Below are 113,680 nucleotides of genomic sequence, written 5' to 3' on the forward strand. Positions count from 1 at the left end.
TTTATGTAAAACTCCCATCACTTTGAAATCAGCTCTGCTCCTTTATGATTTACTTAGTGTGTGAGAGAACTGAGCTTATTTATTTCTGGCTCAGCTGTGCTGTATTTCATACTATAATAAAAAAATTTGAAATGCTGCTGCTCTTTCTAGTTCATCATTTTTAGGCACCCTCATCCTTTCTTGATCCTAGCAAGATTTTCAATTAAAAATGATCTAAGAGTTTTTCATTTAATCCTCATAGGAAGTGCTCAGATTTCTTTGTGCATATTTGAAAATAAAACATACAACATAAACAAAGGCTATGATGGAGATGCAAGTGGGCTATTCTCATTTTTTAAGAATCAGAAGTGAAGGATCCCCCCACACATCTACAGCAGATATAGTGTTTATTTATAGTGTTGTTTTGTTCAGTTTTGAATGTGCAAAGAACATTGCTACATTTTGCACCTCTCTCTTTTTTATACAGGTGGAATTTTAGCAGGTGTAATATCAGACCGACTCAAAAAAAGGGCTACAACTTGTGGTATGATGCTGTTGATAGCTGGACCCACTGTAAGTTATGAGATGCTGGATGATGATGATGATGGAAGTGTTGATGACTTTTTAAGTTACCGTATTTTTCAGAGTATAAGACACTCCGGAGTATAAGACACACATTAGTTTTAGGAGAGGAAAATAAGAAAAAAAAAATCTGCCTCTGCCTACCAGCATCCATTGGTATTCATCTGGTTAGCATCCTTAGTAAACAGCCTGGTCAGCTTCAGCACATTATCGCAGCCTGATTCAGCACAAGCAGCTGATTCGCGGGTGGATCAGCCTCCGGAATACTCCTAATCAGCTGTTCCTAGAGGTGAACATTAACAACCAATTCACCAGTGACATGCAGTGAGGTTTATGGCCAGTGAGGCAAGCAGGCAAAAGCTGCCCAATGTTTTCCAGCGCCGGGGCTTCGGCGGGGCTTTCAGAAAGCCGTGCCAAAGTCTCGGCGCGGCTTTCCAAAAGCCCCGCCGAAGCCCCGCCGCTGTGTCCACCATGCAGGCGGGACGCATCCCACTCTATGGTGGACACGGCACCGGGACTTTGAAGCCCTGCCATCGGGTCCGCCATACAGCGGAACGCGTCCCACTCTATGGCGCCAGGACTTTAAAGCCCTGCCGTTGTGTCTGCCATAGAACGGGATGCATCCCGCCTGTATGGCGGACACAGTGGCGGGGCTTCGGGGGCCACCTGAGTGGCCATGATCCCCCTTCCCAGCCAGCCAGCCCACCCATCCCCGCCTGACCTACTCCCCGCCTGGCCGACCGGCCAGCACAAGACCTCACCGCTCTCCTCCTCCTCCCCGCTCAAGTGGTGGTGGGCTCCGTGGGACAACAGGGTCTCATTCCTCCCCCGGCGCAGCAAGCTCCAGCGGGCTGGATGCGGGTGTGAGGGGCCTGGCCCTGCAGTGCCTTCTCGCTCAGTTGCAGCTGACGAAGAAAGGGGAGAGGGGGAGGAGGAGGAAAGTGGGAGGGGAGCATGACGGGGCTCCCAGTGGGGGGAGAAGAGAAAGGGAATGGAGGCACAGTGGGCAAAAGAAAGAAAGCGACAGCCCGCCACCAGAGGCGGGTAAAAGACCCACCTCTGCTGGCGGGCTGCCCCTCTCTTCTCAAACAAACTCTCTCTCAAATTGAGAGAGAGTTTGTTTGAGTGAAGTGAAGAAACAAACACATGCGCGCGCACACACACACACACACACACACAAATTACTTACAATAAAAAATTACTTATAATTTTGAATTGCTCCCTCCGACCCACATACCTTTTCCAGCTGTGTCACAGAGGATTTCAACTCTGCTCTTATCTGCCATGATGAAAATGTAAAAAATGTAAAAAGAAAACGGCAAAAGCTGCTGAGGTCAGGCTGGGTTAGCTGCTGCCAGAGCCTCCAATGGATGACTCTGCTTAACTGTTTAAAAAAAGCCACGTGCCTCATCTACATAAGCAATTTTTCGGCTTTTAACCCTTGCTTAACTCTGCTCAAGTGATCATAAAGATAAACTAAATGAGGCACGTGGGTCTCTCGCCTCCTCCTGTAGAGGGCACTTTTTAAGAGGCTTTTTTAAACAGTTAAGCACTAAGCAGAATCATCCACTGTGACTCTGGCAGCAACTGCCTCAGCCTTTTTCCTTTTTTTTTTTTTTTCTTTTCATGATGACAGTGGTGAAGCCCTGCCTCTCCTGACTGCATGTCACTGCAATTCACTGGTTGTGAACGTGCGCCCTCACAACCTCTTTGGGGCTGAAAAGCAGCTTCAAATATGCAGCTGATCTACTTAGGCAGCTTTCGTGAGTACAGCTGGCGCAGCACAGAATTGGTCCAACCAAATAGCAGCTGTTCCAGACTGGCTTTTTGACCTCTGTGCATTGTGTTTTTGGGCAGTTCCAGGCAGCAGGGATGAGTTCCGGGTGGCAGCAATCCCCGGTAGAACCACCTGAAAATGCGACATGTAGAGGCCAAAAATGGGGCATGAGGAGATCGAAAACGCAATGTGCAGAGGCCGAAAACGCAATGCGCAGAGGCGATGATTAGTGGCGGCGTTCTCTGGCGATCCCTGCAGCCTAGAATGGGTCTGAAACAATCATTTGGAGGCTGAAAACACAAGGCACAGAGGGCAAGAGTCTAGGCAGAGGTCTAAAATGCAACTTGCGAGGCCGAAAATAGCTGAAGGGTGGGGGCCGGTGTGTGGGCGGAGCTAAATTCAGTGTATAAGATGCACCCAAATTTTCACCCTCTTTTAGGGGGGAAAGTGTGTCTCATACTCCTAAAAATATGGTATAATGTATAAGCAAAAGCAGGCTTAATGAAATATATTTGCATTTTTGTATCCTAGTGCGCATTTAAGCATTTTTCTTTATTTAGAGCAAACTATACCCATTTCTGCAATTTTGAATAATGACAAATGAAAATAGAATTCTAGAATGAAAAATAATGCTAATTTTGTAATTGACATCTAGCCAAGACAGCTTGATTTATTACCGAATGGTTTGAACTAACTCTGCTATTTGTATTTGTCCTAGCTGTACATATTTTCTGCAATCAGCAAAATGGGTTTTGAGGTCACAATAAGTAAGTTTTATGATTTATTTTTCCTTTTCCCTACCTCCTTCATTTGGGTTGCTTAAACAAATCCACTGCAACTGTTACTTAATTCTGGAATTTTTATGGTTAAAACTAACAATCTGGGTCAACTGAAATAATTTCTGTTAAGACGAAATAAATTATTCTGAATGAAAGATTCACAAAACAAATAATTTTCAAGTGATGTGTATCAATGGCAATATCCTCAATAAGGTGCCCTCTAGATGTTTTCTGGATTACAATATACCCAATATTGGAAAGTATATTTGGGGAAAGTTGTCATAATCTAGGTGACAGGCAATGCTCCCTAGAGAAGAAGAAAAGATATGATGTGTTTAATAATAAGAATAATGATAATTAACAATTAATTATTTTAATTATTAATAACATGAATTAGAAATAATAATTAATGATAAGAATATTAATAATCAATACTAAGAATAAGATTTATTAATAATAAGAAATGGGACATGCTTAATAATAGATGGGAAAGGGCATTTAGCCATTGGGTTCAACTGCCAACTCGGTGCAAGAAACCAGGTAAAGCATCTCAGATAAATGGCTAACCCATTCAGTGATGAAGCCTCTACCAAAACCCATTAATTTATGGTATTGCAGGTACTGATAAAAAAGATTGTCTAATGTTCCATCATAATGTACTTTCCTGCAAGCTCTCTAAAACTAGAGAGACTCGATCTTGATGTTCTAAGTGATACCACTTCAAGTTATGTCATCCAGGCCTCTCTACATCTACTTTCTTTTACACTGACTTTCTCAAAGGATGAAGTCATCAAGCTGTGCATCTGAAAATGTTGGCAGTTTTGTGAAGAAAATTGAGATAGTCATTCTATATCTAATGTATACAGCTTTAAAATTGTAATTCATAATTATATATTTTTCACTTCATTTTCTGTTTTCCTTATTCACTCATAAGAGTAGGGTAATTCATGAATTTTTGTTTCTCAGATCAGTAATACTCATAGCAATAGCTATGATCTGGGCCATACCTTGCTTTCTTTCATGTCAGATCATACTTTGCAACAACTAAGGAAAGACAATCAGATGAGACAAACTGATAGAAAAAATAGTTTACACAGCTCCTATTTTCATAAAGGAAGTCTGCTAATCAACAGAGTGCTGGCCACAAGCATTTATCAAGTATTGTTGCCCAACCAAACTGAAAACATCACCAGATCACGGTCATTTCTTGCTGTCGTCTTCTCACCCTCTTCCTTTCCCAATCCTCAACTTATTGTCTAAGAACACTAGAACAGAAGCTTGGATTGTAGAGATGGTAAAAAGAAAAGAAGTACCATATTTTTCAGAGTATAAGATGCACCAAGATTTTGAAGAGGCAAATTTTAAAAAAAGTTTTTGCGCTCCGCAGACCTCCCAAAAATGGCCCATTTTTTTCGCAAAAATGGGCCCATTTTCTGTCAAAAAAGGGCATGCATAGCCTTTAGGAGGCTTCCAGAGTGCTCCTGAGGGCTGGGGGGCAAAAACAAGCAAAACTGGCCCATTTTCACTCATTTTTGCCCTCCACAGCCGCCAGGAGCACTCTGGAAGCGTCCTAAAGGCTATGCATGGCCATTTTGATGAAGGGGGGGGGAGGCAAAACTGCTGTATTCAGTGTATAAGATGCACTCAGATTTTCACCCTCTTTTTTGAAGGAAAAAGGTGCGTCTTATACTCCAAAATATGGTAATTTTGTTCTTCAATAAAATATTTCTCTACCTTGGTAAATAAGAAAAAACAACACTGATTCTTTCTAGCTACAGTCATTGCTTTAGTAGATAGTAGGGTATCAGTAAACCATTACAAGGTTTACATTTATCAGTGGTTTAATTGCCCATAGCAATTAACTATTATTTATTAACCACTGATTATTAAGGTACAGGGCGGGGCATAACCTTTTCCTAGGGGGTCACAGCAACACTTGTAATAACAACACAAATAATTCATACACCATTCGAAAGCCCATCAAAAACTGAGTTTATTGACACGATTTAATAGTCAGTATGACCACCATTAGCCCTTCGAACAGCATTCAAACGAGGTGGATAAGAACACAACAAATCTTCAAACAGTTCCGTTCGATTTTCCAGATTTTTCAACACAGTTTCCAAATTCATTCTCAAAGTTTCAACCGAAACAAATTTAACATTTAATAGCTCATTCAATTCAGTTTTTTATGGGCTTTAAAATGAGGTGTCGCGGAAGTTGTAAACTGCTGTCGATCTTGCTGTGACCCCCTAGGAAAAGGTTATGCCCCGCCCTCTGGAAAATCTGGAAAATCGAACGGAACTGTTTGAAGATTTGTTGTGTTCTTATCCACCTCGTTTGAATGCTGTTCGAAGGGCTAATGGTGGTCATACTGACTATTAAATCATGTCAATAAACTCAGTTTTTGATGGGCTTTCGAATGGTGTATGAATTATTTGTGTTGTTATTACAAGTGTTGCTGTGACCCCCTAGGAAAAGGTTATGCCCCGCCCTGTACTTAGGTCCAGCAACCAAGGTGCTGGGTTAGACAGCAAGACAGTGAATTTTAGTCCTCTCTTAAGCAGGAAAGACAGCTGAGTGATTTTGAGTTAGTCACTCTCTCTTAGCTTCACAGGGCTGTTGTTGTGGGGGGGGAGGAAAGAGGAGGAGGAATATGCTTGTCACCTTGAGCTACTTATAAAGTAATAAAGGGAGGATAAAAACCTAATAAATAAGCCAAGGGGAAGTACAAGTCATTAAGTATTGTGTTATAAATAGCTGTGCTGGTTAATGACCGCAATAAAAATCTTCATTACAATAAATAGCATGAGCACCATCGACCTTAGTGATACTTCCTTAAAGCGGTATTTTAAAACATTGCACTCTGTGTTTCCTTTATGTGCTTCAAGAGGGACACACCTATTGTAAAGGTTCATAGCTTACTAAGTTCCACATGAATTAGAACTTGAATTTAGTAGAGTTTACTCATATATTTTTCCTTCTGCCTATTCCTTTCAATAACAAACTAGTATGAGTTTTCCAATGTTTGATAAAATTAAATAACAGATCCTGCATTTGCTGACTATTGATAAAATTAAATAATACATAAATACATACTAACTTTAATTTTTAAATTTAAGTTATGCTGCTCATCTGTGGAGCTCTTGTAAATGGTCCATATGCATTGATCACAACAGCTGTCTCTGCTGACCTGGTGAGTCCTTTTCTGTTCTGTATGCAGCATATTATCTGCTACAGTATTTTTGTTGTATTGTTTTTAATAAATACATATAAAATTCAGAACACAAATTCTAGAGGAGGAGGAAAATATATTGTATGTTAGTGATATTCAGTAGCAATATTATAATTACATTTTTTCAGTGTTACATCAAATAATGTGAGAAAGATTTACAATACACGTAAGATGAAGATTATCACTGTCTTTCTTCTCTGTATTTAATTATTTCTATCTAAATATTTTGTTTTTAAAGGGTACCCATAAAAGTCTTCATGGAAATGCAAAAGCTGTCTCAACTGTTACAGCCATCATTGACGGAACAGGCTCCGTAGGTATGATATCCTCCTCAAGAACAAAAGGCTGAAAAGTTTGATAAGAAACTCTTGACTGGCCTTTCCCAGTCTGATCCTCTCCAGATTTGGGGAATGTTCAATCAGTGTGAGAATTACTTTTTTAAAAGGTTGCAGTAGGGATGCCCCCTATGCCTATGTGCATCAGTTATAAATCATCATCCTTTTTCAATGGTGAAGGTACACAAACACATACACACACACACACACACACACACACACACACACTATAGTGCAGTGCAGTGGTAGAATCCTTATGCAAATATGTTAGTTAAATTGACATTTCAATAAAAACTTGGTAAGTATGACAAGACCCCAAGTTGTGAATCTTGAAAAATGGTGCTCTGCTTGCACTCCTATAACACCAACTACAACCCAGTGAAGTGAATGTCACAAGAGGACTAGCTTACCATCAGCCCTCTGATTCCGCTGATGATTTGCACATGGAAATGGGTGAGGATAGGAAGAAAAATGGGCTGGATTTGTTGTCATTCAGAACAGCTTGCAAATTCAGTTGTGAGTTTTCAAACTCATTCTGAAGTATTATGTGCCTCAGGTCCTGCACTGTATTTAATGTATGTGCATGGTATTTTAGGTGCAGCATTGGGACCATTGTTAGCTGGTCTTCTTTCTTCATCTGGTTGGAACAATGTCTTTTACATGCTGATGATAGCAGATGCCTGTGCCTTACTGGTAAGTCATACTATACCGTACTGCTGTTCCCTTATTTGTTGAAACATGGTATAATCAATTATTAATGCTTCTGCATAAATTTCTGCAGTGTGGGCACTTTACCCAAAGGAGCATTTGGATACATGCTGGGCTATTTGTACTGCAATTTCTGTATGCTTGTTAAAATATTTTTACTGGAAAGAGAGGATACGTTTATTTAAATAAGTTTCACCAGTAGATGTCATAGCATAATTTATATGTTAGCTAACAGTAACATTCATGAACATATCATTAAAAAAGGGATATTTAAAAATATGTTCTTAAAATAGCATCACAGAGATTATTCCTACAGTACTAAAATATAAGGGGCAGTTTTATGTAGTGGCTAAGGCACAGTCTAGAAACCAGAAGATCATGAATTTTAGGCCCTCCTTAGGCACAAAACCAGCTGTGTGACCGTGGGTTATTCACTCTTGCTCAGTTCTAGGAAGCAGACAAGGGCAAACAACTTTTGGAAAACTTGCGAAGAAAACCACAGAGACTAAACCAGGCAATTTCCAGGAGACAAAAACTAGCTTGCAGGCACACACAACAGCAACTAAAACAATTCTATGATAATCTAATTCTTCCTTATGGCCTGAAATAAATTTCCACAAGGGAGAGCTCTTTGCATAAGTTAATGACTGCTGCAAGACCACATATTATAAAGATTCACAATTACATGGTAGTGATTTTAGGCTGCTATATTGTTAGGCCCTAGTTTTATTCTTACTGAATTTACTGAAATAATTCTGGAATTTGTTCTAAATTTCTCCACTTTGGTCAGAAGGAGATAAACCTAAAATATCATACATCAATGAGTTACTAGTAATCTGAATGTGCTGTCACTTCCGCACACTCCCAGGCGGTCAAATGCCTTGCTTTAAAGATTGAAATGAAAAATTGGTGTTCTCTTAAAATTCAGCAAATCACTATTTAGATAAAGAATTGATGTCATTAATTTGTTGTTTTTTATTTCTTGTTGCTCTTAATACTTTACATGTAATTATTTTTAAACATTTTTACAGTTTTTACTCCGCCTTATACGAAAGGAACTTCAGTGTAGTCTTGACCAGACCTTGTAAGTTTCTGCATGGTTAAAAAAAATTCTGGCCTATTTATGGTAACATTCATTTTTTATTATGTATTTTTTTCACAGAGCATTGTTACCACTTTTTTCTCTCTTTGTTATTTGGAATTCTGTTTCTCAATCAGAACAGCTTGTAATATATCTTCCACAGAGGCCATACTGGGTACACTGCTGAGAAGTGTATTCAGCCACAAATTTCTCACCTCTTTCACAAAAAGAGGTGTAAAAATGCTGTACATTTTTAAATGCTACAGTTTTCATATAAATAAATTATTTTTATATATTTTTTTCAATCATTTTAACTTTTCTGTATGTAATGCTATTTTAAATATTTGTTTTAAATTTCTGGAGCTATGATTTAAATATATTTTAAATTCCACTGCTACGTTTAACTCAGTAATTGCTAATACTGTACATAAGTAGAATAACAGCTCTCTATTTTGTATGCTCTTTTGTTTAAGAAAAGGCAATTGTAGCCCTACTGTATATAGTACAAGGTGCAACGCTCCAGAGACTAGTCCTCAACTTACTCTCACAATTCAATCCAAAACTTTCATTGCTAAGCAAAGCAGTTATTCAGTGAGTTTTGCCCCACTTTATGACCTCTTTTTTGCCACAGCTGTTAAGTAAATCACTTCAGTTATTAACTAAGTCATGTGGCCATTAAGTAAATCTGGCTTCCTCCATTGACTTTGTTTGTTGGAAACCAGCTGGGAAGGGTCTAGGACAACTCACCAAGCCATGCAGGATAACTCATCTCAATAAATGTTCCCCACCACTGCTGCTTATTTAATCCACCTAAGTTTCTTTATCACGGCGCTACGGACTGTGGTCGCTTGGAGACATTCCTTAACATGTGCGGGAAGGTTTACGCACATGTTAAGGAATATCCGAGCCCCCCCCCCATCTCGATTTGTCCCTACTACCTTGAACCTTTGGACCTTCTTCTGGCCTACAGGAGAGGAGAAGTCGGATTTTCTCCTGTTTACCATCCATTGCCACTGCTGGTTCTCAACCATCACGCCTATTTCCGGACTTTTAGACTTACATTGCACAACTTTTAAGACCTAAGATTTGCACAAATTGTCCTAGTATGTGGAGTGTGTGAGTACGTATGTTAATGGATGAGCCCACTTTTTATTAGTTTTAACTTTTATCCCCTGTTTTTATTGTACCTACTGTTTTTATTGTTATTGTGGGGTGTGCATGTTAAGTATGGCTGTTTGGTGCATATGAGGGGATTGAGAGTGCAGCCTGGGGCCCCCTCCGCTGAGTGCAGAAGCAGAAGTGGATGGGGGCCCGGAACACCTCTCATCCCGGAGTGTGTGGGGTGAATGGCCTGCCGAGGAATGTGGGGGCCATGGGTTGAGGAGAGGGGTCTACGGATAGGGGGATGTGCCGGAGTATCCCGGTTACATTTGGGAGAGGCAGGTATGGCGGGAGCTTCAGGGCAGGCCATTACTGGGGACGGAGGGTTCGTTATGTCACAGCAGTCCCTCGTTCCGGCCCCAATAGCTTATCTCAAAGACCATGTGGCAAGGGTGATCCGGGCCCTGGCCTCAGTTTGTTGTTGCTAAATGCCAGATCTGTGATTCACAAAGCTCCCCTCGGCTGGGACCTGATATTAGACGAGGGGGCAGATCTGGCATGTATTACTGAAACCTGGTTGGGCCACGAGGGAGGAGTCCCCCTCTCTGAAATGTGACCTGAAGGGTTTCAGGTGCTCCACCAACCACGATACCAGTGAAGGGGTGGGGGAGTGGCTGCCATTATCCGAAGGTCACTGGTTCCTCGTGGGATCCCTGCTCCGGAGATTGTCGGATGTGAGTCTCTTCTGGTGAAGTTGGACCTTGGGGGTCAAACGGGCCTGTTATTAATGTACCTACCTCCCATCTGCGTTGCAACAGCCCTGCCTGCGCTCCTGGAGTCAGTAGCCGGACTGGCGGTTGAATTCCCCAAACTTATAGTATTGGGGGATTTCAACCTGCCATCTCTTGGCGAACGCTCCGACGGGGTGCAGGAGTTCATGTCTTCCATGACAACTATGGACTTGACCCAGGTAATTTTGGGCCCAACTCATACAGCGGGACACACGTTCGACCTCGTGTTTTTCTCGGGGCAGTGGAGGCATGATCTGAAATTGGAGGGCATTGAGATCTCGCCCCTGTCATGGTCAGATCACTTCCTACTGAGGCTGGACTTTTGGAAACCACTCCCCCACTGCAGGGAGTTGGAGCCGATTAAGTGGTTCCACCCCAGGCGCCTGATGGACCCTTTGGGATTTGAAACGGAGCTTGGGGACATACCTGACTCCCTTGCCCGCAGCCCGACAGAGTCCTTGGTCGCTGCTTGGAATATAGCGGCAGCTGGGGCTCTTGACCGGATTGCGCCTTTGCGGCCTCTCCGCGGCAGTAGATCCAGGAGGGCTCCTTGGTTTACTGAGGAACTCCGGGAGATGAAGCGCCAAAAGAGACACCTAGAGGGACACTGGAGGGCTAGTAACTCCGAATCTGACCGAGCACTGCTAAGAGCCTGTATTAGGACTTATCTCATGGCGATACGGGCGGCAAAATGTGCGCATTTTTCCACTCTTATTGCATCCGCAGAATCTCGCCCGGCCGCCCTGTTTAGGATTACTCGCTCCCTTCTGAAGGGGAGGGATGTGGAGGAACCCTTGCAGGGTAGAGCTGAGGAATTTGTTCAGTTTCTGTCGGACAAAGTCACCCAGATTCGGACGGACCTGGACTCCCCTTGGGCAGTTCCTGCCGAGATGCCGGGGGTGGGCCTTGATTGGATTTCTTGGATTGAGTTCCAACCTGTTACTCCTGAGGAAGTGGACAAGGCCATGGGAGCTGTAAGTGCCTCCACCTGCCTACTGGACCCGGGTCCCTCCTGGCTGGTCTCCGCCAGCAAGGAGGTTACACGAGGCTGGTTCCACCTCTTTACAGGAAGGATCTTTCCCGCAGCCCCTAAAGGATGCGGTGGTGAGACCTCACCTTAAGAAACCTTCTCTGGATCCAGCTATTCTTAAAAACTATCATCCAGTCTCCAACCTACCCTTTGTTGGGAAGGTTGTTGAGAAGTTGGTGGCCTTTCAACTCCGACGGTCCTTGGATGAAGCTGACTATCTTGATCCCTTCCAGTCGGGTTTCAGGCCTGGTTACTCCACTGAAACTGCTTTGGTCGTGCTGACCGATGATCTCTGGCGGGCCAGGGATAGAGGATTTTCCTCTATCCTGGTGCTTCTTGACCTCTCAGCGGCCTTCGATACCATCGACCATGGTATCCTTCTGCGAAGACTGGGGGAGGTGGGAGTGGGAGGCACCGTTTTATGGTGGTTCTCCTCTTACCTCTCTGACAGGTCGCAGTCGGTGTTGGTTGGAGGACAGAGATCGACCCCTAGGCCCCTCAAATATAGCAATAGCAATAGTTAGACTTATATACCACTTCATAGGGCTTTCAGCCCTCTCTAAGCGGTTTACAGAGTCAGCATATTGCCCCCAACAATCCGGGTCCTCATTTTACCCACCTCGGAAGGATGGAAGGCTGAGTCAAACTTGAGCTAGTGGGATTTGAACAGCCAAACTGCTGAACTGCAGTCAGCTGAAGTAGCCTGCAGTGCTGCATTTAACCACTGCGCCACCTCAGCTCCTATGGGGTGCCGCAGGGCTCGGTCCTGTCCCCCCTCCTATTTAACATCTACATGAAGCCACTGGGTGAGATCATTCGCCGGCACAGGATCAAGTACCACCAATATGCGGACAATACTCAATTGTATCTGTCTGCCCCGTGCCAACTCAGCGAAGCAGTGGAGGTGATGTGCCAGTGCCTGGAGGCTGTTAGGGTCTGGGTGGGAGTAAACAAGTTGGCACTCAATCCAGACAAGACCGAGTGGCTTTTGATGTTTCCTCCCAAGGATAGTCTGGATTTTCCATCTATTAGCCTGGGGGGTGAAAGTTTACACCCCTCAGAGAGGGCCCGCAACTTGGGTGTCCTCCTGGATCTGCAGCTGACTTTAGAACATCATTTGTCAGCTGTGACCAGGGGGGCTTTTGCCCAGGTTCGCCTGGTGCACCAGTTGCGACCCTATCTGGACCAGGAGGCACTTCAAATGGTCACTCATGCCCTCGTCACCTCAAGGCTCGATTACTGCAACGCACTCTACATGGGGCTGCCCTTGAAGAGTGTTCGGAGACTACAGTTGGTCCAGAATGCAGCCGCGCGAGCGATATCGGGTGTACCTCGGTACACCCATGTTACACCTATCCTCCGCGAGCTGCACTGGCTCCCTATTGGTCTCCGGACGCGCTACAAAGTGCTGGTGATTACCTTTAAAGCCCTACATGGCATTCGACCTGGATATCTGAGAGACCGTTTCCTGCTACACACCTCCCAATGTCCGATAAGAACCCACAGGCTAGGCCTCCTCCGGGTGCCGTCGACCGGACAATGCCGACTGGCGACCACTCAGGGAAGAGCCTTTTCTGTAGCTGCTCCGGCTCTGTGGAACGAGCTACCAGCAGAGATCCGGACCCTTCCCACCCTTGTGGCCTTCCAAAGAGCCACCAAAACCTGGCTGTTCCGACAGGCCTGGGGTTGCTGATTTTTAAATCAGGTCCAACCCCCAGTTAAACCAAATGTATGTTGTGGTTTTTTTTAATTGTCTGTATTCTTTCCCCTATGTGTTTTTTATTTCATTCGTATTTGTAAGCCGCCCGGAGTCCTCCGGGATTGGGCGGCATATAAACTCATTAAATTGCGAAAATTGTGAATTGCTTCTACATTATTTCCATTTTGGTCAATGGAAATAATATTTAAGAAACAGTGGCAGATAACATTTATTGCATTGAATTATCCTGTGTGGAACTGTCTCGTAGCCAGTTGTCCTGTAGCGAGATGCCCACACCGTGTTGGCCACAGTAAGATGGCTGCAACAAGTTGTCCCATTCCAAGTTTTGGGAGGTTGCAAATGGTGATCATATGTCCCCAGGACAATGCAACTATGATAAATACATGCCACTTGCCAAGCACTTGAATTTTGATCACACAACCATGGGGATGCTGCAGTGGTCCTAAGTGTAAAAAAAATGGTTATGTCACTTTTTCCAGTGCTGTTATAACTTCAGACACTCACTAAATGAATGGTTGTAAATCAAGAACTGCCTGTATATCTGTTCCTATCTAGTGGTCACCCAGATCTTTAAAGCCCTGATATAATAAACCTAAATATCTATACATCTTTCTTTATGTAAATATATAAATTTAATTCATAAGATTTCTTGTTTTTCACTTTCTGATATTTCCATTCTTTTGTAGGTTTAAGGAACACTAACTTTTAGACAAGATATTTATTTAAAACAATTATTTTTAAAGAGGTTAATCCGGAAATCCTATTTGATCCCTCTGAGAAGAAAGCTGCTATATAAAAGTCACATTGCACATCTTTCTTTGGATTGCTGATATCCCTGGAAATAATATTTGCATGAAAATCGCATTTCCTGAAAAGCTTGCAGTTATTTTTACACATCAGAATTTTGACTCTTCGCACCTCCCTTCTTAATTTTGCACATTAATATCGGGAATGTGACAGTATGAAATAAAAGATCTCCTAGCTATTCTACATAGCAGAACTGAGTCAAAGAAAAGCGTGCCTTTATCCTCACTTTATAAAAATATTATACTACATGATTGTTTTCATGTTTTAAGAGAATATTTAGACTGAAGACAAAAAGCGAAGAGAATAAATTAGCTCTGGATACTATTTTGTAATGTACTAAAATTGAGCAAAATATGGACTCAGATGTCTGTCCTGTTATATGCCATGTTTACTTTTTGTTAAAAAAAATTGACTGTTGAATATGCAATACTTCCTATTACAATATTCAGCTTTTTCTATTGTCCAATGTTACTAATATTTCTCATGGAACAATTAAATATTGAACTTGAATATTTATATAGTTGATTAGTGAATTAGAAGCAAATAACTTGTATTAACAGAACTTTCAAGGCATTTCAAAATGATAATATCTATTAGTCTGCTTGATTTTTGCAACTGATCAAAATGAAAATTGATTTTAAAGTAATATTCAATAGTTACTGCATCTGATGTATTTATTCTCCCATAAGTATTTTTTAAATCATTTTGGGAAAACATTATAAAGTAAATTCACAAACACTGAACCAATTTGCTAGCTGATATTGTTGACATCCAAATTTGATACATTTGGGAGATTTATCTGTGATGGGCTTGCTGGGAATTTCCCTCTCATTGTGTTTATGCAGAACTGGCCTCAGCATCCAACTAAATGGTGTAAAAATCATACCTTCGTGACAGTATATTCGCAAGAATCCTTCTTATGTATTTGTCTCTGAAAGCTTAGAATTGCCCCAGATGCATTTGAATAATTTGATTCTTGTTTATAAGTGCATTTTGGAAGGGACAGAACTGTATTACCTCTATTAAATTACTTATTTACTTACTTGTGTCCTTTAATTGTTTAATGCCAGTTGATCTAGCTCACAGCCCAACATATTTAATCCATTGGGTTTCTTCACAAGGGAGCTCTTCACAATGCTAGAGAAGAGAACAAACAGCAAGAAGGTGGATGAACTCAATTACAGCAGGGATGAGAACATCATGGAAAACATGAAAGGCCAGACTGGGAACAGATCATCTTACAGGAAGTCAAACTATGTGGTTGCTAAGAGACAATACCTACTTAATGTCATACAATGAAAAGATCAAATTGATAGAAAAGCTAAAGACCAGAATGATTAAAGTACTAGCAAAAATGGATCTGAGATGATACAATGTTTCATCTCCTAATTACTGTGACCCTCCCCTCAGAGTAAATGTGGCTGTCACTACCAAACCAAAATCTGAAGTAGATGGTACAGCTGATTGCCTGGGAAGAAAATACAAATTTATTTACACATGTCTTACCTAATCATTTTATTACAATGGGGGATAGAGGTGGAGTCAGGAAGTCAAGATTCTTTTCCTCCATCTATTCATTTATACTGAAAAGGAGATATTTCCCATCTGACTTATCACAGGAGGTTCCTGTGGATTCTCAGGATTTGATCAAAACTCAGTATAAGCAGCCAACATTATTCATCTATTATGATTTCACAGCCAAGCTTTGCAAGCATAATTTAGTGTCATATCAGCTAAAGTGATTTTCACTCTCTATTTTTTCCAGCTTAAAGTTATGTGATTATGCAAATAATTTTTCTTTTACTCCTGAATATCATCTGGCATAAATGTTTTTTTAGCTGGACATGTATACACTATTACAATATGGAATTTACATGTAGGCATTCTTTTATTTTTATGCCCTACATATTTCCTCATTTGAGGTTAAGGAAGTGTCTATAGCTACTGGTTGTAATTTTCCCGTGAGTCAGGCTGACAGCTGGCATTCCTCAGGCAAGTAACCTTTGATCTTTTGTCATCTTTACTCCAATAGAAGCATTTGTATTGGGTAGATGAGTCTCACAGCACCTCCATCTCTTTGTCTTCAGCAACCTCTCTCCTCTGAATTTGCCCTCTAGTGCTTTATGAACTTTGAGAAACTCACCAACTAACAAGCCTTCAAACAGTGTCCAATTTAACACAGGTTTGCCAACCTACAATCTTTTTGACTAAAACCACAAATCAAAAGACAGAGCAATCTTAAGTGCAACTTAACTGCCATTACATATCTCCATCAAGTTATGCCAAGTTTCTTTTCAGAGGTCTGTTCTCAGAGTTCCTCTTAATTTAAGACTCCATCTCTAATACATTTATGGTCTGTCCCCCTCATTCCCAAGAAGGGTTCCTATGAGAAACTAAACTGCTTTACTCCCAAATTCTTATTAGTATGAAACATTTGTTTGGATATCTGCATGAAAATATGGACAATGAAGAGGAAGATGAGGCTGAACAAAAGGAAGAATACTCATAGGAAGTTCCTTGATTAAAGCTGAGAGGCAAAATGATTAAAATAATTTGTTTTCCCTGCAAAAATGGGAACATTACAAGTCCTCAATTTACAACTACAATCGAGCCCAAAATATATGTTGTTAAGTAAGGCATTGTTAAGTGAGTTTTCCCCCGTTTTATCAAATTTCTTGCCCAAGTTGTTAAGTGAATCACTACAGTTGGTAAGTTAGTAACCTGATTGTTAAGTGAATCTTTGCTTCTCAGAAGGTTGCAAAAAAAGGATCACATGACAGTGACATATGGTGAGGTTTATGGCTGGTGAGACACTGACATGGGTTTCAAATTTTTTTAGACTTGTGGACTTCAACTCCCAGAATTCCACAGCCAGGCATGCTCAGTTCCGATTTAAAGCAACAGCATTTGTTTTTCTCCTTTGCGAAAAAGTTTTCCTTCATTCTTTTTCTTCTCCCTCCCCTTCCTCCCTCTCTCCCTCCCTCCCCCCTCTCTCAAACAGACACACGCACACAAAGAAGTTGGATCCCTCTCTCACTCACTCTCAAACAAACACAAACACAGAAGTTGGATTGGATATATTTTCCAATGGCTTGAAAGCAGCTCCTCTGCCATACCCCACCCCTCATTCCCCTGCTGCCTTCCGATCCAAGCCTTTGATTGCAGGTGGAGCCACGTTGCCTTTTCAAACTTGTAATCAGTGAAGCTGGGCTTATATACTTTTATCCAGGTTTGTGTGTGTGTGTGTGTGTGTGTGTGTGTGTGTGTGTGTTTGAAAAGGCAACGTGGCTCTGCATGCAATCAAACTTTTTGAATTCCTCCCCCTCCCTCCGACCCACACATGTACCTTTTCCAGCTGTTTCTGCTCTTGCCTGCCTTCATGAAAAGAAAAACAAATGTAAAAGGAAAAAGGCATGAGCTCTGAGGTCAGGCTGAGCTAGTTGCTGCCAGAGTCACCGTGTGGATGACTCTGCTTAACTGTTTAAAAAAGCCTCTTAAAAATGCCCTCTACAGGAGGCAGGAGAATGACGTGCCTCATCTACATCAGGAATTTTTCGGCTTTTAACCCTTGCTTAGCTCTGCTCGAGTGATCATAAAGTCAGACTAGATGAGGCACCTCGTTCTCCTGCTGCCTCCTGTAGAGGGTGCTTTTTTAGAGGATTTTTTAAACAGCTTAAGCACTAAGCAAAGTCATCCATGGTGACTCTGGCAGCAACTAGCTCAGCCTGACCTCAGCTCTTGCCTTTTTCCTTTTACATTTTTTTTCTTTTCTGACAGTGGTGACGCTCTGCCTCCCCTGACTGCATGTCCCTGCATGACCCAGGGATGCTGCATAAGTATAAACCAGTTGGCAAGAATCTGAATTGTGATCATATGATTGTGGGGATTCTACAAAGATTGCAACTGTGAAAACGATAATGTCACTTTTTTCAGTGCTGTTTTAACTTTGAATGGGCACTAAATGAACTGTTGTAAATTGAGGATTATCTATACTAAGAAACATGGAGACAATTGCTCCTGTAATGATCATGGTTGCCACCAGATGGTGGTACTGATCAGACAGAGATTACATTTAAAAAATTTCTTAAGGAAAGAATTTAATAAACTCATTCCAAATTGGAATATGTCTAAGGTGACTAGACGTCCTGCTTTCGGCAGGACAGTCACGATTTCTAACAATTTGTCCCGCATCCCACAGCGTTTTAAAAAGGTCCTGATTTTGGCTTCATGTTGAAAGCGCAGTGGATTTGCTTAAGAAATCCTAACCGGGGCAAGACAAAAGACACTCTGTCTACTCTAACCCCTCTCTATGTCTCAGTACTTTCATTGAAGATATTAAAACATTAAAGCAAAAAAACAGAAACACCCCCCCCCCCCTTTTTACTTCCTTTTATAAGAAAAGATGACCCAGTACCATAGAGCTCCAGGAAATACTTTGGCTAGAGAAGTAGCGACTGTTCCTTCCTGGATTTCCCAGAGGGGAGGGGCACGGAGGTTGGAGGTCAGCTTGTGTGGGAAAAATGGTGGCGCGCGAGGAGCTCCTCATCACTATCAAGGTTTCTTTGAAAAATATTTCCCTGGGACTAATTTCACCATTTTAATTTGCTCAGTTCTTTGTATTAACATCTACATCATTCTGGATTGACTTGGAGTGCTTCTTAAAGGCAAGCACAGGGAAAGAGTCACTGAAATGTATCATTTTAAAGGTCAGAAAGAACAGCAAACCCTTCTCAGAGTCAAAATTATAGCATAAGGAAAGAAGAAGATTTTTTTCCAAATCTTTGATGGAAATGGCACCAAACTGAGCAGTAAAAGGTACCGAAATGGAGCTGTGCACTGCACAAAGTTGTTCAGGGGTTCTTTTCAGCATGGGGGTGGGTGGGTGGGGAACCCTGGTCCTTTCATTCCCCATAGCAACTGAGGCACAGGAAAAATGGGGCATTTTCCTTCTGCCTTTCCCTCTTGCTAAATATTTTTAAAGAAAAGTGTTAAAATGGATGTAAAAAAAGGTTTTTCCCTTTTTAATATAAATGATGATAGTCTATAAAGATTAATAGGTGTGAACAGAATTATATGTTATCACAGCAAGATGAAAAGTAGGGATGGTTAAACTGATTGCTTTATTCAAAGAAAAGAACATATCTTTTTTAGTTTCCATGTGGAAACCACTTTTAAATTTTGGGCTTGCGGTGGAAAAAATGAAATTGTGATTTTGGTTTTCCTGATTAGATAGTTTGTTGTTATAGAATTGGGTAGTATATATTATTGTGTAAAAGTAAAAAGTTGAGGTTGTAATGTTATTATCTTCTACTGTGCTAAAAAAGAGTCAGAAGTCAATGCCTCCCCCGCCTTTTCCCCTTCTACCACACACTTTCTCCTTTTTCTCTTTTTCCACTCTTAATTTCCCCTTATTTTCATTTTTTGTCTTTTATATTCTGATAAACTAATAAAAATAATTAAGCAGGCGAGAAAGATGAAAAGTAAATGTGATTAAAGTTCATTTTTCATCTTCCCCACCATCATTGCCTTTCCCTCTCACTTTGGCCTTTTCTAGTGGAGCAAAAATAATATTTCTGTCAAAGCTTCCTTCCCAGGGGAGAACTCCCAGAATGCCAAGAGATGGGCATTAAAGCCAACCCAAAAAAGAAAGACCCTATCCCAGAAATCTTGCTTCAAGCCGAATTTCCCCCCATTTCCCTCATTACACTAAAAAAAACCTCTTCCGTGTCTTCCTACTAAATGAGAGCCTTTTGGTGTAGTGGTGAAAGGGCTGGCCTACACACCAAGGGAAGATGAGTTCGAGTCCTGCTTTTGGGCCAGTCGTTCTCTCTCAGCCCAACCCACCTCACAGGGTTGTTGTTATGTGGAAAATATTAAAAGGGAGATTAGGTATGTTTTCTGCCTTTCAGTTATTTGTAAAAATAAGACAGGTGGGATAAAAATCTAATAAATAATAAAAATAAATGAACCATAGACCATTTATTCTATCAGAACATCTTATTCCTAATCAATTCAATTGGATTATTCCTTCATGAGGATTGAAGGTAGCATTAACTAAAGAGTCCCGATTTTTTTTAAACTTTGAATCAAGAAAAAAAAAAACCCAGTCAATGGTGTCCCTCTTTACCAATGTTAAAATCTGGTCATCTTAAATATGTCTATCCAAAGGATTGTGATCTTCATCTTCTTAGATCAGTGGGTCTCAACCTTCCTAATGCCACAACCCTTTAATACAGTTCCTCATGTTGTGGTGACCCCAACCATAAAATTATTTTATGTTTTCTGTATTTTTTCAAAAATATGTGTTTTCCAATGGTCTTTGGCGACCCCCCAAAGGGGTCCCGACCCACAGGTTGAGAATCACTGTCTTAGATGTTTTTAAATCAAGAGGATTCAACTGCTTTTTATATAATGGAAATATTAAGTGTTTAAAACTTCCCCAGCCCTCCCTCTCCCTCCTCTCCTCTCTGCTATTGTGTTTCAGTACAGAATAGAAACAGCAGGACCCAGGAAAAAGAACCAAAGTTGTGAATCAGGCAAAATTGAAGAGATGAAGCAAAGTAGACTAGCTAAAGAAATACTGAAGAAAGAAACATGAAGAGAAATGGAAATTGGAAAAAGAACAACTGTGAGAGAAATCTAAGTTAGAGACAAATACTCCATTTATGTGAAAGAGATTGTTGTGTACTTGAGCCAGCGGGTGATTCAATGCTTTGACACATTTGAGTTTCCTGGAATCATTGTTCAAATAATCCATGTTCCTTCTTTCATATCTCTAAATTGGAAAATATGTTTGTGTTTCCATTTCTTTTGCTATTTATTTTGCTGTTTACCATTTACTTGTTCCTTTTTATAAACTTGAGTAACACAGTGAGCTTAAGCACTTATATGTTCTGCCAAAGGATCTATGGTAGTTGCCTTCAAACACTTCAAAGGCATAGCACTTTAAAGAGAAAGAATGCAATAAATCATCCTCCAAATGTATGCAACACTTAATGAATTTTCTAGTTGACATATGACTGTTCAATGAAAGAAAATAAATTGAAGATTGCAAAGAGAACAGAAGGTCAAGGAGAAAACAAAAAGATAGGAATCAGTCTGTAGTGAAAAGAAAGTTGTGTATTAGGTGGGAAAAATAATGCAATAGGTCAAGGTTCTTTGTGAGCTTTTATTTATTAAGTGAGTGAGCTGTTTCCAATCAGATTTGGATTAACTCAGAAATCAATTGAGCTATGTGCTAAAAAGTAAGGCCCAGCTGCAAATCTCTTCTGTTTGGGGTGATATGAGAATAGCTTATAAAGTTAACATAGAGCACGGGTGTCAAACCTGCAATGTCACGTTACTGTCACGTGACATTTTACATTTATCCCTTCGTGGAGATGGTGTGCGCATGACTTGTGCATGACATATCCTGCCTGTGGGCCACCAATTTGACACCGCTGGCATAGAGATTTGATTTTTTTTTCAAAGATTCATTTTCTGTAAAATTAGAGATTATCATCAAGTCCACAATGAACATTAGAATTATAATGTAACTCCACTTATATTAACTGTTTGTGAACTTTCTTTATTCCTGTCTTTATATCAGAGAGGTATTGAAGGAACACTGATGTAACACTTGTTGTTGTTTTTTTTATAATTTTATTTTTTATTACATAGACAACATCACATAACAATAGGAAAAAAAAAACAAAGGGAAAAGGAGAGGGAAAAAAAAAACCATCATCCCATACAATATGTCATTTGATCACAGGTGCATCCCTACTACGTTTCCCCCCATACACACATCCCGTATCTCTCTGTTGTATATTTAATAGACACCACAATAACCTAGGGTTTAAAAAAAGGGGGGAGGGAAGACAAAAAAGAAAAAAAAACATCATCACATACAGCATGTCGTTTGGTTACAAGTGTTTTAACATCTGCATCTTCAAATAATATTTACCGTCTCAAATATTTCATCTAATATAACTAAAGGCCTCATTTTCATTCTTCAATATATATTCAGTTAACATTAGCATTATTTTTCCCCAGAAAGTATATTTATATTTATTGTTAACCTTGCATTTCATACCTTCAAACAGAGATTTTATTCCTTCATTTTTCAACAAAGCATCGCTGCCTATATATACCAGTTTTCATTTGTTCCCCTATTAGAATTGCTTATCAGCAGTGAAATATCATTGTAATAAGTTCTTAACCTTATACATTATATCCCCAGACCTTATATTAATACTTCATTGTGTCATTATTAGATTATTTTACAGCATAATTATATCATCATTTACTTTCTTCAATTAAGGCATAAGTATATCATTTTTCATTCCCAAAGTTTTTTTTCCCCCTAGCCACCGATAAAACAAATCCCATATCTTATAAAATTGTTCATCCTCTTGCTCTCTAATTTCAAATGTCAATTTACTCATTTCAGCACAGTCCATTATTTTTCAGATAACTTCTTCCTGTTTTGGTATTGTTTCGTTTTTCCAGTTTTTTGCAAATACAATTCTGGCTGCCGTTAACACATTTACAATCAGATATTTTAAGTCTTTGTTGTAGGTTTCTGGTATGATCCCCAATAGAAAGACCTCTAGTTTAAAGTCTATTTGTTTGTGTGTCATTTTCTCCAACCACATGTGGATTTTAGTCCAGTATCTTTTAGCTTCAGTGCAAGTCCACCACATGTGGTAGTATGAGCCAGGTATCTGGTGACATTTCCAACATTTTTCTGATTTATTCTTGAACATTCTTGCGATTCTGGTCGGGGGTAGGTGCCACCTGTAAAACATCTTATGCAAATTTTCTCTATATGCAGTAGACATTGTCATTTTGTAATTTTGAGACCACAATTTCTGCCAATTCTCTAAATCAATCCCATACCTAAAGTTTTTCCCCCAAGCTATCATAGTTTCTTTAACTTGTTCTTCATGCAATTTAAACTCCAATAAATATCCATATAGTTTTTTAATTACTTTTTCATCAGCGCCTGTTAAAATTTTGTCTAACTCAGTCATTTTATTATAAAGACCTTTAGTTTTTCTATCTTCATTCTATCTAGATTGTATCTGTACATATGAATACCAGTTCATTTCCATCCCTTCTTGTTTCAACTCTTGAATAGATTTGAGCTCACCCTCTGTATTCAATAATTCTGTATATCTAACTGTTTGTTCCTTTTTATATATTATTGGATATGAAAATGCTTCAATTGTTGATATCCAGACTGGAATTTTTAAATAATGTAGTCTTTTAACCTTTTCCCAGTTTAACAACAACGCCTCCCTTATATAATGTCTTCTAAAGTAACCATGTGATTTAGTACCCTTATACCATAAGAAAGCATGCCATCCAAACAGTAAATCGTGACCTTCTACATTCAATAATCTAGAGTTTTTTAATAATATCCATTCCTTAATCCACATCAAGTTTGTTGCCTGATAGTATAGCTCCCAATCAGGTAGCCCAAATCCTCCTCTAGATCTAGCATCTTGTAGTAATTTAAGTTTTATTCTAGCTTTTTTCCCTTGCCAAATAAACTTCAAAACTATTTTATTTAAATCTTGAAAAAAACCTTACCCAATCTGATTGGGATTGTCTGAAACAGGTATAGAATTCTAGGTAGAATGTTCATTTTAATTGTAGAGATTCTTCCCATCATTGATAAGTGCAAATTTTCCCATTTCTCCAAGTCAATTGCTATTTGTCGTTTTAGTCTGGTATAGTTATCCTCTTTAAGAGTGCTACATCTAGGTGATAAGTATATCTCCAAATATTTAACCTTACTTGTATTTTGAATCTGCAATGTTTCTGACAGCTCTTCCTTTTGTGTTGCTAGGATATTCTTTGTCATGATCTTTGTTTTATCTTTGTTTATTTTCAAGCCTGCTACTTCTCCATATTCCTCTATTCTTTCCAGCAATTTGGATGCTGTTTCTAATGGATCTTCAAGAATAAAAACTAAGTCGTCTGCAAACGCTTGTAATTTATACTCTTCTCTCTTAATTTTCATTCCTCTTATTTCTTCTTCTTCTCTGATCTTTCTGTTTAAGACCTCTAGTGTTAGAACAAAGAGTAGTGGTGATAGTGGGCAGCCTTGTCTTGTACCTCTCTTTATTTCAATTGGATCTGTTAGTTCTCCATTTACCATTATCTTTGCTGCTTGTTTCTGGTATATCATTCGTATAGTTTGAGTGAATTTCTTGCCAAAATTCATCTGCTCCAGTTGCAAAAACATAAATTGCCAATTCACATTGTCAAAGGCCTTCTGCGCATCGAGGAACATCAGTGCCATTTGTTTTTCAGGATGGGCCTCATAGTATTCCAAGGTATTCAAAACCATTCTCATATTGTCTTTAATTTGTCTTTTAGGTAAAAAGCCATTTTTATCTGAGTGGATGAAGCCATTTAAATATTTTTTAAGTCTCTCAGCTAGTATAGATGCAAATAGCTTGTAGTCTGAATTTAATAAAGAGATTGGTCTATAATTCTTGATTTGTGTTAGATCAGTCTCTTCCTTGGGTAGTAGTGTGATATACGCTTCTGGCCATGACTTCGGTATTTTGCTCTCAGACATCACTTCATTCATGACTTGTAGGAGTGGGAGGGTCAATGTTTCTTCAAATGTTCTGTAGAATTCCACAGGTAGTCCATCTGGTCCTGGAGCTTTCCCATTGTTTTGTTTTTTAAGTGCCTCTGTTAGCTCCATCATTGTTATTTTACTTTCTAACATTGTTAGAAAGTCTGGTACCTGGGGGAGATTGGCATCTTGTAGGTACTTTTTAACTCGTCCCTCCTCCACCTTCTCTTGTTCATAGAGTTTAGTATAATAGTCTTGTATAATATTTTTTTCTCAGTGTTTCCATACTGAATTTCTCCTTGTTTATCTCTTAGTTGAAGTATTTTCTTTCTTTCTCTCTCTTTTTTCATCTTATATGCCAACCACCTGCCTGGCTTATTCGCATTTTCAAAATAATTCTGTTTGGCACCTCTAATTTTTTGTGCCAGTTCTTCCTTTTCTAATAGGTCCATTTTGTGTTTAATTATGTCCATTTTTATTTTGACATCTTTTTTTTTTGTGGTGCTCTCTGTAGTTCTCTTTCAAGTATTTTATAGTCGTTATCTAGAGCTTTATGCATTTGTCTTTTCTTTAAGTTTCTCTTCCTTGTGTAGTCTATTGTCAAACCTCTGATAACAGCCTTCATTGTATCCCAGAGATTCTGCAACGACGTATCTTCTTTCCTATTTTCTTTAAGGAAAAGGACTAGCTCTTTTTCCATTTTTTGTACAAACTCTTTTTCTTTCAATATAGTGTTATTTAGTGTCCATCTAGGTCTTGCCCTTTGGCCTTTCCATTTAATTAAAATTGGATTGTGGTCCGCCCAGGTACTTGCTCCAATCTCAATTTCTTTTATGTTGGAGCTCAACTCCGCTGAGACCCATATCATATCTATTCTAGAGAATGAAGAATGTCTGTTTGAGTAGAAAGTGTATTGTTCTGAACTAAGTCCTCTCCTTTTTCTTCTTCTATGTTTTGAAATCTTAAGAAGAATTCAGACCTATCCATCTCCCATCTTAATATTCCACTGCTCTCTCTTTCTACATCACTTAGTCTAGTCTCTAGCTTCTCAGTTTTCTTCTCTCCTTCTTGGATTTTATTTTCAATTTTTTGAATCCTGTCTTCGTATTTCAGCATCCAGTTGTGCATGCTTTCAACTTTCCCTTCCATTTTATCAACTTTTTGCACTATGCTTTGATTTTGTTGTTCCATTACCTCCATTTTTTTTATAAGGGTGTCTAACTTGCTATCTTTACTGTCAATTCCTGCTTGCATTTTCTGCATCATTTGCATAAGTGTTTCAAAATTTGCTTCCTTCTCTTTTTCATGCTGGGACATTGTCTGTGTTGTCCTCTGGCCTCCCGCAGGTGAGGAGGCGGAGGTTGATGTAGAGCCAAAAGCAACTGCTTTTCTACTCATAGCCAATTAGTATTAGAGGGTGGAAGGTTATAAGTACAATGGATGAAGTACGTAGAGTACACAGGGGAAAGGAGGGAGAGATGAGGAAAAGGGGAGAGAGAGAAAGGAAAAGAAAGGAGGTAGAAAAAAGGAAAGGAAAAAAAAGGAACTCTTCCAACTATTTTGTTCAAAATTTAAATTGGATCATCTGTTGATGTCCCAATTTCTTCAGAAAAGAAAGAAATACAGTGAGAATACAAAAGAATATGTGTGTGTGTGTATGTGTGTGTTTATTTGTGCTGATAAATAAATAAAGGGATTTTATGATTTTTTCTAATTTAAAGTCTCCCTTTATTTATTTATCAGCACAAATAAAAAAAACCACATATATATGGAGGAGGTGCTTCAGCTACAAGTGGGAAAGAGAAAAAAATGTAAATAGTCAAAGGGTCAAAAAGAATGATCCAAAGGTTAAAAAGAATAATCAAAACAGAAAAAAAAGTGTAAAAGATCAAAAAGTCAATAAGGATGATCAAAAAAGAAAAAATCAATGTCAATATCTCCGCAGCAGATGATGTGAGAATGGTATTGAGAGATGAAAGAATGCCAACAAGCTAAAACAAATGGTTTTTTCGGACTCTTTCCCCCCCCCCCCAAGATAAAAGTCTTTCCAAGGTCACTCTCAGCTCTGCTGTTTTGTCTAGCAAGATTCCAGCTGCGTAAATACGTAAATCAAATGCATTACAGGAGGGATTTTGATAACAAAGTTCACGTCCACTAGATGGCAGTGTTAGCTTGTGATTTGTAGTTTATAGCTTGCTTTAGCTTGTTGTTCCGTAGCGTTTGTTAATTACTAATTGTTAAAATACAACCAAAAGGCTAAAAGAAAAACAAAAAGCAGATCCTCAAAGCACTTTAGGTTTAAATTCAATATCCCCATTAGGTTCAAAGTTAAAAATATCGACAACAAAAAGGAGGAACACAAGAGGCCGATTTAAATTACAAAAGAGTCCAGCCCGGCTTCCAAAGATAAAAGAAAGAAACAGAAAAATAAACTTTCAATCGGCAACATTTATCCCTGCCGCTTTTCTCACTAGTCAGCCTTATTTTAAACTAAGTTTCCAAATTTAGAGTGTTCTCTTTCCAACAAGAAAAAAAGATTTAAAACTCACACCAAACGACATGCTTATATCCACTCTCTCTCTGGGCTTTTGCAGTTATAGTCAGCATCGGCTGATCCGGAAATCACTGGATTAGGAGGGCTTTCCTTAGGTTCCCAGAGATTTTGCGAACATCTCTGGGAGCACTGGAGTTCCCTCCACCTTTCACTGTCTCTCCGGGACAGCTTAGATCCGAAACGAATCGTCCAGATGACCCGGTTTAGATGGTCTCTCAGGAACTGCCTGAAAGTCCGTCTTCTCACTGCTAAGCCCCGCCTTCTCCCCCACTGATGTAACACTTGTTGTCTTACAAGCCAGACCTTCCCAACTCCATTGTCTTACAGATGCCATCTAATGATGCTTGTATTTACAGTATATACTTGCTGTATATACTTCTTAATTTTAGGTTTGGAACAACAATATTGGACTTGGTCTTGCCTCAAAGAATGAATCATCATCATCACCTTCATCATCATCATGTTCTCTGTTCCTTCCACATGAAATAAAGCTTAGAAATTGCAATAGTAGTCAGTCTGCTACTGGAAAAAGATTTAGTGACCCAATAGAATAATATTTTTAGTCTTGTTGGATGGGGAAATGGATTGTTCTGCTTTGAATTGAAAAGGAATAAGTAAATCCTGACTTTACTCCACCATTTTTTTTACCATGCATAGTGTAGAAAGTTAGCACCGACCCTTCTCCTAGAAGAATGAGATATTTTGAGAAATATTAAAAAGGCAGAATATTATATTTCCCAAAAGGAGAAACATGCTCTTGGAAAGCAGCCCCCACCTTTGTTAATAGCCCCAGCAGGACTGGGCCAGCCTATCTACAAGGCAAAAGGCCTTCAGCTTCAGGATGATGGGATTATCCTTCAGGGCAAAGCCATTCAGTCACAATAGGAGCTGTATTGCATCAGCCCAAATTTCAACCAAGTTTGACTCAGACAGCCTACAAAGTTAGCAGTGACTCCTACAACAATCAATAATATATTTCTTGCACAGGAAGTTCAAGGGCAAGACCCAAGAAAGGGTATAAATACCTCTTTCTCTCAACTCCATATGGTCAGCTACGCAGAATCACATGTGCTTGGTGGTTTTGCTTCATCATTAAACCATCTTTCCAACAGCCTCCATGTTTCCAGTGTCTTTCTTCCCACTTGGAACTGAACCCAGATGGACATTTCTTCCAATAATAGAGTGATTCAAAGCAGTATGAAAAATGAGAAGAATAGTAACACTGAAATTGTTTCCAGCCCAGGAGTATCATTTAGTCACTTTTAATCAACTTATTTATTTCTACAAAAATTACTGTGCAAACAAATTAGGTTGCAATAAATCACTCAATGTTAGCAGGCCACTTTCAGTGAAAACTAGGTGAAGCATTCTTTATTTCAGCTTTATCAAACTTGGAGGTTTCCAGATGGGTTAGAATTATAATACGCTGGCTGAGATTTGTAGTCCCAATGAATCTTGAAATCATTTGGTCATGATATATTTAATTCTTTAATGTCAGCATTGTGGAATATTCTGCTAGATCAAAAATTAGAAACATTATCCCATAGATTGCCCTACAGTTTATATTCCATTACAATTCAGTAGATGGCACTTAAAATCTATTCACTGAAAATGTTTAATATAATTCCCCATTCTAAATTTATAGAATGTGATTTACCAAGCCAATATATATCACCTCAACATGCCATTTATTTCTACTAAACATACAGTTTTTTAGAACCTAGGGGTTATAAAAATAGGCAGAAAATAATAGTAATCATGTGTAGGAAGTTATCACCCAACCCTCTCCCAGAAAAATGAAATATAGCAGAATATTTCTCTGGATGTGGAAAGGAAGAAACCTGTTTTAAAAGACAGAATAGTTCCCTGTAGCTTCCTGCCCATCCCCACTTTGTCAATGGGCCATTAAGAAGGCCAAGCTAGTCCCTTTACATAATAAGGAGCTCTCCCCTTCAGATCCATGGAGATGGGATTAAGCATGATAATATTGGTCCTTTACCCAACTCACCACATGGCATCTGAGAACTCAACCAAATCTGGATTCAAAACACAGCCTAGAGAGTTGCCCCTGCATGGCCCCATGGGAGTCTGACAACCAATCAGAATACAAGCTCAAGATCAAAGGCCAGAGAGGGCATAAAACCAGGGACTCAGCATCTCAGTCCTTCTTTCTCTTCTTCTCCACCAACATTGAAGCATGTGATCACTTTTTCTGTTCAGGACTCAAGCCATGTGGTCCTGTCCACCATTAAAACCATCTTTCCAAGCAGCCTCCATGTCTCCAGTGTCTTTTTCCCCACTTGGAGCTGAACCCAGAAGGACATTTATTTCATCACATGCAACATTTTTATGAACCCTGTATAATCTTTACTCCTTTCTTCTTTCTGGACCATTAAAGCAGAAGTGTGCATAAAAGACTTTATTTTAACTTTAATAATTCCAAGTGCTGCTACACCTTGCCCTTAAAATTAACTCACTGACTGAACGTCATACTCTTTTTCTCTTATGTCTAGATAGACTGCTAAAAGAATGAATTCTGAAACCTTACAATAAAAATCCTTAACACCAACTGTGAAATAAATGCCGATCATTTGCTGAGTGTTAAGTGCTACTTTGTGTCAAAGCAGCTAATCAAACCCTACTTTTCTGTACAGCCATTGCACATTGATTGCAGGAAGACTCCTTGCTCTGAACTGAAGCCATCAAGAGTTGCTATGGGAATCAAGAGGGCACTTGGCGACAAGGTCTGGAGCTTGGCTCCCTCCCCTTCTTTTACAAGAATGAGGAAATAAAATGGAAAGGAGGAGTAGAAAAGTGATGGGAAATGCATGCATATCTAAGAAGGAAGATTGTAGTTTGAGGCTGCAGAATGGGAAAGAGTGAAGAGACTTATGCATCTAGTAATAGTGATTCAGTTTCAGTTGGCTGGACCTTATTTCTGTTGTAAAGTTAATCCAACGAATTACAGCCAAAGTCTCACTGCAACAAATCTTGGGAAGATGGGATGCAGCTCATCAGCATACCAATCCAAGTGTATTTATCTGGATATTAATGGAAGAATCCAAAAGGTATTTGTTCATTCCTTTCTTGTTTGCAGCTACTATTTTTATCCATTTACCCTTGCATCTAAGTGGATTCATGACCTCACTTAAAAAAAAAAAGCTTCTGTATCCTGAGGTCTATTCAGCGATAAGCACAGCTGCCTCTTTAAAGCAATCTTGAAATAAGAATTTAGGAACAAAATCCTCAGGATATGGGGAGTGTGAATGGATACTTGTCTTTTCTGCATAAATTTAGTATGCATGCCATTCTGTGGATATAAATGCAAAGATTTTGTGTGAATGGATTTCGGTGTAAATAGAAGTGGTACCTATTGTAGCAGTTACAAAATAGAAAAATAGAAAGGTTTAAGTAGAGTATTTGGGGGTACATCAAAATTATATTCAATTATTTCCTTATAATGTCTACTTTTTGCAATTATTATTTCTAAGGTATCTAGTAAATATGTATTTGTGTACGTACATGTACACATATTGAAGTGCATTAAATTTCTATTATAATTCATACTATGATTTATGTTACATGAAGTTACACAAAGATATTAATTAAAGAGCGATCAGATCTATAATTGAGAAAGTGTGACAAAAATACACTTTTTGACATATCTGACTCCTTTGCTTAATCTGTTCTCATGATAAATACCAGGAGACAGGACTTTAAAAATCTTATTAGTTTCATGACTGAGGTGCTGTATGTGCTAAATCAACATGGCTTGTGTTATTAATTCATTATTACATCAGCTTCCCCAAATATGTGTATTCTAGATGTGTTTTAGTCCTGTAGAGAATGGAAAGAGAGAGAAAGGAAAGAGAAAAAAATTACAACAAGCTGTTTGTCCATTTCTTATCCTGAATATGCTATTAACCATACAACTAATTTAGTAAAATGTTTCTCTGTTTCTATTATTATTATTATTATTATTATTATTATTATTATTATTATTATTTGTAATTTTATAAGATTTAAGGCTGCAGGCTTCTGACTAGGATATCCCACTAAATTGAAAATATTTTTTTTCTAAAGAACAGTGCTTTGGCTTATATAACAAAAGACTTTCTATATGTGATTTTATTACAAAATATAATTATACCTTCCCACAGAAAAGTAGTAGTTCATAGAAGTTTTATTCTAAAGAAAGTATCTGGAATGGACTTTGAATTTGGGAGCAAAACTTCTTAACACTCAGAAAATGACAAAAAAATAAGTAAAAATAAATATATTACCATTTAAAATGATAGAGATGCAGGATTGAGATGGAAATTTTAGTGTCAATGTAGATCTCTTGTTTCCCTTTGCAAATTGAGGATTATAAGATTGAAGCAAGTTTGGAAGACATAGATTTGAGCAAGTTGATATAATATGCATTAAATATTCTCAAGCTTTACATATCTAGTAAGCTATTATGATGTCACATATGCCATGCATTTGGCACGGGCACAACGGTGATGAAACATTCTCTGTAAAGTATTTGAAAATGTTATGTATTGTGAAATAATGGGAATGGCATTTTAAGTGGAGTTTATATGATTCTAAGACTGTTTTTCATTTATTATCACTAGTTTTAAGTGCATTTTCAAGCACAAAAAGTTCAGAACACTATATTTAGCTCATTTTAAAAGTAGGATTTGCCCATCCACTGCTAGAGATGGATGCAAAATGGAGCTTTTTCATTTATCCAATTCCAGATTATGAAATTCTCTCCCCAGAGCAAATTGGCCATTTATTTATATGGCATCTGTGATCTATTGTCAAAACATATCTCTTTTTCCCACTCTCTTAACCCTAACCTTCCATTTTATGGTGTTGGTTTCTTATTGTCTATTTTTACGGTATTATTAGATTTTATAAGGTAACTTTTTTACTGTTCTGCTGTTTTCAAATTATATTAGTGCTGCTTTAATAGCCATTTAGATTCAAAGTTTTATAGTTATTGTAATATCTGCATTCGTATTAACTCAAGATCACCCTTACCAGTCTTAGAAACCTGCATATCTTCTGCAATATTATCTTAGCAAATGCCTGGTGGAAATTAAGGTAGTGAATTGAATGTGACACTCCTTGTCAAAGAAAAATAAAATTGGCTGAAAAGATACATCTACCTTTTTTTTTAATCACACGATAATACACTATCCACCTAAGGTAACCAGATGTCCCGCTTTTGGCGGGACAGTCACAATTTTTAATAATTTGTCCCGTGTCCCGCGGCGTGTTCAAAAAGTCCCAATTTTCCAAAAGAAAGAAAAGATGCCGAATCATCAATTTTAAAAAGGACGCCATTAAAAAAAAGTTTTTATTTCTCTGAAGTGTTATTCCTGATGTGGCCTTTAGAGGGCAGTGGTTTGCCTCTCTCCGCTTGGCTCACTCACAGCACCCGACAAGGGGCGAGGCTCCCTCCCCTCCTGCGTGTGCGCATGCCAATGCACGCCATTTTTCTGCAGGGAGAGTGACGGCTTTCCGGCGGCAGCAGAATGGCGAGGAGGAGGCTCAGTCCTGGGCCAAGCAACTCAGCCGTCGGAAGTTTTTTTTTACCCACTTCTCTTTAAAGCGCCGCTCTCCCTGCAGCCATGCCGTGCAAGCCACCGTCAGCAACCTGGTCCGGGTGAGCTGAGGGGAGGCAGGTGGGGATCTGGTTGGGAGAGGCTGGTGATGGGGGTGGCTTTTGAAAGGGTTGGGGGGCATTGGGGGAAGGCAATCAGGGGAAGGCTGCTTTGCAACTGCCAGCGAAGTCCCATATAAACTTCTTGGTTCACCCTCCCCGGCCCGGAGCAGACTGTTCTCAGAAAAGCTGGGTTCTTCCTCCCTCCCTTCTCTTTCCTTCCTCCCTTTCCCCATCCTCCCTTTCACCTCCCTCCCCTCTTTTCTTCCCTCCCATCTTTCCTTCCTTCCTTCTCCTCCCCTTCCTCCAGCCCAGAGGAGAAGCAGCTGCTTCTGGAACTTCTTGAGAAGTTTCCTTGCCTGCTTTTCTCCTTCTCAAATGCCTTCCAATGACTGGCCAAGCTCTCCTCCCCGGAGTCTCTTTATTCTGCCTGGGAATGGAATTGGGGGTGGTGGTGTTATTGATTAAAACTTTTACCACCCGGTGCTGCGGCTGAGGTGAAGCCACCAATCTCCCACCCGTGGCAGCAGTGCCTCCCCCTCCTGAGCACCTGAGCTGGGCACTGCATTACTCCTGCCCCCTCCTCCTCCACCGTGCTTTTGAGGAGCCATGAGGCCGCGGGAGCCAGTAGGAAGGCAGTGGAGGGGGTGGGAGCAGGAAACAAAAGGCTTCTCAAAAGCATGGCAGAGGAGCGGGCAGGAGTAACGCGGTGCCCAGCTCAGGTGCTTCGAGTGGAGGGGGAGGCGGCCATGGCCGGGGGCACCAGCGGGAGCTTTGGCAGCTTCACCTCAGTCGCAGCGCCAGGCGGCAAAATTTTTAATCAAGAACACACCACCCCCTCCCCGTCAATGGTGTCCTGCTTAACCAATTTTAAAATTTGGTCACTTTATATTCACCCCATCTCCACCCCTTGCATCATAGTAGAGAATTATCCCTAGTTGTGTGTTCCTAGGTTCTCTTGGTGGTTTAAGTCTTGCAGAGGCAGATTAAAACCTTCTAGGAGCAGACATATGGATAGAAGATAGAACACAGTAGAAAAAAGCATCTGGGAACTAAAAACACTTATCTCCAACCTGGTACTTCTAAATACATTAGGATAACAGGCCCCAGAATTTCCAGCCAGGTGGGACTATTCTGGTAAAATCTCTAGAGGAGTCATGGTTATAGAAGGCTGCAATAAGTAATATGCAGATGGGCTGCCAAAATAAGCAATTATCAGCCGGGCAAGATATAATTTGCAGGACCATGGATAGTTCCTCGGCACACAGTTTGTTCCAGTAGTTGGTAGAATTTAACCAAATCCTTATGTATTACCGTATTTTTTCAGAGTATAAGACGCACCAGAATAAAAGATGCACCAAGGTTTTGAAGAGGCAATTTTTTTAAAAAGTAGGTAGGTAGATAAAGGGATAGAGATGGAGAAAAAGAGAGAGAAATACAGTAGGTAGGTAGGGAGAGAGAGTAGGTAGGTAGGTAGGTAGGTAGGTAGGTAGGTAGGTAAAGGGATAGAGAGGGAGAAAAAGAGAGAAATACAGTAGGTAAGTAGAGAGAGAGAGAGTAGGTAGGTAGGTAGGTAGGTAGGTAGGTAGGTAGGTAAATAGGTTGGTAGGTAGATAAAGGGATAGCGACAGAGAGAAATACAATAGCAATAGCAATAGCAGTTAGACTTATATACCGCTTCATAGGGCTTTCAGCCCTCTCTAAGCGGTTTACAGAGTCAGCATATTGCCCCCAACAATCCGGGTCCTCATTTTACCCACCTCGGAAGGATGGAAGGCTGAGTTAACCTTGAGCCGGTGAGATTTAAACAGCCGAACTGCAGAACTGCAGTCAGCTGAAGTAGCCTGCAGTGCTGCACTCTAACCACTGCGCCACCTCGGCTCTCAGAAGATAGGTAGGTAGGGAAAGAGAGAGTAGGTAGGTAGGTAGGTAGGTAGGTAGGTAGAGTGGGGTGAGAGAAATAGATAGGTAGGGAGAGAGAGAGTAGGTAGGTAGGTAGGTAAGTAGAGGGAGAGGGAGGGAGGGAGGGAGGGAGGGAGAGAGAGAGAGAGAGAGAAATACAGTAGGTAGGTAGGTAGAGAGAGAGAGAGAGAGAGAATAGGTAGGTAGCAGAGACGTGCGGTGAGCTTCATGGCTGGTGAGGCAAGCGCGAAAGCCCCGCGGAAGCCCAGGAGCCGTGTCCACCATAGAGCGGGACCGGGACCCGCTCTATGGCAGATGCGGCGCTGGGACTTTAAAGCCCTGGCGCCGGGGCTTTAAAGTGGCCGCAGGGCCCTGGAAGCATCCGCCATAGAGCGGGACCGGGTTGGGACTTTAAAGTCCTGCCGCCGGGGCCCTGAAGTGGAGGCCCGCTCATCTTGCCGGCCGGCGCGCACACGCTCCGTGAGGGAGAAGAGGGCGAGCACTCAGGTCCTCCCCAGGGAGCGGCTGCAGCGGCTCCTGTGGTCCCCTGGCTGAGGAAGTGCTTGCTCGGCGGCGGTCGCAGAGGCAGCTCTTGTCACCCGTTGGCCGAGCGAGAGGGGCAGGAAGTTTGGGAAGCGTGGCCTCTTCCCTAGCATGGCCCTCCAGCTGCGCGGGGCGGGGGCAGGGAGGAGGGTAGGTGGGTGACTGCCACTCTGGGCTCTCCTCCACCCGCACTCACTCACTTACACACTCACTCCCTCACACACATACACCCCGAGCGCACCCAAAAAACCCAGGCGTGCACCTCTGGCCGTCCTCAGTCATACCAGTTTCTCGCTTTTGCACTCCACGCAGGCAGGCAGGCAGCCCCTCCCTGCCCCTCGCAGTAGGCAGCCACGCCGTCTGAGTGCCTACAGAGGACCACCCGCGACTTGACATGCGCCTGAGGGCCAAAAAGGCAGCATGCCGTTCCCTCCAGCCAAAGCTCCGCTTACCTTCCGCTTGGGCTGTGGGGAGGACACCGCGTTTTCAGCCCCGAGAGTCTCTTTCCCTCTCCGCCCCATCCGGGGTGGTAGAATCCCAAACCCAGCCAGCTGAGTCAAAGCCCACCGCAGTCACAGCTGTTGCTCCAGGAGCGTCAGCTCCTTTGCAAAAAAATAAACTGAGCGGCAGGAGGGAAGGCGGTCCCTCGAGCCTGAAGTTTGTTCGAAGAACTGACTCCTCCCAGACTCGGCTCTCGTGCGATCTCTTCTGACAAGAGCGAGCCTCCTCCTTCTCCCCCACTTTCGCGCCATCCGAAATAACCAGCCCAACGTAAGCGTGCTCAACTGCAAGGCATGATTCGCTGCTCCCAGATCAGGAGGCGGGAGAATCACGTGCCTCCTTTGCATATGAAATTTTTCGCTTTTTAACCCTTGCTTAACTCTTAAAAGGCGAAAAATTCCTTATGCAAAGGAGGCCCATAGTTCCCTCGCCTCCTCCTACAGTTAACACTAAGCAGACTCCAAGTCACTGTGACTTGGAGTCTGGTAGCAACTACCTTGGCTTTAATTATTTTTAAAAAATTCTTTAAAATTCTTTCCTTTTCCTCAGGAGACTAGTGAGGCCCCGCCTCCCCTGCCTCTAGTGACTGCACGTCCCTGGTAGGTAGGTAGATGTTTCCAGGAATATTTATCCATGTGCTGGAGAAGGAAATTGCTGATAATCTGCAGCACCTAACTTTGTTTCTGCTGGCACAGCATTGATCAATGTAATTCTCATCAATCAGTTAAAGAGCTTTCCAAAAGGAAAAAAAAAAGTTTTTGCACTCTGTAAACCACCCAAAGCCCATTTTTTTAAAAAAAGCATGAATAGCCTTATGGAAGCTTATAGAGAGCTGCTGGGGGGGGGGCAAAAAACCCACCCATTTTTGCTCATTTCTGCCCTCCCCAGCCCCCAGGAGCTCTCTGGAAGCCTCCATAAGGCTATACACAGCCATTTTGGTGAAGGGGGGGGGCTTCAGGAGGCCAGAAATGCTGCAATCAATGTACTGTATATGACGCACCCAGATTTTCAGCCTCTTTTTTGAGGAAAAAAGGTGCATCTTATACTCTGAAAAATACGGTAGATAGAAAACCTATATATGGTACAGCTCAAGTTCCATCTCAGGTAAGGAGGTCCTTCCAGAAGCTTTGATTCTGAACAAAGACTCATTTGATACTCTATATTTGATACTCTTTGTAGGGAAGGTTGTTGAGAAAGTGGTGGCCTCTCAACTCCAACGGTCCTTGGATGAAACCGATTATCTGGATCCCTTTCAGTCCGGTTTCAGGCCTGGTTACAGCACGGAAACTGCTTTGGTCGCGCTGATCGATGATCTCTGGCGAGCCAGGGATAGGGGTCAGTCCTCTATCCTAGTGCCCCTTGACCTCTCAGCGGCCTTCGATACCAGCGACCATGGTATCCTTCTGCGACGGTTACGAGAGGTGGGAGTGGGAAGCACCGTTCTTCGGTGGTTCTCCTCCTACCTCTCGGACAGGTCGCAGCAGGTGTTGGTCAGAGGACAGAGGTCGACCCCGAGGCCCCTCAATTATGGGGTGCCGCAGGGCTCGGTCCTGTCCCCCCTCCTATTTAACATCTACATGAAGCCGCTGGGTGAGATCATACGGCGGCACAGGATTAAATACCACCAATACGCGGACGATACACAATTGTATCTGTCCGCCCTGTGCCAACTCAGCGAAGCAGTGGAAGTGATGTGCCAGTAGCTGGAGGCTGTTAGGGTCTGGATGGGAGTAAACAAGCTTGCACTCAATCCCGACAAGACCGAATGGCTATTGATGTTCCTTCCCAAATATTGGCTAATTATTCCATCTCTCAGTCTGTGGGGTGAAATTATATGCCCCTCAGAGAGAGTTCGCTATTTGGGAGTCCTCCTGGATCCACAGCTGAGTTTAGATCACCAGTTATCGGCTGTGACCAGGGGGGTCTTTGCTCAGGTTCGCCTGGTGCACCAATTGCGACCCCATCTGGACCGGGAAGCACTTCAGATAGTCAGTCACGCCCTCATGGCCTCAAGACTGGACTACTGTAATGCGTTTTACATGGGGCTGCCCTTGAAAAGTGTTCAAAGACTTCAGCTAGTCCAGGTACACCCACGTTACACCTATCCTCCGCGAGCTGCGCTGGCTGCCCATTGGTCTCCGGACTCGCTTCAAGGTGCTAGTTGTTACTTATAAAGCCCTACATGGCATCGGACCTGGGTACCTGAGAGACTGCCTCCTGCCAATTACCTTCCAAAGACCAATTCGATCGCACAGGCTTGGCGTTCTCCGGGTTCCATCTGCCAGCCAATGCCGACTGGCGACCCCCCGGGGAGAGCCTTCTCTGTTGCTGCTCCGGCCCTCTGGAACGAGCTCCCCATGGAGATCCGGACCCTTACTACCCTCCCAGCTTTCCATAAAGCTACGGCAGGCTGGGGGCTGTTAAAGCACCCAGCCACGTCTTAATTGTGACTGTTGTGGATTTTAAAATTGTTTGTATTGTCTTATTTATTCCCTCCCCTGTTTATTGGGAGCCGCCCGGAGTCCTTCGGGAGTGGGCGGCATACAAAACCAATAAACCTAAACCTAGCCTAATCTATATGGTCTACTGGTGGGACCTACAGCATCTTAGGCAAGAAGGGGTCATCCCTGTGAAGTGAGCCCTCATGGGACCCAAATTGTGCAGTCCACTGGTCAACTGGACAGTATTTTCTGATATATTTGCCTCAAGCAATTTTGAAACCAAATAGGAAAAGTTTATGTAATTTGGTTCTAGTGTTGAAAGAAATGTCTTTCTGGGTTCGGCTCCAAGTGGGGACAAAGACACTGGAGACATGGAGGCTGCTTGGAAAGATGGTTTAATGGTGGACAGGACCACATGGCTTGAGTCCTGAGCAGAAAAGGTATCACATGCTTCAATGTTGGGTGTAGAAGAAGAGAAGGTCCAAGGAGGGGCTTGTAGCCCCACCTCTCTGTTTCCTGTTCCTATGTAAGAAATGTATTCTGATTAGTTGTCAGACTCCCATGGTGCCATGCAGGGGCAACTCTCTAGGCTGTGTTCTGAATTCAGGTTTGGTTGAACTCTCAGATACCATGTGGTGAGTGGGTAAAGGCTAATCATGCCTTAATCCCATCACCCTGGAGCTGAAGGGGAGAACTCTTTATTATGTAAAGGGACTGGCTTGAGCATCTTAATGGCCCATTGACAAAGGGGGTGGGGGCAGGAAGCTACAGGGAACTATTCTGTCTTTAAAACATGTTTTTTTTCTTTTTCACATCCAGGGAAATATATTCTGCCTTTTCAACATTTCCCAGGATATTTCATTTTTCTAGGAGAGGAATGGGTTTTAACTTCCTACACTAGTTAAATACTTAAATACATTTCAAATATACTATAAAATCCATATTCACAGTCATGGTGTTAACAATGTATGAGCCCTGCTCTACAATTGCCAATCTATGTGAAGGCAGAAACCTTTTGCACCATGCTTTCTTAAAATTGGAAGTCCTTTCTGTCATTTACATTATTGGATGCCCTACCACTTGCATGCTGAACATTTATAAAATATTTCTGCCTTAAGCAAAGATTTCTAATGTTAAAAATTGGAATTAAGCTGTCTTTGCCTTATTTTGAAAAAAGTCTGAAAATTTTCAGAGATGATATAGCAATCCCAAAAACTTCAATATCTATCCTCAGAAGTGCAAAATTAGCACATTATGCAATGTAAGCATCATTTCCTTGTGTTTGTAGTAATTTTGTCAACATGATATTATTTTCTACAAGGGGAATGTTACTACCTCATTTTTATTTTCCTAAGAAAACATCTCTGGTTTTTACCTCCATACCCCAAGTAGAAACAATAATATTCCTGATAGAATTTTATTAAGCCAAACTAAGAGAGGGAGGAGGGAGAGATAAGGTCTCTCTTCTTTGAGCTTGCTTGCTTGCAGATGTTTCATTACCCAGATAGATAACATTATTAGTGCTAGTGATTACTTTGCATTTATATGGATTAGCTTGCCCTGCCAAAGTTTTGGGGTGTCTCTTCTTTTTTGCAGTTCCTTGATTAGGGGATTGTTTTCTGCTTGGTTGCTTCTCTGTGTTTGTCTCCTTAGCAATTCCTTAACTAGGGTATTCTTTCCTGCTTGGTTGTCTGCATACAAACAACCTAGCTCAGAGTGCACCAAGGATTCTACATTCGACCCTGAACTGCATACAGTATATTGTCTTCTACTTATAGAGAGATTTGTTACCAAATCTTGATTCCATGCTTTCTCCATGGAAATTATACCATTTGGAATTTCTTTACATAGCACAATATAAACTCATTCCTCAACCCCCTATTAATTTGGATTGCTACTTGTATTCAACAATTACTAGCTAAAGGACATTTTTATTGTTGAAAAATGTGGGAAGGATGTATGCCTGAAAAAGCACTATAAATTTTAATACAGAAACTTGCTAGACAGATTTTTATCTGTTTCATTTGTTGATAATGAAACTGTATCAACTGTGACTTGGATAAAAAAAACAAGGAAATGAAATTGAGGAGATAGTATCTTATTGAATTGGGCAATGCTCTGTTCATAAAGACATGATTTGTACAATGTTAATTTCCATCGTTCAAATGCTGTGGAGAGAGCAGGTTAACTGTCATCTGTTAATAAGTTAAAATTATTTTTTTTACAATTATCTCATACATATTGAAAGATTTTACTTCAAAACATAAATTTTAAACTTTGATCATTTACTAAACAAATATAAGGATTGTTCCTACATAATATTGTAAAGGGAGCTCTCATGACCATTTGTTTGGTGAGCATTCCAACTTACAACAACAATTTAAAAGTTACAGTAAGTAAAACCAGTTCTGACATCTGTTGCAGCATCCCAATGGTCATATAATCCAAATTTGAGTGCTTGGCAACCAGCATGTATGTACAACAGTTGCAATGCCCAGGTTTGTGTCATTCATGACCTTTCAAGCTGTTTTCTGACAAGCAATGTCAATAGGGGAAGCTGGATTCACTTTTCAAATACACAATTCACTTAATAAATGCAGTGATCTTCTTGACAACCATGGCAAAATTCAATTAACAACCATGGAAAAAATGTTGTAAAACTGAATGTGACACACTTAACACCACTTTGCTTAACAAGGGAATATTCTGCTCCTAGTTGTGATCATAAATTGAGGACTATCAATAGGACTATCAATATTATAAATTCAACATGAACCTGTGAATCCAATTAAATGATTGCTCATTGATGTAGCTTTCATGGAGAAAAAATAAAATGTTTCGAAAACTTTAAGAGTCATCAAAAGAACTGAAAGTTGAAAATATAAATGTTAACAGAAGAGAATGGAATCAACTATATTGGCCAACCACATTTTTCTCTTGTGATACATTTTTGATGGTTCACCAGACACATGGGGTCTACTGCCTAGCAATCTGTATTACAATAGAAAAGCAGAATCCTTTTCCATCCTCCCTTTCCCAGGTGTAGGAGAAGAAATGGCAGAACCTGGGGCTGGAGAGAAAAGGACAATCAGCATAGAGTCATTATGTAGCCACAAGCAACTAAGTCCAATTCCCCTTGAGTTGAACTTAATTGACCCTTATCTAAGTCTAATCAGATGTCCACAGCTACTGGAGAAGATTCCTGGCTTTAGCAATGTTTATTTCAGTTTTAATTTATCCGTTTATTTCAACCTTCATGTGAGGACCTCATCTTTTGTGCCTGACATCAGGGGAGAAGAATATGTAGGGAGAGGAAGGAAACCTGCATGATATATTTGGATTAGATGAACATTAATCTGTTCTGGTTCCAAAAAGAAATTTCCAGGCTCCTTCTATGCTTTGAATAAACAATCTGAAATAGCTATAAAATTTGAGTATCTTGTTTGGTATCGAATAAGAAATATTTATTATATAAATTTAATGCTCCTCCTTCCATGATAGCTTTTTGCCTTTAGCATGGATTAATTCTGATTTTAAAATTTTAAAATTTTTCAAAGGTTAAGTAAAGTTAGACAATAAATTTGATACCCATATTGAGTCCAAATCAGAATTAGAATATCGCAGAAGGAAAAATTATTTTAGTCTGATCTGTCTGTTATTCAGCTCCAACTTCCATGGAAATTTAAGTCTAATGATATTTTTTGGGGTAGATGAAAATTGCAAAACTTCTTAGGGGTATGAGTTTACCTCCTTTACCTATAGCATATAAACATAATAAACCACAATTTTCTAGAAATGAAAATGAGTTTACATGACTATTTCTGCCATGACTCAGCTTGAGCTGGACAGAGTAGAAATATCTGTAATAAAGAAATAAAATGAAAATATACTCTTGCTATCATAAACATTACATGGAATGTTCTATTTGACATAATGATTAATAATCAGCCTTGGTTTGCTTGCTAAGTATTTGATAGACATGAAAACTACTCAGAGCAGAAATCCAAATTTAACCAGCTTCCCTGCTGGTTAATTGTCCAACTTTCACTTGAACATATATGGCAAAAGGAAAGAGTCCATTCCCACACTGGTTCTATTATCAATCTATTCCCATTGTTAAGAAATTGTCTCTAATGTTCACTTGAAAATTGCCTTCCAGTAACTTAAACCCTTTATTTAGTTTTTTGTGCTCTGAGTGACAAAGAACAGATATTTATGGGACAACCTTTCATATATTTGAAGAATAACATTATGCTTTCTCCTTGTTCTTCCTTTAATAAGATACAACATCCGTTCTTTCAGTCTCACCTTAAATGTGTATTTCTTTGATCTTCCTCATTGCCATTCTCTAAGCCTTTCTCAGTGTCTCTGAATTCTTTTAAAACTGAATCCTAAACACAGTACTTGAAGTAGGGCACAACCAATAGAGAATATTTTTTTTAAAAACTATTATTCAATTCTATACAGGGATGGTAGAGAATCTCCTGCCTTGAGCAGGAGTTTGGACTACTAGAAGACCTCCAAGGTCCCTTCCATTCCAATGACTCTATGATTCTAAATAATAAAAAACATTTACCTCACTTTCACATTTTATCAGTCAGAGTTTTATGTGAAACGGAGGCAAAAGTATCTTTGGTCGGATCAAGTGGTTCATCATGTACCACATTTTTTTAATCCTGAAACAAAATTCTATCATAGTGGCCATTTCTTTTTAATGTAATGTGACAGTACTTGGTATATTCAAGCTGCATTCTAAGTAGCAGAGTCTCTACTTTTAAATCCCAGAAATATTCCAGTTGCAATTGATATACTGCAACTGGGGTATACTACTATACTGCTACTGTGCTTCAACAACAGTTCCATTTTTCATGTGTTTTTTATGTGCGCATCACAACCAAACAGTTCTGAAGAGTGTACATTGTCATTGTGTAAAAAGATAATATTGATATAAAACAGCATGTGAGAGGTTAAATTACAGGTTTTCATGATTAATAGTCAAAAAGCTATGATACATCTCAGTGTTGAGGAAAAGCACCTAGTAAGTGTAATTACTTAATAGATTTGAACCCTGGTTTGCCCAGCTCTGTTGCAAGACACCACATTGGCTCTGCCTGCAATTGTGAAAATGACTTCCATTAGTTGCTGTACCTTTTATAGAAGATGTTAGAGATTTACTGACTGAAGGAGATGAATCTAATAAATGAAGATGCTATTTGCTGTAATAGTTTCAAGATTTATATATATATATATATTTGCTAAACTTCTGTTGCATCACTATTGAGATATATCTAGTAGCTTAATAACATCATTTGGGAATAAGCCCCCTATATTTTAAAGCTATTTGTGTTTTATTTCTAGGTGTATCAGATTAATTACTCCAATCCTTTTAATATGGCAAAAATTAATTTTATGCATTTTTGCAAGTATATATAACAGATTTAACAGTGAGTATATTTAAAGGTAACTTACTTAAAAGTAAGTATATTTAAAGGACTTTAACAGTGAGAACAATTAATCAGTTGAACAGCTTGCTTTCAGAAGTTGTGGGTGCTTAATTACTGGAAGTTTTTAAGAAGAGACTAGACTCAAATTGTATAAGGTCTCTTGCTTGAGCAGGAGGTCCCTTCCATCTCTATTCTGACTCTGATTAAGACGATGTTTGTGAACATTGTGAAATCATTAAGTAAATAGTTTTTCCTAAATATAATTTTGACTGTTTTTTATTGTTGCTCCTATGCATCTTTTATTCTCAGCTCCACCTCTTAGAGTGATTCTCACAAGCCAGGATCCTGATAAAAGAGTACAAAATAAGGGTAGTTTTTATGGCAGGTGTTATTGAGCTAAAATGCTATGTGCAAGTTTGTTTTTGACTCATCAAGAGTTTCCTGGCTCTTCAAGCATGTAAAATGCTCACAAATTTCCCAAAGAAGGGAAGATTGCATAGCTATTGATTATCTCCCTTAAATTGGCAGCTTGCTTGTAGTATGTCACTTCAGGGAACACAACATCTGTAGCAGCAAGATGGAAACATGATCTCTCCCTCTTTCTAATCTGTTTGGAAGCCTAGAGTGACAATCAGGGTACTGATATTAACACCTGGGCTTCTTTTATACATGTTTTGTATGTTTCCAAGATGCATCATGGACAGGAAATATAAAAGGGGAATGCTACTTCATGAACAGATGTGGTTTCAGTTCAAGGATTGCCCACTATGGAAATACAAGTATCTCCCTTTTTATTTTAAGTGCAAAATGCAAAAAGTGCCATTCATTGCCTTTTCCACCCTCTTTAAAACCCGGCAGATGAACAGCCACAGAGGCCATATTTTCATTATGTCAGGCAGCTACTATTTTGTAGTTGTAGGTCACCATGATAATCCTGTATTTGAAATGGAATTTCTACCAGCTGGAAAAGTAGAATCTAAGAATGACCATCGCCACTTGAATCAGCTCATGCTGCTCTTGACCTAGTAAATGAAAACATGAGGTTAACAAATAATATGTACTTGAAGACTGTGGATAAATTTAGTAAATGGTTTGTTTCTGCCTTCGTCACTGCAGGCCATATGTGATTTATAATGCTTCATGATGTTAAGACAAGAAGATGGAATAAAAAATTTATTTAGCAATGTCTATGATCCGTACATAAAGTTTGCAATGAATCCTTTTTATGAAGCTAATTCTCCAATTCGATCCACCGCTTTTGATAGAAAGGTTCAGTTTCTTGGGAAGAAGCATATTTTAAGTTGAACTATTCCATCTGAAACATGATATGAAAAACCTATTGAGTGAAGCAACAAAGAACAAACTGTTTTAAGTTTTACAAAGCAAGAAAACTTCAGAAGTCCAGCAATTTCTCTATCAAAGCTGACAACTTTAAATGTGTCTATACATGTGTGTATGTGTGTGGGGGTGTGTGTGTGGAGGTGTGGGGATATGTATATGTATATGTATATGTATATGTATATGTATATGTATATGTATATGTATATGTATATGTATATGTATATGTATATGTATATGTATATGTATATGTATATGTATATGTATATGTATATGTATATGTATATGTATATGTATATGTATATGTATATGTATATGTATATGTATATGTATATGTATATGTATATGTATATGTATGTAATGATTGTTTGTTCAAAATTGCTAATCACCTAAAGTTCTTCACCGATTGCTTTGAAATTTTGACACAACATTGCATTCGAATATGCAGATGTTTTTATATACGTATATTATATAGATGTCACCCCTGTGACAGGTAAAAACATGATTCTTTGTAAAAACATGCTTTTTTGAAAACCAGTGCCATCTGGTGGACGTAAAAGCAACACACGCTATACTAAATATTTCATGATTCCATTTCAATGTTTCCAGCGCCATCTGGTGGATGTAAAAGCAACACACGCTACACTAAATATTTCATGATTCCATTTCAATGTTTCCGATTGCATTGTTATATTGAATTTTCATAGATTTCGATTTATTTTCATTTTGATTTAATTATTTCATGTGACATTGCGTTGGAATTGAGCTGTGTCATTTACCATAGCGTTCTTTAGTGAGTATAGTATATTCGGAACAGATCAGCCTCTCTCCAACTTAGTCCCGATAGTCCCTTTATATGTGTGGCTGGGCTGCGGCCACACCCTTTCCCCTTTCTGCCCCTCCTCTGACAAACTTTGGCCATTTCCGCCAAGGGGAGCCGAAGCCCTTTGGCCTCCCCCTCCCCTCTCTCCCCTCCTCTTCCACCGGGCCTTTGCTGTCTGCAGTGTGGTGCCACCTGCACCATCCCTCGGCCACCTCCCCCGCCCTTAAGCTGCCCTACCCACGGCCAGCCCAGCGGAGCTCCAGAAGAGACAGAGGCAGAGCGTCTCTTCAGCCCAGCCGGCCGTGTGCACTCTCCACACCCCCTCACAGCGAGCCAGCTATGGCCTCACCAAGGTGGCTGCGACGGGCCGGCGGCAGCAGTGTCAGCCTGAGGTGCAGCAGGTCTGGGGCGGCCCCTGGGTGCCCCATGAGGTGGCACACCGAGGACTTCTCCTCCTCCGAGATCCTGGATGTCTCACTTTCCCGGGCCACTGACTTGGGGGAGCCCGAGCGCAGCTCCTCCGAGAAGATGCTCAACAACTTCCATGAGGCCGATAGCCCCGGCGCCGTCTCCCCCAACCAGCCTCGCCCAGTCCAGCAGCCCCGAGTCCTGACCAACGGCAGCACCCACCTGCCGCCCCACTATGCCCAGACTAGGCCACAGCAACGCATGGCCTGGTACAGCTAGTAGATAGATAGATAGATAGATAGATAGATAGATAGATAGATAGATAGATAGATAGATAGATAGATAGATATAGATTAGATATAGATTAGATATAGATTAGATATAGATATAGATATAGATATAGATATAGATATAGATATAGATATAGATATAGATATAGATATAGATATAGATATAGATATAGATATAGATATAGATATAGATATAGATATAGATATAGATATGTGTGTGTGTACGCACGTACGTACGTACACACACACACACACACACACACACACACACACACACACACACACACACATATATATATATATATATATATATATATATATATATATATATATATATATGCCAAAATAAATGCTAATATGTGTCTTGCCATTCATTGCTCTGTTCCTCTGCTAGCCATTCATTCCTCTATTAGTTTAGTTTAAAATCCTGAGTGTTACTAGCTTCCTTCATTAGTTATATGTGGGAAGATGTTCCATGGAATGGAATTGCATAACATAGCTGGATTTGTCCTAGTCCCCTTGGTTGAACTCTGAATTTCTGAAGTGAGGTCCACTACATGAGGACTTCACATGATCAGAATGGCTGTGTTATTGGGGAGCTGGTTATATGAAGCTCCTAAGCATAAACCACACCTGACAGCTATCTGTAAGGTAAAAGCTAGCTTCCCTTTCAGTATCCCCAACTTGATGGTAGTGCAGCAGATCCAGGAGCAAGGGTCTATTCATGTCATGCTAATTTTGAGATATGTAACATTAGCAAAGGACCTCCTTCAAAGCATTAGGTGGCACTTCCTAAAGTTCATGGATCACTAGATGCATCTAAAAGCATTTTGACTGCATGGAAACATCAGCCTGTTTGGACCAATCCCAGGAGATGACTCTTTCAAGTTAGAACCCAAATGAATGTCAATTGGTTTAAATACTGAACAGATAGACCTCTGTCTATGTAGAAATCAATTGATTCATTGAGAATCAGAGAATATCCTTATGACGCTATCTATCCAATTTTAACAAGCATTTGCAGATTTCAAATAATCCTGTAAATATTTTAATGAAATACTTCTAAAATTCCTTGTTAGTAATCCTCAGCTCTCATTATACAACCATAGGATGAAAAGTTGCTTGAGAGGAAAAATGTTAAGTCTGTAATACTGAAAAGGATAAATATTCTATTTCAGCAGCAGCTGTGTTTCTCCCTGCAGAAAAAAGAGCTTATTATGATTGGCTTAAAAGAATATCCTTTAGTTCATTTCCTGATATGCTTATCACAATGCAGCAAGGATTTTATTAGGCATAGTATTTATCTACAGCATCCGCACACCCTGGTTTTGTTAGTGAAGACCAACAAACCTTTATGAAACTGAATTACACATCAAGATATGTATGCCAATAAAGTAATATGGTTTAATAGGTTTCTTGGTTTTGTTTAATCTCCATTGTCTTTTGCTTAAAAAAGAGGAACCTATTTTATTATCTCTCCCATTTTGATCCTTAACTAACCATGCTAACTATCTGACTTCCATTTGTTCCAATTATATTGCCATATCTCATTTACTTTGCATTCATTCTGTTCAATGATAATTGATTTCAAGGCTCAGTGGCCCAGCCTATTTCCCAAGTTCATTCTAAGTTCATTAGACCACACTGATTGCATTCTGAAACATTAGCAGATGGTATTTTGCCAGACTAAGTCTTTTTTTCCCCCTGACAGGGCTTCTTGCCAGTTTACTTTTTTTTCCCTGCCTGCAACTTCAGTAAGATCTGGGTCTGATTTATTCAAACAGCAATAACACTTTTGTTTTGTTTTACAACTGCAGTTCCACAGGAGCTACAAAACCTGTTGCTGTAATTACGAGAATGTCAACCATTTTACCTCAATTAGTTTGTACAGGAAAAAAATATGATAGAAATAGCTATAGCCTCAGAAATTTGACTATCCCAAAAGGTGACAATAAATGGATCAAAAATAAAGTCATCTTGTCCAAAATGTTGTTGCTACATGGAGTATAAGTATAAATCTTTATTATGGTCAAAGACCAGCAATACACATTACTTTTTACAATACGTTAAAAAGTACTGACATTAAGATATAATTTAAAAGTATTGACGTTAAAAGTGGAAAATAACATACATGTTCTCAAATTGTTCAGGTCACTCCCTGGTTTACCTGGGTGCAAAGCCATTAAGTATGGGAGTAAATACAATGGTCCAGAAATTGTTAGCGATACGTCCAAATAATTGGTACAAGATGACAAATATACTTCTGTAACCAATTTTTTTCTTGTGGTCATTGCATCAGCACAGAACTTTGCCACTGCATATGTGGTAGACGGGTTTGTGTCCTGGAGGAGAAAGCCTAGATAAAAATTGTCTGCCCTCTCTGGCAATCTCTCTAATAAGGGTCTCCCCTTATATGTGCAGACCTACAAGCTCTGTATAGCTCACAGTGTAATAGAACATGTGAGATATCTTCCACTTCTCCTTTACCACATATACAAACCCGTTCTGCTATAGGGGTTCTCTTATACCTGTCCTGGAGGAGTGCTGAATGAAGAATGTTAAATCTGGCTCTGAAGAAAGCTATTCTTTGTTTTGAGAAGATCAGGTCATTTAGATATCTTGCTGATTCCCACGTACCCTGTTTGATTCTGTCCCTATTGTGGAGAGGCAACCTATTTAGTTCTTCTTGGAACTCCATGTCCTTCATTCTACTGATTACTACTTGCTTTGCTTGATCAAAGCTTAGGGACATTAAGAATACCAGTGAGAACCCATAAGAGCCCAGCTTGTGATCAATTGCCTGTTTCCAGGGGGAGGGGAAGTTGTCAATCAACACTAGTGGGGACAGTCCCTCTGGAAAGAAATGCATTTTAATCTAATGAATGATCATCATCTTCCAGGCTCTTACCCGAATTTGAGGCATGCCTGTCTCGATTCTTAACACGGCATTTGGAGTTCCATTGAGTGCAGCTAAGATGGCTCGCAGGAATTTGGTTTGCATGGTTCCTAGCAAATATTTCTTTGCTACATATGAGCCGAGGTGGCACAGTGGTTAGGGTGCAGTACTGCAGGCCACTTCAGCTGACTGTTATCTGCAGTTCAGTGGTTCTAATCTCACCGGCTCAAGGTTGACTCAGCCTTCCATCCTTCTGAGGTGGGTGAAATGAGGACCCAGACTGTGGGGGCGATATGCTGACTCTGTAAACTGCTTAGAGAGGGTTGAAAGCCCTATGAAGCGATATATAAGTCTAACTGCTATTGCTATTGCTATGTTCTAGAAAAGAATGTGAAATAAAGATATCTGTAGCACTGTTTCATGATTTTAGTTCTAGGGGGCACTAAATTGAAATGTATCTGTAACTTTCTATTCTTATTCAACTTTCCCAGTGAACATTATTTGGTAAGAGTGAACCTGCTGAAAATAGAACTTGGAAGTTGGTCGTATCCTATGATTCTAAATCACTCCCCCCCTTTCCTATAAACATTACATTTTTTAAACCTTTCTTAGAACCTATCATTTTGACTGCTTCTGTGGTCCTTGCTCATTTGTTATATCCAGTTTATAAATACATGCATGATGCCAAATCCAGAGTTGCGGAATTGTCATATGATTAATCAATCAGCTTTATTTATCCTTGCTAATTTGTTACATCCAGTTTGTGTGTTTGTGTGTGTGTGCGTGCGTGCGTGCATACATACACACAGAGAGAATAAACACACATGAATTATGTTACTCAGAACATTCATATGAATAATGAATTCATTTTATTGTTTGGCTAAGTTCAGAAGTTACATCAAATAATTATTTCTTTTAATTGTATACACCGCAGATAAGAATTACTATGGCATGTGAATCTTTTTACTTTTTAACCTGCCTTTGACATCAAATAAAAGTTCTGGAAATGCTATCTATTGTATTCCTCTACACTGGAATACATTGTATTTGATGACCACTCATCACAATGAGAATTTTATAAACACTTTGGCTAGAAGCGTGTTTCTAAACAGAAAACACAATAAAGACTTCAGAAAAATAAATGGAAAAGAAACCAGATCATGCTTGGTTTGAAACAAAAATCAGACAATAGGCTAAAATTGCCATTACAAGCTCTTTCTTCTGGTTATGTCTTCACTAATTCTCTTTTCTTTGGCAGGTGACTTTCAGCAAGTATTGCAACTCTAAAGATCTTATGGAGCTCTTCTGCATTGCTACAGGATTACCAAGGTAAAAATATTTTCCGAGGATTCTTTACGTGAACTACTAAAATTAAAATTCTCTTATCCATGATTATAAAGAACATAGAAAAAATATTGTCTATCATTATGAAATATGGAAAATATCATGTAAGCATATTTATGTATTTTAAACAATGCAAATATTGCTTTTTCATTCTTTATTAAAATTTTGACTTTAACATACTGTAAAAATTACTTAAAGAAAATGAGAGGCCACCAGATTTCATCACTAATGTTGCTTTAAAAAATCCAGAATTCTAAGTTTCTATGGTATTGAACTAAAATCCTTACAACTCTGTAAAGTAAATCAACATTTACATCCTCCTTTTTTACATATGGGACTAAATTTGAAAGAAATGAGAACTGAGTATTTATGGATTCATATTATTTAGCTTCTGTGGTGCATTAGCTCAAATAAACATGGAACCTCAGGTCAAACTCCTTCCAGAATTGGCAGGCAGATTCAGAGAGAAGCACTTATCTTAGCTCCAGGCTGTTTAGTGTTTTAAACATAACCAGCATTTGTAACATGAATGTTCTGCACTATGTAGTATACTGACAGAATTGGTTCTTTTTAAAAGCTGGTAGAAAACTAAACTGCCATTTCATCTTGTAGAATGAAATCTGAATATATTACAATATTTCTCCTACAGTGATATTACAAGTACTGTAAGTGAAGATAGTTTATCACTTATATATCTTGCTTTACGGAGGTCCTTTAAGGAGGTCCTTAACATCATTATGTTAAAAATTGAAAGAAAGGGTATAAAACTTCTTTATTGATATTTGAATTCTCCCTTAGGCTTTATTCACATATGACAGGCATAAAGAACTCATAAATATTCACTGTATTGAAAATTAATATAAAGCCAAATTGTGTAACCATCTTGCACTTTGCACATTGTCTATGTAGCTTCAGTCCCCTGATGGTTGTTGCAGCTGTCAGCCAGGGCATTCACCTCTGCAGAGTTTTCCTGATGGCTGATTTTGAGGTTTGGTCACCTAGCTAAAATTGAATTATAATTTAGATTAAAGATTCACTTCAGATGTTTATTTTAATCTTTTGTTATTTTCATAAGTGGCATATAATATTGAAAAAGTCAGCTAGCGAAAGATTGTTTTTCTAATGGTGCTCTTAAGACCTATACTATTCACATTTGCAACAGGCACCTGTCTCATTTCATCTACATGTAATTCAGTGGTGGGTTTCCATTATTTTCACTACTGGTTCACTTATGCTGCTGTCCCCCCCCCTTACCGGTTCGACCAATCCAGGCTGAACCAGGCACAACCTACCTCTGATGTAATTGCTATCCTATTGATACATGTACTTCATAAACTTCTGCAGTACCCTTAAGCTAACGTTTTTTCTTCTTGGTGCTCTCTATGACTGCTCGTTTTCCCTTAAAGTAGATCAAAGAACACCAACAGTCTGGACTACTGAAGCTTGCTGTTTTATAGCCACATAGGTTTGATTTAATCCAAACAATTAATACATGGCTGATAAATGCACCTTTCTCAACACCATTGCCCTCCCCACCCCAAAAAATTAACTTGCTTAGTTTTCAGGTCAGAAATAAAGCTTTAAGCCTGCCCTGAAAAATAATATTTCTGGCATACATGTGCATTTGCAGAGAAATTACCAAAAATGCTTCAACAGAATAACAGAGTTGGAAGGGACCTTGAAGGTCTTCTAGTCTAACACCCTGCTCAGGCAGGAAACCCTATACCATTCCAGACAAGTGGCTGTTCAAGATGCACCTCTTCATTTAAAATAATGTAGGGAAATTATAATAAAAGCACACAAAAGCCATTATCTCAATATAATATACGGTAGGTACCCAAAACTAACTGAAAATATCTGGGAAAGAAAAGTCTTTTCTTCTAACTGAGATTATTCTTGATTTTTATGCTTCTTTTGCTGGTATTACATGTCAACTAAAAAGCAGGGCTTTTATAAGTGTCTAACAAAGACATGTAACCATCTTACAACATTGCAAACTTTAAAATATCATCATTAAATGTAATGTAAACCCATGCATTTCTTTAGATCTTAGAGGAAAAACCTTTCATATTTTACCATTTGGACTGCTTTCAAAGGAAAGTAAACAGATTCATGCAGAGGTATATCAACCATAGCAATTGCTTCAAAACATTAGCAGAATGGCACTCATTTCCTTCTTGAGAGAGCAGTAAAATACAGATCTGTTTCATAATGTTATAATTGAACTATCTGAATATAAAGAAGTGAATTATCTGACTATTACTCACAGCTAAGAGATGAAAAAGCAAGTGCGTTGTTGTATAATATTTGAACCAAATCATCATTTTCATTTGTATGAATAGCAAGGTTCCACTTAACAGTGAGATAATGCATGCAATGAATAGGTGATACAATACAAGGATTATGTCTGAAGTCATGTCAGGTGCAGAAAATGCAATTCAGTCTACATTTATTAGGAAATAGCTTGTCCATTTTAGATAGATACACACCCACGTGGCAGTTGCATGTCTCCAAAAAATAAGATTGCAGCTATACTTTCTTTTTATTCTCCCACAGATGGTCCTGCAAAAATCCTAGGCCATTTCTCTATTTGTGCAGCTGAAATCTATATGCATGCATCTGTATATTCACTTTCTGCTGAATGGTCAGAGGATATACTAACAATAGTGGGGGGTACCCCAAAATTATGATCACACTTTCCACTTCAACATAAGGTATTTGTTTAAATATGCCAGCCTTTCCTAACCTGGAATTTAACAATCATATTCTGCTGTTTTTGTTTTGGCACTCTTCTTCCCTTAAATAATTGTAGTCTTTTGTCTCTTTAAGGTAGCATCAACTTTTTTAACTACCTGCCAAACTTCCCATTAAAAACATGAGATTGCAGTGCAAAGCCTGGGTTCTAACCTGATTAAATAAACCTAGGTTTAAATTTTGTCTTCCAGGAATACAACCATTTCACTCCTCACAGCTGATGACTGCATGGTATCCATTGATCCCACTATACTAGCCAACTCCGAAAGGCAGGTATATCTTGTTACGGTTGAAGGTAGCTTCGCAGAATTGAGTTTTTCACTCATCAGTTGTCCTTTTGTACTCCTGGTTAATGGGATTCAGCATAAATTACTATTACAACTCTAAAGACCCATTTACAACTAAAATGTATTTTAGTTTTAAGTATTAAAACTAATACTTTATTATTAAAGTATGTGGAGTTTTATCTTGGGGGGGGGTGAACCATGCCACAAAGAATTAGCTTATATAAAAATAAAACATCTGAGTTTCTCTGAGGCTTACATTGAGATTACAGGCATTGATGGTCCTTTACTAGAAGAAAAAAACAAAATCATTCTGAATGCAGGGAGTTTGGGACATGTGTATTAATTAGTGGTCAGAAAGCCTAAAGCTCTCCTATTCCTAAAGCTTCTCTTCTTTTCCCAGAACTTCTCTGTTTCTGTTATAATTTCCCATCACAGCTGTTTACACTGAAAGTCAATCTTATCCTTCACACTGTAATCCTCCCAACCTGAGGCAGACATGCACTATTATGTTCCATTAAAGTTAGCAGAATTATATATGTGATTAGCATGGTCTAATCATAGTCAAGACCTCCTGACTTTATTGAAGGTGAGCAGGTAAAATGTTTTTTACTTAAATAATCTCTTCTAGCAATCTTTTGTTTTGTAACATATTATTTAAGTTAGCTACTAAATGTAGATCTGCCTTTTCTTCAGAAGACCAGGGGATGTGCATAACACTCCTTTTTCCTCACAATAGTGTTAATCGTTTGAAAAAAGAACATGCTGTGAGTTTTTCCCCCCCTTCTTGTAGGACTCCTTACAAAGTAATACCTATGACCACTGGACAGCAAACAGGTAAATTATATTTTGAACTGAAATAATTTTATAACTTTTTTCAAGGTTGTAAACCTGTATTGAAATATTTGAATTGCACTGATACAATACTTAAGTCAGAACTGAAAATAAATTTACTGGGCATCTATGGAGATTCTTAGTCATCCAGGTCATGGTTGTCCCAAAGGTGGTTTTTCAAAAGGCAACTGGACTTTCTGATTTTTCTTTTAAGACATTTCGCTTCTTGGATGCCTGGGCATTTTAAGCTCACTAATTTTTATAAGATAGACCCACTCTTAAAGTAGCACAACTGTCCCATAGGAGATATCATTTTACAGTTTCAGTATTATTTTCATCTATTTGATATACTTGTTTGCCAACACTTAAATTCTATAATTTACTTACATCTGGTATGATCGTATATTAAAGCAAGCCCATTATTCTGCTAAAACCTGAAAAAGTACAAATTACTTGCAAAGTGAATCAATAATAAGTAACTTATTGTTTACATTCTTGTTCATCTTACAACTGCCTACAAGGGTCAGCTACTTATGACATATCTACCAGTAGAATAAATTCTCTCTATTCTCTGTAGCTTTCTGCGTCTCTCCAAAATTTATTGCAGTCTGTTACTGGAGTTTGATATGAATCAGTGAGTCTTCCCATGGGAATGACAGAAAAAAGAGACATTATATGAACAGAAATTAGTTGTCACTCTATATTTTGAAACCAAGTATAAAATACTTGTTTGAAAATTCAAAGAAAGGAGAAAATCTCAAATAATTGCTCACAAAAACAGTCAGCCAGTAACGCTGCTGCTGCTGCTGCTGCTGCTGCTGCTGCTGCTGCTGCTGCTGCTGCTGCTGCTGCTGCTGCTGCTGCTGCTGCTATAATTTCTTGGGAAGAGGAGTTCCTTCATTTTGCCTTTCCTTGGAATTTAACTAAAGGATAGAAAACCAGAAAAATGTAGGCTGCTGAAGAGATTAATACAATTTATTACACAATAAGAGATTATTACAAGGAATACATAAAAATATGATTTTCTCACAACATTTGCTTCTCTTTCAAAAGGTTTGTTGGAAAAAATATTTTTATATAAAACTGAAAGTGAACCGACTAAAAAAGGATTAAGAATTCTAACTGGAATAAAAGTGCCCATTCAATAGCAAAATACACTTGTAGATATCAGACTTACTGTCTCATTATTAGATTAGATTAGATTAGAGGTTTATTTATATGCCGCCCTTTTCCCTGGGGGGACTCAGGGCGGCTCACAATCCAAAGGAAGGGGGGAAAACAGACTTTTACATATAAGACAATACATGGTTAAAACACAACATTCATACCATTCGGGCAGGTTACAATCTTTAGCCCCAGGCCTGACGGGATAGCCAGATTCTGAGGGCTGTGCGGAAGGTCTGGAGGGTGGTGAGGGTATGAATCTCCACGGGGAGATCGTTCCATTGGGTCGGAGCTACCACCGAGAAGGCTCTCCTCCGCGTGGTTGCCAGTCGGCATTGACCAGCGGATGGAACTCGGAGGAGGCCTAATCGATGAGATCTAATAGGTCGTGTGGAAGTGATTGGCAGTAGGCGGTCTCTCAAGTACCCAGATCCACTACCATGGAGGGCTTTATGGGTGGCAAGTAGCACCTTGAAGTGTATCTGGAGATCGACAGGTAGCCAGTGCAGCTCGCGGAGGATAGGTGTTACGTGGGTGAAGTGAGGTGCACCCACAATTGCTCGCGCGGCTACATTCTGGACTAGCTGAAGTCGCCGAATACTCCTCAAGGGCAGCCCCATGTAGAGCACATTGCAGTACTCCAGCCTAGAGGTCACAAGGGCACGAGTGACTGTTGTGAGAGCCTCCCGGTTCAGGTAGGGGCACAACTGGTGCACCAGGCGAACCTGGGCAAATGCCCCCCTGGTCACAGCTGACAAATGGTGTTCGAAAGTCAGCTGTGGGTCCAGGAGGACTCCCAAGTTGCGGACCCTGTCTGAGGGGTGTAATGTTTGACCCCCCCAGCCTGAGCGATGGAATACTTGCCAAATTGGCGGGAGGGAAACACAACAGCCACTCGGTCTTATCCGGGTTGAGCACGAGTTTGTTAGCCCTCATCCAGTCCCTAACAGCTTCAAGTCCCTGGTTCATCATGTCCATTATTTGCTTTTTCTACATCTGATCAGCTCAAAAGTATAAACTGATTCTTTCTCCTTAGGCAAATGTTTAAAGACTCATGATACAAGGTAGTTAGAGATGGATGTAAAGTTCTCAAGTTACTGTCAGAAACAAAACAAAAGACAAGTGATCTCCAGGGACATGACTAAGAATGTTCAATCAGCACAGATTTATACAGCTGCCCTAGGATGAAGTTCATATAAGATACAAGCCAATTTATCCAGTTGGTAAATACCACTTCAGAAGAATCCCAAGGGGTTTGCTGAATATTAAGGCTATGTCCTATCACTTTTATGCCAAATTTATAATGTGCCACCAAGACTATGTTGTTTAATTATATAGTGACATAGTTCTTAGTTTTTTTTTTTTAAGTGTTATTCTGGCAGCAAACCCTTTTTCCTAATGCTTTGGCCTAGAAAGGCCTGAGTGTAATCACAGCTGTGCTGCTGGGGGTGGGGGTGGGGGTATATCAAGAATTGTTTCCTGGGTTATTTCCTGATTGTTGCTGTAAAATTGACACTGATAGGAATCCTTTATTCTTAATTAAACTTTTGTTGATTGCTGTCTGGGCAAATCACCTTGCCATATTGCCTTTTGCTGGATGGCTAAGTCATCTAATTATGTGATTCTTCCACATGATTTCAACTGATGGACCTTGGGGCCATTGCTTGCTTCCAGATTTAAATTACTCTTCTGTTCCCAGATGTCTTGGGGCCAAAAGAGGGCTTTTGAATTTTTAGATATCTAGTGCTGAGATATTATGCTTTTCTGGGACAATTTATTATAACAATATAGCTACCCATGGAGCACTACTTATATGACTGTCAACACCCTTAGTGAAGAGAGAGCTCTTGAGAGAATAGATGAGGGTTTCCCCCCCTAGAATTCAAGAAAAATAAGTACTTGAGCCAGTTCCAAGATTAGTTGAGATTAGTTCAGCCAGCACTTCAGGACGGTTTCAAGCAAATATTGTTAATGTGCAGTTCTCTAACTGGAGGGAAAGATTCAAATGTTCCAGCATGTCCTTGGTTCAGTTTCCTTTGAAGGGACATCATGGGATACTAATTGTGTCTTATTTATAAACATTCATGCTGACAATAGCTGAAGTTGTATATCTAAATAACTTCTAAATGCCCTAAGCTTTTTGTGGCTCCACATTCAGTATCAGTGTTCTGAATCTGGCTCTGTCTTTCAAATGATAAGCATTTTACATGTGGGTGGGAACATCTGAATTATCTCACTTCCTTGGGAAGGGAGAAGGAGAAGTGGAAGAAGATAAAGTATTGCTGACTTCTAGTCCTGCTGCTACCCAATACTTACCACATGCCTGCTGCTAATTGTCAAAGATGAAACAATCGCTTTGGGCTAGACTTCAACAGGTCAGTGAAAATATCTACTTATCTGATTATCTTTACCTTTTCACCTTCTTTTCAAACAATTGCTTTGTTTGATTTGAGCTCTGACACAGATATCTAGAAATTAGTCCGAGGCCCTTATGAAATTAAACAGCCCTAAGACTGCAAATTTCTGCTTGAGAAATTGTTTTAAAAAGGGCATTTCAGCAGCAGTTGTCTTATTTTTGCAAAATATAACACTTGGCAAGATTTCCTTTCCAAACACTATAAAAGAAAAACAAAAAATCCAAACCCCGACTGATCTTCCTCTCTAGCCGATCACCCTTAGCACAGGAATCTACCACTACAGGGCATAAATATGGAAAATGAAATAGGGACATATATTTTTTTCTTTCTGATATTTATCCAGAACACTGTCCTATTGACTCATGTAAGACAATTCAAGAATACAATGATTTTTCATGATATATTTCCTTTGTTGTGACCTTTCCTGGCATTTTGGCATGACAAATTTGGGTGCAGAGGGAGGAGACCACGGCAAGTTATCTAACAAGATATTTTCTGCCTTAAGTGCTCCCCCCCCCAAAAAAAGTAATTTCACTTAATCTTTTGAAACAAATTAAATGCAGGGAATTAAAACGTGCTATAAGAGACAGGAATAAATTCTCATGTTTTTATATAGATCCTGCTCTGATTGTAACAGCCTGCATTCATGAACAGCACGATAGACTTTAGTTTGTTGCATTCGCATTCACTGGTTTCCTGGCCAAATCTGAGGGTTGAGATAATATGACTTAAGCAAAAGAGGTCAAATGAACTTCTTTGTTCCCACACTGCAGGTGTTGCATCCACAGCATGAGCCCCTGTGGAATATCATGTATTCATCCTGGAAAGGGCTCCCATTGTCGTCAGGCTAGGGACCTTGCAGAGTGCACAGCAAACAGATCAAGAGTGACTAAATCCAAGGCAGCCAGAAGGAAAACTTGGGTTTTACCCTGCAGCTGTTACCTATAAGTAATTTCTGCATTTTTCTCAAGGATATTGAAGGGTGAGGGGAAGAATCCGGTTTCCATCCCCAGGTTTGAAAACAACTACAACAAAAAACAATCCCTCAACCAACTCACATACCCACACAACAAGCACTTTATCTAATGATCCTCACCTGACATGATCTCCCAATCACAAGACCCTCGCCTGACGTGACCCTACACCTGATGTGACTTCCCCATCACAAGACCTACTGACCTTATAAGCAGAAGAACACTAACATTGACATCCCCTAAATTCTGCTGAATATGTTACCTAGACCGGTAACAAAACATTCAGAAACCAACCCACAAGCTCAGAGAAGAAACCTCCACACTCATCCCACACCTGAGCTATGGATATTTGCCACTATTACAAACAAAAGTACATTACTTTTGAATTACTTAAATCTTGATATTTTATGGGGAGAAAAAAACCTACAACTGTGGTCCCCCAACCATGGGGAAGTCATGGGTGCATGTTTGAGTGACCAGAAATAGAGAAAAGGTTTGCATGGAAGCTATGTGTTGTTTGTCATCTCCTTCAGGACATAGTGAATGGGATAGTCCAAAGAATGGCCTAAAGTTATTTTGGCACAGTATGTTACTTTTGTACAAGGGACTGCCTAACAAGATCATTGCTTGTTCTCTCTAATAATGCTTTGAACACTATCATAGTTGGTCATAAATTCTCACTGAACCAAAAGGTCATAAAAACATCCACTTTCCCTCTTACTGGGCCACAGATGGAATGATACCAATAACAAGAAATTATACATGGAAAATTATTGTTTGCTGCCAGTGGATTGTTATTAGGAAAGTTAGTAAGTGCAACAAGATTACCAAAGATATTTTCACATCTACATATATAAGAATACCTTAATCACTCTAAGGAAGATTTGTAGTCAGGCACTCTATGGGTTGTTTTTGGAAAAGTCTAGTGAAAATTCAGAATATAGCAGGCAGTTTTATATCCTTTGCAGCAGATGCACTGACTTTCAGTACATTTTAAAGCTAATTTTTCCTACAAAGTTAACCGACACCTTTATCAGAGGTGGGTTCCTACCAGTTTGCACCGGTTTGGGCGAGTTGGTAGTGGAAATTGGCCCTGGGTCACCAAACCAGTAGGGACAGCAGACTGGCCATGACCCCAAACCCAGTTGCCACTCACTCACCCCGCCCACCCACCTTGCCCAGTCACTCCTCACCTCCTGGAGCAGCTTGCCTGCCTAAGCTGCCTTCCCAGTTCTCACATGGTGCTTGCCCTGCGCCCCAACTGAGCTGCCTAAGTTGCATGAGCCCCCCCTCCCTGAAGCTTGCTGTGCCCCCCACCACCACCATGAGTCCCCACACATCCCGTTTTGGCTCCCGGGGGGCTTCAGGGAGGCCTGCTGGGCCCAAAACATGGGGAGTGCCTAGCTAGTCTCCCTGCAGCCCCCTGGGAGCAAAACTACGCTGCAGGGGGGCTTCAAGGGAGAGAAAGAAAGAAATCCTCACTGTTTGGGGATCCCCAAGTGCACTGAGCTTGAGTTGAGAGCTTATTGAAAGTGCTGCTAGCTATCCTTGCACAGGCTAACTTAATCAATAGTGGAGCTCTAAGAATGCCAGATGATCAACAGGCATGTTCTCCATTTCAAAAATCTGACTTTCTTCCTCCTACCAAAGACCTTCTGGGATTCGTCACAGGAAGGGAGGGAGGGAAGGGAGAAAATGAAAGAAAGAAAGAGAAAAAGAGAAAAAGAAAGAAAGGAGAGAAAGAAAGAAGGAGGAAGGGAAGGGAGAAAGGAAGATGGAAGGAAGAAAGAAAGAAAGCGAAGGAAGGGAGACAGAAAAAGAAAGAAAGAAAGAAAAAGAGGGATGGAAGGGAGAAAGAAAGGAAGGAGAGAGAGAAAGAAGGAAGAAAGAAAGAAAGAAAGAAAGAAAAAGAAAGAAAGAGTGAGAAAGAGGGAAGGGAAGGAAAAATGAATGAGATATGGAGGGAGGGAGGAAAGGAAAAAGGAGAAAAAAGACCACAAACCTGGCACTAGACACAGCTTCAAAGGATGCTTTGAAATAGCACAGCAATCCAGGGCTGGAAGGGACCTCAGTGGTCAACTGGTCCAACCCTGCTCCAGCAGGAAACCTTATATCATCTTGGCTATTTTGATGCCTCTAACACAGAGGAGAAAGTCCCAAAAATCCCCAGGCATTGCCAACCTCTCCCCACTAGTGAAAAAAAACCTAGAGCAAAAACTTCATCCAGTATTAAAAAGAATAGAAATGGGAGCTGCTGTGTATTGTTTAATGGACTGCTAAATTGGCTACGCCCACCCAGTCACTTGACAACCTGGCCATGCCCAACCAGTCATATGACAACTTGGCCATGCCCAACCAGTCACATGACTACATAGCCATGCTCCCCAAGCCACGCCCATAGAACCAGTAGTAAAAAACCCACCACTGACCTTTATGAAAGGACAATTACTTTATGCTTATACCTAGAATCTTTTTATCTAGAGAAAATTATTTTTCGTGCTGATATATTTTCAGTAAAGACAGATCCTTCCTTCCTTCCTTCCTTCCTTCCTTCCTTCCTTCCTTCCTTCCTTCCTTCCTTCCTTCCTCTTCAAAAATGAATTCACTGTTCAATTTTTTTCCAGAGAATAGAATTCACATATTTGTTGGAAATTCCCAACACATCTAGAAGTCACCAACTGAGGGAGACTGAGATTGTTTTTCTGAACCTGTCTCCAAAATTCCTAAGGATCACAATGACTTTTCTTAAAATAACATGAGGAAATGCCTCTGCTTGGAATTTTTAAGTACTGTAATGCATCTCACCATCCCAATTTTATTCATACAGGATATGGTACATGTTCACCTACTTTCTGATCATGCTGTTATCTGGAAATATATTAGTTGATGGATTAATTATGTTCCATCAAGCTGACTCTAGAATAAAAGCATTATCTAGAAACACAATACAGTGAATATCCTCTATCCACTATCCTTGTGATATATGCTTTTCTAAATGTTCACAGTTACATAAGCCCTTCTGGAGAGAACTGCAACACTCTTCCTTATTAATGAGTCCTAGACATTAGTATCTCCCATTTGTAACCACCTCAATATTTCCCACCATTGCTTCTATACAGGTAGTTATATTCGGGTAGTCCTATATAGAACTCAACCACAATTGAGCCCAAAATTTATGTTGTTAAATGAGACATTTGCTTTCCCCATTTTACAATCTTTCTTGCCCACAGTTATTAAGTGAATCACTGCAGTTGATAAATTAGTAACCCGGTTGTTAAGTGAATCTGGCTTCCCAAATGACTTTGCTTGTCAGAAGGTCACAAAAAGTGTTTACATGACCTTGGGACACAGCAGTGGTCATAAATATGAACCAGTTGCCAAGCATCTGAATTTTGATCATATCATAGGGATGCTGCAAAGATCGTAACTGTGAAAAATGGTCATAAATCAGTGCCATTGTAACTTTGAATGGTCACTAAACAAACTGTTGTAAGTCAAGGACTACCTGTATTTTGTCTTTACAATTTAATAACAGCAGAGAGAAAAAGGTAGGGCCACTGTACAATATTTGTGATACAGGAGCTTGATAAAACATAGAAGCAACTTTTTTTCTTCCCTCCCTCCACTGCCACAACATTGATATACAGAAAATCAAGTCAAACAATGTTCAAGGGGGAGGGGGATTATGTACGTGGACTGGTGTGCTTATATGGAAACACATTAATACCAAGGTATTGCAAAAATCCGATCAGCCACTAGATGACTTGATCTCTGCTTCTCAAAAAAGTAATGAGCAAGAAAAGATTGAATTTCCCCCTTTTTAATTTTAACCTGCCCCCAATAGAGAGGAGCCTCTAAACATATATCAAATGGATGGAATCACTGTAGCAATTAAAATTCTGACATTCTTGCAGATTGAAAAGCAGAGTAAATCAAAGCATCAAACAAACTGCACAGCCTACAGTTGTTTGGCTATTGGCTGGAAAGTATGGTAAAAAAGTAGAGGCCTTTCTTCCTCTCCTCAACTTCTTATGGCTTCTTTTACAGCATGAAAAATAACATGAAGGTGGAGAGGTGGAATAGGAAAAATACAAGCATATTGACCTGAATTTTGACATTCTGGATTTCAATCATATGTCTCCTACTATGGGTTTTTTTATAAATCACAGCAAATTTTCCAGCTTTGAGTTGGGAGAAAAATGATACCTTCCTTTATTTAAGTTGCCAACTTTTTATGGCAAAGGTTCTGTAAGTTTAATAGGAGACTTACAATGGTGAAATCACAGCAGGCAGTAATGAGGAAATCTTCACCTACTGAATTCTTCTTGAAGGTTACATGGGAACTCCACATGGGAAAAAGAAGAGAAAAGCTTGGTAGTACCTAGAAGTCTTCAAACAGTTGTGGACAAGTTTGTAAAACACCTTGAAAATTTCAGTAGTTAAAATTGTTCCCTGTTTCATAGTTACTGATATAAGACCCTGGAATTACATAAATAGTTAATGTGGATTCAGGAAAAGAGACCTTTGTCTCTTTAAGGCAAGAGGAACTGCTAGCTGTATATCTTTACTATGCTGTTAGGTTATAAAAACATACGTCTTCACTGTTTTATTACATCTATAAACATCAGTCTGCAGTTGACTGTTCCCTGCATTAGAATGTCCTAGGACTAAGGCTACATATATTTACCTAGGAGTAACTCTCATTTAATTCAATGTATGTAGCCTGTGGATAAATAACTTTAAACTTTGCACGTAAATTTAGAAAATGAGGGATGGAAAGTACAATATCTAGGGCAAGGATTCCCCCTCCCTTTTTTAAAAAAACTGGATTGTTTTTATAGGACTTTGTCATGCTCATGTAAGCATCAGCTAGTGCCAAATATTGGGAGGCAGAGAATGTGGGATACACAATTTATTCTTGGTTTGGTCTTTTATATTGTCTGGTGGACGGTAAGCAGAAAGAAATTTTTTATGCTACTTTTAATTGAAAACACTTCTTGTTCTGTTTTCGTTCTTGGATTTCTAACAAAAGACAGAACTACTTTCTTTCTTTTTGAATAGATGAAAGCTATTTGCTTGGCTAATTGTGCTGCTTATAATTTTGTTTGCTTTATTGAAATGCAGTAAATAACAAATCTCTTCCACAGGATGAATCTGTTTTGAAGCTTTGCTTTAGCTTAAAACTTTGTATGATTATTCACATCCATCAACACAGATGAATCTTTTCAAAAATAGAAGGATAATAATATACTATATTTTATATATACAGTATATATATCAGAAAATCCGTTTGAATGAAACACATGCTTTAAAGCACATAATCTTGAATGTGTTTTCAATAAGTTTAACTCCTCATGGAAGCATTTCGTTATTTATTAATTTTAAAAAATTCTGCATAATAATATTTCTTGCTTCATGATAGTAAGTCTAAATATTACAGTCATTTAAAATAGTAACTTTTTATGTAAAATACGTTACTAAAGATAATTTGTGTATATCAGTACTGATCCATAATTTGATTAATCTGAAGGTGTTATGTTTTAAGGGCTTTCAACTTGCAGAAATTCTAAAACACATATATTTATGAAATACACAAATGGATGGCTATTCATTTTGTCTTTATTTAAGGACCTTGTATTCAATTCTAGCATTTAAAAGCAATGCTCATATAATTTTGTCTTTACATTAAATTCATGCACTATGACTGTTAACATTACAGATTGAATTGTTTTATAGCATATGCCACATTTTCATTAAAAAGAAAAAGAAAAAACAATTAGAATTACAGAGCTGTAGGCTAGATTAGGAAACTGGAGAGAAGATTGTTTAAAATGGCAGTGATAAATCATGAATGTGTCTATTAAATCACCAGGAAGTGAGTTTAACTTGAGGGAGTGTTTATTCATCTGTGAACAATATGTAGAAACCAGATTTTATTTTTACTACTAAATAATTGACCAGCAATTTCTGTTAGTTTCCCAGATCATCTGGCAAGCCACTATTGAGAGACAGTTTATTAACACCTTTGGTCTATGACTTTTCTTGATTTCTCAAACCCTGATAAATGAGAGAAGGTATAAAAGATTCTGAAATATCACTTCAACATGCAACAATTAAACAAAGTTCAGTTTGTATTATTGCAGGGTTCAGAAATACTCTGAACTTTTGTATACCGTAGTATATCAGAAACCAAGTATACTGCTTTTCTCCACTTTAGGAATAAACCTGGATTTTATGTAGTTTCAACTAATGCTGGGTAGATAAATAGAGCCAGATTGTCTTTTGGGCAGATTTCAATAAATTTATTTTGTGTATTTATTTAGGTATTTAAAATATTTGTATAGCCACTCATCTTAAACATAACTCCGAGCAGTTCACAACAACAAAATTAAGTATAAAATCATAATTTGTAAAACTATTTTTAAAAAAGCAGCACCTCAATTGAAGGTCCCATCACCATCTCCAGATACCCTCATTCTATCTAAATATATATATACTTCTTTTAAAGGATTTATATAGGTTAAAATGCTGCATCAAACTCTTTTAGCCATATAACTTTTTAAAGTAGTTACACAAAAGTAGCTGTATTGGAAATTTTTAACACTATCAGCCAGGGACGTGCAGTCAGGTGAGGCAGGGGAGGCAGGGCCTCACCACTGTCATCATGAAAAAGAAAATTTAAAAGGAAAAAGGCTGAGGTAGTTGCTGCCAGAGTCACAGTGGATGACTCTGCTTAGTGCTTAACTGCAGGAGGAGGCAAGAGAACCACGTGTCTCCTTTACTCTATCTTTATGATCACTTGAGCAGAGTTAAACAAGGGTTAAAAGGCGAAAAATTCCTTATGCAAAGGAGGCACATGGTTCTCTCGCCTCCTCCTGCAGAGGGCACTTTTTTAGAGGCTTTTTTTAAACAGTTAAGCAGAGTCATCCATTGGAGGCTCTGGCAGCAGCAGCTTTTGCCTTTTTCTTTTTACATTTTTTACATTTTCGTCATGGCAGACAAGAGGAGAGTTGAAATCCTCTGTGACACAGCTGGAAAAGGTATGTGGGTCCTACGTCGGAGGGAGGAATTCAAAATTATTGTAATTTGTAAGTAATTGTAATTTCTAATTTGTATTATTATAAGTAATTTGTGTGTATGTGTGTGTGTGTGTGTGTGTGTGTGTTTTACCCGCCTCTGCTGGTGCACGGGCTGGCACTTTATTTTTTATTTTTTAAAGCCATGCCGCCACACCGCGCCATAGAGCGGGACACACTGGCTCCCGGCCATACAGCGGGTCTGCCTGTATGGCCAGCGCGGCAGCATGCACTTTAAAGTGCCAGCACGCCTTCTGGCCATAAAGCAGGACATGTCAGGGCTTCAGGGGCGGACAGGCGCGCCGGCACTTTAAAGTGCCTGCCGCTGTACTGGCCATACAGCGGGACGTGTCGGGGCTTCGGGGGCGGCTGGTGCTGGTAGACATAGGGAGGCTTTTGCCCGCTTGCCTCACCGGCCGTGAACCTCACCGCACATCACTGCTACCAGCAAAATCTGTGTATTTGAACATTGTGGCAATAACTTCAAAAACCTAAACAGTGATAGTTGCATTGGGCTTGATTGTGTTCCTTGCAATTTCTATCACATAAAGATAAATAGATGAAATATCATTTTCAAGATTGTTTAAGGAATAAGAGGGCCCACACAACAACAGATATGGAATCATCCTTCCATATCAGTTCTAGAGTAATATTCCAATTAGATTCTACAAAATGAGATGTAAGAGGAAGAGTCAATCGTCTTTAGAAGAAATAACTTTTTCTACTGATGATCTACAGGAACAGAACAGACTCACTTACCATGTAGTAAATCGTGCGTAGGAGAATAACTTTATTGGCTATACTGTCTTTGTAAAGAACAGTGTCAGATCCTCTTCATTGATTAATTAGGAAAGAAAGACCACGAGACTCCAAGTGTGGAAATCAAGTGTACTTTTACTAACTAAGAATGATTAAAGGCGAAGCGAAATCTGATTAATTAGGCGCGAAAGCAATTGATATATAGAATAGCCCATTCCCCACCCCTTGGCATCATAGTCTCAGTCCAATCATAAGTCTTCCAAGTGCCAGGTGTGAGATAACTTCAAAAGGCATCACGAAGATGGAATGTCGATGCCGTTAGTCCTGGCGGGAAACACCCACGCATGCGTAGTCCAATCAGTCGGTGAACTCCAGAACCTTCCTCCAGCACAATGAGTAACCCCTCCCAAATACCATGCCCTCCCTCCCCGTTTCATGGCAGCTGAAGCGATAGCAAAGCAGAAGCTGACATCCGGCCGTCCCCCGGAAAAAGGCGATCATGCCTGGAAAACGAAAAAAACACAAACAAACAGACGAACAACAAAACACAGAAGAGAGATGGGGGGGAAGAAAATTTTTTTTTAAGGCTTGTCAGGATAAGCAGCATAAAACTTGCGAAGGAGGCGGGGGGCACGAACATGGGACTTGTCAACCCATTCCGTATGGGAGGGGGGGAAATGTTTCCAAGCCACCAAGTATTGAATGCGATTATGCCGCCTGCGGGAGTCCAGTATTTCGCGAACTTCAAAGTGTTGTTCACCATCAATCAACAAGGGAGCAGGCGGAGAAGCAGCAGGCGGACATAAAGTCGAAACACGAACAGGCTTAATGAGGTTAACATAGAATACCGGATGAACACGGTTGAGATGCTTAGGCAGCTGCAAACGAACGGAAACAGGGTTGATGATCTTGACGATGGGGAAAGGACCAACATACTTAGGCCCCAATTTTTTGGATTTCTGCGTGGTCTGAAGGAATTTTGTGGACAAATACACCAGGTCACCCTCCCTGTACTGATAAGGTTGCGTACGCTTTTTATCCGCCTGTTTCTTATGAGCGCGATGTGCAGCATCCAAAGTAGCAAGAGTCAAAGGCCAAACATGGCTGAGCCGCTCACTCCAATCAGTGACGGAAGAAACCTGCGGTTGTTCACGAGGCAACTCAGGGATAGGAACAAAATCCTGACCAAAAACAACCTGGAAAGGGGTAAAACCAGTGCTGGTATGAACAGAATTGTTGTAGGCCACCTCAGCATGCGGTAGCAAGTCAACCCAATCGTCCTGCTGATAATTGATGAAATTAATTCTGGTAATGGCCGCATCCCAGTTCGCACTCTCTTCTCTTTGTCCCACCGACAAGGACCAACGGGGGGGGGGGACTTGCAGGGCTCGTTATTTCCAGCTGAGCCAACTCTTCAGGAAATAAGATATCAGTGGGTTCTTTTTCCATTTCTCCATCGCTGGCATGCGAAGACATTTTCTCTGTTTCGTCTTTTTGTAGCTTTCACCCCCACGGAAGGCTGTAACCTCCTGGTAGGGTGTTAATGAGATTTCGCTAACTGTCAGATCCTCTTCATTGATTAATTAGGAAAGAAAGACCACGAGACTCCAAGTGTGGAAATCAAGTGTACTTTTACTAACTAAGAATGATTAAAGGCGAAGCGTAGCGAAATCTGATTAATTAGGCGCGAAAGCAATTGATATACAGAATAGCCCATTCCCCACCCCTTGGCATCATAGTCTCAGTCCAATCATAAGTCTTCTAAGTGTCAGGTGTGAGATAACTTCAAAAGGCATCACGAAGATGGAATGTCGATGCCGTTAGTCCTGGCGGGAAACACCCACGCATGCGTAGTCCAATCAGTCGGTGAACTCCAGAACCTTCCTCCAGCACAATGAGTAACCCCTCCCAAATACCATGCCCTCCCTCCCCGTTTCATGGCAGCTGAAGCGATAGCAAAGCAGAAGCTGACAAACAGAGTCAATCCCCTATCAAATAATGGGTTAAATCCTGCTGTCGGGGAGGGTGAATTGTCAGTGTCAGATTTGGAATGGTGGACAAGACAGAATGACTGCTAACCTCTAATGCAATTATATTTTGCAAACTTAAAATCAAGCGGAGGGAATGTATACAATAAATTGCCAGTGTGGGCATAATTATATTGGGCGAACTAGAGAATATCAGCATCCTGGCATATTAGAGCAGATTTTTCTCCAGAATTATCAGAGGGTCATGGTATAACCATCCAAAATAATTAATAACAGAATAACAGAGTTGGAAGGGACCTTGGAGGTCTTCTATTCAAGCAGAAGACCTATACCATTCCAGACAAGTGGCTGTCCAGTCTCTTCTTAAAAGCTTCCAGTGATGGAGCAACCACAATTTCTGAAGGAATACATAGGATAACTATTATAAGCTATAATTTACAAGGTAGTTATGATTACTTGATAGTGTTTTGCTCCGTTGAATTCAGGCAATATATAAGGATATAACAACTTGTTCTAAGTTCAGTTTTATTTCTCCTATGGAAAAAAACAGTTAAATGACTAGTCAAAATCAGTTCTATCATTTCACTAATAAATAGCAGCCATGAAATAGCAACCTATACTCTATGAATAATATTTATTAAAAATGTCAAAATCCAAGTGGAATATAATTATTTTGCTAAAGGGAATACATGCAGGCTTACTGCAGAGAAAACAAGTGGAAAAGAGGTATCATGACAAATTGTTGGCTTTGAAAATAATCTGATGGTGAAGATATAGTCTCGAGAGAGCCGCTGTCATAAGAGAAGAAATAAGCAACAGAAGAGGCTTGGAATACAGTACTTTGAGTAAAAATATAGAATTAACATTGTAACCATAGTCTTGAACCTATTTAGCATTACATAGGAGGTGGGAGCATATATAGGCAGTCTTCAACTTACAACAGTTCATTTAGTGGAAAAAGTGACTTATAACTGTAAAAAGTGACTTATAACTGTTTTTCACACTTGACTTTTGGAGCATCCTCATGGTCACATGGTCAAAATTCAGATGCTTGGCAACTGGCTCATATTTATTTTTTCCATTCATACATTTTATTTATTTCATTTTCATTTTCATTTTATACAATCACTTATATACTGTGCGTAACAAAAAACAAAGAGGAAAAAATCCACCATAAAAAAAAAAAAAACCCAACATGACACTTCAATCCCCCATACACCCTTTCTTCTCCCCCTCCAACTTTCATTTCTCCCCTCCAGCATTCCCCTCTTCTACTTCCCTTCCCCCTCAGACATCTCCCCCACCCTCCATCTCACCCTCCTTACATTCCCCTCTCGCTCCCTCTTTACTTCTCCCTCTTCTTTCCCTCTTCTCCTCACTTTGGTGTATCCCTACAATTAATCTATTCAGTTTGTTTTTTAGAAAATAAAAGAGAAAAAGAAAAAAAAAGGAAAACGAGCCGCAGTATACAAGTGAATTCTTATTGTTCTAAGAATTGAAACTGTAATTCCACCCTCCACCCTCCCCCCTATAATCCCCCCTCCCTAACCCCCTTACGGCTTCGCAGGTCCCATACCCGGCATAGTTCTTTAACAAGCACTTGAGTATAATAAAGCCAGCTAACTTTAAAATTAAAAAAAATAAAAGAAAAGCCAAAAAAAAGGGAATAGTAAAAAATAGAAAAGAAAAAAAACACACACACACAAAAAGAAAAGAAAAACAAGAAAGGTCAATAAACCCACTACATTAACACAGCTTCCCATCATCTGTAAATCTTAAACAATGTAGCTCATTCCAAATTTCGGTTATTTTACTACTTGCAGGGTTTCAAACTGTATTAGAGCCAGGTAAGTTAATCAATTAGGATTCCCCAACTAAAAGTCTCATTGCTTTATCTATCTATTCAGACCTTTAATTTATCTCTTTTTTATCCGAGTATCCAAACCTTTCTATAAAACCATTAAACTCAAGTACTTCTTTCATTTTTCATTTCCAACACCTCCCTTTCTATCCTTACCCACCTCCACATGTAAATTTTTTACCTTCCACCCTGCCTTTATCCATATCCACATATATATTTTATCCGCGTCCATTGCTCCTCACATATTTACTCCACCTTCCTGGAGACTCTCCGACCAATCTTTCTTGACCTTATATTGAAATAGCAACTCAAACAAACATCAGCTTGCATTCTAGCCCCAAGTAGTCTAATTAAGCTTTCGCTACCCTTCCCTCTCCCACGCGCCTCCCAACTCCGTTCGTCCCAGACCACAACTCAAAAAGATCGCGATCTCCGCTCTCCTCGCCTAGGAAAATAATTCATGCGCAGTTTGAGTTAGAGTTCAAACAAATCTTATATACAATATGTGTCCACAATCAGCAACGCTTCTTTCAGTCTCCATGTCTCATCATCGATATACAACTTTTCCATTTTATCCCAGGCAGAAATCATAAAGTTTTAAAAACATCGCTAAGTCTTTATTCTTTACTCTTCTGCCCTTCCGGAAGAGGAAAGCAACACCCTCCGCCTTGTAGCCACGTGTCTCGCTGCTTGTCTTCTCCTTCTCCTTGTCTCTCTCCAGGTCCGGATGAGTCAGGAAGTCCCGCCTTCAGGGTCTTGTAGTAAAATTCTCGGGCTTCACAGACAGAATTAATGCGGTGTTTTTGGTTGCCAAATGTAACTGTAATGCCAGCTGGGACTTCCCATTTGTATGGAATCTGAGAATTTCTGAGTTCTTCGGTTAAGAAAGTGTACTCTCTCCTTGTTCTTAATATTTGAGATGGTATCTCTTTAAAAACAATCAAGTCCTGTCCATCAATTCTCAACCTCTTGTTGTAAAGCCTCTGTATTATCACATTTCTGGATTCCCTTGTGGTAAAGTATATAATTATGTCCCTCGGAAGCTGTCGCTGTTTTGCTACCCACGAATTCTGGCGGTAAATTTTTTGAATCTGCCAATCAAAGTTAAGTCCCGGACTTCCCACCAAGCGGCTAAGAGCCTCAAAGAAGATCTGTTTCAAATTCTCCTGTTGGTTTTCACGCAGTCCTCTAACTCTTATTGCGAAGGCAGTCTTATTATAATTTATCATGACAAGTTGTTTTTGAGCATTTTCAATTTCCTGTTGTAACGTTTGAATTTTGGATATCAAATTAAGGTTAGTTTCTTCCAAAAGTTCCAATTTGTCCTCCGTTTCAGCAATATAATCTGTCATGACTGTCATTACTCCGATCATATCCTCCTTTGCCTGAGCAATTTTAGCATCAAATTGATCATATAAATCCGATATCAGTTGATTAATTTCCTGTCTGAAATCATTAAGCGTTTTGAGAAGAAATTCTTGTGTTAACAAATCTCCCGTGGAGGGTGTAGGAGGCAAGGGTAGCGGCTTCATAGCAGTTTTTTGAGATATGTTATTAAGGAAGCGCTTCTGCTTAGATTTGGGAGCCATTCCAGAATAAAAATAAAAGACAAGCAATCAAGCAAGCCAAGAATCAAAGTCTCTGCTCCCCTCAGTTAATCTTTTAATAATTAATACGGAGAAGCCTTCAGGAGGGTAGGGCTGACTAAGTACGTCACATCAAACACAAAAGCTATAAGATCGCCATCTTGTGACGCAGCTAAAAAAAGGGAGCCTTTTGCGAAGTTGAAGCTGGTATTTTAGATAGTAATGGAAGAAATTCCTCAGGAATGGTCCCCGCCCGGATTAATTTTTAAATAGCTTAGCTTTGTCCTGGGGGGGGGGGCAATCTGCCTAGGGCTGCAAAAAAGGCAGCTGCGGAAAACTGGCTGGAGTAAAAGCTCAGCTAATGTTGAACCTCTTCTCCATTCACAGCAAAAAAAAGCTATGAATTACAAAGAGATCCTAACGACTGACCTTCTCCCTGCCCCTTTCTGCCAGAAAGGGGAGATATCTATAGATCTTATAAGATATACAAACCAGAATCCTGACAGGAGCTTCATTGAGCTCCCGACGGCGGCAGGCTCCTCCCCCCGAAGCCCCGCAACTGGCTCATATTTATGACTGTTGCAGTGTCCCAGGGGTCATATGATCATCTTTCGCAACCTTCTGACAAGCAAAGTCAATGAGGAAGCCAGATTCGCTTAACTGTATTACTAACTTAAGAACTTCTGTGTATCAACTATGGCAAGAAAGGTCATAAAATGGGGCAAAACTCACTTAGCAAATGTCTCACTTAACAACAGAAATTTTGGGCTCAATTGTAGTTGTAACTTAAAGACTACCTGTAAGGGATCTTGGCTGATTTTGAAAAAGTAAGCATGGTCAGACATGAGAAAACCACTAGGAAAATCTCAGAAACTAGGAGTTGGAGATGCATCCCAGAAGGTAATAACAAGATATTTCCATGTGACTCTGTTGAGGAAATTGAAATTGTTGCGGAAATTGAATTACCATATTTTTCTGTGTATAAGATGCACTGGAGTATAAGACGCACCAAGATTTTGAAGAGGCAAATTTATAAAAAAAAAGTTTTTGCACTCTGCAGACCTCTCAAAAACGGCCCGTTTCCCCCCCCCCAAAAAAGGGCATGAATAGCCTTTAAGAGGCTTAGAGAGTGTTCCAGGGGGCTGGGAGAGGCAAAATTGAGCAAAAAACAACCTTTTTTTCGCTCATTTCTGCCCTTCCCAGCCCCCAGGAGCACTCTGAAAGCCTCCTAAAGGCTATTCATGGCCATTTTGGTGAAGGGGGCAGGGTTTTGGGAGCAAAAAAGTGCTTTATTCAGACGCACCCAGATTTTCAGCCTCTTTTTTGAGGGAAAAAGGTACATCTTATACTCTGAAAAATATGGTTACAGAACTAGAGTGCCATACTGTAAAGGGTGACACAGTCTGCTTCAGGCAACATTGAAGGGGAAGAGCTGAGGTGGCGCAGTGGTTAGGGTGCAGTACTGAAGGCCACTACAGCTGACTGTTATCTGCAGTTCAGCGGTTCTAATCTCACTGGCTCAAGGTTGACTCAGCCTTCCATCGTTCCAAGGTGGGTGAAATGAGGACCCAGACTGTGGGGGCGATATGCTGACTCTGTAAACCGCTTAGAGAGGGTTGAAAGCCCTATGAAGCGTATATAAGTCTAACTGCTATTGCAATTGCTATTGCTATAGATAAATAAAAGCTATCTGAAAGGTACAATAAATCAATTTGGCTCTATTATATAACTACTGTGTCTCAGATGTGGGAATATAATTAAGGCATTTGATAATAAAATAGTATCAAAAACTAAGCATCAAATAAGCCTTCTTATGCAGGTATCCTACACAAAGATGCCACCGCTATGAGAGGGTTTTCCATGCTACTAGCTATTTTGAAGGTCTTACTCTGTGAATAAACATACTTGAGGATAATATTTTTACCACCAGGAGAGCAGTGAGGAAAATGCTAACTCTTGGCTTTGTATTTCCTTGTTTCTTTAGGCATTTTTGTTGCAGTGGGTTCTGGAAAAGTTGAGACAAAATGGATGTACTATAGTGCAAGAGTGTGCCTACTTAAGCATCAAGACTGTCCCAAAAGTATTTTTTCAAGAGGCAACTGGCCTTTCTGGTTTTTCTTTGAAGACATTTCGCTTCTTATCCAAGAAGCTTCATCAACTCAGAGTTGAAGAAGCTTCTTGGATGAGAAGTGAAACTCCTTCAAAGAAAAAACAGAAAGACCAGTTGCCTCTTGAAAAAACACCTTTGGGACAACCATGACCTGGATGACTGAGAATCTCCATAGACATTAATCATCAAGGGAACTTCAGTTTCCTTGGAATAGAAGTTCCCATGTTACAGCGATGCAAAATTCCTTTGTCACTATGGAGGAGAGAGGGAATCTGAAACTAAAATTGTGTCTCCCACATAACAAAGGAGTTGCCACTCTATTCAATGGCTTCTTGCGGCCTAGTGAGTTCCTGATATAAACAGGACAGTAAAAAGGCCATTGTTATATTATAGTTCTCAGGACAAAAGGAACACTGGAATAATATATTTTTAATCCCTTTCATTTTACAAACAATTAGATGAGGATGGCAAAGCTTATATTCTTTTCAAAAGGCATTATTTGTCAGACTCTATTGTGGGATATAACTGGTTTCTTTTTTCATGATATCAACTTTCTTATAATTTGCCATTTTATATTTTATTTTTAATAGAGAAAGAACAATTGTTTCAGAATTTGCTGGAGCAGGTGGTTGAGCAACTTTCAAGGTAACCCTTTTACTATACAATAATTTTAAAATTATGGAGCTCCCATAGAGTATTTTGGTTCTGCTCCCGCCCTGGCCATGAGGCTGATTTGCAATTTGCATCCTTAGAGCTCCATGGAACTAGGAGGCAAGGCCATTTCCAGAATTGCAAGAACTTTTACCTTACCTTGCCTGTCCTCACTTGAACTTGGGGCTTCTCTAGTTGATTTCATAGGCAACCAAATCAGCAAACCTGATCTTCTAGTCAATTTCCAGATTCCTGCAAAAAATGAAAGTTTTATTTTCTCTGCTTGTATAGAGTGTATAGTGTTCCTGAATACTTGCCCCATTTCACTCACAATCCAACAATTAGAGTCTACCCTACCATGGCTGTAGCTGGTGGAAAAATCCCTGGCTGCTAGCTAGAACTTACGTCCGGCCATTATATTAGTTTTCAGTCATATGCAAAAAGAAAAAAAAATGATAGCCAGGAAACTTTTCCCTCAAACCAACAGCTCAGATTTTTTTGAACTGAACAACAAAAGGGAGTGTGCTATAGTGATAAAGGTGCAGATCTAGAAATGGGGTGGTCCAGATTCTTATCCATCCACAGCCACATAAGCTTACTGGATGGCTCTGGGCAAGTCACCCTCAGCCTAACCAATCCCACAGGGTTGTTGTTGTAGGGGAAATAGAAGGAGAGAGTATGATCTATGCCACCTTGAGCTTGTCTATAACAAGTGGAATATAAATCGATATAGAAATGCCAACAACATGTATTAGAAATATGGAGGAGAGGATTAGCAGAGTGATATTTTACTTTTCGATATGGGACAGAAGTGAGGGGAGTTTTCTTACTCTAGGAGCTACCATAGCTTGGAAGAGAGGGCATTGACTGAATGGCAATTTTTACATTGGCCTACTTGTTATCCGAAAGCTAGCAAGATTGAAAAGTACGGTTGTTTCAAAATGCTTTGGTGGTTTAGGATTAGAAATGTATATTTTATATACTGTATATAACTGCAAGGAAAGAAGGAAGGATACTGTATATCCTTCATTCTTTCCTTGCAGTTATCAGACAGTCTAGTCTGAAGTGGGAAAATGGATAACAATGAATTAACATTGAAGGCTACAAAAATATGCACAGGGATTTGCTGCTAAGGAAACATTTGCCTGTTGCATTGTACAGGTAGTCCTTGACTTATAACAGTTTAGTGACCGTTAGAAGTTACAACAGCACTAAAAAATGACTTATGACAATTTATTACACTTATGACCATTGCAGTATCCCCATGGTCCCATAGTTTACATTTGGATGTTTGACAATCAACTCACATTTATGACAGTTGTAGTGTCCCAGAATCATGTGACCCCTTTTTGCTACCTTCTGGCAAGCAAAGTCAATGGGGAAACCAGATTCACTTAACAATCATGTTACTAATTTAAGAACTGCACTGATTCACTTAACAAATGTGGCAAGAAGTCATAAAATGAGGCAAAATTCACTTAACAAATTTCTCACTTAACAGAATAAGTTTTGCGCTCAATTGTGTTCCTAAATTGAGGACTAACAGTTTACACTGTCTTCATATTGAAAAAGAAAATTGTCTTCATTATAGATGAAGCTTTAGAAAAAATGTACATTTAACTTGTATCAATTTCATAAAATTATAATTAGCCAAAATCAAAGCCAGTTTATTATATTTGAATAAATATTTGGATGAGCAGTTTCCTATTCTAGAAGTGTAAAGCTGTATATTTCTGTAAGTTTATATTTATATCTAGCAAATAAAACACACCTAACATGTACCTTGATTCCTCCATTTATTTCAGAGAAAATTTGTTTTACATGTCACTCATGGAAGCAGCCTTATCTTTCCTTCTAATCAGAATTAAATGGGGAACCTTTATGGACAGTGGGGTATCCATAGGTTGTATGTAAGATCCTCATATCAAAAGCTGATCCTTAGCTGGGAAATAGATAACTTGACACCTTTAGTTGTTTATTGTTGAAGTAACTTTCAGTGCATTTAATTAAGTGAATAAAGATATTAACTTTAATTAAGTGAATAAAGATATTAACTTTCAGCATTTATTTTCCCATCAACAAATATTATGTTTTTCATGCATATCGTCTTACTTAAGTTTGGGACTGTTATTATTTCCTCTCCAGGGTATTTAAAATTGATGAATTGAAAACTGAACTATTTAATCAACTGGCAATGCTGGAGAAGAGAGTGGAACGTGAGTTCTTTTTTTCTACTAGTAGAACAGAATAGAAATTTTATTGGTTTAATCATCTGACCATATTAGCTGAATACCCGTGCTCCGCTATGAAACCATGTGATCGGGCTTCATTAATCGACACTTACAGCTTGAAAATTAATGAGTAGTTACCATCTCTCCTCTCCCCTTCTCTCCCTCAGTCTTGCTCCACAGAAGCCTCTCCTCTCCTTTCCCCTTTTCTCCCTCAGATTGGCCCCACAGAGGCCTCTCCTCTCCTTATCCCTTCTCTCCCAAAGGTTTGCCCCACAGAAGCCCCGCCTATCTTATCACCTTCTCTCCCTCAGGCTCCTCTCCAAACTCCCAGCCAGCAGGCTGGATGAGTCATGTGCTGGCCACGCCCACATCCATGTTTTCAGGTTGGGAGGGCGAGTAGAACGTCTAACCCCTTAGCATCAGAGCATGTTAATAATAATATACGAAATACTAATGACTCCGATGGTCATTTCGAAAAATCCTTTGATACCGAGCACCTAAAAGCCAAGAGGAGCATATGTGCCAAATTTCAAGTTTGTAGGTTTTACGGTTCTGGAGATTTTGTGATTCCTGCATGAGTGTTTTCATGTTTATATGTATAAATTAAAAATATAAAACCAATACAAGTATACCAATAAATATAAAATAAATAAAAAATAGTAAGACATATTCCTGATAAATTGTCACACTATAATTAACCCCAATCAGATCTAAGTAATCTGTCCTCTTCAAAATGGCCTTTGATATAATGATTGTGATCTTATTAGTGATATGTAGGTTCATTCCCTGCAGAAAGTAACATAGTTGCTTCTGGGTGCCCCAATATTTTTTCTTGTTTTTAAATACTCCAAATTACCAGTCCTTTCTGCAGAATACAGTTTGCAATCAATGATGATATGTGCAATGTCTTTAACAGCAGGTGCACCACAAATACTCCATTTCTCTCCAGACAGCACTCCCTAATATCTCCCATATCTTATCATAAAATCAGGTTGTTCAAAACGAGCTTTTTAAAAAAGCTCTTTGTTTTTGAGGTATATAAATTGTTAAATATTTTTCTATCTGGAAGGCTGATTTGGGTTGAGCCAATCATCTCAAGGAATGTGACACAATATCATCTTGGGCAGTCACATCTATTGACAGTTTCTCTGAAACATTTCTTGGTCTTCAGATCTGATTGGACTGGGAATTGGATAGATATTGTGAGGTGGCATTTGAAAGGTGGGCAATCACAAACATGAGGGTGCATGTTATGCAACTGTTCTTCAAAACCAAGTTTGAGATTTTCTCTAACAAGCTGAAGCGTAGAATAAATTTCTATTAGTGTGAGATTTTAATCTTTTTATGAACATACAATACCTAGTGCATTCTTTTTGGCAGGGTAAAATATAGTATTGGAGAAAGAGAAGAGGGGAAAGCAACATTTCAAGTCTAAAATTCTTCTTTCTCATCGTATATAATTTGCCAGAAATGTAGTATAAAATCTTTAATCCTGTACAGTAAGTCTATATTCTCCTAAATAACCTGAGAAGATTCTGAGCTGGATTGCACTTCTAGATAGGATCCTTCACTTGTGATTCTTTCTCTGAAAAGCAAGATGAAGGCCATGTTCAAAGGTGTTCTGAGTACTGCCTAAATTCAGTGGCAGATTTGCTGAAAAGGAAATCAGCAATATTCTAAGGTTCTAAGAAAACCTTTTTATTGGATCCCCAAAATTAGGAATATTTAAAATGCAGTTCTTTGGGTGGGAGGTGGAAAGTATATTGTAGATGACTACGCTGAGCCCCAGAGAAGGGTCAAACATGTCATCAGTCTTGAGTCCCTTTGCACCCACAAGAGATCTAAGTCCAGCCCATCTTGAATTACATTGATTTACCTACCGCCAATTTGCTTTGACTATAGCTCAGATTCATGTAAAGAGCTTTAGTGTACAATAAACCTATAAATTGAACTGCCTGGACTCCTGATTTCCTGCACTTGACAAATATTTTTTTAAAGCTAAGAAAGAAGTTTTACAACAAATTCACATGTATCGAATAGCCTTCTTTGTTAAGACCCTTATGTAATCAACACTTTTTGATTATGTGCCACCAGAAAATCAATTATTATAATACTTTAAAAATAATTTTGTGTAATGGAATTTTTATCACTTTCACAATCTACATATAATAAAGGTTTGTGTCTGCAAATTACTGCCTTGTAAAAATAAAATTATCTGAATTTGGTGAAAAACAAGGTTCTGAAGGGAGGATTTGGGGAGACACTCAAATTCATTTGCAAATAATATAACAGAAAAATACAATAATATGAAATGGAATTCAAGAATGTATGGACATTTCATTAAAATTATTATTGAAACAGACAAATGTATAGTGAGCCCAAAAGACTGGAACTTTCTGTCTTAAATAGCTTCAATGATTTCAATTAACTGTTTTTCTTTATGAGTTTTCAGTATAAGTTTTGAACAAATGAAATTTGGAGCCACTAGTATTTCCATGTAGTGACAAGGAAACACAAATGTGTTCAAATTACTGCTGGGAAGTCTTAGTTCAATGTACATTCACATCCTGTTTATCCCCAAGTGAGAATCTGAAGTCTCTAGTTTATATATGTCTATGACACACATGAATAGCCATTGGTAAGTGAGAAGAGGCCATGCCTCTCTGCAGAGACTGCAGTATTTGAAAACTACTAAAAATAAAGATTGTTCCACTTGCTTGCAGAGGTTTGTTGTCAGTGCTGCCCAGCAGGAAACATGCAGTGCTGGTGTGATGAATGTCCTAGTTAGGCTGAGAATTTATTGCTGAGCAGTTCATAAACATTATTATGCCAGTGTAAAGGTAGTTCCAGCAAGTTTGTATGGGAGGAAAAGTGCCTCATAAAGTGATTCTATAACAAGAATATCTTGATTCACATTATTTCTTACTCTATGTGGTATTATGAGCAGCACATGCTATTTACTGCTGCTGCTTTTTGACCAGAAGTCTTCCATGCAATCATTTCATGTCTCTCCTCAGATGTTGAAGGACATAATCAATTCCTCCTCCTCCTCTCCACTGCTTAAAAGAACCAGTTGTAGTAACTTTCTATCTATGCTCCTAATATGCTAGTTAGGACACCAGGCTGAGAAAAAGTTGGCCCAGGGATTAGTGTCACAGCTGGAACCGTTTTTTTTTCATTTAATAAAATGCTAAATGGAAACCAACAAAGTATTGTCACCATATAGTGCTTTGTATTAATATAATATATTATAGTAGTGGCACAGCTTGCTCCTTTCATTTATTCCTATTCTAAGAAATAGTCTGGGGAAGCTGAAGAATGGCTGGATGTTGCTACTGTTGCTTACAATAGTGATGTAGCTGCTTTTCTGCTACTTCAAATGTTACTCTTAGTGTTGTATTATTTGAATGATTGATTCTATTAGCAGTATCTGCCTGTAGAGGAACAGGTTTCAGTTTGAGGGGCTGCTGAATCACCAGCCTGCTGTTTGGTGGCTTTTGAAATTCTACTCAATTACTGCAATGAGAACGAGATCCTTCAAGCTTCTCCATGGTAACCCTCCTGTTGTTTTACTTTGTTGACAGTGGAAGGATTGAAAATAGTGGAAATTGAAAAGTGTAAGAGTGACATTAAAAAGATGAGGGATGAAATGGCTGCAAGAAGTACCAGGTAAGCTTTGTGTTTTGTTGCTTGTGAAGAAAAGCATTTCTGAATAGCCATTTCTGCAATGGAAAAATTCTGAAGATTTATTTTGAAGCCAATTTATAGATACCCAGGATAGAGTGTGATGGTCAGTTTAGTTTTGGACATGGAGAGCCAGGGTCAAATCTCCATTTCTCCTTGGAAACCCTAAGGTGGCGTGGCCATTCATTACCTAATCTATTTCACTGGGTTATTGTTGGACCAAAATTAGAGAAGAAGGCTAACTTGTGCTCTCAGAGAAAAGATGGAATATAAATACAGTAAATAAATCAATATTAAATGAATGTTCCCTAGAGCTCTGGGGAAATGGTGGGATATAAATCTAATGAATCAATAAAAGTGGGTAAAATCCAAAATGTTTTTAAATTTTATTTAAGTAAAGTATATGACTACCCATCATTTAGTAGTGACTCTGGGCAGCATGAAAGATTAAAACCAAGAGTGAGGCTTGCTTCCAGGTCAATGTGCATAGGACTGCCATCTAATAAACCAAATAATGTCTCATTTTCAATGGTCATTATTCACAAATTATGACGTTTCTTGGTGGGTTTTTTTTTTAATCAGCATGGATAAAAAACCAAGATTCATTAGTTTTGTTTAAGAACATATGGCCACTTAATAGTTAAAGAGTAACTGGAAAAATAACTCTTGGAAAGATTAACATCTTGGTTTCCCTCCATTAAGCCATCCGGTAATAAAGACTTGTGCCCTTGGTTTCATGCAGAGAACAAAAATTTCTTCTGCCAAGAAAAACATTAGTTTGGTAACAGACTCACTTACAAGAAGTATACCTGCTCTGATACAAAATGTAATCTGAGAAAACATCGCAATGTATACACAGCAACTCCTCTTGCACTATATGAGAATGTGCATGTTATATTTTAACCCCCCCAAATGAGTTATTTCCTTTTTACGGAAGAAGCCAGTCAACTAATCTGATAAATTACCAGTTTTGGAATTGTAATTAAAAAACAGCAAAAGCAACCATTGCTTGGTATGACAGACTTCATGAATTTAAAAACATCAGGCTGTTCTTTAGCCACCATTCCTCTTACATCAAGCACATGAGCAGCTGAATAGACATTTAAAACTGTTATGGAAGGAGATGAATAGCAAATTGTTCTGAATCTTAGTCAAGAAACTGTTGTGTACCTGCCTCACAAATGCAGACTGATTTATCTATCATGACCTGGGGTGTGGAGGGGTGGGGGAGGGAGGTGAGGGAAATATTAAATTACACTATTATCAATTGTGGGAAATTATGTCAAGATGTGAGACTTTGTTCTACATTTAACTGTGTTTCAGTTAATATTTGTATTTCTTTGCACAGAATTTTTCAATTCACTAAAAGAACCATTTGTAGAATTCTTTTAAACAAAATACTTTATGGGTTTCCTCTTTGTAACCCTCATAACTTTTTTTTCTACTTGTACCACTTCACTGCCATTTGTCTTATTGGAAAATGCATATACTCTAAGAATGAAGTTGAACCTTAATATCTTTAACAAAAGTTAAACCACTCAGCTAGGTCACAGTTCTAAAATCTACTGGTTACTTCACAATAGTCTTTCTTTCTGTGCTCTTTCTTTTGATTGCATTTAATTTTTCAGCACATGTAGGAATATGTTTCTTAGGGCATGAAAAAATATCAAGTATTCAAACCCACAGAGCCCCTGTTTGTTAACTTTTGCAATACTCTGTCTTTGTTCTCTCCTTCTTTTTCCATGCTGGTATACGTGATAGCGTGCCTTTTCGGATTTTACATTGCCCATGAAACTCCAGTTTGACAGCACTCATAACTTCCAGCTTGCAAAAAAGACTTTTCTGAACACTGTTATGTTCGTTGTTGTTTCTTCCCTCCACCGTAATACATCAGCTATATTTTCTCTCTCTCTTGCACAGATATGTTCATTCCTGCAAAGACTGACTCTTGGTGCAATTTCAAAAGCTGTATTATATAGTAGTGGCCCCCAATCTTTTGGGCACCTGGGACCTGTTTTGTGGAGAAAGGTTTTTCCACAGACCAGAGGGGGTGTGGGTTTGCATGCTGCTTGCATCCTGTGGATGAGGCTTCGATTGTTTGCGTAGCCCGGTTGCTGGCATGCCATGGCCCAGTACTGGTCCACAGACTGGGGCTTGGGGACCTCTGTTATATAGCATGCACAGCCATCTCAGTTTAAACAGGTAGCTTTTGTGTTAGCATCTGAATCTAGTTCTTCAGAACAAACTTAGATCTTTGCCATGAATCATTCATATTCATTTCATAAAAAGATCATTTCTGTATGCATATACACATTCATATGCATGTTGTCCCGAAAAGAGATACTTATTGAATAAATGACAGTGTTTCATGCTTCCATGGTAACATGGCTTGGTATTTTGCTGCAGTGGTATTTACCATTTGAGGTAACTGATACTATGCAATGTACAAAAGAGGAGTTAAAAAAATAGTAAGCAAAAGATTTTGAAGACACAAAAAAGGAAAAAGGAAAAGAAGCCTAAAGTAACTAAAAATAGCATATGCCATTATCATTCCCTATATGTCTCCATACCATTTGGTCTTTGCAAACCATCCTTGCTTCTCCCACATCACCACATCACAATTATACTTTGCGTTTTGTGCTTTTAGCTTTTTACAACTTTTTAAAGTTTTAATCAACTCAATCAAACCAACATTTCTTCTTCCCCTACCACTTGGTCTATTCAGTCTTCATGCATATCTATTTGTTTTGCAACTCCATCCTCATTACTTCATACACAATATTGGACCATTTGCTAGTCTTTCTATTTATTCTTATGCACACTTTCCAACTCCATGTTTGCTTGTTTATTGAATTTAAATACTGTATGCTGCCCCTCTCACTATCTCAAGTGATTCTGGGTGGCTTACAGTAGTATAAAAACATCGACCTAAAATATTAAAAGCATGGAAATTAATATTAACAACTAAACAAATAAAAAATTAAAACCAGGAGCACAGATGGTTACAGGTGTTCATTTGATTCTTATTCTATCAATCACCTCCAATGCTTATGCAAAACATTCTATAGCGTAGTCCCGTTCACTATTGTATAATTTTTCAGACTCAATAAATATACAGTAAACTTATTTTCCCATGTTCATGCATTTCTCACTGATTTGATGAAAAGCAAATGAATCAGTAAGTGTACAACAGACCTACAGGACTTCCAACTATCAGAAATATGCTACTTCTACAGCTGGAGACATCGGGTCCCACTTCATTGGTTGTATTCTACTATAAAGTCCCCCAAATCCACCTCCCTATACTTTGTCAGCCTTTTAAATAAAGTTCTCCCCTCCACCCACAGGGAGATTTCACTTCCAGTGTGTTTCCTTCCTGGATTTATGGGCAGTAGTCTTTGCTAATTAAACAAACTACTTCCCATGCCCTTGTCTCCCAATTCCCTTTGACCCAGAAAAGCCGACTAAACCATTAGGATTTACTGAGATAGTGCACTGCTGAAATCAATCAGGATTGTACCATATTGTACAAAAACAGGGAATAAACGGGCTCCCCCCCTTTTTTCTTTTTCTTTTGATGAAAGAGAAGGAGATGTTTGTTACTAGACAATACAGAGGAAACTCCATGGCAAATGGGAAGCCAGTGAAAAGTAGATAAGAACAGGCACTTATTGACAGTTTTCTCAATATTTAGCTATGGAAAGGGCAAAAGCAAGGAGTATATTGGTCCTTTCAACCGTGCCTCACTACCATATCCACTCATCTTTCTCTCCCCCTCCCTCCCCCTCCCTCTCCCTCTCCCCCTCCCTCCCTCTCTCCCCCTCCTCCTCTCTCCCTCCCTCCCTCCCTCCCTCCCTCCCTCCCTCTCTCTCTCTCTCTCTCTCTCTCTCTGGAATCCCTGAAAACAGTGAGTCAGAATGCAAACTCCACTACAGTTTGGGACATGATTGAGATGCAAATGGCTGTGTGATCAGCTACCAAGAAATGCAAATTGACCTGAGGATTAAAGGAGGTTAATTTGCAAATGAAATAGATTATCCTGTGGTAGAATCCTCCATATCAGCTACTGCACATTTAAATAGAGAAAAGAAGTTCCTATTTATCAAGCAAATTTAACAACCATCCAAAGATGTGCACTGCATTGTTTAATTTCTGTTGCTGTTTGTGGTGTACTTTTTTCCTCATAGTAATATGAGAGGCAGAGCACAAGGAAGAAATTGAATATGCCCTTTTCTTACTAGCTTTGCAAGTGTTTTTATTATATCATTTACCCTTCTTTATATTTCAGACATTTAGATACTGATTTTATTCACCTTTTGAATAACATCAGGATATCTGTCTGTCCTTCATCTGATTTCTCTCTGGTCTTTCATCCTGGAGCTCAATGTAGTATAAACCATATTCCCTCATCAGTTTTTCCACAATAATCCTGTGAGAGACATTGGCAGCTGAGATTGGTCCAAAGTCACTTAGTGAATTTCTGTAGCTAAGGGTGGATTGAATTCAGGTATCTTGATCCTAGTTTAACAACTCAATCATTATGCTGTAATAGGGCTGTAATAATAAATAGAAAAATGGAACTAGGTTTTATTTTACACCATGGCTGAATGTGGTTCATGACATATATGTTACATCAAACTGAGGTATTTTGCCACTGGAAAAAAAATAAAGCAAGATGGTACCTGCCTAAAAAAAAACAATTTGAATATTACTTTTGTTTTACAATGGGACAGTGTTCTCATCCACATTTGAGAAGGGTAGCTTAAGAAAAATTGTGCAGAGAATAGTACACAACTTTATCTTCAAAGACCTCATTCGTACTTTCTGTTTCTATTTTGGTAGATTTATTCTTGAAGCAAAAAAATGGGCACACAGTTCTCAGCCATTACTTTGTATAATTCCTTCAGTGGTATATTGCTGATACAGACATTGTATGAGAAAAGATTTCCATATCTTGAAAAATATGAATTGGATTTCAACTCATAGTTAATGTTTACACACGTTGGATAGTATAAAATGGGCCCCACATAAGAAAAAAAATGTTTTAGCATAATAATCCTAAATATTTCTAAGTAGGGAATAAGGATTGTTGAATGTAACCTGCATGTTTAAAAGTTTTCTTCAAATAAATAAGTAAATAAAGGTTCCTGCACCTGTAACATATCTTAGCTTTGTTTGTTTTTCCCCCTAAAGACTTAAAATACACTTTCATGTTTGACAAACACACCTTCAAATGCTACATTTCTTTACAAATCTCTTAGGGTACTATGTTATTCAGAGGAAAGCAATTTGGTTTGTCTGCTGTGAAAAGGGGGAAATTAATTTTGCAGGAGTTATTCTTTAGAATCAACATTTTGATTGTGTCCATGAAATTATTTAAATAATTAGTTTAAATGAAATTATTTTTGTATTATTTATTTACAAGGTTTTTTTAGATACTATATGTTGGATTTTGTTTTCTGCACAGGACCAACTGCCCTTATAAATACAGTTTCCTGGATGAAAACAACAAGTTTATACCCCGAAGGGATGCCCCCTCTTATCCTAAGGTATAATGTCATGTAGATACATTCAGAGTATCTTTAGACAGAGCTGATCATCACAATAACTAAAATTATTCTTGGCATCTTTTGCTTTTCATCAAATAATGCCCAGGAGGTTATTATATCCAGGAAGGAAGATTCAGGATCATTATGTTTAAAATCACTCCCCCGAACCAGTCTTCTTACAAATCACTACAGTAAACAATATCTGGGAAAGAGCTGACAGATGTGAATTCAGATGTAATAGCTCATAGTATTCTTTGCCTTAAGATTTCTTTAAAAACAGTATGCAGGGTGGATGGGTGGTTGTGAATGTGGGGCTCCTGAACCCCATACTTTTGGGCCATCATGCTGCTAAAATTTGGTGTCAAACTGCTCATATTCATATTTCATTTTTCATGTTTCAGATACAAAATACATACCAATTTTGGACCCAAAACTTGTTCAAACTGAAAAAAGGGGAGGGAAAGCAAACCTTTTCCACAGTACAGCATCACATTATTGTCCATGGTCCTTGCAGACCGCAACTATGTTTTTTAATAGCTAAAAATATGGTCATTGGCTGCAAAAGATTGCACATCCCCAAAAGATGTATGAATTTGCTACCATCAACATAACGTACTTCTGGAATATAATAAATATGTATAATGTATAATCAATATTTATTCATTTTCCTTGAAAATCTTACTTGTTATAATATCTGTAGAGCAGGGGCGTCAAACTTGCGACTTGCAGCCTGAATGAATCACATGTTGGGCCCCATCCCTGCCTGGTTTAGTGAAGGGGGGAAGTGACGATATGTCACGTGATGCCACCATGATGACACAAGTTTGACACCACCGCTGTAGAGTATCCCAGGATGCAATTTGTGAATTATTTTAATATTCCTTTAAATATTCCCACTAACTGTTAGTTCTAGGAAAGGATGCTCTGATAAGTGCTAACACTACCACACTTGCTTGTCTCCACTGTATGTCTGAGGACCTTTCACCAGTGCTGAGCCCACACATTCTTGGTGCAGCAGAAATCTTTACCAGCATGAAAAAACAATGTCCCATTGCTTATCTTTTCCTGCCACTGTTTCAAGCCACTGCAGTCATCTAACTCTCCTCCAGAGAAATTAATGATGAACCTAACAGGCTTTATGCACCTTGAAGCAGGATTTGATTATATCACAATTTGACGGAAACACTACTTTGATATATGTGTAGTTAAAGACAACTTAATGCTGTCTCACTTAAGGACTGAGGATCAGATAAAGATAACGTCTCAATAACACAGCAGAAAAAAATAGACTGCCAGGACATGTTTCTGCTATAGTCAGTTGCAAATGGGGAAAGGCCTATATTCTTTGTGTTTTGGTGCATGGATGAATGGATATTTTAGGAAGATACCTGGTTTTGAAAACAAGCATTTTGCTTTGAGAAAAACTGAAGCTGAGTCATCCAATTTACTGATTGAAAGATAAACAACATATATTCATAATAAAAGTTTGTTTTTCTCTCCAGTACAAGCTGTCTCAGGAGACAATAGGAGCTCTTAGGAAACCAACTTTTGATGTCTGGCTGTGGGAACCCAATGAGGTAATGCAGCACTTTGGAAAGAAATCCCAGACCTCTCATCCTGTAAGGTTATTTTGTGGCTTTGTTCGTGAATGCTTGAGGACTGGAACCTTGAACTTAGTGTCATCCAGGAACTGCTCTGAAAATATACAAACAGAGTTCAGTGTCTAAAAAGACTGATTCTATATATAGAGGTAGAATGGAAAAGCAAAAGAAATTTCAGCAAAGCAGTTATAATTACAGGATTTCACAACAGTAGAAGGCAGCAATAGATCAAGGACAGAGCTAATCATAGTTTAGCTCTATCCTTGGTACAGGAAATGTAGAACTAGATCATTCTCACAAATGGCTGTTGATCTGCCCTTTAAGATTTTCAATGATGCAGAATTTATCTTGGTAACAGCTGCATTTGCAAGCTGTTCTTACTATTAAGAAACATCTCATCATGTTCAGCTGCAATCTGTCTTCCTGCAGACCCATTCAGTCTAGGCCTTCCCTTGAGGACAGCAGAGAACAAGACTTTGTCTACTTTGGTGAGAAAATTCTTCAGATCTTAAAGAAGGCACTTCTTTCTCATTCAATCTTGCTACCATTTAGATATGAGCTTTTTCCTTTAACAGCTCTCACAGTATCATCTTAAAACAATTCTAAAATATGTAGACCACCTTTATACATCTTTTATATTAAAATGTACCTAAAAGTGCTTTATAGGTAAAGGTAAATGTTCCCCTGCGCATGTATGCTAGTCGTTTCCGGCTCTACGGATGGTGCTCACTAGATTATGCAGTGCTAGGGATTCGAACTGCTGAACTGCTGACCTTCTGATCAATAAACTCAGCATCTTAGCCATTGAGCCACCATGTCCCTCAAAAGTGTTTTATACGAGAATATAATTAATAAATTATTGCATTATAAATTGAAAAGCATTAAAGCAAAGATTATTAACCAAATTAACATTTCACTATCCAAATAAACTATCCAAATAAACTACAGTAGAGATGTAGGGTTCAGTTTAAATTTGATTTGCACCAGCCATTGATATATCATTTGTTTGATTACATTTTTTGTTTAATTGGTGGAGGTTCTGCTTTATTTTTTGCAATTTCCTCCAAAATATATGTTAATGCAAAAATTATTTTGTACCAAAAGTTACAAAAAAAATTCATGCTGAAGGACTAGATCATTCCAAAATGTGAACTGTTTTGCTTGCATTTTTGGCAGAGGAGGGATGATAGTGGAAAAATGCATTCTGTCATGACCTAGGTGATTATATAAATTTAATTTTAAGGAAATATGTAGCAAATTTCTATTTCGTTCTTTGGTTTAGCTAAAGTTAAATTCAAAATGCACCCTCAAAAGGAATATACTAATATGACTCTTTTAAAAATCACCTTTTGAATTTCCCTAGAAAAAGCATTTCAAAAGTAGGGTTTGGATGTCATACTACAGCATAATCAGGTTTATTTTTAGTTTCATCTAAATGTTATTTTAGAGCAGTAATCTTACTTTGAAACTATATTTCGTTGGATTAATTGTCGCAATACAGGGTTGAACAGTGATATGACAATATGGATAGATAATGTATTTATGGTTTCTTGGTTTATGTCCGGTTTATACTCCAACCTACCCTTTAATCAATTTATTGAGACCGCAAAGAGAGTCAACAGAAAATTGTGGGAAAACTAATCAAGAACGGGTTTAAAAGTCACCTGTAAGACTTATTCTACTTGTTTCTGGCTTCTTGACTATGGCTAAAGCAGATGATGGTTTAGCATGATACATAAACACATATGAAGTCAAGGCATCAACACAAAGTATCCTTCATGACTTTACCATGCACCTTTCTGCCCAAAGAAAAAATTCCCATCTATGATTGTAATGCACAGCCAAGTTGACGTGGGAGGAGATATTATGAAAGAATTTGAATCCTAGCTCACATAATCGAATATTGTAAATGCCAAAGTAATTGTATTACTAATACTTAGAGGGAAAAAATGTTCAGGTTTAGAATGCTGAATATTCAGCACTTGCCACTGAAAAATAGAAATTCACATCCCATGACTGTCATCTTAAAGCAACATTTTCCTTGAATGTGCTGTTACAACAGATGGTTCAGTTTCCTGCTCTAAAAAAGAAAACTAAGTGCTATTTTCTTACAGATGTTGCTCTCTTCTGGGATTGTTCTCTGTACAAACTGTAAATCAGGGTGTCTAATCTTGGTAACTTTAAGGCCTGTGGACTTCAACCCCCAGAATTCCTCAGCCATGTTGGATGAAAAATTTTGGGAATTGAAGTTCACAAAACTTGCCAAGACTCCCCTGCTCTAAAGCTTGATTTGAAGGGTTTGTAGAACTGGGATCGATTCATTACACAAGAAAAGGAGTTTTGTTGTTTTAAAAAGTATTAGATTGTTAATAAATTTAGATCCCTGAGAATTGGTCCCCTGCCATAGAAGAGGGATATTGATTCATGATATTGAATTAAGAAATAATGGATGGAAACTACTTAAGGAGAGAAACAACCTGGAGAAACTTCCTAACAGTGAGGATAATTAACCAGTGGAACAGCTTGCCTCCAGAAATCGTGGGTGCTCCATCACTGGAGGTTTTTAGGAAGAAACTGAACAATCACTTGTCTGAAATGGTATATAGGTTCTCCTGCTTGAGGAGGGGGCTGGATTAGAAGATTTCCAAGGTTCCTTCCAGCTCTATTCTATTTTAAATTCTAAATGTTGCTAATTTGAACACAGGTAAACATCATCTGTAATTCTGGGGATTATTTAAAATATTTTAGATAATATTTTTATTTTAAAAAATAAAAAAGCATTACATAAAACTTAGAATAATGTATTATTTTGTAATAACATATCATCAGTTAACAATTGGACTCCCGTGACTTCTAAGTTTAATGACTTTTGGGAATTTAAAAAATTTAATTCATTATTTCTTAGCTGCATTTAATAGGCTACATGCAATTTATTTTTAACACACAAAGAAAATATAAAAATATGTGCTTTTTAAATTTTTCCTCCAGATGCTGAGTTGTTTAGAATATATGTATCATGATTTAGGATTGGTGAAAGACTTTAATATCAACCCTATCACATTGAAACGGTGGCTGGTAAGTTGCCAATGGATTTTAAACAAGAATTTAAAATATTTATAACTTTACAGATTTGTAAATCTGCAAAAATATATTCTCAACGTAGACTCTAGTACTTGAAATTAAGGCAAAAGTTAGCTGAATGCAAAATAACCACTGAAAAATTAAATGCCCAAAGTGGAATGCATATTTCATTCTTGGCAACTTGACAACATTTCCAGGTTGTCCATTACAAATACATGCCTGGTTTTTAGAAATCAGGAACAATTTGCCCCCAGTCCACCACATATGACTTCCGTCTGTATTGTTCTACTCCATATTAATGTTTTCTAGCTATTGTTGGCTTGAGTGTTGGTGTCTGGTTAGCTTTACTTTCTTCTAAGTAGCTCCCTGCACTATGCACAGAGGTAGAAATGCTCCCTCACCTGGCTCAATGATCACTGCCATGCAATTCTCAGATTCTGTTGCATTATTATTAGTAATGGTGTTCAAATAGCATAATGATTATCACATTTGCTTGATATGCATAAAGTCACTGGTTAAAACTCAAGTGAAACACTTTTAGATTAATGTTTTCCTTTTCATAAACCAGCTTGGAGAGGTCAGTGGGTATCTTGGCACAAAATAGCAACAGTTTAAGGCTGCAGTGCTAAAATGCCCTTAGAACGTAAGAACTGCCATGGTTCATCCAATACTGAACTCAAAGTGTTTTGAGGACTCTTTTTTAAAATGAAAAAAAATTAAATTATGTACCCAATAGAGTATTGAACGATAGTTTACAAGCTGCTGCCCTTCAACTGTTTTGAATTTTAGCCATCGTTAACCCTAACTATGAAAGCTAATGGCAAGGGATTTTGAAAATATAATCCATAATATCTGGAAGGCACCAGCTTGCCTACATCTGATTACAATATGTAGCAGCCTGTTAGTTCTTTTATTTGAGTTGTCTTGCCTGTTCCATGTCCTGAATCAATTTTGTATTAATTACATTTTTAAATAGTTCCATTATTTAATCATAGCATACACTCACAATGCCATTTAAATGAGCTGCATCATTGATATGATATATGATATTAATTATACACATTTTTGTACATGTTTTGAGATAAAAATTATATTTCAAAATTCCATAAATAAATTCCCAAGTATAGTCTGTTCCAATTTACATAATATAATAGTTTGGAAGGTGTGAAATAGGCCATACTTAAAACTAAAATTCTTCAGCATTTTTCTTTCCAACATTTGCACATTTTAAGATGTGTCTATCTATTCCCCCAATGTACAATTACTTCAGGTAGAAAGGTAGGAGGTATATGTGGATAGTATATGGTTGTGCTGTACAGAGTGAATGAAAAAAGAAAACATGGCTATCAAAAGAGTGTGCTTTTGTCTTTATTTTATAGCAGTGAGAGTTAGATATAGCAGGAGAAATATAGAAATTAGTATACAGGTGGCATGGGTTATTTAAGAAATATGTGTAATAAAAGAAGAGGTAGGACTAAAATGTGGATTAAATACAAAAGTAAAATGCAAACTAAATACAATAGTTTCTGGCAGAAACTATTTGAAGATATAGAAAAGTACAGGGCGGGGCATAACCTTTTCCTAGGGGGTCACAGCAACACTTGTAATAACAACACAAATAATTCATACACCATTCGAAAGCCCATCAAAAACTGAGTTTATTGACACGATTTAATAGTCAGTATGACCACCATTAGCCCTTCGAACAGCATTCAAACGAGGTGGATAAGAACACAACAAATCTTCAAACAGTTCCGTTCGATTTTCCAGATTTTCCAGAGGGCGGGGCATAACCTTTTCCTAGGGGGTCACAGCAAGATCGACAGCAGTTTACAACTTCCGCGACACCTCATTTTAAAGCCCATAAAAAACTGAATTGAATGAGCTATTAAATGTTAAATTTGTTTCGGTTGAAACTTTGAGAATGAATTTGGAAACTGTGTTGAAAAATCTGGAAAATCGAACGGAACTGTTTGAAGATTTGTTGTGTTCTTATCCACCTCGTTTGAATGCTGTTCGAAGGGCTAATGGTGGTCATACTGACTATTAAATCGTGTCAATAAACTCAGTTTTTGATGGGCTTTCGAATGGCGTATGAATTATTTGTGTTGTTATTACAAGTGTTGCTGTGACCCCCTAGGAAAAGGTTATGCCCCGCCCTGTATGGTGTAGTTAATGATATTGGTGCAAATTTTTGTCTTGTTTTTATTTTCAGCTCTTAATGGTATTCTGGTATTCTATTTCTTACCCCTTTTCTATACTATATAATATTGCTTAACCCAAAATGGAGTACAGTAGTAGAATGGGATTATATCCACACTGTATATATCCAGGACAATTTTGGGGACTCAAAATGTTTATTATAATCACATCATCAGTACTTGGTGATTGACCTTTTTCAGGATAATTCTGCATGTCAGCCACTCCCAGAAACAGGTGGTTTATATTTTTTCCTTTCCACATAACTGCATTTATTTTACAAACTATAGATATACATGCCAATATTTCCAGTGTTTCTATCTGGCCAATTCTCTGACCTTGTTAAGCAATTCTCTGACTTATACCAGAGATCAGCCGACTGTTATTAAGTAGAAATGGAATATGACCCAAATAATGAGTGGAAACAAGCCTGTATGTAGTAATAATGCAAACAAAACAGATTATTTTGTGTTTTATCTTTTTTCAAAGTACAAACATAGAGTAATTATAAAATTGTAATATTCTAGAATCTAAAAGGAGAGAATAACGGCACCAAAGGATTGGTTATTTAGTGCTACATGCTTGTTTTCTTTATCAGTTTTTCCTCTTTATTTTTATAGCTGTGTATTCATGACAATTACAGAAACAATCCATTCCATAATTTTCGACATTGCTTCTGTGTTACCCAGATGATGTACAGCATGATCTCACTCTGCAATCTCCAGGTGTGTCTTTTATTCTCCACTTTTATTCTCTCTTCAGCTCTCCTATCAGAAGACTGCATAAAACATCATTAAATCCATGGCTTTTTAAAATACTTTTTTCCCTACAACAGTATTTTGTTAACCTAATATTGAAAGGCTTAATGCAGAGTATCTCTTTACACATCCCTGGGATTTTGCTGAGAATTACTGATCCCAAGGTCACTTTAGTGTGTAACGTTTTTTGTATTTAAGTGAAGAATTGAAAGCTCTAGTGAAAAGGAGATGGTTAATAGCCCTGGCAGTTTCTTAATCTCCAAGAGACATAGGAAACTGCCTTATATTGTGTCAGACTCAGATCAGTGGTCCTTCTAGCCAATATTGTCAACATTGATTGGCAGCAGGAGTTCAAACAGGAGGCCTATCTGGAGACTGGAGGTGCCAAGAATCCACCTTCAGATCTCCAGCCTCCAAAGCATGTTCCTTAATCCTGAGTCACAGCCACTCTGATGCATAAATCAGCAATGGCTCAAGAAGAACCACAGGTTAACACATTGATGATGCCTCCTACAAAATATAAACCAACTTAGATGAAACCTTTGTCCTGTTTTTTACATTAAAAAAACCAAGCCTGAAATTCAAACTTAAGAGAAGTTAAGCCTCGCCATGCAAGTTTCCTAATGACCTCCCACCTTACCCCCACCCCACTTAAAAGTGGAAATGCTATAGCTTTAATGTTTCTTTGACTTACGGAAGAGAAAACCAAAGTATCTTGGCTTCCTCTTTCATCTAAATTCAGAGTGGGCCAAACTGCTTGAACTACTTCTTGTGCCATTCTCTTGCACCATTTCCAACACAGTGCCCTCCAGTTGTGATAGGCAATAACATCTAGAATTCCTAATTTACTAACACCAAATTACTCAACATTCTCTGATTGTGTCTCAAAACTGTCAGGCTCAGCGCCAAAAGAGAATTACTTTTGCCTTAAGAAGCAGGTGGGAAGAAAGAGGTGCTGCCTGATTCAGTCCTGGCCATTCTAGTTGGGGATGGATTTTCTAGTTCATCTCACACTACACACTATCTTAAGGAGTTGCCCCTTTCTAGTCTAAATGGTACAGGTAGTGCTCAACGTATGACCACAATTGAGTCCAACATTTCTATTGATAAAGGAAACATTTGTTAAGTGAAATTTGCTCCATTTTATTACCTTTCTTGCCACATTTAAGTGAAGAGCTGTGGTGGCACAATGGTTAGAATACAGTACTGCAGGCTACTTCTGCTGACTACCAGCTGCCTGCAATTTGGCAGTTAGAATCTCACCAGGCTCAAGGTTAACTCAGTCTTCCATCCTTCCAAGGTCGGTAAAATGAGGAGCCAGATTGTTGGGGGCAACATGCTGACTCTGTTAAACCGCTTATAGAGGGCAGTAAAGCACTATGAAGCAGTATATAAATTTAAGTGCTATTGCTATCACTGCAGTTGTTAAATTAGTAACACGATTGTTAATTAAATCTGGCTTCATTTACTTTGCTTGTCAAAAGGTCGAAAAGGTGATCGTATGACTCCGGGACACTGCAACAGTCATAAATATGAGCTATTTGCCAAGCATCTAAATTTTGATCACATGACCATGGGGCTGCCACAACAGTCATAAGTATGAAAAATGATCCTAAGTCACTTTTTTTCCATTTTCACATCGAACAATCACTAAATGAACTGTTGTAAGTTGAGGACTATCTAGTCAAGAATGTTACCCCAAATATGTAGAACTCATATTTTCATACAGAAGTTAATCATGTCCATTATATTTGTGGGCATAGATATGCAACTTGAGTGGCCAATACAAGAACAATTGTGTTATCAGATGAGACTTTTGTCACACAGTTGCCATGTTTATTCATGGAATTTAATAATTGGTTCATATGTTCTTATTTTCCCAGTTGCAACACTTCCATATTTTCCCATTACTTTTTTTCTCACCATCCTTCCTGCCCCCCACCCCCGAAAAAAACCTTTAAAAAGAAAAGAAATAAAAGCTGATCAAGACTTTTGACTGATAGGACAAGTATAATACAAGGCAAGCTAATTAATGATATTGTCTATTTGAAACAAGAGGAATTTCTTGTGTAATCCCAAATTATTTTCTCAAGCAAGTAGCAGAATTTTTTTTTAAAGTCCCCCAGTGCTAAAGTACTAAAATAAATGTCTTTCTTAACTAATATCAATCCTGGCACAGCATATTGCAAGCTGAGAAACCTTTGCATTTAAATAAAATTTATCCACGATTAAGCAGATCCAACGTTTCCTCTCCAACTTGTTGTTCATTACACATCACTGCCAGACTTGGATGATTTGCTAGACTGTCATGCCAGAAAAAGGATCTTTAAACTTGCTACAATAAATGTAGCCACTAAGTGTTGACTTAATCTTGTTTTATGTTATTTTTCTTATATTTAAGTGTACTTCTGTTGTTGAAAAAGCTGTATAAAATTATAAGACTGTATTTTCTCTCTTTTCTCTTTTAGGCAAAGATTTCCAGAATGGATATCTTAATGCTAATGACAGCATCAGTGTGTCATGATCTGGATCACCCAGGATATAATAACACGTATGTATTATTTTGGAAGAGAATTAAAGGTGTATAGCATCTGCTTAGAGAAATGGAATATAATTGAAAGTAGCATGTTAAACATGGGTCTATGACAATTCTTCACGTACAACTCACGACAGCCAACTTGCCATGACCAACTCATCGTAGGACAACGCATTGCAGGACAAGAGTTATACTAACATCAAAGAAATGGTGGAATGAAATCATTAAAGAAAGGATGAAAAAGGAGACACAGAATGAAATGTGAATGACAAAAATTAAAATAATTATTTATTTTAAATAATTAAATTGAATTGTTAAATTGTCCTGAAGCAAGTTGTCCCAAGGTGAGTTGGCTGTGGCGAGTTGCCCCTTATGCAACATCCTTTTGCAGGAATTTCATCATGAGATCTTCCACCCAATTCCTGAGAATGCTGGCCCAAGACATTAGTGGAATAGAAATTTGCACTGCCTAAAGTGAAATGTATAATACTAAAGGCTGTAGTTATTATTTTGGCACCAGGGGAAAGAAAAAAAATTAAAAATAAAAAATCTTTCACCTTGCTTTGCAAAAAATATAGTGATAATACACTAAATTGTGTTCTTTCATTGTCTTTCTGTAGTACATGGTGCCTAAGAATCTTACATCACTCAGCTGCCTGGTAAATATACACAGAATATTAATTTCAGGCTATTTACATTAGCAGGATATAATAATCTGCTGGAGTATAAGAATTAAGCAAATTAGAGTAGCCACTAGAACATCTTTTAAAAAAGGAAGTTAATCAAACCCCAAATGGGACCACATGGCCAAATCAGGATTTTTTTTTCCATAATATGTGTGTACATCTTTATTAGATCTGGGAAAAATAAACGTGATCTATTTTGGCCCTTGGCTTCAAACATGTTTTTTAAAGCTGTGCGGTAATGTATTTATAGAAGTATGTGTCACTCTATATGTACGGGTAAGAAATGTATTTTAAGAAAAAATCTTGCAGAAGGAACTAACATCTTACAATTGGTTTGCATTAAAAAAGCATCCGAACAGACAACGCATGATGACTGTATCTTTGGGCACATATCTTTATAGAATTATAAAGATTAATAACAAAAATGTTAACATATTGCAATTTTGTAAATAAATGGCATTGAAATGGTTGATTGGATTGTAAAAAGATGAAGGAACATTGCAAAAATGAAACAGAACACATCCCACTGTAGCTTCTAAATTAGCTATATATTTAATGGATGAGGATATTGAATATGTACTGTAAACATTTTGCCTCCCGAGTACAACAGCAGCAAAATTAAATTGAGAGAAGTGAAGAGATGGCATTTGGACGAGAGGCAGCAACCTGAACTTAAAGGGAAATTGTATCAGAAGGTGAACGTTAGTGAATGCCAGAACCACATTTCTATTTCCATGTGATTCCTTGAATCTTTCTGCAAAACATTCCTAGGACACTTCTTGGCACTATATATGATTTAATAGCTTATGATTATGTCCTGTATCTCTTTTTTCCCCTTCAAAAAGATTGTGGGTTTTTAAAAAAAACAATAATTCCTACTTCAAGAGAGATCTGAAACAGATATAATACTAAAACCCAGTAGAACTGACTGCCCACTAGATCTTTTACTCTCTTCTCATATTGGTCCTTTCCTGTGTATATATTGTTTTAAAAGCTATCAGAAACTCAAAGGTAGAAAACTGAAAGCTTAAAATAAAGAATATGTATTGGAATAAATAGAGATATAACTAAATGCTATAGTTCAAGATCTAAGGGAACACTAATTCCCAACATAAAAGAATAAAAGTATATGCCATCATGCACAGACACACATAGATAAAACTTGGTTATTTTTGCTACAGAGTTTCCATTGCAGGATTTAGTTTATTAAGCAATTTCCTCTTTGCAGTCATAACTGCTATAGCAGTAGAGTATGCAAAACTGCACTTTAAATACACGTGTCTACCTTTTTGTTACATCCAGTTTCAAACTATGTGATTCTAATCCAAACCTGATGTGTACAGAAAACCATTTGGACTTTATGGCTTTCCTGTTTCCCTTCTTTCACTGCATCCATCAGTATTACTTCCAAAGTCTTAAGAGCCACCATGAAGACCAAGGATGCTGTTGTGGTATGGAATGGAGAGCAGAAGAGAGGAAACCCACAAGAGCATATGCCATATGAGATGCATTAAGTTTTGAGCTTTTTTTTCATATCTTTTCACATTCTGTTTTCTACATTTCAACTGGAATTTATTATTTCCCAGTTCCTTGTTTTTATTTCATTGTAGAAATAAACTAATTTAGCACATTTCTGTTTATGCCTTTGGTTTATTTCAGGTACCAGATCAATGCACGAACAGAGCTAGCTGTGCGCTACAATGATATTTCCCCACTAGAGAATCATCACTGTGCAGTGACTTTCCAGATCCTTGCACAGGCAGAATGCAACATTTTATCCAATCTTGATAATGAACAGTTCAAACGGATCAGACAGGTATGGGTCCAAATGTATGGTTGGGGTTCACAGAGAACTGCAACTGAATTCAACTGGTATGTCTCAGGATTAAGAAGACTGTGTCACTCAAAATTATGTTTAACTACAATGCTCTAAATTCTTATTGACCAGGCTTGATGTTTATGAAGATTCTCAGTCATCCAGGTCAGTTGTCCCACAGGTGCTTTTTCAAGAGGCAACTGGACTTTCTTGTTTTTCTTTGAAGATGTTTCACTTCTCATCCAAGAAGCTTCTTCAGCTCTTGGATGAGAAGCGAAACATCTTCAAAGAAAAACAAAGTCCAGTTGCCTCTTGAAAAAGCACCTTTGGGATGGCCAGGCATGATGTTAGACATACATTATATAGATGGCCAGGGATTCCCTCAAATGTTATCTCCATGGGTTGAAAATTTGAGAGTTTAACATCTAAGCCTTTTCTACTGAAATGTCTCGAGTGCTCTCTGAAACATATGAAACAGAAAGAGGACTAGATCTTTGAGTATGCCAAGAGTAACATTAATTAAAAAGTTTTCAAAGTCTAGAGCTAGAAAGTAAAACATAGCAAGAAATCCAGTTTGGTCTAATGGTTAAGGTATCTAGATAGTGGGAGACCATGAGTTCTAGTCCTGTCTTAGCATAAAAGCCAGCTGGGTGATTTTGGACCACCACTACCCCGGTCCCTCCAGGATTGCTGTTATGGGAAAAGTAGGAGGAGGATAGTGAAGGTTCATTCTCCAAGCTTGTGGGTAGGTTCCGAGAATGAATATTCACCCTCATCATACACCTGAGCTACAGATATTCGCCACTATTTCAAAGGAAGATAGCGTGATGAATATGTTCGCCACCCTGAGTTACTGGTAAAAATAATAATCAAGGGATGGTGCAGAGCCCATGATTAGGAGCAGGTGGGATAAAATAAAATGAAATAAAATAATATTCTCCTGGGAATCTTTGATAATCAGCATCTCTCATTTGAGAAATTCAATAGCAGCAGCATCAACAGTCAAACCTAATGAAATAAGTACCTCATAGACAAGCTGGTGCCTTTCAATTAGATTAGATACAATACACATCATCCTTAGTTATCATAGTAGAAATAATTCTTAGTAATAGTTGTGTAGCTTAACACAACTAGAAAATGGCACCAATTTGGTGAAGGATATTGTAGCTATATTAGGAAAAATATTATAGTTTTTTATATTAATATATTTAACTGATTTTATTGCAAGTTTTGTTTTTTGGTAAAAGTCCTAAGGAAAGAGAAGAGGTATAACATAGCACAGTGTAACATAACATAACACACATTAGTTTTTTTTTAAATCACATTATGCTTTAAATCACAGAACAATGTAAAAAAAAAACATGTTATGCTATGCAGATTCTTGATGTTTTGTTAAAGCAGTTCTCAGTTCATGCAGAAGCACTAAAGCTAGATCAACCCGCCCGCCATGAAGAAAAGGGGGAAACATACATGTACATGTTTCCCCTTGTGTGGCTAATAGAAATTGCAAGATACTTGTACTTAACATCGTGATTATAGAACTGATCCAGATTTGCCTTCCATAGCTCATTAAAAAAAGATGAATAGCTCATTTAAATAAAGATAATGAGCTCATAGCTCCTTAAAAAAATTCCTAGCATAGAGTTTCAGCAAAATTCTGTCCTGTTTTTCCGCAAAATTGCTTCCTTCTTCAGAATATCTCATGTCCAAAAAGGGGGGAAATACATGGAAAGGTAAAATAGGTCTACTTCAAGAAACATAAACTGTTTCTTCTTTTTTCTTAAACAATATAGGGAATAATTACATTAATCCTAGCAACAGACATGGCACAGCATGCTGAAATATTGGATTCTTTCAAAGAAATCTTAAATGACTTTGCCTATTCAAATGAGGAACATGTAACTCAGGTAAGATGCTTTTCTTTCTTTATTTGCATTTAGCTTTTATTCAGATGGAAAGGATTCTCCAACCCGGCTTAAATATCAATAAAAAGATACCACCTTGCTTTCAGGATCGGGCAACCTGACATCCTTTTCTGGATTCCTGGAACCTCCATACGTACATCCAAAAACTTCAGTCTTCTGGTTTCTTATAATTTAGAGATGGAAAAATGCATGAAAAATGCTTAGCAGGCCTTAAAGCTGAACTTTTCCATTAATCATTTATAGCATCCTTGGAATAGCTTGGCAACCACAGTTCCCATGAAGCTGACCTTGTCTCATTCTGGGCCAGGAATAATAATATAACTATTTCAGAGCAATCCTACCTATGTATGGTGAATCTGTGACCCTTCAGATTATTGTGAGCCGCCAGCTTTCCACAGCCCTGCATTGGCTGTGCTTGTTTAAACTTCTGGGAGTTATAGTAGTAGAACCTCTTGTAGACCATACAATTTCCATTTATTGTCCATGTTCAAAATGCTGAACTCCAAATCATCATTTTGTGGAATATCGGTTTTTATCACTTTAATTTCTACAGTGAACAAGAAAGCAGGTGAGTTGAGGACAGGCTGCCTTGGCTTGGTGGATATGTAAGCATATGTTTTACTCTTTGCAAAAGAGGGGCAGGCAACTAGAACAAAGGGCCCCCCTCCTGTTATACAGTACAGGGATCATTACAGAGAGTCCATTGTTTCAAACAAATCTTGTTGGTTCTAGTAATAATTTCTCTGCTGACTTTCCACAACAAAGTGTAAGAAACACTGGCAAATAAAATAAAGATCTCACATTGTAAACTGATTTGCTGCTTTCAGTTGAAGATGATATTGATCAAGTGCTGTGATATCTCCAACGAAGTTCGCCCAAAGGAAATAGCAGAACCATGGGTGGACTGCTTATTGGAAGAATATTTTATGCAGGTAAAAAGATACACAATTATCACCATAATAATTTATATTTTTAAATCCCATCTGAAGTCTATTCAATAACAATGCTGCCATGCTAGAATCACAGGACTGGTTCTGTTATAAAGCATAATTAGAAAGTGGTAGTGGATACCAGAAAAGTGGAAAACCGCATAGGCAATCCCCACACAAGCTCCCTTTCACATAAGAATCTGCAAGCTCAACTTGTCTTTCCCATCGTACCAAAACCTAGCTAGCTTCCCTCTAGGGTGGACAGTATAAGTTGTGTTCTGGTTATTGCTACACAAAGATTCAGCAGCCAGGCTGATTGCCTTCTGCACATAGATGATGAAGTAGGAGGTTTGGGACATCATTTTGTCTTTTGTTTCTACAAAAAAAAATATGTTGGACTGATTCTGTGGATCCACTATGTTGAAAAAATACTTTCAATAAGATTTGTGTCTAACTGTAGATTGCTGCAGTTTGCAACTAGAAAGATGATAATAGCCAAATAGGGTAAATGTTAATAGAAAGTTGCTGCTTCTCTCTTGAGAATTGTTTCTGCCAAGTCAGCTCAGCATATATATATATTTTGAAAGAAACTCAAGCAGGTCAGATTTGAGGCAATAGAAAGCACAGCTAAGGAAGCCTAAGTGGGTCAAGTGGTAGATGCTGAATTACATGACTCAGTGAATCAGTGAAATAATGTTAAGAGAAAGAAAGGAAAGTCTAGTAGTTTTTAATAGAATAGTCAAGTTATTTCGGAAAGATCACTTTAGTAGACCTCTCTTTTGGAGGCAATTGTAGGTAGCAATAGGTAAATATAAAGGAATGGCTTGTTTGCCAAAGATTAGGCTGTCACAGTGATGTACATCAAGTAAAGTTTGTTAGTGACTGAGAACAGAAAAGAGGAAGAAGAGTTGGAGGCTTTTTTTAAATTTAAGATCTTTCCCTTATTGGAAAATAACTAATTTTGACCAACAATTTCATGTCAATGTTTATCTGTATGTCTGCCTGCTGTCTATAAACACAGAAACATTTATACATACTGTAATATAAATGTATACTATAAGATCAGAAAAGAATAGCAGCTCATGAGAGATTAGATCTTCTTTCAATTAATCTGCATCACCTGTATATTGATGCACAGTACTTTGGATGTGGAGTTAATTTTCCCCTTTTATTTTGAAGAAAAAAACTGATGCAGGGCCTAATTTAGTATCTCTCTCTCATTTGGAGGTAGGTATACATCAGTCTCCTATTTTAAAAAATCGAGACATACATGAGTAACAGTCAGAGATAATTCCAGGGGGCAAATTATTCATCCATAGGAAAGGGTTAGGTCACTCTTCTCTACATTACACGTTTCCAGTCCAGGTACAGTGGGACCTCAGATCACAAATGGCTCAGACCATAACCAAATTGGGTTCCAACCAAAAAATTCACAATTTTTTTTATTCTGGTTGTGAACACATACTCGGGTGGCGATCAAATGCGGTGTAAGTGTTCCAAATACCATGTAAAATTAAATCAGAGTCGAAGCCAAACTATGCTTAAAGTTCCAATTTAATAAAGCAGGCATGTTGGCATAGTGCTATGCGATTCCGACTCTGGAAGTTACATCAGAATCCCACCCAGTTAAAAGTTCATGATCATGTCCCCACACCCAGAGTCCATCACATGGTCCAATCTTCTTCCATGCTGGTGTCTACGCCTAACTGCTTCCGGTCAGGTGTAAAGGTTTGGGAGACAAAAAATGACCTTGAGCTTCTAGGAAGGAATTTTTTATTTTGAAAACAGCACATTCTACCCTTTGCTAAATCCCCCCCCCCCTTAATAAGAATGTGGCAGGCCAAAGATTTTAAAGGAACCGCTGCAGGCCTGACATGCGGCTTCAGCTGATTTCCCCTTCCGTGCCATTTTTCTTTAAGTGCCAAATTTCCTGTTGTATGTTAGGGACCCACGCTGAATGCCACCCCACACACCCTTTTCGTCCAGGAATTGGCTCTATCTCAAACTACCAGAGCAATCCACACACCTTTTGTACTGTTAATAGGGAACCGAATGGCCAATTAGGAAGACAAAAGGTGGGAAAAGATAACAAAAGATAAACACTGCCAGAAAGGAATCTGTCTGTTGTAGGAAAATGTAAATCTAAGTTAGGGTATATGACTGAGTTTTGCAATGTAGTTAGATTATATGACTAGAGTAATTAGAATACTAAGAACTAAGACTTTTGTGGGTATAAGAAAGGACACCGCATCGTCTCATGCTTTGTAGAACTTTCCTCCTATGTCTCTTGTGCATGTGCTTGGAATTTCTTACCCAGAACTTTAACTTTGATCAAAGAATAAAGTCTGTTTTCTTTGGTTTTCAGGCCTCCGTTTAAGTCTTTGTTTTGATTCATTTTTGGCTTAAGCGTGTTGCCAGACTTTACATTTTTGTTATTAAAGAATTTTACTATTACACTATGAGTTCTATGGCATAATTAACTATTTTTGTGCTTTAAAATCTTTTTTAAAAAATGAATATATAGTTCGTAAGGATCTGGAACGGACTGATTGTATTTACATAAAATCCAGTGGGAAAATTAGATTCAGGTCACGACCAAATCCGGTTGCAATCAAGGTTATGGAACTAATTGTGGTCGTGACCCGAGGTCCCATTGTATGATAGATATTTCGGAGATATTTATGAAACAGTTATCAGTTGGGACTCTTGTTCTGAAACTATACTTCTTCTCTGGTTGAGCAGCAATTAGGAATTTCTGCTTGGGCTAAAAGGCAGGTTACATAAGTGGCATTAAATATTGAACTAAAATATATAAATGATATGGTTTGTGTATTAACATTCCTATGACACATTGTTATATTTGTTGTAGAGTGACCGGGAAAAGTCTGAAGGCCTTCCAGTGGCATCTTTTATGGACCGAGACAAAGTGACAAAACCAACAGCACAGATTGGCTTCCTCAAATTTGTTCTTATTCCAATGTTTGAAACTGTAACAAGGGTAAGGGACTTGGAATATATAATCAAACCCCATTTGACCAACTAAAATGGTGTCCTCATTTAATAGAACAATTTATCTTTTTTTAATTAATATTTTTTTCCTCAGGCTTTTGTAAAATACAGGTGTCCATTTCCCACAATCCTAGTCCCAATCCTTCTCCATCATATACATTATAATAGCAATAGCAATAGCAGTTAGACTTATATACCGCTTCATAGGGCTTTCAGCCCTCTCTAAGTGGTTTACAGAGTCAGCATATCGCCCCCACAGTCTGGGTCCTCATTTCACCCACCTCGGAAGGATGGAAGGCTGAGTCAACCTTGAGCCGATGAGATTAGAACCGCTGAACTGCAGATAACAGTCAGCTGAAGTGGCCTGCAGTACTGCACCCTAAACACTGCGCCACCTCGGCTCCCGAGGCTATAATGTTAGCATATTTTTTAAATCAGTGATAATCAACACTGTTACCTTTTCTTTCTCCATTATATTAGCTTTTTCCAGAAATTGAAGACGTAATGCTCCAGCCACTTTGGGAATCCAAAGATCGCTATGAGGAGCTGAAACAAATAGATGATGCTATGAAAGAGGTCAGGACAGCACCTTCTCAGGTATTTCTTTATCTTATTTGTATCCCACTTCTCTTCTAACCAGCTTTCTTTAGTCTGCCTGCACTTAAAACATTAGAAAAATATCTGAAGTATTTCTTTCTCTGACTTATTCTTTAAAAAAGCAGGTTAGTTTGCTTTTCCAAACATTATTCAACCAATGTTTATGTGTGAATGGATATGTGTGATAGTCACTATTTTGCTCCTATGATGTCCTAGAAAAAGGTATATTTCAAGCATAGTGAAGAGTGCAAAATGGTGATTAGGGCTGCCAACATAGGTTATGCTGCTATAGCACACGGGGGGGGTGGGGGGACGACGACACATTCCTGTATATTGTGCAGATTTCTTTTTAATGCTATTCTAGTATGTTTCATCTCTATGAAACATTTGGAGAGTTATTTTCTTCCCCAAAGACAAATAAGTAGAAATTTACCTGTCCACAAATATTCTGGAGGCTCTAACGGCCCTTTTTTTCTCTAGTTTTGCTTACCGCGCCAAGTATTGCTTCTGTTGGTTCTCAGTTATGGCTCCTCTGTTAATTGTCTTCAACACAGATTTTAGAAAGTGCTAAATTATATACTGTATACTTGGCTTTCAAACACCAATGCTTGGCAAATGGTTCCTAGATAGCTCTAAAGCAAGGGTGTCAAACTCAAGGGCCAGGTGCTGGATCCGGCCCACGGGCTGCTTAGGTCTGGCCCAGAAACAGCAAAGGACTTGCCCGTGGTGTCTCTTTCAGCAAAAACAGAGCTTGGGAGGACTGCAAATGCCCTCCCAAGCTCCTTTTTTGCTGGCAAAGGGTTGCAAGAAGCCATTGCAGCTGAAAACGGAGCTTGGGAGCCCGTTTTCGCCGACAGGGCTCTTGGGCCACCACAGGCGGCCCTGACACAAGTGATGTCAAGTAGGCCATGCTCCCAGCCCCCCCAGGTCAAACACAACCCTGATGAAATTGAGTTTGACACCCCTGCTCTAAAGTATACTCCCATTCTTCTCACCCAATTCAAATAATGTTAAAATTATGAAATCTTATTAGATCTTGCCAGCCTATTTCATCAGTTTCTGATGAGCTTTGGCCATGATTTTATTAGACATCTGGTTCTTCATGTGAGATCACATGAAGCTGCTAATTATCTGTCTGCCGATTAACAATTTCAATATATTTGGTAGCTCAGTTCCCTAATGGCAATTATATAAATCCAAGATTCAGTAGGCAATATGTGTAATAACCAAGTATTATCTCCCTTGAGTCAAGCTCAACTCTAGCTGATTGAATGGGCATGTCCATTCTGTATTCTTGCCACTGCCCTCCCTTTATTTTTGACCTCCCAGTCCACTTTGCAGTCTTGGCCTTTATATTCAAATTTATTCCATCCCTACAATTCACATTTCTTCTTGGCTTTGAAGCAAACTTCTATTTTAAAAAGCCTTATTTTCTACTCTCTGGTTGCGAAGGAGGACATGAATGATATCAACTGTGTAACCTGTATGATTTATTTTTGTTTCTATGTGCTGATCTGTGTGGGAGACAGTGACTAATATCTAGAAGGTCTATGGTCTGTCCACTCTGGAGGTTGTTTGAAATGACAGCTATAGTTCCTGTGAACCATATTTTATGTTGTGCATCAGAAAGCTGAGCAGGCTATAGTCTTCCTCCCAATAAGATAAAGTTCATTTTAACTGGCTGTTCCTTCAAACTGAATAATGAAACAATGGGAACATTAACACAAAGTAGATTTCTGTGATGACCAGTGAAGCCAGCCTACTAATCAAATAGGCTTGCAGACGTTATATCCCACTTCTACCAGCATACTTAAAAGGCAGCATTTTGCTTAGGTGGCTAAAAATTCTTAGCAGGCAAATAAAATAAAGGCTAAAGATTTTTCTACAACATTGTACAGGGCAACATACATGGTCTTTCCAATTTGTTGTTCTAAGACTTTGGAACTCGTGCTAATAAAAATCAGGCTATTGTTCTTTCTGATTTTTGTTGCATTTTCTTGACTTTCAACTTTCCTAATTTTTTTCTTAATCCTCACTTATGTTTAAGACTGAATCTTTCTGGAGAAAATTCTCCATTTTTTTATTTCATAAGGAAACTCCTCTTGGTGAGAGTCACAAAACATAGGACAAAAGTTTAATAACATTTGTAGTTCTAATTATTTAGTTACATGGCTTCTGGCCTGATTTCCTTATTTACCTAAGTAGTTACTGTAGATTTAGTTCAGTGCTATTCTCAAAGCAGTCCATTAAAAAAAAAAAAACACCCACCACATGAAAATGTACTTTGTGTTTTGGGGGCACTTTAACCTCCAATTAATAAATCATCATGTTGACATCTTGCCAGAAAGACAACATTCCACATCTGTGGTTGCCCTTCTTTCTGAATTGCATTTGAGCAGACTTTGTGAAGTCACCTTGAAATTTGGTTTTAGGAAAGGATTCTGTACAGAAGTAGGAAACTTTGGGAAGCTGGTGGGAGAAAAAGGTTATAAGAATCCCGAAAAATGGAGTTGAAAGCTCCCTTTATCCTCTCTTCTCAAAACAATCTTTGCAGATTATCCAGTGATTTCCACTTTTTTAAGCAGTGTGCAATTAATCCATACAATTCACTTCCACTAGATGTAATGATGGCCCTTACCTAGAATATTTTAAAAGGGAGCAGGTAAAGTTCCAAAATGCCAGGATGTTGGATTGCTGTTAGCCATGATAACACCACTGAATGCCAGTTGCATCCTTTCTGTGAGATCTTATAAAAATTTGGGTCCACTGTATACAAGAAAAAGAATGCTGGGGCAGTTGTATAATTGATCTGATACAGTGGGCCTCTTGCAGTTTTTATGGGCATCTCTGATGCAAATATTATTCTCATTGTTGCATCTATTGGTCTACTTTAAACTCACTCAAAAAAATTTCAGACCAGGATAAAATGCAGGAGCATTGCAATCTTAATTAGAATGTCTGGCCCTACCCTGGATTTTGAGTTATCTTGATTATGAAACTCCCAGTAAGAAACAGTACATTTCTATGCAAAACCTACTGTATTTTTTTTTCTTAGCTGGAACACCTAACAATTGGAAATAAATACAAAGCTTATAATGACTTTGAAATAGTCCTTTGCAGGGACTACTCCATATATCTTTTTGGTCCACACATAGTAATAATTTTATGTGTGATATTTAATAACACAGTGGTTGAATGGTTGATTTGTGAAATGACATGCCTTTCAACAAACCAGTTACTTTATTTCAGTTTCAGAAGAAGAAGAATGAAAGTTTGACATGTGAAACCAGAGAGAAATGAAAAGCAAAGCACAAAGAAAGGTTACATATCAAAATAATTTCTACTTATTCTTCGAAAGCAAATATTTAATAGTCAAATCTTTGAAATATTTAAAATAGGAAAAAGTTGTACTAAAAGAATCCAGCCAATTTCATTGCACGCATACATACATATCTTCCTATCATGCTACAATATTAGATATATATATACAATATAAGCATTTTAATAAATATATTATAAATATAATTTTTAAATAAATATTAAAAAATAAAATATATACTAAAGACATAAGATAAGAAAAAAAGAGAAACTTAGTTAAATCTAATATAAGCCAACACCAGCTAAGACACCTCTTTCTATCTTTCTATCCTTGCAAATCATTGTTTCTATCGCCCATATACTGCTTTATACTTTACCTTTTGTATATATATTCAATTTTCCTAATCAGAAGTGCCTTGGGGAAAATCTCAGATTACCTTTTGTTTGGGTCAAATAATAGAGAATCAGTAACAAAAATAGTAAGCTGAGTAGTTTCTATAATTGGCTTATCAAAATGAAACTGTTGCAGCAAATATTATTGTAACAGTGCAGTTAAGAATGGAAGAAACCTAAAAGTCACAATCTAATGAAATACAAATAGGTACATTCAAGTCCCGCTGATGTCAGTGGAACCCAAATATATTTAATTATTTGCTTTAGCTATATTAGTATCAAAGGGCTTTAAAGCAGATTAGATATGACTTGTCTCTAGATATGCCAGTCTTTATCTTCTAGAAAGATAGTCATGCTGGCAGTGTAGAAGAGAGTTGTAGTCCAATAGTACTCTATTTTGACAAGGTTATATTGAGTCTGTTGCTTGGTCTACTTTAATCCTACTATTTCCTTAGTTAGTTGTATTATAGAGTTTATCCCCACAGCCATGTTACAGGCAGTCCTTGATTTATGACCAAAATTGAGCCCAGATTTCTGTTGCTCAGCATGACAGTTGTTAAATGAGTTTTGCCCCAATTTGCCATCTTTCTTGCTACAGTTGTTAAGCAAATCCTTGACGTTTTAAGTTAGTAACACAGTTGTTAAGTGAATTTAGCTTCCCCATTGACTTTGCTTGTCAGGTCGTAAAAAATGATCATATGACTCCAGAACAATGCAACTATCATAAATACATGCCAGTTGCCAAGCATCTGAATGTTGATCACGTGACCATGGGGATGCTGCAACTTGTCGCAAGTGTGAAAAGTGGTCATAAGTCATTTTTTCAGTGCTATTGTAATTTTGAATGGTTGCTCCGGTGACTGTGGCAGCAGCACAGTATACTTTGCACTGACGTTGTTGCAAGGCCCCATTTTTCCTCAATCAAAGTGGCATTGTCCTTACAATTGCAATGGGGAACGAAAAAAATTAAAGGGATTGGTGGATTCCAATGGGTTTCATCTGCTCTTCCACTAAGCATCAGGTTGGGGGTGGGAGGGGGGGCTCTTTAGTTGCCAGGTTTCTGATCCCACAGAGTAGTTCTATACAATGAGAGGCTTGGTGGGGAAAGAGTCAGCAGCCAATACCATCACTTCTCTTGCCAACTTTCTTTGTCCTAGGCTAGCAGACTGCCCCAGTAAATAATTTTCAATGGTCAGGGGAGTGGGAAAAGTGCACCTACAATAGCTTAAAATGGTCAAATGGGCTGGGAATGAGAAGCCAGTATTATGACAGCAGAGCAAACAGAGCCTTATTCTTTGAGCCTAATGATGTTTATATTTTTAATTTTAGCATTACAGTTGATAAAAAAAAGATCCTTTAGCGGTTTGGCAAGTTCATTGAAGCATTGTGGGATTATCCAGCACGGATCAAGAATGAAGCTGAATAATTAACACTACTCAAGCACTTTTCACATTCCTTTTCTAAAGACTAGTATTTTTCCTAATGGGTACAAATGTTAAAGTGCCACCATTGTTGCATACATTTTTTTAATTTTTAAAGTGGTCTTTTAAATAATATATTCTTATACCAAAACAAACAAATGGTTGTTGTAATTATTCGCTTTGTATATTTTATATGTGATTATTTTTAATGCATTGGGTGACTTTCTAGAAACGTTGGGATGTGTGTGTGTAATGAATTTATATGAAGAGTAATTTCAGAAATAGTTACAGTATAAAATAGGAACCAGATTCTGCCCCACTTTCTGCCTTCTTTCTGTCACTTTTCTCACATGTTTGACAAAACATCAATTTTAGCTAAGAAAACAGTTCTCTGCTTTACTGGTCAGCAGCTGTTTGCAACAGCTTGAGAGAATTGAAGCCTGGGGCTACCTCTCATTGCTTGTTCTTCATTCCATTTCCACAAATGCTGCTTTGTTACACTCATTTTTATAACTGAACTGTTCCCTCTAAAAACAGAGATTACGTCCGAGGAAATTAAGTGTGCAGTCTGCTATTTTCCCAGAAAGGCATGTGGCCTCCAGAAAGATTCCAAAACTTGTTGTCAAATGATCATTTTTAATGTGATTCCCAAAATATAAAATTATTAATTTTGTGGCTGTAATCCTATTAATAATTTATTTTAAATTCCATGGCATGTTAATTTCAACTACATTTTAAATCTAATCTAGTTTTTATTGTAGACTTGACCACTTTTTGGAATGTGATTCTTGGCAAACCATTGTAAGACCTGTCCTTAAATTCTGAAACAATCAAGATGCTGTTGATATCTGTGGCATTATTGACATGGGTTCAGCAACCCCATGAAGCCAGGGCATTGGGGCAGAGACCCAGAAGCCTAACCAGCAGATGAACAGAATCACCTTGTCATACAACAGTTCTGGCATTCTTCTCTTTAAAGTAAACTATTACAAATTACCAGTGAAAGAAGGATTTATCAAAACACAATTCAGCTGTTATTTCAGCATTTCTTCTACAGCAGCAATTGGGCAAAACCTAATTGGCTTAGCTAGTGAAATTCTCCAAAATACTGTATCATGAGGATCGGTCCTAGATCAGACACAAATCTTGGATATGGAAGGAGTCTAAAAATTATCTACCTGTGTTACTCAAAAGCTCAATAAGCTGTTTGGATAGAAAGAGAGATTGTATGGCAACCACCACTACACTAAGGTGACCAGATTTTCAGATTGGAAAAGAGGGACGCCCTTGACCGGGGGGGGGGGGGGGGGGCTTTATTAAAAAAAATTTTTTTTGTCAAAAGGTCACCCCAGGACACTGAAACCAGCATAAATATGAATCTGTTGCCAAACAAAATTTTGATCACGTGACCATGAGGATGCTACAACGGTCGCTAAGTGTGAAAAATGGTCGCAACGGTCGCTAAGTGTGAAAAATGGTCATCAGTCACTTTTTTCAATGCCATTGTATCTTCCTGATTATTAAAAGTGCAAATTCACTCAGTGTCAATCATGACTCCTGAGTCCATTTCAAAGTATTGTGCATAGAAATTTTAAAAATGGCTTGTTTCAATTTATTTTGGATAGAATCTTTTTTAAAATAGTTTAAGACAATTTAAAAAAAGAATCAACACAGAATAACACTATTTTAAAAAATCATATGCACAATAAATAAAATATTATTTTAAAATACATTAAAAAAATAAAAGAAAAAACCCAGCTCACTTACCAGCAGGCAGGCAGAGTCAGCAGATCTTCGTAGGGATGGATGGAAGCACACAGGGAGCCTATATATACGCAACTGCAGTAACAATGACAATGATGAAGGATTGGATTGAGTTAAAGAATAAAAGAATTCTGATCTTAGAAGGCCATGACCTGCAGGCAGGCTGGCATAATTTCTTATGGAATGAATGACAAACATAAAACGCACAAATACTTTCAAAATCATTTAATTAGAACTTTACTGCAACAATGGCTCAAAATAAAAAAAATCCACTATGTGAAAACCCCAAATTGGCTATCACCAACAGAAAGAACGACACACCCAAATTTTACAGATTGGAACAAAATTCTAAGATACAGAGATCTAATTGACAGACAGGGAAATTTAAAAACAATTGAAGAATTGGCAGATCAGAATATGAAAGGTGATTGGCTAACCTACCTCCAAATTAAAACTAAATACAATAAAGACACTAAAATATATGGTATTGAAACAGAACCACACAAATTGAATAAAATTATTCAAAGTCTGGACAGAAAGATGATAGGGAAAATATACAAATTCCTCTTGAAGTATCAAATGGAAGAGGAAATTGGAAACTGTAAAAGAACCAATGATAAAATGGGCACAGAACTTTGGCTATAACATTGAACTAGACAAATGGGAAAAATTTTGGGGAATAAATTTAAGAATGACACTATCAATCCCATACAAGGAAAACCTTGTTCTTTCAATCCTTCCAATATTTTTTTCCTTCATTCCCTTGTCTGTTTCAATATTAAGTACATTTCTTCCTTTCTTCCTATAATTTTTTCCATTTTCTTCCTTATATTCTTTTCCATTTCAACATTGTCTTCCTTTTTTCCTTCCTTCCTATACGTCTTTCCATTTTCTTCCTTATATTATCTTTTCTGTTTCAACAGTCTTTGTTTCTTCCTTCCTTCCTTCCTTCCCTTCCTTCCTATACTTCTTCTTTCATTCATTATATTTTCTTTTCCATTTCAATATTAAGTGTAATTCTTTGTTCCTTCCTTCTTTCAATCCTTCCAATACTTTTTCCTTCATTCTCTTTTCTCAATATTAA

The 113,680-nt window shown here is 38.5% G+C and overlaps 2 protein-coding genes and 2 pseudogenes across 7 annotated transcripts in view; all 4 read left to right on the forward strand.

Annotated features, from left to right (window-relative positions):
* Positions 1–14,967, forward strand: part of SLC37A1 (solute carrier family 37 member 1) — a 35,796-nt gene extending 20,829 nt beyond the window's left edge. For all 3 annotated transcript variants that reach the window (XM_087721698.1, XM_087721700.1, XM_087721699.1), the window contains 7 exons: positions 467–552; positions 3,057–3,105; positions 6,240–6,313; positions 6,591–6,669; positions 7,283–7,380; positions 8,427–8,479; positions 13,805–14,967. In XM_087721698.1, coding sequence (XP_087577824.1) covers positions 467–552; positions 3,057–3,105; positions 6,240–6,313; positions 6,591–6,669; positions 7,283–7,380; positions 8,427–8,479; positions 13,805–13,820 — 455 coding nt within the window. In that variant the 3' untranslated portion in view covers positions 13,821–14,967. The remainder of the gene's footprint in view (positions 1–466; positions 553–3,056; positions 3,106–6,239; positions 6,314–6,590; positions 6,670–7,282; positions 7,381–8,426; positions 8,480–13,804) is intronic.
* On the forward strand, positions 8,823–13,798 carry LOC148044413 (uncharacterized; annotated as a pseudogene).
* Positions 14,968–29,861: 14,894 nt separating the features above from the next.
* PDE9A (phosphodiesterase 9A) lies at positions 29,862–112,074 on the forward strand. 4 transcript variants are annotated; one of them, XM_014063945.2, is made up of 19 exons: positions 29,862–30,123; positions 50,556–50,626; positions 53,587–53,664; positions 54,473–54,516; positions 75,039–75,093; positions 77,245–77,315; positions 80,915–80,999; positions 86,482–86,563; positions 88,066–88,140; positions 91,153–91,239; positions 94,065–94,169; positions 96,671–96,753; positions 99,084–99,240; positions 101,034–101,147; positions 101,993–102,097; positions 104,964–105,092; positions 105,584–105,700; positions 108,950–109,020; positions 110,741–112,074. In XM_014063945.2, the coding sequence occupies exons 1-18, from the start codon at positions 29,947–29,949 to the stop codon at positions 108,998–109,000; spliced, it is 1,686 nt and encodes a 561-aa protein (XP_013919420.2). In that variant the 5' UTR covers positions 29,862–29,946; the 3' UTR covers positions 109,001–109,020; positions 110,741–112,074. The 4 variants fall into 4 exon arrangements, with proteins under 4 accessions (XP_013919420.2, XP_087577828.1, XP_013919429.2 ...); XM_087721702.1 differs by lacking the exons at positions 29,862–30,123; positions 50,556–50,626 and adding an exon at positions 53,234–53,355 and having other exon boundaries at positions 53,587–53,668; XM_014063954.2 differs by lacking the exons at positions 29,862–30,123; positions 50,556–50,626; positions 53,587–53,664 and adding an exon at positions 53,785–54,268 and having other exon boundaries at positions 54,419–54,516.
* On the forward strand, positions 44,431–44,847 carry LOC148044414 (trafficking protein particle complex subunit 2-like; annotated as a pseudogene).
* Positions 112,075–113,680: the final 1,606 nt, after the last annotated feature.

Source organism: Thamnophis sirtalis, unplaced genomic scaffold, assembly GCF_051295495.1.
Source record: "Thamnophis sirtalis isolate CommonGarterSnake01/CBP01778 unplaced genomic scaffold, rThaSir2_p1.2 scaffold_8, whole genome shotgun sequence".
NCBI classification, from domain to species: Eukaryota; Metazoa; Chordata; class Lepidosauria; order Squamata; family Natricidae; genus Thamnophis; species Thamnophis sirtalis.

Bases quoted from the DNA above. Each gene is read 5' to 3' on its own strand.
- PDE9A (XM_014063945.2), top strand. From the start codon at position 29,947: ATGCATCTAGTAATAGTGATTCAGTTTCAGTTGGCTGGACCTTATTTC. The intron at 86,564-88,065 runs GTATAATGTCAT...TTTTCTCTCCAG, and splicing joins ATGCCCCCTCTTATCCTAAG to TACAAGCTGTCTCAGGAGAC. The intron at 102,098-104,963 runs GTAAAAAGATAC...TATTTGTTGTAG, and splicing joins TGGAAGAATATTTTATGCAG to AGTGACCGGGAAAAGTCTGA.